Source organism: Tachyglossus aculeatus, chromosome 1, assembly GCF_015852505.1.
Source record: "Tachyglossus aculeatus isolate mTacAcu1 chromosome 1, mTacAcu1.pri, whole genome shotgun sequence".
Classification (NCBI taxonomy): Eukaryota; Metazoa; Chordata; class Mammalia; order Monotremata; family Tachyglossidae; genus Tachyglossus; species Tachyglossus aculeatus.
In genome coordinates, this window is record NC_052066.1 from 83,124,965 (window position 1) to 83,269,143 (window position 144,179).

Here is a 144,179-nt window from a genome sequence, read left to right on the forward strand (position 1 = left end):
CATGTGGGACAGAGACTGTATTGGGCCTGTTTAACTTGTATCTACCCAAGAACCTAGAACAGTAATAATAATAATAATGGCATTTATTAAGCGCTTACTATGTGCAAAGCACTGTTCTAAGCGCTGGGGAAGTTACAAGGTGATCAGGTTGTCCCTCGTGGGGCTCACAGTCTTAACCCTTATTTTACCGATGAGGTAACTGAGGCACAGAGAAGTTAAGTGACTTGCCCAAAGTCACACAGCTGACAATTGGTGGAGCCGGGATTTGAACCCATGACCTCTGACTCCAAAGCCTGGGCTCCTTCAGCTGAGCCATGCTGCTTCTCCTTCTTGACACATAGTTACAGTAATAACAATTTGGATACTTGTTAAGCGCTTACTATTTGTCTACTATGTGCTCTAAACACTGAAGTAGATACAAGTTAATCAAGTTGGACACAGTCCCTGCCCCACAAGAGGGCTCAAAGATTAAGTAGGAGAGAATAGGAGAGAATTAAGTAGGAGAGAATAGGCTTTAATCTCCATTCTACAAATGAAGTAGCGGAGGCACAGAGAAGTTAAGTAACTTGCCCAAGATAATAATAATAATAATAATGATATCTGTTAAGTGCTTACTATGTGCCAAGCACTGGGGTAGATACAAGGTAATCAGGTTGTCCCACATCATCATCATCATCATCAATCGTATTTATTGAGCGCTTACTGTGTGCACAGCACTGTACTAAGCGCTTGGGAAGTACAAATTGGCAACATATAGAGACAGTCCCTTCCCAACAGTGGGCTCACAGTCCCACATGGGACTCACCGTCTTAATCCCCATTTTACAGCTGAGGTAACTGAGGTAGGTACAGAGAAGTGAAGTGACTTGCCCAACGTCACACAGCTGACAAGTGGTGGAGCTGGGATTAGAACCCTTGACCTCTGACTCACAAGCCTCTGCTCCTTCCACTAAGCCACGCTGCTTCTCTATCACACAGCAGACACATGGCAGAGCCAGAATTAGAACTCAGGTCCTCTGACTCCCAGCCTTGTGTTCTTTCTGATAGGCCGCTCCTCTTCTCTATATGCTTACAGATACCATTTTTTTTAAAAAAGCTAGAAGATACTTTTGCTGACAGGAATGGGGCAGGGGGTGCAAAGTTACTATAAATAATAATGATAATTATAATAATTGTGGTATTTGTTAAGTGCTTACTATGTGCCAGGCACTGTACTAAGCACTGGGGTGGATGTAAGCAAATCGGGTTGAACCCAGTCCCTGTCCCACATGGGGCTCACTTTGGGCTGAAAAGGCTCCTATTGATATCAGATGGCATTTTGATGATAATCAGGTTATTGCCTGCTTCTCCCTTCCCGTCTCTCTGTGAAACTCAAGAAACTATGGCATTACAAAACAAACAAACAAACAAACAAAACCAACAAACAAAAAAACACCTCTCATTTTGCTTAATAATATCCAAAAAGTCCCAAAGACATTTAGGGCCTTTCTAGAGATATGTCAGAAATAACTTAGCCCTAAATTGTATATTCTCTGCAATATTCCTATCTCCCTAAATATTCTTTTCCTCCATCACACCCTCCCCCACAACGCTGAATGGCGCCCAGAAAGGAGAGAGGCATCCTTGACGAAACAGGCGGGTGGCTGGAAAATACTTAGAGAATTCAAAGTAGAACGTGCCCAAATTCTGAAAGCACATATGGTCCTGCTTCTTTTCTCCTGATCAATGCTTTTTATGAAACTCAGGGCAGCTTGCTGTTCGGTTTTCTTTTCCCTCCATGTACCATCTGTTGATTTTCCAAGCTGCTCCCAATCTTCCCCCTCCTCCCCCTCCTCCTCCTCATCGGACATCCTGTCAGTGCTTGTGCAACATCCCCGTTTCCCTCAGATTCTTTCAGTTCATTCATTCATTCATTCAATCATATTTATTGAGCACTTACTGTGTGCAAAGCACTGTACTACAAGCTTGGGTGAGTACGATATCATCATCATCATCAATCGTATTTATTGAGCGCTTACTGTGTGCAGAGCAGTGTACTAAGCACTTGGGAAGTACAAGTTGGCAACATATAGAGACAGTCCCTACCCAACAGTGGGCTCACAGTCTAAAAGGGGGAGACAGAGAACAAAACCAAATAGAATAGATATGTACAAGTAAAATAAATAAATAAATAAATAGAGTAACAAATATGTACAAACATATATACATATATACAGGTGCTGTGGGGAAGGGAAGGAGGTACGATGGGGGGATGGAGAGGAGGACGAGGGGGAGAGGAAGGAAGGGGCTCAGTCTGGGAAGGCCTCCTGGAGGAGGTGAGTTCTCAGCAGGGCCTTGAAGGGAGGAAGAGAGCTAGCTTGGCGGATGGGCAGAGGGAGGGCATTCCAGGCCCGGGGGATGATGTGGGCCAGGGGTCGATGGCAGGACAGGCGAGAACGAGGTACGGTGAGGAGATTAGCGGCAGAGGAGCAGAGGGTGAGGGGTGGGCTGTAGAAGGAGAGAAGGGAGGTGAGGTAGGAGGGCCAAGGTGATGGAGAGCCTTGAAGCCGACGGTGAGGTGTTTCTGCCTGATGCGCAGATTGATTTGTAGCCACTGGGGTTTTTGAGGAGGGGAGTAACATGCCCCGAGCGTTTCTGGACAAAGACAATCCCGGCAGCAGCATGAAGTATGGATTGAAGTGGGGAGAGACACGAGGATGGGAGATCAGAGAGAAGGCTGATGCAGTACTCCAGACGGGATAGGATGAGAGCTTGAATGAGAAGGGTAGCAGTGTGGATGGAGAGGAAAGGGCGGATCTTGGCAATGTTGCGGAGCTGAGACCGGCAGGTTTTGGTGACGGCTTGGATGTGAGGGGTGAACGAGAGAGCGGAGTCGAGGATGACACCAAGGTTGCGGGCTTGTGAGACGGGAAGGATGGTCGTGCCGTCAACAGAGATGGGAAAGTCAGGGAGAGGGCAGGGTTTGGGAGGGAAGACAAGGAGTTCAGTCTTGGACATGTTGAGCTTTAGGTGGCGGGCAGACATCCAGATGGAGATGTCCTGAAGGCAGGAGGAGATGCGAGCCTGGAGAGAGGGGAGAGAGCAGGGGCAGAGATGTAGATCTGGGTGTCATCAGCGTAGAGATGATAGTTGAAGCCGTGGGAGCGAATGAGGTCACCAAGGGAGTGCGTGTAGATCGATATGTAGTAGAAAGATTTTGCTGATAATGGTACTTCTTCATTTCTGAAGAAGATTACTGCATCAGCCTCCTCTCTGATCTCCCATCCTCCTGTCTCTCCCTACTTCAGTCTATATTTCACTCTGCTGCCCTGATTATTTTTGAACAGAAACGCTCTGAGCTTGTCACTCCCCTCCTTGAAAATCTCCAGTGGTTGCCTGTCAACCTACGAATCAAGCAAAAACACTCTTGGCTTCAAGGCTCTCCATTACCTCACCCCCTTCAACCTCACCTCCCTTCTCTCCTACAGCCCAGCCCACACCCTCCACTCCTCTGCCACTAACCTCTTCACTGGGCCTCATTCTCTCTTGTCCCACCATCAACCCCTAGCCCACGTTTTTCCCCTGGCCTGGAATGCCCTCCCTCCACACATCCACCAAGCTAGCTTTCATACTCCTTTTTTTTTTATAATGGCATTTATTAAGTGCCTACTATGTACAAAGCACCGTTCTAAGCGCTGGGTGGGATACAAGGTAATCAGGTTGTCCCACAGTGGGGCTCACAGTCTTCACCCCCATTTTACAGGTGAGGTAACTGAGGCACGGAGAAGTTAAGTGACTTGCTCAAAGTCACACAGCTGACAATTGGTAGAGCTGGGGTTTGAACCGTGACCACTGACTCCAAAGCCCAGGCTCTTTCCACTGACCCACGCTGCTTCTCCCTTCAAAGCCCTACTGAGAGCTCACCTCCTCCAGGTGGCCTTCCCAGACTGAGCCTCCTTCTTCCTCTCCTCCTCCCCAGCCCTACCCCCTTCCCCTACCCACAGCACCTGTATGTATTTGTACAGATTTATTACTCTATTTATTTTACTTGTACATATTTACTATTCTATTTATTTTGTTAATGATGTGCATATAGCTATAATTCTATTTGTTCTGATTTTGACACCTGTCTAAATGCTTTGTTTTGTTGTCTGTCCCCCCCTTCTAGACTGTGAGCCTGTTGTTGGTTAGGGACCAACTTTATATGTTGCCAACTTGTACTTCCCAAGTGATTAGTACAATGCTCTGCACACAGTAAGCGCTCAATAAATACGATTGAATGAATGAATGAATTTCCCATCTTTTCTAAAACTCTGGGCTAATCCTGCTGAGACAAGACTTCTCTTTCGAATGAGAGGGACGTAGCTTTTAGATAAAGAGCATTTCCTAGGTTCCCTAAAGTACCGTGGCTCCAATAAGAAATGTTCTTCAATGAAGAGTCAGGCTTTACGATGGCAGAGAGCAACTCAAGATGAATCATCTGCAAAATGGCCAAGCCCTTCGCCGAATCGATTCCAGAATGTGCACCCTTAAAGTGGCTTAGCTAGTAAGTTGGACCATGATTCCTGGTCAATATTTTGACATAATAATAATAATAACAATGGCATTTATTAAGCGCTTACTATGTGCCAAGCACTGTTCTAAGCACCAGGGGGATACAAGGTAATCAGGTTGTCCCACATGGAGCTCACAGCCTTAATCCCCATTTTATAGATGAGGTAACTGAGGCACAGAGAAGTTAAGTGACTTGTCCAAGGTCACACAGCAAAGTGGCGAAACTGGGATTTGAATCCACAACTTCTGACTCCCAAGCCCGTGCTCTTTCCACTGAGCCATGCTGCTTCTCGTGACATGATATGCCAGAAGTGACATAGAAGGTGACATAGTGCCAAAGGGTCACTTCTGCTCAGCTTGACTTTCCTGACCACTGTATCTGCCAGTATGGGTCAAGCCCTGCTCACAGAAGTCATACTCCACCACATCTACTGTGTGGCCCTGGGCAAGTCACTTAACTTCTCTAAGCCTCAGTTCCCTCGTCTGTAAAATGGGGATTAAGACTGTGAGCCCCACATGGGACAACCTGATCTCCTTGTATCCCCCAGCGTTTAGAACAGTGCTTTGCACATAGTAAGGACTTAACAAATGCCATTATTATTATTATTATTATACAAAGAAGAGGAGATCGGGGGTGGGGGGCAGGGGTGTCATTTTAAGCAAGTCCTGGGGGAATTGTGGGAATGAGGCCTAGGCACTAGCTGGGATGCGGCATGAGAGAAAAGACTTATTTTTATGGTATTTGTTAAGCGCTCTCCAGGTGCCAGGCACTGTTCTAAGCCCTGGGGGTACATAGAAGGTTGGACTCAGTGCATGTCCCATTTTATCTTAATCCACATTGTATTCATCCATTCATTCAATCGTATTTATTGAGTGCTTACCATGTGCAGAGCGCTGTACTGAGAGCTTGGGAGAGTACAATGCAACACTAAACAGTTACAAATTTTTCTTGTTTTATGCTGTCGAGACATCTCCAACCCATAGTGACTCCATGGACACATCTCTCTCCCAGAATGCCCCACCTCCATCTGCAATTATCCTGGTAGTGTATCCATAGAGTTTTCTTGGTTAAAAATACGGAAGCGGTTTACCATTGCCTCCTTCCACTCCGTAAACTTGAGTCTCCACCCTCAACTCTCTCCCATGTCGCTGCTGCCCAGCGCAGGTGAATTTTGGCCTGTAACAGATTGCCTTCCACTCGTTAGCCACTTCCCAAGATAGGAATGGAATGGATATGCCTCTGTCTGACTTTTCCTCCAGTAGTCGAGACTGGTAGAGTACTGGAAACTCTCCGGGTGTGACCCTGAGAGGAGATCTTTAAATTACACATTATAAATTACTTATTTGTTTATTTTAATGTCTGTCTTCCCCTCTAGACTGTAAGCTTGTTACAGTCAGGGAATGTGTCATCTAATTATTTTCTATTGTACTTTCCTAAGTATTTAGTAAAATGTTCAGCACATAGCAAGTGTCCGATAAATACTGTTGATTGACTGATCTCCTCTAAGCTCATTGAGAGCAGAGTTGTCTATCAACTCTGTTGTACTGTACTCTCCCAAATGCACTAGTTCAGTGCTGTGCACCTAGTAAGTGTTCAATAAATACGATTAATTGATCAATCATTTATTCAGTGTTGTATCTGGATTTGGTCAGTGGACCTTTTCTCTTCCGAGATATCATGAATCAAATCCTGCTAGAAGCTTTAGGTATTTATTCCAAGGAACTGAAGTTGAGGAAAGAGAAGGGAAGAGAGATTGAGGGGAGAACTGGAGAAATAGACTGAATCAGGAAACACTAGGCAATGATTTTCAAGATCTTGGTGAATATCCTCAAGTTGCCAAATGTTTCCAGACTTTATAAGGGATCAGGAAGGGTATCGATAGCCAAAAGAGGCTACATGCTACTTTTGTTCTTTACAGGCAGGGGGAGAGAATGAACTAGGGCAGCAACCACTACTCCAGTTCTGACCAACCAGCCTAAGATGGCCATTCAGCCTCTTTTTTAATAATAATAATTGTGGTATTTGTTAAGCACTTACTATGTGGCAGGCACTGTACTAAGCACTGGGGTGGATATAAGCGAATCAGGTTGGACACGGTCCCAGTCCCATGTGGGGTTCACAGTCTCAATCACCATTTTACAGATGAAGTAACTGAGGCCCAGAGAAGTGAAGTGACTTGCCTAAGGTCACAAAGCAGACAAGTGGCAGGGCTGGGATTAGAACCCATGACCTTCTGACTCAGGCCATACTGCTTCTCATACTGTACAGCCTGATTTCAGCTGGTCCTCTCCTCCGTCTAAATGCCCAACAACTCTATAAGTTCTGCATAATTTCCACAGAGAATTTTTTGTGTATTAATCAATGGTATTTACTGAACTCTTACTGTGTGCAGAGCACTGTACAAAGCACCTGGGAGAGTGCAATACAACAGAGTTGGTAGACACATTCCCTGCTCTCAGTCAGCTTACAATAAATCAATCAATCAGTGGCATTTATTGAGCACTCTCTATGTGCTGAGCACTGTACTAAGTGTCTAGGAGAGTACAATGCAACAGAATTAGAGGACTAGTTGGTAGACACAATCTCAGCTCACAAGGAATTTACAGTTTAGTAGGGGAGACATTGCAGTTTGGCAAAGTGGCATAGTATAAGGATAGGCACGTAGTGCTGGGAGTGGGGCGAGTAGTAAAGTACTTAAAGGACACAGACCCAAGAGCATAGGTGACTCAGAAGAGAGACAAAATAGGGTGGGGAAATAAGGGCTTATTTAGGGAAGGCCTCTTATGGGGATACGATTTTAGTAAGTCTTTGAAGATGGGGAGGGGGGTGGATGTGTCCTCATGATGTCCTTACATATATTATGCCTGATGCTTGTGGGTGAATGAGAGGGTTGTTGTACTAGTTTCGAAACAGAAAAAAATTGTCATTGGGAGAGAAGAACAAAGAGGTGTCCAAAATTCTGTAGTGCCGTCAATGACCACCCTAAGCCAGCCCTGGTCTGATAAGACTCCCTGATTTCTGGCCATTGAAATTAATCAATCAAAAGAAGTGTTTATTGAGCATCTAATGTGATGGTGCTGTGTGTGTGTATGTGTGTGCACCCCTCCTCTCAAAGTGCCTCTGACTCCATCCCTTATACGTTATTAAAACACTTGCCTCCTTACGTCTTTCCTCCCTGATGGCCATCTTCACCTATTCACTTTCCAAAGGCTTTTCCCCACTGTTTTAAACATATTCATGTCTCCTCTGTCCTAAAAAAACCCTCTCTTGATCCCATGGTTCTTCCCAGTTATCACTCCATCTTCCTCCTACTAGTCTCTCCAAACTCCTTGTTTGAGTTGTCTACACCTGCAGCCTCCAATTCCTCTCCTCCAATTCTATCCTTGATTCCCTCCAATCTGATTTCTGCCCACTTCACTCCACAGGAACCTCCCTCTCAAAGCTCACCAATAACCTCCTCATCAATCAATCAATCAATCATATTTATTGAGAGCTTACTGTGTGCAGAGCACTGTACTAAGTGCTTGGGAAGTACAAGTCGGCAACACATAGAGACAGTCCCTACCCAACAGCGGGCTCACAGTCTAGAAGGGGGAGACAGAGAACAAAACCAAACGTACTAACTAAATAAAATAAATAGAATAGATATGTACAAGTAAGATAAATAAATAAATAAATAGAGTAATAAATATGTACAAACATATATACATATATACAGGTGCTGTGGGGAAGGGAAGGAGGTAAGACGGGGGGACGGAGAGGCGGACGAGGGGGAGAGGAAGGAAGGGGCTCAGTCTGGGAAGGCCTCCTGGAGGAGGTGAGCTCTCAGTGGGGCCTTGAAGGGAGGAAGAGAGCTAGCTTGGCGGATGGGCAGAGGGAGGGCATTCCAGGCCCGGGGGATGACGTGTGCTGGGGGTCGATGGTGGGACAGGCGAGAACGAGGCACGGTGAGGAGATTAGCGGTGGAGGAGCAGAGGGTGCGGAGTGGGCTGTAGAAGGAGAGAAGGGAGGTGAGGTAGGAGGGGCCGAGGTGATGGACAGCCTTGAAGCCCAGGGTGAGGAGTTTCTGCCTGATGCGCAGATTGATTGGTAGCCACTGGAGATTTTTGAGGAGGGGAGTAACATGCCCAGAGCATTTCTGGACAAAGACAATCCAGGCAGCGGCATGAAGTATGGATTGAAGTGGGGAGAGACACGAGGATGGGAGATCAGAGAGAAGGCTGATGCAGTAGTCCAGATGGGATAGGATGAGAGCTTGAATGGGCAGGGTAGCGGTTTGGATGGAGAGGAAAGGGCAGATCTTGGCAATGTTGCAGAGCTGAGACCAGCAGCTTTTGGTGACGGCTTGGATGTGAGGGGTGAATGAGAGAGTGGAGTCGAGGATGACACCAAGGTTACGGGCTTGTGAGACGGGAAGGAGGGTAGTGCCATCAACAGAGATGGGAAAGTCAGGGAGAGGGCAGGGTTTGGGAGGGAAGACAAGGAGTTCAGTCTTGATTCATCAAATCCAATGGCCACTACTCCATCCTAATACTACTTGACCTATCTCTCTGACCACTGATTATCAGACTCCTTTGCAGGTTCCTCCTCTGCCTCCCACCCTCTGACAGTGGGGGTCCCTCAAGTCCATTTCTTCCCATTCTTCAAGAACCTCTGGTGATTGTTCCACCAATTCAGCAATCTTACCTCTCCTACTTTACCTCACCATCCCAGCCTGCACACTTTACTCCTCTAGTGCCAGCTTGCTTACTGTACCCCAATCTCATCTCTCACTGCTGACCCCTTTCCCGCATCCTCCCTCTGGCCTGGAATTCTCTCCCCCAATACCAAATACCCCAGACTAACACTCTCTCCACCTTCAAAGCCTTAGAAGATCACATCTCCTCCAAGAGGCCTTCACCAATTAAGCCCTTTTTTCTTTGACTCGCTCTTCCTTTTTTGTCATCAATACAATTGGATCTGTACCTTTTGGGCACTCGGTATTCACCCAACCCTTAGCCTCACCACACTTATGTACATTATTTATTAAGAATTATGTCTATCACCCCATCTAGACTGTAAGCTGGTTGTGGGCAGGGAATGTGTCTCCCAACTGTTACAGCATACTCTCCCAAGTGCTAAGTACAGTGCTCTGCATGCATGAAGTGCTCAATAAATACCACCGATTGAATGATTGATTGACTCATAGACGAGCCCATGTTGGACACCTCAGGATTTTGCCTCCAGATCCCCAGGATCTATTCCATCATCTTGCCCTATAAGGACCCATTTCCCAGTCCTTTATTCAGAACCCACCAAAAGACGGTATTGGATCAAGAGACCACAGCTATTGGATCTGCGTAGTGGGGGAGCCCGCTGGATTTAGGCCTGATTTAAATCCAGCAGGAGAGATCCATCGCCCTGACCATACGGAAGGTAACTGAGGCAGGATCCTGTGGCCTGGGCCCCTTGAGGCATGTGGCCTAGGGCCCCCAGCCTGCAGGGAGAGGGGTCCGCTTACATTCAGCAGTAATTAGCGTGGCTCAGTGGAAAGAGCACGGGCTTTGGAGTCAGAAGTCATGGGTTCAAATCCCAGCTCCGCCACTTGGCAGCTGTGTGACTTTGGGCAAGTCACTTAACTTCTCTGTGCCTCAGTTACCTCATCTGTAAAATGAGGATTAAGACTGTGAGCCCCCCGTGGGACAACCTGATCACCTTGTAACTTCCCCAGTGCTTAGAACAGTGCTTTGCACATAGTAAGTGCTTAATAAATGCCATCATTATTATCATTATTATTATTATTGATTAGAGCATCTCCTCATGGCGCCAACACAGAAAAGTCTGGACCAAGTCTCACTGTTGAGGAAACTGCTCCTTGGTTGGTTGGCCCTAGGCATGGCTGTATCAGCCTCCCTGCTGTCCTCCCTGCCTCCTGTCTCTCCCCACTCCAGTCCATGCTTCGCTCTGCTCCCTGGATCATTTTTCCACAGAAAAATTCAGTCCACGTTCCACCACTCCTCAAGAAGCTCCAGTGCTAGCCCATCCACCTCCATATCAAACCGAAACTCCTCACCACTGGCTTTAAAGCACTCCACCATCTTGCCTCCTCCGACCTCACCTCACCACCCTCCTATTTTACAAATCAGCCTGCACACTTCGCTCCTAGAATGCCAACCTCCTCACTGTACCTCGATCTCGTCCATCTTGCTGCTGACCTCTCGCCCACATCCTGCTTCTGTCCTGGAACAACCTCCCTCTTCATAGCTGACAGACAATTATTTTCCCCTCCTTCAAAGCCTTTTTGAAGGCACATCTCCTCCAAGAAGCCCACCCTGACTAAGCCCACCTTTCCTCTTCTCCCACTCCCTTCTGCTTTGCCCTGACTTGCTCCCTTTATTCATACCCCATCCCAGACCAACAGCACGTGTGTACATATCTGTAGTTTTGTTTATTTATATTAATGTCTGTCTCCCCCTCTAGACTGTAAGCACTTTGTGGGCGGGGAATATATCTGTTATATCATTATATTGTATTCTCCCAAGTGCTTAGTACACTGCTCTGCCCACAGTAAGCGCTCAATAAATACTATTGACTGACTGACTGAGCTTCTAGTACCATTGTAAACCCAGCCACCCTGCACTCATTGGAGTTTTTAGCATGACAGGGTGCATAGGTAGGGAAGTGCAATAATAATTATGATATTTTTTAAGCGCTTACTACGTGCCAATCACTATACTAAGCGTTGGGGTGGATACACACAAATCGGGTTGGACACAGTCTTTGTCCCACATGGGACTTACAGTCTCATTCCCCATTTTACAGATGAGGTGACTGAGGTACAGAGAAGTAAAGTGACTTATCCAAGGTCACACAACAGACAAGTGGCAGAGCCGGGATTAGAACCCATGACTTTCTTACTCCCAGGCCCGTGCTCTATCCTCTAAGCCAGGCGGCTTCTCTTGTCTCTCCTGTCTCCTTCTCTGCCCCACTTTGATACTTCTTTATGATTGCCTTGCCCTCTGGGTGGAGATGTCCTCATTTAAAGGTGGGAGGAGGGGAAGTTTGTTCCATCATTCAATAGTATTTATCAACCACTTACTCTTTATGTGCAGAGCACTGTACTAGGTTCCTGGGTGTTATTAATAATAATAATAGTAATAATGATAATGGTATTTGTTAAATGCTTACTATGTGCCAAGAACTGTTCTAATTGCTGGGATAAATGCAAGGTAATCAGGTAGTCCCCCGTGGGGCTCACAGCCTTAATCTCCATTTTACAGATGAGGGAATTGAGGCACAGAGAAGTTAAGTGACTTGCCCAAGGTCACACAGCAGACAAGTCACGGAGCCGGGATTAGAACCCATGATCTCTGACTCCCAAGCCTGTGCTCTTTCCACTAAGCCACAACGTGGTGGCATTTATTAAGTGATTACTCTGTGCCGGGCCATAGAAAAGATACAAGATAACCAGGAAGGACAAAGTCCCTGGCCCACATGGAGTTCAAGGTCTAAGAGGGTGGGAGAATGAAAATTACGATATTCATTCATTCATTCAATTGTATTTATTGAGCACTTACTTTGTGCAGAGCACTGTACTAAGCGCTTGGGAAGTACAAGTCGGCAACACATAGTGACGGTCCCTATCCAACAACAGACTCACTATATCAATTTTACAGATAATAATAATAATAATAATAATAATAATAATAATGGCATTTGTTAAGCACTTACTATGTGCAAAGCACTGTTCTAAGCACTGGAGGGGTATACAAGGTGATCAGGTTGTCCCATGTGAGGCTCACAGTCTTAATCCCCATTTTCTAGATGAGGTAACTGAGGCCCAGAGAAGTTAGGTGATTTGCCCAAGGTCGCACAGCTGACAATTGGTGGAGCTGGGATTTGAACCCATGACTTCTGACTTCCAATCCCGTGCTCTTTCCATTGAGCCACACTGCTCCTCTAATGAGGAATAGGTCCAGAAAGGATTAAGTGACATGGCCAAGATCACATAGCCAGCAAGTGAGAGAGTCGGGGTTAGAACTGGCTTACTGCACACCCGCAGTAAGCACTCAGTAAATATGAATGAATGAATGAACCCAGATCCCCTGACTCCCAGCCTCGCTCTCTTTCCATTAGGCATTACTGAGCACTCAGTGGACTCAGTAGACCCAATCTCTGCCCTCAAGGAGTTTACAGTCTAGCAGGGGATGCAGGGGTGTGTGCAGGGGTATGCCACTTTGGAAAGGACTCCCTTCCTGCCTCAAGCCTGTCCCTGCCCAAGGAAGAGACTGCCTTTTCCTGTGCCCCCTCCTCTCTGCTGTGCCCACCCCCTGCATTGCTGCCCCAGAGAACAGCTCCATTGTAAGAGCAATCATCAGAACATGCTCCTCTCGGCTCTGGTCCTTAGCTAAGATTTCTCTCCCCCTTCGCTACTCTGATATTCAGCTGACATTTTCCTTTCTTTGCTTTTTCCCCTAATTACAGTCATCGTACCATAGCTAAATAAACCCTGTTCTCTTTTATTATTCACACCCTTCAAATGCTTGTGGGCCAGTCCCAGCTGCCTTAGCCAAGCCACCCCACATTTAGATCTTTTCATCTTTCCTAATGACTCAATTCCTCCAGTCTCTTCATCCTTTTGCTCATTTCTCTCTGAACTCGAGCCAAGTTGTCTCCATCTTACCAGGGGCCCCGATCCTAACCTGCCCCTGTCCTACTGTGGTGAAGAAGTCTAGTTCCTCTGGGGTGGCAGAGGGGCATGGGGGAGGTCTTGGATTTCTTCAGCACTGCCGTCTCTTCTGCAACCCATTCAGCAGAATGTTTGGTTTATGATCAATTCAAGATCTATATGTGCAGTTAGCTTCAGTAATTCTTTTTTTATGCCCATGGTTCTCTCAAATCCTTCTGCCCCATTCTGGCCATTTGCAGCGTGGCCGAGTCGCAAGATCATGGGCTTGGGAGTCAAAGAACATGAGTTCTAATCCTGGCTCTGCACTCATCTGCTGTGTGATCTTGGGCAAGTCATTTCACTTCTCTGGGCCTCCGTTACCTCATCTGCCAAAAGGGGATTAAAGCACTGAGCCCCATGTGGACAGGGACTATGTCCAACCTAATTACCTTATATCTACTCCAGTGCTTAGAAAAATGCCTGGCAAATACCGTCATTATTATTATTATTATTATTATTATTATTATTATTATTATTATTTATTAAATGGTCCCTAGACTGGTGCAAATTTGCAAGTTGGTCTATTTGGAAGAGATGGGGCTGGGAGTCAACAGCCTTAGGTCTTTCTCAGCTCTGCCCGTGGCCTGCTGAGTGACCTTAGACAAGCCACTTAAACTCTCTGGACCTCAACTTCCTCATCTGCAAAATGTGGTCAGGGACGTTCTGAGAACAGAATGAGATCACTGAAGTGAAAGTGGTTTGGAAAAATTGAAAAGCTCTCTACCAATTTAAAATGTTGTTCTTCTTACTGTTGTTGTTGTTTTCATTACTGAATCCACAATCTAGCTCATTAGTGAAACCAGGCCTGAATTCTGGGATAGCTCACCAGACCTCTTCACCAGTTCCCCTATGGCTAATTCTCATTTCCAAGCATTAGACCTTCAGATAGTTTTCAAGTCCCTGGGGTTTGCTCCCAGAAAAATGCATTTGCTCTAAAGCTGGATGATGCAATTGCTGGGATTAAAGTTCAAGCGTCTCACTGAGTTTGATGTCCTCCTCTAGAAAGAGCAATTTCAGCAACTAGGGTGCACTCGGGGAGCCAAGATTTTCTCTGGTGGCACTCCCTGCATTGAGAGAGAACTCTGCGTAATGTGGAGACACATAGAGAGCGAGCTGACATCTTTGGCAGTGTGTCAAATAGCCATGGAGTGATGAAAGGGTTAAGGCCAATTAAGCTCATTTGGCACTACTGGGGAGGCATAGAGTTCAGTTAATAGGATGTCAACGGAATCTTATGCTAATTAACCACCAGACCCCAGTTAACACGGGCCAGATTCCGTTCTCTCGCTGGTCCCGTTTTTAAGTTAAAATAGTTTTCCGGCTTCTCACCGGCAGATGGAAACGAGGCAAGGGAAGCGAGGCCAAATAGCTCTGAATCATGCGGTTGGTGGCACTGTACCCACAGGCTGGAGTCGCTGCTCTCGTCATTCCCTCGTAGAAAATATCCCACTATAAAATAGCAGAGACATCAGAGACATTGTAGCCCCGCTCTCTCCTCCAAAGGCCCTTTGGGCATGTCCGATCTGGTCAGCCCTGCAGCGGTTCCCTAGGGGTGTACATGGAGCCTGAGGAAGTGCAACTCTGGGTGGGGGATTTAGAACGTGCCTTTGGCTGGGAGTAGGTGGTGGGCTGGGAAATTACCATTTTTTCTTTCATTGAAAGGGTCCTGGACTAAGCACTACATCCTTCCCCAGATTTCTGACCTAGACAAGTCACCTCCTAAAGGCGCCAGCTTCGCTTGCTGAAAATTGGAGAGGTTAAGGCTCCAGTAACATTCCAACAAACCTGGGAGGCACAACTAAGCACTGGAAGCTTGCTGGTTGAAGGTGTCAAAGAGGCAAGGCAAAAAAAGTCACCATACAAACATCAAGGTGACCACGCTTTATAGGGATTGGGGCTTTTTATCCAAGGGGCTTAATTACTTTTCAGCCTATAATTATGTGAGAGAGATGTTTTGCTTGCTCTCTCCACCATGAAGGATTCTCATGGGGTTTTCACTGAAAAAAGGTTTGGGGTTTGTGATTTTCGGCAGTCCTTCTCAGCTACATGTTGTGAATATACCCATTTCCCATTACATTCTTCAAACTGACTGTTCCAGGTGCCAACCATCACAAATCTCTTTATCGATCAATCAATCATATTTATTGAGCACTTTCTATATGCAGAGCATTGTACTAAGTGCTTGGGACCGTACAATACAACAGAGTTGGTGGACGCATTCCTTGCCCACAACATGCCTACAGTCTAGACTGGGAGACAGACGTTAGTGGAAAGAGCCTGGGCTTGGGTGTCAGAGGTCATGGGTTCAAATCCCGGCTCCACCAATTGTCAGCTGTGTGACTTTGGGCAAGTCACTCAATTTCTCTGTGCTTCATTTACCTCATCTGTAAAATGGGGATTAAGACTGTGGTCCCCAAGTGGGACAATCTGATCACTTTGTATCCTCCCCAGTGCTTGGAAAAATGGTTTGCACATAGTAAGAGCTTAACAAATGCCATTATTATTATTATTAATATAAATGATTTATAATACATAATTTATAGATACATACATAAGTGCTATATGGCTCAGGGTGGGGTGAATACCAGCCTTACAACCCTAGAAGCAGCGTGGCTCAGTGGAAAAGGCCTGGGCTTTGGAGTTGGAGGTCATGGGTTCAAGCCCCGGCTCCACCAAGTGTCAGCTGTGTGACTTTGGGCAAGTCACTTCACTTCTCTGTGCCTCAGTTACCTCATCTGTAAAATGGGGATTAAAACTGTGAGCCCCCCGTGGGGCAACCTGATCACCTTGTAACCTCCCCAGCACTTAGAATAGTGCTTTGCACATAGTAAGTGCTTAATAAATGCCATTATTATTATTATTATTATTATTATTATTATTATTTATGACAAACTGCTCCGCATATAGGAAGTGTTCAATAAATACATTGATTAATTGATTGTGGGTGATAGGTCAGGAGAAAGTCCTGTTAGGTGGCTCACTGAGGTGAATATGCCTTTCATACATTCATTCAATCGAATTTATTGATCACTTACTGTGTGCAGAGCACCGTACTAAGTGCTTGGAAAGTAAAACACAGCAATAAAAGGAGTCAATCCCTGCCCACAGTGAGCTCACAGTCTGTGAGGGGAGACAGACTCAGTACAAGTAAACAGTCATCAATATAATTAAGTAAAATTATAGATATATACATAAGTGCTGTGAGGTGGGGAGAGGGGAAAAGCAAAGGGAGCTAGTCAGAGTGACACGGAAGGGAGTGGGAGATGAGGAAAAGTGGGGCTTAATCTGGGAAGGCCTCTTGGAGGAGGTGTGCCTTCAGTAGGGCTTTGAAAAGGTGATGGTTTGATGGATTTGAGGCAGGAGGGTGTTCCAGGCCAGAGGTAGGACACGGGCCAGGTATCAGAGGCAAGACAAGTGAGATTGAGGCACACTGAGAAGGTTAGCTCACTCCTTCATCTCAGGATGGTCTAGTGGATAGAGCACAGGCCTAGGAGTCAGCAGGACCTGGTTTCTAATCCCTGGGATTAGAAACTGGGAGTTGAGACCTGGGTTCTAATCTCAGCTCTGCCTCTTGCCTGTCACGTGACCTTGGGCAAGTTGCTTCACTTCTCTGTGGTGTGACACTGGGCAAGTCATTTCTCTTCTCTTTGGCTCAGTTGGCGTCTCTGTAAAATGGCATTAAACACCCGTGCTCTCTTCCCCGTAGACCATGTGCTTAGTTCAGTGCCTGGAACATAGTTGAGTGCTTAACAGAGCTTTTAGACTGTGAGCCCACTGTTGGGTAGGGACTGTCTCTATATGTTGCCAACTTGTACTTCCCAAGTGCTTAGTACAGTGCTCTGCACACAGTAAGCGCTCAATAAATATGATTGATTGATTGATTAACAAATACCATCGTTAATATTACATGGGACAGTGACTGCGTGGGACAGGGACTGTGTCTCATCAGGTTGTATTATATCTACTCTATAGCTTGGCACATAATGAGCAACTGAAAATACTGCAATTATTATTATGTTTCATCATTTCACCCAAGGCATAAGGAAGATTTTTTACCTGTGTCAAGTTCCTACTGAGGAGCTGGAAATTGGATATGTGATTCTTTACTTAGTTGATAGACCGTGGGCTTGGGAATTCATTCATTCAATCATATTTACTGAGCACTTACTGTGTGCAGAGCACTGTACTAAGCACTTAGAAAGTACAGTTCAGCTATAAAGAGAGACAATCCCCGCACACACAGCATTTACAGTCTAGAAGGGGAGGGGGTGACAGACACCAAAACGAGTACACAGACATTAATATAAATAAATAGAATTATACACTTGTACATATATACACAAGTGCTGGGGCGGGGGGGTGAATCCGAGGACTTGGGTTCTAATCCTGGTTCTGCCACATACCTGCTGTGTTACCTTGGGCAAATCACTTCTTTGTGTCTCAGTTACCTCATCTGTAAAACAGGAATTAGTTTCTCTCCAACTTGATTAGCTTGTATCTACCCAGAGCTTATTAAGGTGCCCGGCACAGAGGTAGCGCCTAATACCAAAAAACACTCAGTGTCCACTGGTTAGGATTGTAGGAGTATTTTACAAGCTTAATCACTACTTAGCCAATGCAATCCCAGGTTTTCGGCCCTCCTGACTAGCATCAAGTCCAGGGGGTGAATGTGGCTCAGCTACCCAAGGCATCAGTTTAGTTCTCTGCTTTACAGTGCATTTTGTGCTCATGTTTCTCTGCTCTGAAAAACACCTGTCAACTCTGGGTGTGTTTCTCTACTCCACAGCAATTTTGTCTCCCTTTGCCCTGGCCTTGCTATCGCTGTTCCTTGCATGGGGACAACTGAATGATCTGAGGGGCACAGCATATGCTGGATGAACTTGTACCACTTACAGGTACAACTTCTTTGGGAGTTTGTTCAGTTGAGTTCTTCCCAGAGCAGCCACTGCTAGAAAGACTGTAGACTGTAAGCTCACTGTTGGCAGGGAATTATTATATTATAATAATATATTGTACCTACAATAATTGCATTATTATATTAATCTTTATTATAATTATTATTTTAATGTACTCTCCCAAGCACTTAGTACAATGCTCTGCACACAATAAGTGCTCAATAATTACAATTGATTGACCTATTGACTAGAAAGTCATGTGCAGAAAGGGGAGAATGTCTTGCCTGTTAGTAATTTCATCATTGCATGGAAAGCTTGGAAAAATGTTGCATTTGGAAACAGTTCTGTTTAGATGTCACAGCAGTTTTTCTTGTTCTCCCTTTTTGGAATCTACTTGAAAACAATGCTTTTAGTTTTGGCTTTGGTTTTTTTTTTTCCCCTTCGGTTTTTCCCCACTGAAGTTCATGATCCTTACAGGCTGCATTAAACAAAATGGCCAGTGTTGTGATAATAATAATAGTATTTGTTAATTGTTTACTATGTGCCAGGCATTGCAGAAGCAGCGTGGCTCAGTGGAAAGAGCCCGGGCTTTGGAGTCAGAGGTCATGGGTTCAAATCCCGACTCCACCACATGTCTGCTGTGTGACCTTGGGCAAATCACTTCACTTCTCTGAGCCTCAGGTCCCTCGTCTGTAAAATGGGGATTAAGACTGTGAGCCCCACATGGGACAACTTGATCACCTTGTGTCCCCCCCAGCACTTAGAACAGTGCTCTGCACATAGTAAGCGTTTAACAAATGCCATTATTATTATTATTATTGAACTAAGCACTGGGCTAGATAAAAGATAATCAGGGAATTAGTGTGGGCTAGCTGGATAAAGCTCGGGCCTGGGAGCCAGAGGACTTGGGTTGTAATCCTGACCCTGACTATTGCCTGCTGTGTGACCTTGGTCAAGTCACTTAAATTTTCTGGTCCTCAGTTTCCTCATCTGTGAAATGGGGATTCAAATGCCTATTCTCCCTCCTACTTGACTGTGAGCCTCATGTGGGACAGGGACTGCATCTGGCCTGATTAACTTGTATTTACCCAAGGGCTTAAAACAATTCTTGGCACATAGTAAAGTGTTTAACCAATACCATTTCTTTTTTAAAAGTCAAAAACAATCCCTGTCCCACATAGTGAGCCATTCTGGATGCCACCAAGAGCTCTTCTTCCTTGAGGAATACAAAGAAGGAACAGAAAAATCTCCTATAACCCAAGAACTTGATTCTGTGCCAACATCCTCAACGATCACAATCAAGGAAAAGAAACACTGGAAACAAATGGCTGAGTAGCAGAATGACTTCCAAATGGGATGTTTAAAAATATTTTTCCATGAGATGATGTCTGTGGTTCTTTAAATAGAGAGAATGAACCAACTAGCTTTATTTTTGACTTCAAGAGTGGATTCTTGTTTGGTTTTGGAAAGAATTCCAAAGAAAACAAAATTCTTGAGGATGAAAAGAGACTGGTTTTCATGGGAGGTGTAAGGGCATACTCAATGGATCTCCGAACAACAGATTTGTTCAGCCCAAACTCCAACTGGAAAGTCTGTGTGGCTTGGTCTGGGGGCAAATCAACCAATCAGTGGTATTTATTGAGCATTTCCTGTGCTCAGAGCACTGTACTAAGCACTTGGGAAACTACAATATAGTTGGTAGATGTAATCCCTGCCCACAAGGACCTCACAATCTAGTAGGCAGTGTATGGAGGGAGGGGATTCAATCAGTCACTAAATCGATGGTATATTTTGAGCACTTACTGTGTACAGAGTAGTGTACTAAGAGCTTGGGAGAGTTCAATACAGTAGAGTTAGTAGAAGCGCCCTCAAGGAGCGTACGGGAAGCCAGAGGTGGGGAAGAGGGAGAGAAAGTTCCAAGCAAAGGAGCTGCAAAGCACAAGGGGGTGGAGAGAAGAAAAAGCCACTGAGATCTGAGTGGGCTGACAGCCAAGGAAGGCCCAAAATGGCCTCAAACCTAGGCAGGATGCTAAGAAAGCCTTACTTCAGGGCACGGTAGGGAGACCGAGAACGACCTGAATAGAGAGAGGGCCGTGGGGCCAGGAAGGAAGCCAGGAAGCAGCAGCAGGGAAAAGAGCACTGAACAGAGAGAGGTGAGAAGGTGCCAAAGGAGAAAAGGCCAAGAGCTAGTGGTTCCCACAAATTCTTTGGAATTTCAAGTTTGATTTTAGTCCATCTGGAGATAGGATAAGAGCATTTGGCCAATGTGGAATAATTCCTGTTATCCACTAGCACTACTATTATTACCGCTACTACTAGTAATTGTCCCCTCTCATGGTCGCACCTGGAGAGTTTCCAGTACTCTACCAGTCTCGGCTTTGGGAGGGAGAGTCAAGCAGAGGCCTGTCCATTCATTCATTCATTCATTCATTCATTCAATCGTATTTATTGAGAGCTTACTGTGTGCAGAGCACTGTACTAAGCGCCTGGGAAGTACAAATTGGCAACACATAGAGACGGTCCCTACCCAACAATGGGCTCACAGTCTAGAAGGGGGAGACACTAAGTGCTTGGGAGAGTACAATATAAAGGACACATTCTCTGCCCACAACGAACATATATGTGCATTAAATATGCATCTATACATTCAATATCTACATACACACACCTATACACACACCTGCAGTCATCAAGGGCTAATATGGATTAGTTTAAAATTGCTAGAGTTAGCTGCAGAGATGGAAGCCATTTGTGCTCTGCATCCGTCTGTCGAACCCACGTCGTCTCGGGTCTTCCCTGCTAGGGAGGTTCCTGCGGTGCAATGAGGTTGAATTTGAGGGTGATAGTAGTATAAGAGCACATGTTGAAAAGGTCAGGGGGAAGCAGAATGGACTAGGCTGGAGAATTAGATTGGGGAGAGGCATCCCCTGGGCCTTTCTGGCTACCTGCAGCACCATCATCATCATCAATCGTATAAGCACCAGTCCCACTTAGACTTTCCACCTGTTGCCTGTGTGGGAAGTCAATTGTTTCTCCTGGCTTTCCTTGTCTTCTTTTCCTCCCCAACTCTTCTGATTTGTCACTGGCACGGCAGTTAGTTCATTGCAAAAGTTACTTTGCAAGACATTTTTGTGCTCTCAAGAGAACGATTCTTATTCCTAGCTTGGGCAGTGGCTAGCGAGTGGAAGGCAATCTGCTAGAAGTCAAAACTCACCCATGCTGGGCAGCAGCGGCATGAGAGAGAGAGAGTCCAGGAAAGGAGGGCTGAGTAGGGGAAGGCCTCTCAGAGGAGATGTGTTTAAAATAAAGCTTTGAAGAGGGGGAGAATCATTGTTTGTCAGAGAACAGCATGGCTCAATGGAAAGAGCCCGGGCTTTGGAGTCAGAGGTCATGGGTTCAAATCTCGGCTCTGCCAATCGTCAGCTGTGTGACTTTGGGCAAGTCACTTAACTTCTCTGTGTCTCAGTTACCTCATCTGTAAAATGGGGATTAAGAGTGTGAGCCCCCCATGGGACAACCTGATCACCCTGTAACCTTCCCAGCGCTTAGAACAGTGCTTTGCACATAGTAAGCACTTAATAAATGCCATTATTATTATTATTATTATTATTATTATTATTATTATTATATGAAGGGTGAGAGAGTTTCAGGCCAGAGGCAGGATGTGGGCGAGAGGCTGGCGGCGAGATAGATGAGATGGAGGTACACTGGGCAGAAGGGTGATGGGGAAGGAAGGCCATGCAACTGCTGCAACCTAGGGAATGAGCCTGACTCCCGCCTGCACCAGTGGCAAGGCAGGAAGGGCGGGGAAGCCGGTAGTAACATACTCACAACTTCCCTGGATCCAACATAGTACTCACGGTAGCTCAAGTGGGACAGCACGAGGGACAACCATCCACAGATTGGCTAACTTGGCTTCCTGCTAACAACAATAATGATTATTATTGTGGTATTAAATGCTTACTCTCTGTCAAGCACTGTACTAAGCACTGGGGAAATAATGATAACAATTGTTATTGTGGTTCTTGTTAAGTGCTTAGTATTCATTCATGCATTCAATCATTTATTGAGCGCTTACTGCGTGCAGAGCACTGTACTAACTGCTTGGAAAGTACAACTCAGCAACAAATAGAGATAATCCCTACCCAACAATGGGCTCACAGTCTAGTATGCACCAAGCACTGTTCTAAGCACAAGAGTAAATACAAGTTAATCAGGTTGGACAATTTTCCTGCCCACATGGGGCTCACACTTTTAATCCTTGTTTTTCAGATGAGGTATCTGAGGCACAGAGAAGTGAAATAACAACAATAATAATAATTATGGTGTTTTAAGTGCTTCCTATGTGCCAAGCACTGTTCTAAACGCTGGGGTAGATATAAGGTAATCAGGTCATTCCAAGTGGGGCTCACAGTCTTAATCCCCATTTTACAGATGAGGGAACTGAGGCCCAGAGAAGTTAAGTGACTTGCCCAAGATCACCCGGCAGACAAGTGGCGGCAGTGGGATTAGAGCCCAGCTCCTTCTAACTCCCAGGCCTGCGCTCTAACCACTAGGCCATTCTGCTTCTCATCAAGATCATCACGTTTCACGTCATCGTCAACATCTTTATCAAGATACAAGATCATCACGTCCCACATGGGCTCACAGTCTAAGTAGGAGAGAGAATAGGTAGTGAATCCACATTTTGCAGATGAGGGAACTGAGTCACAGAGAAATGAAGTGACTTGCCCAAGGTTACACAGCAGACAAGTGGCAGAACTGGGATTAGAACCCAGATCGTCTGACTCCCAAGCCCGGGCACTTTCCACTAGGTCATGTTGTTTCCTTGATTCCAGGTAGGACTGTCCCTAAGGCTTTGTATGGATGTTGGCCCTTCCTATTTTCAGAGAATTGGATTGCACAGTTTCCCTTGGGGACTCATTTTGAGAGTCTTTTCCCTTTAGAGTTTGACTGTCCTTCCCTAGGCCCAAGAGCAGACTTAGCAGGAAAAATTCCAGGGCATCAAATCCCCACACTAAACTTCTAGGATTTTAGGAATTGGTAATGCCCAATGGGACATTGTCACTGGGACCGGGATAATACAAAGGCAGACAGTGCCTCTGTGCCTTGTTCTCGTCTGTTCCGCTGTCGACCCCTGGCCCACGTCCTTCCCCTGGCCTGGAATGTCCTCCTTCCTCACATCTGCCAAACTAGCACACTACCCCCCTTCAAAGCCCTACTGAGAGCTCACCTCCTCCAGGAGGCCTTCCCAGACTAAGCCCCTCTTTTCCTCTGCTCCTCCTCCCCTCTCCATTGCCCCACTCCCTCCCTCTACTCTACCCCCCTCACTACGCCACAGCACTTGTGTATATTTGTACATATTTATTAGTCTATTTTATTAATGATGTGCATATATCTATAATTCTATTCATTTACATCAATATATATATATATATATATATATATATATATATACATACATGCAGAGCACTGTACTGAGTGCTTGGAAAGTGCAACTCAGCAACAAATAGAGATAATCCCTACCCAGCAATGGGCTCACAGTCTAGTATGTGCCAAGCACTGTTCTAAGCATGAGAGTAGATACAAGTTAATCAGGTTGGACAATGTCCCTGCCCACATGGGGCTCACACTTTTAATCCCTGTTTTTCAGATGAGGTAACTGAGGCACAGAGAAGTGAACAATTATAATAATAATTATATATGTATGTATATATATATATATACATATATATACCCCCACACACTTATATTTATAAGGAGCAGCATGGCCTAGTGTCAAGAACGTGGGCTTGGGAGTCAGAAGTTGTGGATTCAAATCCCAGTTTCGCCACTTGTCTGCTGTGTGACCTTGGGCAAGTCACTTAACTTCTCTGTGCCTCAGTTGCCTCATCTATAAAATGGGAATTAAGACTGTGAGCCCCATGTGGGACAATCTGATTACCTTGTATTTACCCCAGCGTTTAGAACAATGCTCGGCACATAGTAAGCGCTTAACAAATGCTGCAATTATTATTATTATATGCTCTTGATGACTATCTACTTGTTTTATTCTGTTTTGTTGTCTGTCTCCTCCCTTCTAGACTGTAAGCCGGTTGTTGGGTAGGGATTGTCTCTGTTGCCGAACTGTACTTTCCAAGCGCTTAGTCCAGTGCTCTGCACACAGTAAGTGCTCAATAAATACGACTGAATGAATGAATGAATGAATGAATTATTATTAGTGGATAGAGCACGGTCTTGGGAGTCAGAACAACCTGAGTTCTAATCCCGGCTCCGCCACTTGTTTGCCAGGGGACTTGCTAGGGGACTTGTTTGCCAGGGGACTTCCCCACAGCACATGTATATATAGTTGTACATATTTATTACTCTATTTATTTATTTATTTTACTTGCACACTTCTATCCTATTTATTTTATTTTGTTGGTATGTTTGGTTCTGTTCTCTGTCTCCCCCTTTTAGACTGTGAGCCCACTGTTGGGTAGGGACTGTCTCTATGTGTTGCCAATTTGTACTTCCCAAGCGCTTAGTACAGTGCTCTGCACATAGTAAGCGCTCAATAAATATGATTGATTGATTGCTATGGGCAAGTCATTTAGCTTCTCTGTACCTTGGTTCCCTCATCTGTAAAATGGGGATTAAGACTGTGAGTCCCATGTGGGACAGGAACTGTGTCCAACCTGATTACCTGTATATACCCCAGGGATTAGAACAGTGCCTGGAGTATAGTAAGCATTTAACATGTACTATAAAAGAAAAAAAGAACAAAAAAGCTCCTCACCCCTCTGGTCATCAGGCAAATGCCCAAGGTCCCGTGGGACAGTCAGGCCTGCACATGTTTATCCTGAATCTTTTGGGTTGGAGTTTAATCAAATTTCCTCTCGACTGGTGTGATAGTACCAGGAGTTTTCAGGCCTAAATCAGGGCAGAAACAGACCTAGGAGCCCCCAGACCCTGGTCAGCCTCGGCTGGGTCCTAAAGCCCTCACATTTTGCCTCTGGAGACCTTTTCTAATAATAATAATGATGGTATTTTTTAAGTGCTTACTCTGTGCCAAACACTGTTCTAAGTGCGCAGGTAAGATATAGGGTAATCAGGTTGTCCCACATGGGGCTCACACTTTTAATCCCCATTTTACAGATGAGGTAACTGAGGCACACAGAAGTTAAGTGACTTGCCCAAGGTCACACAACTGACAAGTGGTGATGGTAGGATTACAACCCACATCCTCTGGCTCCCAAGCCCACACTCTTTCTGCTAAGCCACACTGCTTCTCTACCCCGGGCTCCCCAGTTCCCTCACCCCTATTCCTGCCAGAGTATGGGCCTGGGTGTCAGAGGTCACGGGTTCTAATCCTAGGTCTGCACATGTCTGCTATGTGACCTTGGGAAGTCACTTCACTTCTCTGTTCCTCAGTTACCTCATCTGTAAAATGGGGATCCAGACTGTGAGCCCCAGGTGGGACAGGGACTGTGTCCAACCTGATCACCTCTTATCTACCCCAGTGCTTAGAACAGTGATTGGCATATAGTAAGCACTTAACAAATGCTACAATTATCATTAGTATTATCATTACGGCTGAAGCCCACATAATAATAACGGCATTTACTAAGCACTTACTATTTGCAAAAGCACTGTTCTAAGCACTGCAGAGGTTACAAAGTGATCAGGTTGTCCCGCAGGAGGCTCCCAGTCTTCATCCCTATTTTACAGATGAGGTAACTGAGGCACAGAGAAGTTAAGTGACTCGCCCACAGTCACACAGCTGACAATTGGCGGAGCCGGGATTTGAACCCTTGACCTCTGACTCCAAAGCTCATGCTCTTTCCACTGAGCCATGCTGCCCATGTCTTCCCTAAGAGGTAGCGGTCATCAGGGCCAAGCCTACCACCCCACTCCCAGGGTCGGCAGACAAAGCGCTCCCTCTCATGCCCGCGGCTTCCAATCCATGTATCTTTTCAACCCCCAAAGCTTTGCCTCCAGTCCCTACGGTGGGGAGAGATACTGAGATCAGAAGCAGGGTGGCCTAGTGGACTGTGAGCCCACTGTTGGGTAGGGACCGTCTCTATATGTTGCCAACTTGTACTTCCCAAGCGCTTAGTACAGTGCTCTGCACACAGTAAGCTCTCAATAAATATGATTGATTGATGGATTGATTGACAGAGCACAGAAGGACCAAGGTTCTAATCCTGGCTCTGCCACTTGACTGCTGTGTGATCTTGGCCAAGTCACTTCAGTTCTCTGTGTCTTAGTTACCTCATCTTCAAAATGGAGATTAAGACTTTGAGCCCCATGTGGGACAGGGACTGTGTCCAACCTGATTACCTCATATCTTCTCCAGCGCTTAGAACAGTTCCTGACACATTCATTCATTCATTCATTATATTTATTGAGCGCTTACTGTGAGCAAAGCACTGTAGTAGACTGTGAGCCCACTGGTGGGTAGGGACTGTCTCTATATGTTGCCAACTTGTACTTCCCAAGCGCTTAGTACAGTGCTCTGCACACAGTAAGCACTCAATAAATATGATTGATTGATTGATTGATTAGTAAGCGCTTGGGAGAGTACAATGTAAAATCAATCAATCAATCAATCAATCAGTCTGTTTGTAAAACAAACAGACCCATTCCCACCCACAATGAACTCCAGCACCTACAAAAAAAACCATAAAAAAAAATCTTGGGGCAAATCAATCATCAATTTATCAATCAATCCGTCAGTCAATTCATAGACAGAGTGAATGGTGGAAACTGCTGGCTGTCCCCTTTGTCCATGCAGCATGAGAAATCATTAGCATTCATTCTAGTTTGTATTATTTCCCTTAGACACTTTCTTCTGAAAACCTTGGGAGTACTTCTGCCTCCCTGCATTCTCTGAAGGAGGAAACTGATCCTAATCAGGGTTTAGGAAATTCACCTTATCACTGTTCTACAGACTATCCCCCAAAATGAGGATTTTTCTCAGGAACTCCTGGCTGATAACCAAGAATCACTGAATGAGTTGGCATCCAACTCACAATCCTCAAGTATAAGAATCAAACCAGGAAATACCTATGAATTCAGACTTCTGATATCCTTTTGCAAAAAGACAAACACCAGAAGCTGCTAAATTTCCCCCTCTGGTTGAGAGCCAGGGTGAGAAGAAAACATTCTTGTGGGTGTCAGGCTCAGGGAGAAACAACTTTTTTAGCTTTTCCCTTTGAGGGGCAGAAAAGCAATCCTGGCCTAGCAGTGAGAAAATCATGCTTTGGATCCTCTTCATCATCTTAGCCAGAGATACTCTTATGATTTCTACAGATATCCCAAATGCAAGACTATGACTTTTAACAGGGAAAAGCCCACTTGCTTTTGGAAGTATATATGTATATATGTTTGTACATATTTATTACTCTATTTATTTATTTATTTATTTTACTTGTACATATGTATTCTATTTATTTTATTTTGTTAGTATGTTTGGTTTTGTTCTCTGTCTCCCCCTTTTAGACTGTGAGCCCACTGTTGGGTAGGGACTGTCTCTATATGTTGCCAACTTATACTTCCCAAGCGCTTAGTACAGTGCTCTGCACACAGTAAGTGCTCAATAAATACGATTGATTGATTGATTGATTGATTGATTGGAAGAAAATTTCAAGAAAGTCAAGTTTCAGCCCAAGGTGGCACAAGACAAATTTAATGATGTAGATGGTGTTTGTTAAGCACTCACTGTGTGTCAAGCACTGTTAATTTAACATTTAGTGTCAACTGGTTTTGAGCAGGAATTGCCCTGGGCAGAAAAGATGAATGTTCTTCGAACCATGACCAGTAACCCCATCTTGGATTGCACCTCAGAGATCCTCACATAACCATGCCCACCTATTTGACAGATGGCATTTTAGGTCTTCCCATCCTTCAACTCTGCCCTACCTCCTTCCCCTTCCCACAGCACTTGTATATGTACAGATTTATTACTCTATTTATTTTACTTGTACATATTTACTATTCTATTTATTTTGTTAATGATATGCATATAGCTATAACTCTATTTGTTCTGATGATTTGACATATTTTGTTTTGTTATCTGTCTCTCCCTTCTAGACTGTGAGCCCTTTTGTTGGGTAGAGACCGTTTCTATATGTTGCCGACTTGTACTTCCCAAGCGCTTAGTACAGTGCTGTGCACACAGTAAGCGCTCAATAAATACGATTGAATGAATGAATGCCCTTCACCCTGATGTTGCTTAGTGAGGTGCTAGGGCAGTTCTCCCCCTACACCCCCCGAAAAAAAATAGTGGCATTTGTTAAGCCCTGGGGTGGATACAAGCAAATTGGGTTGGACAGAGTCCCTGTCGTACGTGGGGTTCGCAGTCTCAATCCCCATTTTACAGATGAGGTAACTGAGGCCCAGAGAAGTGAAGTGACTTGCCCAAAGTCACACAGCAGACAAGTAGCTGAGCCGGGATTAGAATCCATGAATTCTTTACTCCCGGGCCCATGCTCTCTCCATTATGCCATGCTGCTTCTCCCCAGGGCTGGGTTGGTTTTTTGTTGGTCTTCGTTTAGTGCTTACTATGTGCAAAGCACTGTAATAAGTGCTGCGGTAGATACGAGATAACCACACTGGCTCAGTCTAAGTGGGAGGGAGAACAGATATTTAAATCTCATTTTACAAAAAGGAAACTGAGGCACAGAGAGGTTAAATGACTTGTTCAAGGTCATCAAGCAGGCAGGTGGTACAGGTGGGGTAAGAACCCAGGTCCTCTCGGCTGTGTTGCTTCTCTCTTTTTTAATGGTATTTGTTAAGCTCTTATTATGTGCCAGGCCCTGTACTAAGCATTGGGGCAGATTCAGGCTAATCAGGTTGGACAGAATCCATGTCCCAAAATGTCCCAGTCTTAATCCCCACTTTACAGATGAGGGAACTGAGCCACAGAGAAGTGAAGTGACTTGCCCAAGGTCACGTAGCAGACAAGTGGAGGATCTGGGATTAGAACCCAGCTCTTTCAGATTCCCAGGCCATGCTGTATCCACTAGGCCACACTGCTTCTCTTCTCTCAGTCAGGTGGGCTAACAGCAATTTCTAATAAACAATTGTTCATTCATTCATTCATTCCTTCAATCATATTTATTGAGCGCTTACTGTGTGCAGAGCACTGCACTAAGCGCTTCGTAAGTACAAATTGGCAACATATAGAGACAGTTCCTACCCAACAGCGGGCTCACAGTCTAGAAGGGGGAGACAGACAACAAAAGAAAACATATTAACAAAATCAAATAAATAGAATAAATATGTACAAATAAAATAAATAAATAAATAGAGTAATAAATATGTACAAATATATACAGGTGCTGTGGGGAGGGGAAGGAGGTAAGGCCCTCCCTGCCTTACCAATCGGGAGGGGGAGGAGGGGGAGAGGAAGGAGGGGGTAGTCAATCGTATTTATTGGGTGCTTACTGTGTGCAGAGCACTGTACTAAGCACTTGAAAGAGTAATGATAATAATGGTATTAAGTGCTGACTATGTGTCAAGCACTGTTGTAAGTGCTGGAGTAGATACAAGCTAATCAGGTTGAACCCACAAGGGGCTCACAGTCTAAATCCCCATTTTTCAGATGAGGTAACTGAGGCCCAGAGAAGTGAAGTGACTTGCCCAAAGTCACACAGCAGGGTATTGTCTTCCAGCCCTTAGTACATTGCTCTGCACACAGAAAGCCCTCAATAAATACTATTATTCATCCATTCATTCAATCGTATTTATTGAACACACTGTGTGTAAATCGCTGTACTAAGAGCTTGGTATTACTACGATTACTGCGATAATAATAATAATAATAATGGCATTTATTAAGCGCTTACTATGTGCAAAGCACTGTTCTAAGCGCTGAAGCACTGTTCTAAGCGCTGAAGCAATCAATCAATCAATCATATTTATTGAGCACTTACTGTGTGCAGAGCACTGTACTAAGCACTTGGGAAGTACAAGTTGGCAACATATAGAGACAGTCCCTACCCAACAGTGGGCTCACAGTCTAGAAGGGGGAGACAGAGAACAAAACCAAACATACTAACAAAATAAAATAAATAGAATAGATATGTACAAGTAAAATAAATAAATAGAGTAATAAATATGTACAAACATATATACATATATACAGGTGCCGTGGGGAAGGGAAGGAGGTAAGACGGGAGGGGATGGAGAGGGGGACGAGGGGGAGAGGAAGGAGGGGGCTCTAAGCACTGAAGCCCTGTTCTAAGCGATGAATTGGGCATATTTCCAATTCAAGCATTAGGCACAAATGAAGCTGCAATCACATTTCAACCTCATTTTCTGCCCTAAGAGGCTGAAGTGCAAAAAAAAAAAAAATGAAACAAGCGGAGGAAATTCCCCTAACACATCAGATACTTTTGGCATCCCTGAAGCCCGGGACTTGTGTGGTGTGAATGATGTGTTTATTGTTTTGACTACTAGAGGGCCTGTTCACAGCTGGAATTACAGCACTGGAGAGTCCAATGCTAAATATTCATTCATCCAATTGTATTTATTGAGCATTTACTGTGTGCAGAGCACTGTATTAAGCGCTTAGAGGGTGCAATTCGGCAACAGATACTGAAACCCGATCAATCCATCAAATAATGGTATTTATTGAGTGCTTACAATGTGCAGATCACTGTTCTAAGCACTTGGGAAAGTACAAGAGAAATTAGACGACCCATTCGCTGCCCATGAGTTTATCGTCTAGAGGGAAGTGCACTGCTCCGCCACTTGTCTGCTGGGTGACCTTGGGCAAGCCACCTAACTTCTCTCTGCCTGAGTTACCTCATCTGTAAAATGGGGATTAAGACTGTGAGCCTCACGTGGGACAACTGATTATTTTGTATCTCCCCCAGTGCTTAGAACAGTGCTTGGCACATAGTAAGTGCTTAACAAAACCATAAGTATCATCATGATTATTATTATTAGTGGCAGATCTCTATTGGTATTACTCAGATCTCTGCTCTGGGTATTTCTTCTTTCCCAGGATCGTGCCAGTCTCTTGTTATGAATGGGGTTCCTCAGCGGATCCTGGGAGTGGAGTATTTGATTGAGAGTTTATTCATTTATTTATTCATTCAATGGTATTTATTGAGCGTTTCCTGTATGCAGAGCACTGTTATAAGTGCTTGGAAAGTACAATTCAGCAATAGAGACAATCCCTGCCCAATCAATCAATCAATCAATCGTATTTATTGAGCGCTTACTGTGTGCAGAGCACTGTACTAAGCGCTTGGGAAGTACAAGTTGGTAACATATAGAGACAGTCCCTACCCAACAGTGGAGTCACAGTCTAGAAGGGGGGAGACAGACATCAAAACAAGTAAACAGGCATCAATAGCATCAATATAAATAGAATTATAGATATATACACAACAAAACAAGTAAACAGGCATTAATATAAATAAATAGAATTATAAATATATGTACATATATTCACAAGTGCTGTGAGGCGGGGGGGTGTAAAGCAAAGGGAGCGAGTCAGGGGAAAGGGGAAGGGAGGGGGAGCTGAGGAAAAGTGCTTTGCACTTAGTAAGCGCTTAACAAATACCATTATTATTATTATTATTATTATTATTATTATTAAAAGGGGGGCTTAGTCTGGGAAGGCCTCTTGGAAGAGGTGAGCCTTCAGTAGGGCTTTGAAGGGGGAAAATGTGATTGGTGGATTTGAGAGTTGGCGGACAGTGGTCCTTTTTGGGGACATAATTCCTTCTTTCTCAAAAGCTACAGCCTAATGGAAAAAGCATGGCCTGGGAGGCAAAGGCCCTGGATTTTAATCCCCGCTCTACCACTTGTCTGCTGTGTGACCTTGGGCCAGTCACTTCATTTCTCTGGGCCTCAGTCCCCACCTCTGCAAAATGGGGATTGAGACAGTACGCCCCTTAAAGTAACCTGATTACCCCAGTGCATAGAACGGTGCCTAGAACATAGTAAGTTCTTAATAAATGCCATTAAAAACGAAGTACAGACCTCATGTTGGAACTAAATCAAAGCAGCACTACCATCCTTCCCGTCTCACAAGCCCGCAACCTTGGTGTCATCCTCGACTCCGCTCTTTCATTCACCCCTCACATCCAAGCCGTGACCAAAACCTGCCGGTCTCAGCTCCACAACATTGCCAAGATCCGCCCTTTCCTCTCCATCCAAACCACTACTCTGCTCGTTCAAGCTCTCATCCTATCCCGTCTGGACTACTGCATCAGCCTTCTCTCTGATCTCCCATCCTCGTGTCTCTCTCCACTTCAATCCATACTTCATGCTGCTGCCCGGATTATCTTTGTCCAGAAACGCTCTGGGCATATCACTCCCCTCCTCAAAAATCTCCAGTGGCTACCAATCAATCTGCGCATCAGGCAGAAACTCCTCACCCTGGGCTTCAAGGCTGTCCATCACCTTGCCCCCTCCTACTTCACCTCCCTTCTCTCCTTCTACTGCCCAGCCCGCACCCTCCGCTCCTCCACCGCTAATTTCCTCACCGTACCTCGCTCTCGCCTGTTCCGCCATCGACCCCCGGCCCACATCCTTCCCCGGGCCTGGAATGTCCTCCCTCTGCCCATCCGCCAAGCTAGCTCTCTTCCTCCCTTCAAGGCCCTGCTGAGAGCTCACCTCCTCCAGGAGGCCTTCCCAGACTGAGCCCCTTCCTTCCTCTCCCCCTCATCCCCCTCTCCATCCCCCCCATTTTACCTCCTTCCCTTCCCCACAGCACCTGTATATATGTATATATGTTTGTACATATTTATTACTCTATTTATTTATTTATTTTATTTGTACATATCTATTCTATTTATTTTATTTTGTTAGTATGTTTGGTTTTGTTCTCTGTCTCCCCCTTTTAGACTGTGAGCCCACTGTTGGGTAGGGACTGTCTCTATATGTTGCCAATTTGTACTTCCCAAGCGCTTAGTACAGTGCTCTGCACATAGTAAGCGCTCAATAAATACGATTGATGATGATGATGATGATGATTGTGTCTACTTATGCTGTTGCACTGTACTCTCCCAAGAGCTAAGAACAGTGCTCTGCATCCAGTGAGCACTCGATAAATACCATTGATAGACTACTTGACATGTTTTCTTGCCTGCCAAATGACATTGGATTTATGCGGCCCCCATTAAGGGATTTCACAAATTGTATCCTAATTCCTATGTGGCAGGTAGTAGATTTTATCAGCTACCCCGAAGCAGCATGACCCGATAGAGCACAAGCCTGGGAGTCAGAAGGATCTGGGTTCTAATCCTGACTCTGCCACTTGTGTACTGTCTCACCTAGGGTACGTCACTTCTCGATGCCTCAGTTACCTCATCTGTAAAATGGGGATTAAGACCGTGAGCCCCAAGTAGGACAGGGACTGTGTCCAATCTGATTAGCTTGTAACTACCGCAGTGCTTAGTTCAGTGCCTGGCACGTGGCTCAGTGGAAAGAGCCCGGGCTTTGGAGTCAGAGATTATGGGTTCAAATCCCGGCTCTGACGATTGTCAGCTGTGTGACCCTGGGCAAGTCACTTGGCTTCTCTGGGCCTCAGTTCCCTCATCTGTAAAATGGTGATTAAGACTGTGAGCCCCTCGTGGGACAACCTGATCACTTTGTTACCTCCCCAGCACTTAGAACAGTGCTTTGCACATAGTAAGTTCTTAATAAATGCCATAAAAAAACCAAATATCACAATTGCTATTATTATTATCAGCATCACCTATGGTCTATACTCAATTTGTCAACCGATCATTTTCATAGAACATTTACTGAGTACAGAACACCAAATGGGAAAACTAGATCGCCGCGACCGTCCCTCCCAGACCCCGAAACAGTTACCGTGGGGGGTGAGGGATGGACCAGCGCAAGAAACATGGAAGTCAATTTAGTGAGCGCCTAACACTGTACTGAGCGCTTGGGAGCGTCCACAAGCGACACGTTCCCGGCCCGCAATGGGCTACTGCCAATAGGCAGCGTTTACGCTTTTCCAGGGAAGAGGGAGCGTTCGCGCTCTGAGCGAGGGAAAATGCCTTTTCCCGTCGCACTTGAGCAAGTTCTTTGAGGACCAGCAGGGCCTTCCAGAGGATCAGGAGTTCAGTTCGAGGTGTGCCCACTTCCCCTTCCCCAGGGGAAAATCCTCATTCCCTCAGCATCCGCCGAGTTCGTGGGAGGATGGGAGCCGCCCCTCGGGGACCCTCCTTGGGAGTCATGAACTTTTCTTTTATTGAATGTATATGAGGGAAGGAATAACGATATCTCAGCGTCTTAACTTTGGGCTGGGTGAGCACAAACCGTGCAGAAGGAAATACTGGCCTGGGGGATTGGGTTCTGAAAACTGTCGCCCGTATATATGTATATATGTTTGTGCATATTTATTACTCTATTTATTTATTTATTTTACTTGCACATACCTATTCTATTTATTTTGTTTTGTTAATATGTTTGGTTTTGTTCTCTGTCTCCCCCTTCTAGACTGTGAGCCCACTGTTGGGTAGGGACTGTCTCTATATGTTGCCAACTTGTACTTCCCAAGCGCTTAGTACAGTGTTCTGCACACAGTAAGCGCTCAATAAATATGATTGATTGATTGATAGATGAGCAATAATGAGGTCCTGGAGTGCAGTCAGCTCACCAGGATCGACACAATGATCACAGCAGAGCAGCTGCTTTGAGCGGGACATTTGAGGAAAATGGACAGTAGCAGGATATCCCAGCAGCTGCTGAATGGGGAGGCAATAGGGGGCACATGCCAGCAGGTGGGGAAGAACATTACTGCGTGCAGAACGCTGTACTAATCAATCAATCAATCAATCAATCGTATTTATTGAGCACTTACTGTGTGCAGAGCACTGTACTAAGCACTTGGAGAGTACAATTTGGCAACAAAAAGAGACAATCCCTACCCAACAATGGGCTCACAGTCTAGAAGGGGGAGACAGACAACAAAAAAACCCCAAAAGAAGTAGGCAGGCATCAATAGCATCTATATAAGTAAATTGAAAGTGCTATTATAGAATTAAATAAAGAGCTGTGGGAAGGTGGGAAGGGGGGTAGAGCAGAGGGAGGTAGAGCAGAGAAACCCCTGACCCACATCCTACCTCTGGCCTGGAATGCCCTCCCTCCCCACGTCCGCCAAGCTAGCTCTCTTTCTCCCTTCAAGGCCCTGCTCAGAGCTCACCTCCTCCAGGAGGCCTTCCCAAACTGAGTCCCCACTTTTTCCTCTCTTCCTCCTCCTCCCCTCCCCATCACCTCCACCTCTCCCCCTCTGTCCTACCCCCTTCCCCTCCCCACAACACTTGTATATATTTGTACATATTTATTACTCTATTCTATTTGTACATATTTATCACTCTTTTAATACTGGGGTTTAATACTGTTCTTTGCACACAGTAAGTGCTTTGTAAATACTATTGCCATCTCAACTGATCGAGAGCAACTTCTTTCACAATGGTTGGCTGGTCTATCGGCTGCAGTGCTCTCCCAGAGGCCACCACCACATCACATTATCAGAGATGACATTTAGCTCCATTTTGAAATGGTTTATTCATTCATTCATTCATTCAATCGTATTTATTGAGTGCTTAATCTGTGCAGAGCACTGTACTAAGTGCTTGGGAAGTACAAATTGGCCATATATACAGTCCCTACCCAACAATGGGCTCACAGTCTAGAAGGGGGAGACAGACAACAAAACAAAACATATTAACAAAAGAAAATAAATAGAATAAATATGTACAAATAAAATAAATAGAGTAATAAATATATAAAGACAGATATACATCTGCACAGAGGCAAAAGTAGTTTGTCTACAGGCCATACTTTCTGATATTTTCTAACACTTTCTGCCCCTTCAAGGATCTAACTCTAAAGACTGAAAAAGGTGGTGGCACTTAAGTGCTTACTCTATGTGTGCCAAGCACTGTACTAAGCGTTTGGGAAGTACAAGTTGGCAACAGAGATGGTCCCTACGCTTACTGTGTGCAGAGCACTGTACTAAGCGCTTGGGAAGCCCAAGTTGGCAACACATAGAGACGGTCCCTACTCAACAGCGGGCTCACAGTCTAGAAGGGGGAGACAGACAACGAAACAAAACATATCAACGAAATAAAATAAATAGAATAGATACGTTGGGAAGACTTGGTGGAAAAGGTGGGTTGTTAGGAGAGGAGGGAGGAGGTTCTGCCACCTGTCTGCTGCGTGACCCTGGGCAAGTCACTTCACTTCCCTGAGCTTCAGTTCCCTCCCCTGAGAAAGGGGGGTTAAGACTGTGAACCCCACGTGGGACAGGCCCCATGTCCGACCTGACTACCTTGTATTTACCCTAGCGCTTAGAATAGTTCCTGTAAGCGCTTAACAAATACCCCACCCCCTAAACAAAAGACCAGGGACCGTGAGGTGGGTTTGAAAACTGAGATGGGCCGGGTGGATGGCAAACCCTTTGGTGCAGCCAGGACCTTTCCATTCTGGTTTCCGTTTCCCTTTTAGACTGTGAGCCCACTGTTGGGTAGGGACTGTCTCTATATGTTGCCAACTTGTACTTCCCAAGCGCTTAGTACACTGCTCTGCACACAGTAAGCGCTCAATAAATATGATTGATTGATTGATTGGTTTGTAAACATTGCATGAGGGATCCTCCAGGAGGCCTTCCCAGACTGAGCCCCCCTTTTCCTCTCCTCCTCCCCATCCTCCCCGCCCTACCTCCTTCCCCTCCCCACAGCTCTTGTATATATATTTGTACAGATTGATCACTCTATTTATTTTACTTGTACGCATTTACTATTCTATTTATTTTGTTAATAATGTGCATCTAGCTTTACTTCTATTTATTCTGATGACTTGACACCTGTCCACATGTTTTGTTTTGTTGTCTGTCTCCCCCTTCTAGACTGTGAGCCTGTTGTTGGGTAGGGACCGTCTCTATATGTTGCTGACTTGTACTTTCCAAGCGTTTAGTACAGTGCCCTGCGCACAGTAAGTGCTCAATAAATACGATTGAATGAATGAATCCGCATCCCACCTGGTGTGGCAGGGACAGGGCCGGGGCTGAGCCCGCTGTTGGGTAGGGACCGTCTCTATATGTTGCCGACTTGTACTTCCCAAGCGCTTAGTACAGTACTCTGCACACAGTAAGTGCTCGATAAATACGATTGAATGAATGAATGCCTCCTCTGATCCTTTAATGTGCTTTTAACTTAACCACACCTCTTTTTTTATGGTAAATTTTCCCAGATAATGAATGAATGAATTGCTAATGTTGCAGGGCTCTTCCCAGCTGAGTTTGCACCAGGTCCGCACTGTCGGGGCATCATCTTTTTATCTTTGTACAGTATTTGCTAAGCACTTAAAAGGTGCCAGACACTGTGCCAAGCTCTGGGGTAGATACAAGCATCAGGTTGGACACATATCCTTGGGCTCTCTGTCTTAATCACCATTTTATAGGCACAGAAATGTTCATTTGTTCATTCAATCGTATTTATTTACCCCTGTACATATATGTATGTACCCCTGTATATATGTATATCCTGTATATATGTTTGTACATATTTATTACTCTATTTATTTATTTATCTTACCTGTACATATCTATTCTATTTATTTTATTTTGTTAGTATGTTTGGTTTTGTTCTCTGTCTCCCCACTCTAGACTGTGAGCCCACTGTTGGGTACGGACTGTCTCTATATGTTGCCAACTTGTTCTTGCCAAGCGCTTAGTACAGTGCTCTGCACACAGTAAGTGCTCAATAAATACGATTGATTGATTGATTCATTCATTCATTCATTCAACCGTATTTGTTGAGCGCTTACTGTGTGCAGAGCACTGTACTAAGCGCTTGGGAAGTACAAGTTGGCAACATATAGAGACGGTCCCTACCCAACAACTGGCTCACATTGAGCACTCACTGTGTGCAGGGCACTGTTCTAAGTGCTTGGGAGAGTACAGTATAACAAGAGACACATTCCCGGCCCACAACAAGCTCAAATGAAGTGACTTGCCTAAGGTCACACAGCAGCAGAGGCGGGATTAGAAACGCAGGTCCTCTAACTCTCAGGCCTGTGCTTTTTCCACTAAGCCATGCTGTTTCTCATCTTCACCTTCATCTTCACCTGTCTACTCCTTTTGTTTTGTTGTCTGTCTCCCCCTCCTAGACCGTGAGCCCGTTGTTGGGTAGGGACCGTCTCTATATTCAATCGTATTTATTGAGTGCTTACTGTGTGCAGAGCACTGTACTAAGCGCTTGGGAAGTACAAGCTGGCAACATATAGAGATGGTCCCTACCCAACAGCGGGCTAGATGTTGCTGATTTGTATTTCCCAAGAGCTTATTACAGTGCTCTGCACACAGTAAGCACTCAATAAATTTGATTGAATGAATGAATCATGAAAGATGGCCGTGTGTGTGAGAGAGTGTATGTGTGTGTGTGTAGACTATATTTCATATTGCCATTTATTTTTAAGATGGGGAAACAAACACAAAGAGGTCAAGGCCCTTGTCCTCAGGTAGGCTGGACGAAAACCTATGTCTACCAAATGCAAGCCTAATCTGCTTCTCATTTTTAAACTATTACATTGCTTTGAATACATACTAACTAGTGAAGTCATGTAATTCAGTGCTTCTCTCACTAGTAATAATAATAATAATAATGATGGTATTTGTTAAGCACTTACTATGTGCCAAGCACTGTTCTAAGTGCTGGGGTAGATACAAGTTAATCACAGTCTTACACAGTCTTAATCCCCATTTGACAGATGAGGTGACTGTGGACCAGAGAATTTAAATGACTTGCCTAAAGTCACACAGCTGATAAGTGGCAGAATCGGGATTAGAACCCATGACCTCTGACTCCCAAGCTCATGCTCTTTCCACTAAGCCACGCTGCTTCTTGTACCTGCGGGAGTACAACACTATTTCAATCACTCAATCAATTGATCAATGGTATCCCTTGAGAGCTGACTGTGTGCAGAACACTGTCCTCAGTGCTTGGGAAAGTACAGTACAATGGAGTTAGTAGACACATTCCCTGCCCACAACGAGTTTACAGTCTAGAGTGGGGACAGACATTCATATAAATAATTTATGGTATATGAATAATTTATAGAATTTCCTGACATTAAAAAGATAGGGCTTTTTCTAAGCAGGAAGATCCAATTATCACCATCTTGATGTTCCAAAGAGGGACACCCAGCCTCAGAGACGTAGAGCTACTTTTTCAAGGCACACAGGAATCACTGTAGAGCCGCTAATTTGTTTTAGAGTAGCGAGGTGAGGTAGGAGGGGGCCAGGTGACTGACTGCTTTGAAGCCGATGGTGAGGAGTTTCTGTTTGATGCAGAGATGGATGAGCAACCACTGGAGTTTTTTTTTTGAGGAGCGGGGAGACATGCCCTAAACGTTTTCGAAGAAAAATAATCTGGGCAGCAGAGTGAAGTATGGACCTCCTACCTCACCTCCCTTCTCTCCTTCTCTAGCCCAGCCCACACACTCTGCTCCTCTGCCACTCACCTTCTCACTGTACCTCGTTCTCACCTGTCCTGCTGTCAACCCCTGGCCCACGACCTACCTCTGGCCTGGAATGCCCTCCCTCCACACATCTGCCAAACTAGCTCTCTTCCTCCCTTCAAAGCCCTACTGAACACTCACCTCCTCCAGGAGGCCTTCCCAGAATAAGCCCCTCATTTTCCTCTACTCCTCCTCCCCTCCCCAACACCCCTACTCCCTTTGCTCTACCCCCTTCCCCTCCCCAAAGCACTTGTGTATATTTGTACATATTTATTATTCTATTTTATTAATGATGTGCATATATCTAAAATTCTATTTATCTATTTTGATGGCATTGATGCCGGTCTACTTGTTTTGTTTTGTTGTCTGTCTCCCTCTCCTAGACTGTGAGCCCGTTGTTGGGTAGGGATTATCTCTATCTGTTGCCGAATTGTACTTTCCAAGCGTTTAGTACAGTGTCTGCACACAGTAAGTTCTCAATAAATACCATTGAAAGAATGAATGGAAGAGAAACTTTACAGACTTTGCGTTGTGTTTAGAACAAGGTATGTCAGAGACAAGTTTTATTACTACTAGAGCTTCATCCAGCACTAGTAGGGAGAGACGTTGAGCAGCAGAGATGCCCTGCTAGTCAAGGCCAGTTCAACTTTGGACAATACAGAGCTTCTTTATATTCCATTAGTACAGCATTCATAACGATTAGAACAATACAATAGGAGAAATACTCTAGGATAGAAAGCAGTGAGTTCCTGGGGCATTTTCTGTTTAGTCCTGGACCTCTTTTGATAAGGTGATAGATAAGTAGGATCAGGGGCTTGATTAGTTCTAAGGCATGGTTTTATCATGTTGTAACGTGCTTGACTGAGATCGATCTTGGCTACTCAATCTGAGTCAATCATGAAACTGTGCTCTGCACACAGTAAGCGCTCAATAAATACGATTGATGATGATGAAACCAAGTTATTGAGTCAGTCATATAGCCAAGTTATTTGAATCAATCAAATGGCTGGGTTTGGCTTTTAGTAAATCAGCTAACCAGGTAGTTTGGACTAGTCAAACTACTGGATTTGACTTGATTGAATCAAGTAACCAAGCCTGGAGTCACTCAACCCATCAGGCACACCCAAAGTGGTCAAGCGGGCCTAGGCAGAGGGAAAGGTCAGAGAGGAAGGTGGACAAATGCAGGACCTTGACCACTGTGCTTCCAATACTGGAAGAGGGCGAGACAAGAGGCTGTCTCTACCAAACACTTAGTACACTGCTCTGCACACAGTCAGTACTCAATAAATACCATCGATTGATGTATCACAGAGGCCCCTTCCAAAACTGAAAGTATTGATGGAAATTTAAAAAATAAACTAAACCTACATGCTAATAACTGAGCCCTTGAACAAAACGCTTTAGACCTGAGCACAGTATAATGGCATTTGTTGAAACGTGTATGAAGACAAGTGGAGAAAGTAGCAGGATAAAATTGGGCCAGCCCAGAAACAAAGCTCCAGTTCCCTCTCCCCAGGATGTGGAAGCCGATGGACTCAGAAACCTCCCCACCGACCAGCCAGGTCATCCCCGTCTCCAGGCAGGAGGAAGCCTAGTCTTCCCACCTTCAAAACCTTCCTAAAATCACACCTCCTCCAAGAGGCCTTCCGGGACGAAGCCCTCCCCTGTGTGTCACCCTTTGATTGGCTCTGTATCCCTTAAGCTCTTTGATATTCACCTCAGCTCTCAGTACTTATCTACATATCCTTACTTTTTTTTCCATTTTTTATGGTATTCGTTAAACGCTTACTATGTGCCAGGCATTGGGCTAAGATACAAGATCAATACAAGATAATCAGATTGAACAGAATGCATGTCCCGCATGGTGCTCAATCTCCACTTTATAGTCTGAGTCCATATATGTAGTATATAGTATACTACAGTAGTATGTACAGTTAGTAGTCTATATATTAGTCTATATATGTAATATACAATAGATGTGCTATATCTGCCCCTCTTACCTGGAGAATTTCCAGCACTCTACCAGTCTCGACTATAGGACGGAGAGTCAAGCAGAGACCTATCCATTCCATTCCTAGCTTGTGCAGTGGCTAGCGAGTGGAAGACAATCTGCTACAAGTCAAAACTCACCTGTGCTGGGCAGCAGCGGCGTGGGAGAGAGTCAAGAGTGGAGACTCAAGTTTACTGTGCGGAAGGAGGCAAGCAATGGTAAACCACGTCCATATTTTTACTGAGAAAACTCTATGGATCCACTACCAGACTGCAGATGGAGTGGGGCGTTCTTGGAGAGATGTGTCCATGGAGTCGCTATGGGTCGGAGATGACTCGACAGCATAAGAAAAGACACTGTATATAACATATATATTATTTATACTCTATTCCCCCTGTCCCCAATCTCTTTTCATTCATTCATTCACTAATATTTATTAAGCAATGTATGCAGAGCACTATACTAAGTACTTGGGAGAGTAGGATACAATAAACAGACACATGTACTGCCCATAACGAGCTTACAGTCTACAGCTTACAGTCTAGTCTCTTTTAATGTTTGTGTCCTCCATAAACTGTAAACTCCTTGTGAGCTTATCAATTCTGGTCTACCATTCAGTCATACCTATTGAGCGCTTACCGTGCACCAACTCTGTTGTACTGTACTCTCCCAGGAATAATAATTGTGGTATTCGTTATGCACTTACTATGTGCCAAGTACTATGCTAAGTGCTGGGGTGGGTACCAGATGATCAGGTCTCTAACGGCGCTCACAGTCTAAGTAAGAGGAAGAGCAGGAATTGAATCCCCATTTTGCCGATGAGGGAACGGAGGTTCAGGGAAGTTAAGTGCCTTGCCCAAGATCACATAGCAAGCAAATGGCAGAGGTGGGATTAGTCTTCTGGACTGTGAGTGCATTGTTGGGTAGGGACCATCTCTATATATTGCCAATTTGTGCTTCCCACGCGCTTAGTACAATGCTCTGTGCACAGTAAGTGCTCAATAAATGCGATTGAATGAATGACTTAGATCCCAGATCCTCTCATTCCCAGGTCCACACTCTTTGCACTAGGCCAGGCTGCTTCTCAAGTGCACAGTACAGAGCAGTGTTCATGGTAAGTAATCAATCAATCAATTGTATTTATTGAGTGCTTACTATGTCCAGACCACTACGAAGTAGTTGGGAGAATGCAATCCATAAGAATTAGCAGATACATTCTCTGCCCACAAGGAGCTTACCAACTAGACGAGGAGACTTGACATTAATATGAATGAAATAAATACCACTGATTAATCAATTGATCCTAGGTAGCAGCTAAAGCCCCCTTCCACCTGCAAGGGTGGAAAATCTGGGATCCAGACTGGCTACCCAACTCAGCTCTCCGAGTCCCTGGTAGGTGGACCGGTGGCCTGTTGGACTGACAGGAACTCGGGCTAAGGCCTTGGGGCCACACCTGCATGTGCGGGGTTGCTGGGATTGTAACCCCAGTAAGTATGCAGGGATTTCTCTATTGTCCTCTCCCAAGCACTTAAAACAGTGCTCTGCCACAGTAAGCACTCAGTAAGTACCATCAATTGATTGAATGTGAACCATGGTAACCCAGCCGCCGGACTTCCCGGGGAGCACAAGCTTCGTCTGGCTCAGGGAGACCCCAAACCAGGAGCTTGGTTGGAGGGGGGAAGGTAGGGATAGGGCCAAGGGTAAACAGGAACACCACACTGAGGCCAAGGAGAAGGCTGAGGCCCTGCTGAGAGCTCACCTCCTCCAGGAGGCCTTCCCAGACTGAGCCCCTTCCTTCCTCTCCCCCTCTCCATCCCCTCATCTTACCTCCTTCCCTTCCCCACAGCACCTGTATATATGGTTGTACATATTTATTACTCTATTTATTTATTTATTTATTTATTTATTTATTTTACTTGTACATATCTATCCTATTTACTTTATTTTGTTGGTATGTTTGGTTTTGTTCTCTGTCTCCCCCTTTTAGACTGTGAGCCCACTGTTGGGTAGGGACTGTCTCTATGTGTTGCCAATTTGTACTTCCCAAGCGCTTAGTACAGTGCTCTGCACATAGTAAGTGCTCAATAAATACGATTTATTGATTGATTGACTGTACGAGCACAGGAAATGGAAGGGCCAACGAGACAGGACACTCATGAGATTGAAATGCATAAGAGAAAGCCACAAAAAGGGGATAAGGAAGGAGCATAAAATAAGAGAGAGAGAGAGAGAGAGAGTAGGTGCAGGGAGACAGGATGTAGGTATAAGCAGAGTTATGAGATTTATTACACACTTACTTTCTGCCAGTTGTTGGGGTGAGTATGAAAGAATCAGCTCAGTCCCACAGCACTCAAAATTTCAGAGGTAGAGACCGGTTAGAGTGCCAATATCCAGGATATTACAATACAATCACTTTTACTATGGTATTAGTACAGTGCTCAAGCGCTTAGTACAGTGTTCTGCACACAGTAAGCACTCAGTAAATACGATTGAATGAACTCTTCTGGAATTGACTTCATTTTTTATCACTGGAAGAATAAGCTCTTAATGAGCAATTATTTTCAAATCTTCTCTTGACTGTGTCCAACTCCATTTGCTTGTATCCACCCCCAACAATCTGTATGGTGCCTGGCACATAGTAATTGCTTAACGAATACCATTATTATTATTTATCAGTTTACTGTATTCTCTGAAAAGAGAGCCTTCTCTTACCCATGGCCCGCATTGTTTCCTTCCCTGGGCTCGGAGGCACGATTCCGTGGCTGAGAGGGGGCAGGATTGAGAAATGGATTGCAAGTATCTAGTTTGGATGCATTCATTCATTCAATCATAGTTATTAAGTGCTTACTGTGTGCAGAGCACTGTACTAAGCACTTGGGAAAGTACAATACAACAATAAACAGTGACATTCCCTGCCCACAATGAGCTCACAGACTATGGGGTGGTGGGGGACAGACACCAACCGACCCCTCCCTGCCACCCTCTCCCCACGCTGAAGTGACTTATGTTGCTCCCATGACAGTCCCAGGCACCAGAGAAAAAGAAAATAATGAAAATCCCACCCCATCCACGTCTCGTGAGAAACAAAGCAATTTAACCATAGACATGCAAACCCGGAGCCTGAGACTCAACTATATTTTAATCAATCAACATTATTTATGGAGTGCTTAGTGTGTGCCGAGCACTGAATTAGGCGCTTGGGAGAGAATATTAGAGTTGTTAGCCGTGTTCCCTGTCCACACAGGGAATGGGTGAGTATAAGGATATGTACATAAATGCTATGGGACTAGGGTGACTATCAAGAGCTTAAAGGGTACTGATCCAAGTGCACAGGTAATGCAGAATAGGGGGTGAAAAGGGGATATGAGGACCTAGTTAAGTAAGGACTCTTGCAGATGTGATTTTAGGGCTTTTAAGGAGGGGTAAAAGGTAGTCAGAGATGGAGGAGGAGGGAATTCCATGTCAGAGGCAGGATGTGGCCAAAGGGATTATGTCTAGATGAGATCGAGGTACAGGGAGTAGGTTGGGGTTCGAGGATTGAAGTGTGTAGGCTGGGTTGCAGTATGAAATAAGGTAAGGTGGGGGGGGGGGGACGAGTTGACTGAGTGCTTTAAAAGCTTTCTGTTGATGCAGAGGTGGATGGGCAACCGTTGGAGGTTCTTGAGGAGAGGGGAAGCCTGGATTGAACGTTTTATTCAGAAAAATGATCCAGGCAGTACAGTGAACAATTGACTGGAGAGGGGAGAGGCAGGAAAGTCAGCAGGAGGGCTGATGCAATAGTCAAGGAGGGATCTGATAATCAATCAAGACGGTGAGCCCACTGTTGGGTAGGGACTGTCTCTATATGTTGCCAACTTGTACTTCCCAAGCGCTTAGTACAGTGCTCTGCACACAGTAAGCGCTCAATAAATACGATTTATTTATTTATTTATTTATTTAGCACTTACTCTGTACAGAGCACTGTGCTAAGCACTTGGGAGAGGATAATACAACAGAGTTGATGGGCATGTTCCTTGCCCACAAGGCATTTTGTCTAGAGGGGAAGACAAACATTACAATAAACTATACGGATATGTACCTAAGTGCTGCAGGGCTGAGGGTGGGGTGAATAGCCAGTTCTTTAAGGGCGCAGATTCAAGTGCACAGGCAATACTGAAGAGAGAGGGTGGAGAGGAAAAGAGGGCTTAGCCAGAAAGGCCTCTTGGAGATGTGATTTTAACAAGACTTTGAAGGTGGGAAAAGTGGTGATCATTTATCCCCTCCCAGTCCCCTAGCACTTACATACACATGTATATTTATATTAATGTCTGCTTTCCCTTCTAGATTGTAAGCTCATTATGGGCTGGGAACGTGTCTGTTACAGTGTTATACTGTACTCTCTCAAGCGCTTAGTACAGTGCTCCACACAAAGGAAGTGCTCAATAAATACGATCGGTCGGTCATATATGGAGGGGGAGGGAGTTCCAGGCCAGGGGCTGGACAAGGGCAATGTGTTGTACTTTCCAAGTGCTTAGTACAGTGCTCTGCACACAGTAAGCGCTCAATAAATACGATTGAATGAATGAATGGCAGCGAGAAAAACGAGATTGAGGTAAAGTGAGTAAATTGGCATTAGAGGAGCAAAGTGTGCAGGTGGGGCTCGGATCAATGTGGCAGTAGCTATGGTGGAGGCGAAGGGATAGATTCTAAAGATGCTGCAAAGGTAGAATCGACAGAATTTAGTGACAGGCTGAATATGTGGGTTGAATGAGACATACAAGTTGAGGATAATGCCAAAGATGCAGGTAGGGGAGTTGGTAATTGTCTACACGACTGGGAAAGTTTGGGATCCATTTCATTCAATGTTTCTTACTACAGTCTTCTCAATCTTAAAGATAACTGAACAGAGGAGCTGAGCCTAAAGATATTACACTTCCTGCCAGTCGCTTTTATTCCTTCCTTTACTTTTGCTCTCCAATTTTAATGGTAAGTAAAAATAACACAGCCAAAAATATATCTGCTTTATTTACCAATTTTCTAAAATGCAAAAAAGTCATAAAAAGTAGACATAAGCAGTAAATATATTGCACTGTGCACAGAAATCATGGTTTGTGGGTGATAAACCACCCACCTATAAAAAGCATAACAAGAAATCATTGCAGTTTCAGAACTACATAAGCTTTAACGTGGAGGCTCAGTTTAAAAATCACTTAGGTTTTTTGATAACACCAATGTAAATGCATACGCTTCGTAAAAAAAAGTGCCAGTCTCTGTTCTTGGCACGAGGTAAACACAAAATGCTTTAAGTACCTCCCTTTCCCATGACCACATGTTAAGTACACAGTTAAAAATATCAATTCGTTAAATTAATGAAGAGGAAAGCATGCAAACGGTGACGCACTTCTTACATGAGAGTTTAAAAAACTTCTTGAAAACAATGACTGTAATTATCCAAGGGCTGAAAATGACTTTCTGGGAAGAAGTTGGACACTTTGGGAGGAACATTAACTTTTCACAGGAAGGGAACTGGCTAATTCTGTTGCATTCGTTCTTCAATCGTACTTATTAGGTGCTTACTCTGTGCAGAGCACTGTACTAAGTGCTTGGGATAGTACAACAATAAACAGTGACAATCCCTGCCCATAACGAGGTCACAATCGGCGGGGTGGGGGATATTGTACTCTTTCAAGTGCTTAGCACACTGCTCTGCACAGTCAGTGCTCAATAAATACCACTGATCGACTGACTTCATACCACTCGGGGAACCAGACAGGGGCAGCTGAGCCTCTCAGGCAGAAGAACAGGTAGCCAAACCCACAACGTAAGATGGCTGAGAGGTAAAGATCAAAATGTGAGTGGTCACATTCCCACGGGAGGGGATGGGGCGAGAGAAGAGATGACAAGCGAGGACGCGGGGATGTAGAGTGAATGCAGTGGCGGAAAAGACAGCAGCGGAGCCGAGTGGGTGGTTGGGCTAGGAATGGGTCTGGTGCCATGAGGATGGAGGGAGGCGGGGGGCACATCCAGGGCAGGGCTGTCTCAGTGGCCCATCGTTGGAGCAGTGGAAATCAGCAGCTCCACAGCAAGGGATGACTGGGACACCCCTGGTTTATTTGCCTTCAACATCCACCGGGAATAGCACGCTGCGACACACTAAACAACTCTCCCATGCCCTGAAAGTGTTGACTTCTCCCATAGCTAAAGGGCCCATGTTACCACTAATGGATAGCTTTAGGCACTGGGTTCAATCTATGTGAACGCTTAGTACAGTGTACTAAGTAAGCGCTCTGCACACAGTAAGCGCTCAATAAATACGATTGATTGTGACCTAAGTCAGACACGATCCTAAAGGATGGGTTTTCCTTCCCGGTGCGGTCCGATGAACTTGCTGGTCGTTTAAAAGGCAGAAGGTGAATGTGGCTGAGATTTGGTGAGGTCTACGCTATTATTTACTCTAACTTATTAGGACTTCTCCCATAAACTGGTTTTTAGTTTTCATGAACAACCAATGTATCTAAGCCCAAACTGTTCTGACTAAAAAGCAACCTAGATTCACGACCTCAGTGGAGCAATAGCTGTATCTGTCCAAATCAAGACTTGTTTGGAAAAAGGCAATCTTGAACTCAGATATGGAGGGAACAAACCAAAATATATCTGATTTCAATTGAATGAGAAGGGAATTGGCAAACTGCTTTGTGGAATAACTTTTGTGGATCGACTGCTTTTTGAAATACTAAAATCCAATTTCTCTTTCTGGTGAGATTTTGTCCTGAGGCCTAGCTCCTGAGTGGCCTGGGTAGGCAATGCCTACAGACTGAGGTTTTAAAATATAAAGAAAAAAAAAAAAACAGAGAAAGGAGCCGGAGCAGATCTTGTGTAAAAGCAGATATTTGCTCATCTACAGACTTTACCTTCTTAGTGGAATCCACCAAGGAAATCATTTATTTTTTTTTTTAAAAGCAGAGACTTAACCTTTCCCATTTTAATCATTCACTTCTTCCTGCATTTTTAAAGTACCCTGGGCAGACCCCCTTTAAGCCCCTGAGAAGCAGTGTGGTTCAGTGGAAAGGGCCTGGGCTTGGGAGTCAGAGGTCATGGGTTCTAATCCTGGCTTCGGCACTTGTCAGCTATGTGAATTTGGACAAGTCACTTAAGTTCTCTGGGCCTCAGTTACCTCATCTGTAAAATGGGAATTAAGAATGTGAGCCCCACGTGGGGCAACCTTATGACCTTGTATCTACCCCAGCGCTTAGAACAGTGCTCGGCACATAGTAAGTGCTTAACAAATACCAACATTATTATTATTCTTAAGGCTGGAATCACACAGGTTTCCTTAAACTCGGCAGGCATCATTTATTTAATAGGGCATTTGTTTTCTCAGAGATTCTCAGGGGCTGTGGGTTAAGGGGAAAGAGGGCTAAGAGGGTGGGGGGGTGGCAAAGACTAATGTGCAGTCTATCAAACAGAAAAATACGCATATAATAATAATAATGACAGTATTTGTTGAGCGCTTACTATGTGCAAAGCACTGTTCTAAGCATATCGGTATCAGGGTTGCTGGGATGGTCCCTGAAGTGGAGCAGTGGCTCAAAAAACAAAATGGTGGCCATTCTCTCAAAAAGCACAGTTTCACCACTTCACAAATGGAGTATGCTGGAACACAGTTTTGATGACTACACATTAGAAAGGACATAAAAGGATCCACCAAGAGTATTTCTTAAGTGCTTACACTGGGCCGAGCAAAGAACTAAGAGCGTGAGACAGTACAATAAAGCAGACCCGATCCCTACCCTCTAGGAGCTTACAATCTAGCACAGTGAAAAAAAGTAACAGGGAGAACTAAAGTACAAAAGAGGACAACCACGTTGACTGGAGTGGAAGGGTGGGTTGAAGCATAAAAAGAAAAAGGGAGGTTTAGGAGGGACACAGACTTCCTGGGGTGTGATTCCTCTCCCCCTCGTCCCCCTCTCCATCCCCGTCTTACCTCCTTCCCTTCCCCACAGCACCTGTATATATGTATATATGGTTGTACATATTTATTACTCTGTTTATTTATTTATTTATTTATTTTACTTGTACATTTCTATCCTACTTATTTTATTTTGTTGGTATGTTTGGTTCTGTTCTCTGTCTCCCCCTTTTAGACTGTGAGCCCACTGTTGGGTAGGGACTGTCTCTATGTGATGCCAATTTGTACTTCCCAAGCGCTTAGTACAGTGCTCTGCGCATAGTAAGCGCTCAATAAATACGATTGATTGATTGATTGATTGATTTGGTGAATGGTAAGAGGAGCTATCTGATGAAGCGTGATTCTTCAAGGTTCCAAACAAATGAAGAAACACTTTTTGATGCAGTAGGGGCAAGCACAAGGAACTTATTGCCACAAAGTCGTACAGGCTAAAAACATATCACGGGTTCAAAAGTTTAGAAAAATTAATGGATGAGAGATCCATAACAGGTAGCTAGAAGGAGGTAGAAAGAAAGGTTAAGACTAAGATGGAACATCCCTAACAGTTAGGATGGATACCAAGGAGGGCAACTATCTTTCCAAGTACCTTTTACTGCCCGTTGGCCACAGAATGTGGGGCTAAATGGACAATGGACTTAATAAGTTTATTTCAGTTGTGTTCTTACTGGGCTTGATGGATTTTTCCACTGGAAAAGAGCCAACACTCCCACAGCACTTACCCATGGTAGGTAGCCAGTGCCTGGCTAGGCCTGCAGAGCCAAGTGACATGGAAGATTAAGATGTTTTTTTCCCCTCTGTCTGATCCATAAAGACAAACCAAAAGGAGAATTCAATCCTTTGCTTCACTGACAATCAGCACATCCCACCTTAATGGAACACTTTGATTAAAAGAAAGGTCACTAGAAGGAAAAAAAACACCCACTCACAAACTCATTTTTGAGGCAGGCCAATTTAGCATTCTAAGTCACCTTTTGCACTGAATTTCGGGAAAATACATTTTGAAAGAATAAATTGATTCTAAGATGTGCTGTGTTTGTGCAGAACACTGGGGGTAGCCTGAAGTCACTAAGGCACTAAGCTTCAGAACAGCAAAGCCCTGTGAAGAAAAATGTCCTTTAACCTAACACACAGCCCTGACTTTCAGAGTCAGACTGAGACCCAAGATGAATTTCACCAACTCCTATCCACATGGTGTACATGACTAAAGAAGGCAGAACAAAATCTAATAATGACATTTTAGTGCACAATCAATCCACAGGCAGGAAAATTACTACTGATCAGAATAATTAAACTGCAGATTCAGTCGCTTGAGGAGAATGGATAGCTTCACAGTTTCACAGACACATAAATGGACATTGCTACCCAAGGAGCAATGTTTTCTGATGAAATAAAAACCATTTTAAACCATTCAACACTGCATGTAAAGGGCTGGGGGGGAAATGGCATTGAGCAATAAGAAACTTGGGTGGCTCAGTTAGGCTGAGGCTAATCTCCTGACCATTAGGCTGAGAGGCAAATTATTTCAGGCACTGAATGGGGAGGCTGATTTTTTAAATTTTTTCATTAATGCCCTACTTGTATTGGACAAGGACCTCTAGTAGTCTTCCCATTTATTCATTCAATCGTATTTAATGAGTGCTTACTGTGTGCAGAGCACTGTACTAAGTGCCTGGGAAGTACAAGTCGGCAACATATAGAGACAGTCCCTACCCAACAAAGCGCTCACAGTTTAGAATCCCAGGCACATTCATTTCCAGGATGATCACTAAGAGAGGCTGAGGATGCAGATATGCATCTACATTTTATCCCTCAGACACTACTAGGCTTAATGAAATCCAAGAACAGACCCATCGATAGACTCCTTCAAACATTTACAAAAAATACCAATTGCCTGGAGTATCAAAATAAACTGTAGAAATTACTGATGTCAGTGAACTCCTAAAGAAACCTTCAAAAGATTACAGACTGTCACCAGGCAAATAAAAAAGTCACCACGACTAAATTGTATTTTAATGAAATAAAAAGGAATAATTGAAGTGGTAGATTTTTCATCAGAACAATCCCACAGCACCTACTTTTTTCTCCTTTCGGTGGAAAACCTTAGCCGAGTTGTCCGCCTTTTAGTTACATGAGTCGCTTTGGACATTTAGTCAGGTTCTAACTAGTGTCATTCAATAATTAACAGGAAATACAAGAAAAATCTTAGGACATACTGGGATTACAAAATTGGAAAGCAAATGACTTGTGAAAGCTCACATGACAAATAAAAAGGAACATTTTGAAAAATGACTCTAAAGGACCTGGCATAGTTAAAAAACCAAAAGCCTTGAAAAAACCTCCCTCAACTCCATATTCAAATATTAGACAAAGAAAATTCTTCCCCTTAGCTTTAAAGTGATTCCTACAGATAAATAACCTTTTTTCTAAAACAAAAAAAAAGTCCATTCTGTAAATGAGCATATTCATTTCATTAGAAACAAGTTTAAAAATCTTCTTAAACTTTCATGCACTGTCTAATGTAGATCAATGCTTATTTATGCCCGGTAGCAGGGGTTACGTCTGTTCTTCATTTACACGGCTTAAGGTGTTGACATTTTTCTCTCCATCAGTTTCAATCACTTCACTCGGCTCCATAGAATGGATTCCTTCATCATACGGTGCAAAAATCTTATCTTTTGTGGTATCTTCACAGTAAATGCACTCCTTCAAGTGAATGAAAGGAATCTTAATGGACAGCAACGAAACAAAGCATAATATAGACTGTAAGCTCATTGAGGGCAGAGAATGTGTCTGTTTTATTGTACACTCCCAAGTGCTCTGCACCCAGTAAGTGCTCTATAAATAAGATCGATTGATAAGCAGTGCAGTGAAAAATACTTTACGCAATATGTGACAGCTTGGAAAAAACTAAGAAAGCAATCAATCAATGGCACTGAGCACTTATTGTATGAGAGAATTTCGTTCAGCGTTTGGGAGAGTGCAATATAACAAAGTTCGTAGCTTAAGGTTTAAAAAACTGCAACAGAAGCTAGTGACCTACCCAATTTTTGACTGGCCACCTTTATGGCACTAAAAACCATAAATGATTTGAAAGAGAAGAGCATGAGAAAGAAAGCAGCTGAAGGTACTGCAATTAGCAAAGGGTCTGAGCTTCCAACAGGTTATGCGGCATTCCTTTCACACTGGAGGGCATCATAAGTAATGAGTAAAAAGATCTTCAGGTCAGAGTGGACTACAAATTAAATACAAGTCAGCAATGAAGTTCTATTATTAAAAAAACCCTTCTAGTTGTTAAAAAAAAGAATCCCAAATTGTATCGACATGTACTAATAGAAGCATAACAGAAATTGGGGAGTATTTTTTTCCATTAAATTCAGCTCATTAAAATAAGGATGGAAAAACTGAATATGGTGTAAAGGAGTTATGGAGAAATTGGGATGGGTCTAGAAGAGCGACAAGGATGAGTTTGGAGTCCTTCAGTAAACGTGGTCTTTTTTCATCATTCTTCTTCATGGGGCAGGCTGAATTCTCAGAGCTCAATAAACAGCTGTGATGGCTATTCATTCATTCAATTCATTCAATCGTATTTATTGAGCACTTACTGTGTGCAGAGCACTGTATTTAGCACTTATGCCAAGGAGCCGTAGTAGCGGGGCCACAGTGGGTCCTAATCCCATCTCTACCACTTGTCTACTGTGTGACCTTGGCTTGCGTCTCTTCCCTTCTCTGGGCCTCAGTTACTTCTTCTGTAAAATGGGGATTCATTCAATTGTGTTTATTGAGTGCTTACTGTGTGCAAAGCACGGTACTAAGGGCTTGGGAAAGTACAGTAATGATAGAGAGACACATTCCCTGCCCACCACAAGCCTGATGTGGGACGGGGACTGTGTCCATCCTGATTATCTTGTATCTACCCCAGTGCTCAATATAGTGTCTAGCCCCACAGTAAAGTGCTGAATACCATAAAAAAAAATGCCACCAACCCTACCATGGATTCCAAAGAATTATAATGTTGGTACGGTGACTTTCAAATGCCCCTCCAGGTTTGTCATTCATTACATCCATCCTCTACTCTCCTGGAAGTCTCTGCCTACAGCAAATGCTCAATAACTACTATTGACTGGTTCTGGTAACCTGGCAGTAGGGTGGAATTAAACAGAGGCAGGAGAACAGAGCCAGTGGCACTCCCAAGAATCAGTTATCCAGTCAATGTAGCCCTGGGTCTATTAGCAGGTAGGCTGGGACAAGAAGCAATTTCATGGACCAAACAACAATCTCAAAGTGGGGTGAGCTCAACTTCGCTGAGAAATACTATCATCATAAATCGTATTTATTGAGCGCTATGTGCAGAGCACTTTACTAAGCGCTTGGGAAGTACAAATTGGCAACATATAGAGACAGTCCCTACCCAACAGTGGGCTCACAGTCTAAAAGGGGGAGACAGAGAACAAAACCAAACATACTAACAAAATAAAATAAATAGAATAGATATGTACAAGTAAAATAAATAGAGTCATAAATATGTACAAACATATTTACACATATACAGGTGCTGTGGGGAAGGGAAGGAGGTAAGATGGGGGGGATGGAGAGGGGGACGAGGGGGAGAGGAAGAAAGGGGCTCAGTCTGGGAAGGCCTCCTGGAGGAGGTGAGCTCTCAGTAGGGCCTTGAAGGGAGGAAGAGAGCTAGCTTGGCGGATGGGCAGAGGGAGGGCATTCCAGGCCCGGGGGATGATGTGGGCCGGGGGTCGATGGCGGGACAGGCGAGAACGAGGTACGGTGAGGAGACTAGCAGCGGAGGAGCGGAGGGTGCGGGCTGGGCTGTAGAAGGAGAGAAGGGAGGTGAGGTAGGAGGGGGCGAGGTGATGGACAGCCTTGAAGCCCAGGGTGAGGAGTTTCTGCCTGATGCGCAGATTGATTGGTAGCCACTGGAGATTTTTGAGGAGGGGAGTAACATGCCCAGAGCGTTTCTGGACAAAGATAATCCGGGCAGCAGCATGAAGTATGGATTGAAGTGGAGAGAGACACGAGGATGGGAGATCAGAGAGAAGGCTGATGCAGTAGTCCAGACGGGATAGGATGAGAGCTTGAACAAGCAGGGTAGCGGTATGGATGGAGAGGAAAGGGCGGATCTTGGCAATGTTGCGGAGCTGAGACCGGCAGGTTTTGGTGACGGCTTGGATGTGAGGGGTGAATGAGCGAGCGGAGTCGAGGATGACACCAAGGTTGCGGGCTTGTGAGACGGGAAGGATGGTAGTGCCATCAACAGAGATGGGAAAGTCAGGGAGAGGACAAGGTTTGGGAGGGAAGACAAGGAGTTCAGTCTTCGCTAGTTACTAGTTACTAGTCCACTGACCACTGGTTTGAAAATGAGGCAGGGATAGCTCCCAGAGGTAAGAAAAAAGTGGCATCAAACTAGTCTTCTCTAAAAGTTACACTGGACTCAAGTTTATGGCAGCTTTTCTTCTTTGACAGCTCCTCTTCTTGTTCACTTATCCGTCCTTTAAGTCACTTGTCTACCTCCATCCCTCCTTCCTCTCACTACTACACTCACAGCTAATTACATAATATTTGTTCTCCTAGGACATAGGAAAAATTTCTCATCCATGAGTGACAGACAATGGAACAGGTCAGCCATAAATCATGAACATGGAAAGTTAACTAAAGTGGGAATTTTAATCAGCATTTTAAAGTAACCAAGGAAAACTTACAGATACATTAACTGCTTTGGGTAGTCCACCCTTCTGAATCCATGAATGAACTTCGTTAAGCTCTCTCTTTTGTTCTTCTGTAAACTTGGGCTGGAATTTCTGCATTCGCTTCAATTTTTCTCTGTCTTCTTTCAAAACAGTTTCCAAGTTTCTTAAAAAAATTCAGGAATTGTGAGTTTCTGTTGGGCTTTATCTTTTTTGTAAGGACCCACTTTATTCTCTTTCATGGTTAATAGGAAAAGTACAGCATTTTTCTACTTTTAAATTTAATTCTCCCCTGCCATAGTCAAGAAAGCCAAAATTAAGCATAAAGTTATTTCATCTACAACCTTCTAGTCCTAAAAGACGATCTATTAGTCTTCGACTCTCTCACTGCTTTTAATATCGCCCTCTCTAGACTGTAAGCTTCTTGCAGGCAGTGAACGCACTTACCAACTCTGCTATATTATACTCTTCCAAGCAATTAGTACAGCCCTACTGAGAGCTCACCTCCTCCAGGAGGCCTTCCCAGATTGAGCCCCCTCCTTCCTCTCCCCCTCCTCCCCATCCCCATCCCCCCCGCCTTACCTCCTTCCCCTCCCCACAGCACCTGTATATATGTTTGTACATGTTTATTACTCTATTTATTTTACTTGTACATATTTATTCCATTTATTTTATTTTGTTAATATGTTTTGTTTTGTTGTCTGTCTCCCCCTTCTAGACTGTGAGCCCACTGTTGGGTAGGGACCGTCTCTATATGTTGCAAACTTGTACTTCCCAAGTGCTTAGTACAGTGCTCTGCACACAGTAAGTGCTCAATACATATGATTGAATGAATGAATGAATAATAATAATAATAATTATGGCATTTGTTAAGCGCTTACTATGTACAAAGCATTGTTCTAAGCACTGGGGACGATACAAGGTGATCGGGTTGTCCCACGGCGGGCTCACAGTCTTCATCCCATTTTTCAGATGAGGTAACTGAGGCCCAGAGAAGTTAAGTGACTTGCCCAAAGTCACACAGCTGACAAGTGGTGGAGCCGGGATTTGAACCCATGACCTCTGACTCCCAAGCCGTGCTCTTTCCACTGAGCCACGCTGCTTCTCTATAGTAAGTGTTCAATGAATACCACTGATTGAATATCAGAAACAGAATTTGAGTTTTCCCTTTCATATAACTTAATAAAAAAAATCCAAACTTGGCATGGAGGAGGCATGACGTGAGTGCAAAATTCTATTGCTATTCTGATATTGGCCCCACATCTTGGTACCCTATGGGAAACAAAAACATAGCTACTGCTTCAATCAATCAATCAATCGTATTTATTGAGTGCTTTCTGTGTGCAGAGCACTGTACTAAGCGCTTGGGAAGTACAAGTTGGCAACATATAGAGAAAGTCCCTACCCAACAGTGGGCTCACAGTCTAAAAGGGGGAGACAGAGAACAAAACCAAACATACTAACAAAATAAAATAAGTAGAATAGATATGTATAAGTAACATAAATAAATAAATAAATAAATAGAGTAATAAATATGTACAAACATATATACATATATACAGGTGCTGTGGAGAAGAGAAGGAGGTAAGATGGGGGGATGGAGAGGGGGACGAGGGGGAGAGGAAGGAAGGGGCTCAGTCTGGGAAGGCCTCCTGGAGGAGGTGAGCTCTCAGTAGGGCCTTGAAGGGAGGAAGAGAGCTAGCTTGGCGGATGGGCAGAGGGAGGGCATTCCAGGCCCGGGGGATGACGTGGGCCGGGGGTCGATGGCAGGATAGGCGAGAACGAGGTACGGTGAGGAGATTAGTGGCAGAGGAGCGGAGGGTGCGGGCTGGGCTGGAGAAGGAGAGAAGGGAGGTGAGGTAGGAGGGGGCGAGTTGATGGACAGCCTTGAAGCCCAGGGTGAGGAGCTTCTGCCTGTTGTGCAGATTGATTGGTGGCCACTGGAGATTTTTGAGGAGGGGAGTAACATGCCCAGAGCGTTTCTGGACAATGACAATCCGGGCAGCAGCATGAGGTATGGATTGAAGTGGGGAGAGACAAGAGGATGGGGATCAGAGAGAACCGTCTCACTGTTAGTCTTTCCAAAAGATGTGAGCAATTTAGCCAATTTCTTACGAAAATCAGTTGCCATCCAATATCTTAACTATATGGAGTTAGTCTAAATTAGATAACTTTTGTGTTTTTCCATTTGTTTATCCTCCTTCTCCACACTGGTGTGTAGTTACCAACCATCTGTAGCTGCTCCATCGCTCTCCCTGCTCCCAATCCCCAAGACCCAGCCGTGAAGGAAAGACCCTGCCCCTCCCTCAGGACACTGGTGTTCTCAGTCCCTTGCTTCAGGCTGGGGAAGGATCCTACTAGAATATCGAGCTGTGACTTCTGGAACTGCCTCTCTGAGCTCTGTGGAGCCCAGAACTGTGCTGTTACTGTCACGCTTGACATCGTCTATATCTTTGGTCTCTTAGTAGTAGGAAGAGTATTTTTTAAGTGCTTGCTATGTGCAGAGAACTGTATTAAGTGCTGGAAGAGAATATACCGGTGGGAATTTTATCCAGCCCATTCCTCGGGGTGGGGGTGGGGGCTCACAAGCTTGTTATGGGCTGGGAATGTGTCTGTTATAGTGTACTCTCCCAAGCACTTAATACAGTGCTCTGCACACAGTCAGTGCTCAATAAATACGACTGACAATTGACTAACTCACAATCAAAAGACATAGTCTGCCTTTCCTTACATGTCTCTTGCCAACATCTCCCCCCATCCTTAGACTGTGAGCCCCTTTAGGCCAGGAACTGTGTCTGGATCTTATCTATGCATTTCTATCCCATAGCCTAGCACAGTGCTTCACACCAAGTAAGCATTAAATAAATATTATTACTACTACTAACCCCAGGACATGGCCGTACTAAGTTCCTCTAAAACATGGATGAATTGAGGATGGTTCTATCACGGGGTGCATTTTCCCACAGACGTACAAGCGGCCTTCTCCGTCTTTCACTATTGTCTTTATTTTCTTGGCTTAATTTGCTGTTTTTAATCACTCCTAGCTCTCAATCAATGAGTAGCATTTATTGAGTGCTTACTGTGTGCGGAATACTGTTCTAAGCACTTGGCAGAATACAACTGAGCTGGTAGACAAGCTCTCTGCCCACACGATCTTACAGTTTATCTTACAAAGAGCTTATCCATCCCAAACCCCACATTCCCTTATTTTATGACGAGACACCTGGTGGCCCAGCACCCTATCAAAATTCTCATCCTCATACTTTTTTCCAGAGCTCAGTACAATGCTTGAAATACAGTAGGCTTGGAATACAGATCAATTAATGAATTATCATTAACCCTACAGATATTCATAGGGACAGTTAAGATAGTTACCTGGATGGAATCTGGTAAGTCATCATAACCGTTTCATCTGCATTTGCCATTAATAACCAGATAGGATCCTGAAGAACATATTTAATGAAATGTTCACGTTCCTCTTTGTCCGTAATCATTTTTCCTTTATGATTGTTCTCTGAGGAGTCAATGCTTCCAAAGTATTTGCTGGTATGACTTGTCTCACTACTGCCTTTATAAACAGAAAATGTACAAAGTGTTAAAACAGATAAAATTAAAATGGCAAAATACACACTGAAAGACAATAAACACAAAATCAGTGGATTTTATGGTACGACTGTATCTTACTCTAGACTCTCCCACTTCCAACATCTTGTTCATTCTGTTCCCTGGCCTGGAACTCTCTTCTCAAATTTGCCAAGCAACATTCATTCATTCAATCGTATTTATTGAGCGCTTACTGTGTGCAGAGCACTGTACTAAGCGCTTGGGAAGTACAAGTTGGAACAGTGCTTCCCATCTTCAAAGTCTACCCTAAAATCCACCCTCCTCCAGGAAGCCTTCCTCAATTAATTCCCAAAACAAGTCACATCAACTCAAAAGCCATCACTAATATGCGGTTCTTTCATCAGCACTTACATATTTACATGTATTCTATTACGCATACAAGTGCTTTTGCTAAACAATTAGGCTAGAAGGCAAAGGTAAAATTAGGAAATGTACTCTAACAAGTGAGAACCCTGGAAACATTGTGACATGATATCAGAAGAAAAGGTCAAGTGTTATGTAGTAATACTCCTACATACACAGTGAATCTTCCTCAATGTGAAGTTTTACAATAACTCTTTTCTACCAATCTACATAGGCTATTTATTTACCTCATTCACTTTCCATACTTTTGTTAGAGCTTTGTTCTTTCTCCTCCGCTCACTACTAGTACATAATTTATGGCTGCCTCTCTCCCACTAGATAAAAACTCCCTTGAAGCAAAAAACCAGCATGGTTAGAGAAGCAGCATGGCCTACTTGGAAAGAGCACAGGCCTGAGTTCTAATCCTGGCTCTGCCACTTGCCTGCTGACACACCTTGGACATGTCACTGAATATCTCGGTGCCTCAGTTTCCTCGTTTGTCAAACAGAAATTCAATCCTTGTTCCCATCCTACTTAGACTGAGCCCCCTATGTAGAACCTGATTATCTTGTACCTACCCCAGTGCTTAGAGTATACTAAGTGCTTAAAAAATACAATTATTAATTATAACATGTCTTTTGCTCTTGTCTGCTCTGCATGACCATAAATTGAAATCTCCTCCATGCCTTTGAGATTTTTTAATAGGGAATAAGTGTCTGTGGTAACTGATATTTAAGTAATTATAATAATAATGATGGCAATTGTTACGCGCTAACTCTGTGCCGAACACTATTCTAAGCACTTGGGTAGATACAATGTTCTCAGGGTGGACACAATCTCTGTCCCACGCGGGGCTCACAGTCTTAATCCCCATTTTATAGATGAGGTAACAGCTTCAGAGAAGTGAAGTGACTTGCCCAAGGTCACTTCAGACAAGGTGCACAGCTGGGATTATTCATTCTTCAATTGTATTTATTGAGCGCTTACTGTGTGCAGAGCACTGTACTAAGCACTTGGGAAGTACAAGTTGGCAACATACATTAGAATCCAGGATTTTCTGGTTCCCAGGCCCATGCTCTATCCACTGAGCCACTATGCCAAGCTGCTTCTTGGTTTATAAGTACAGTTTATAAACCAAGAAGGACTTCAAAATTGGTTAATTTTTGAAGATGAATGCCATCTAATAAAAACTCTGCTCACTATTAGTTGTTTTCTATTTTGAAATAGGGAAAACATAAGAATGAATAACAGAAGATTGGTATTTGCTATTACCCACACGATATTAAAGAGATCTTTTCAGTTACATACTTTTTAGATGAGGCTACTTCTCCCTTCAGACTTTAAACTTCTAAAGAGAGGGTAGGTACAGTGGCAGTCAATCTATCATATTTATTGAGGACTTACAGTGCACAGAGCACTGTACTAAATGCTTGGGTGAGTACAATATAATAGAGTTGGTAGACACGTTCCCTGCCCATAAACGAGGTGTGCAATCTGTAAAGCTGTGGTCATTCGTGGAAAATGATGAATGGTGAATAAATGAATAGCAATAGTAAGTAAATACAGACGTGAAGTGCATTTTGAAAGAATAATTCTTTAACACACCTCAGGTGACAGTGACACCTTCTTAATGGTCACGGGAACCAAAGAGAGTAGATCAATAGATTTTATTCTAAAACACTCCAAGAACTCATATAATAAATCTGAGATAGAAATGGCCTTTAAATAATAAGATTCTTTTTTTTTTTTTAAATGACAGAAGTGTTTACTCCATGCCAGTCACTGTACTAAGCACAGGAGTGGATACAAGCTAATTAGGTTGGACACAGTCCATGTCTCATACTTCACTCTGCTGCCCGGAATATCTTTGTACAGAAATCAATCAATCAATCAATCAATCAATCGTATTTATTGAGCGCTTACTATGTGCAGAGCACTGTACTAAGCGCTTGGGAAGTACAAATTGGCATCACATAGAGACAGTCCCTACCCAACAGTGGGCTCACAGTCTAAAAGGGGGAGACAGAGAACAGAACCAAACATACCAACAAAATAAAATAAGTAGGATAGAAATGTACAAGTAAAATAAATAAATGAATAAATAGAGTAATAAATATGTACAACCATATATACATATATACAGGTGCTGTGGGGAAGGGAAGGAGGTAAGACGGGGGGATGGAGAGGGGGACGAGGGGGAGAGGAAAGAAGGGGCTCAGTCTGGGAAGGCCTCCTGGAGGAAGTGAGCTCTCAGCAGGGCCTTGAAGGGAGGAAGAGAGCTAGCTTGGCGGATGGGCAGAGGGAGGGCATTCCAGGCCCGGGGGATGACGTGGGCCGGGGGTCGATGGCGGGACAGGCGAGAGCGAGGTACAGTGAGGAGATTAGTGGTGGAGGAGCGGAGGGTGCGGGCTGGGCAGTAGAAGGAGAGAAGGGAGGTGAGGTAGGAGGGGGCGAGGTGATGGAGAGCCTTGAAGCCCAGGGTGAGGAGTTTCTGCTTGATGCACAGATTGATCGGTAGCCATTGGAGGTTTTTGAGGAGGGGAGTAATATGTCCAGAGCGTTTCTGGACAAAGATAATCCGGGCAGCTCTGGACATGTCACTCCCCTCCTCAAAAATCTCCAGTGGTTGCCTGTCAACTTACGAATCAAGCAAAAGATCCTCACTCTCAGCTTCAAGGCTGTCCATCACCTCGCCCCCTCCTATCTCACCTCCCTTCTCTCCTTCTATAGCTCAGCCCGCAACCTCCGCTCCTCTGCCGCTAACCTCCTCACTGTGCCTCGTTCTCCCCTGTCCCGCCCACGTCCTTCCCCTGGCCTGGAATGTTCTCCACAGATCCACCAAGCTAGCTCTCTTCCTCCCTCCCTCCAGGAGGCCTTTCCAGATTGAGCCCCCTTTTTCCTATCCTCCTCCCATCCCCCCACCCTACCCCCTTCCCCTCCCCACAGCACTTGTATATATTTGCAAAGATTACTTGTACATATTTCCTATTCTATTTATTTTGTTACTGGTGATGTGCATATAGCTATAATTCTATTTATTCTGACAGTTTCGACACCTGTCTACATGTTTTGTTTTGTTGTCTGTGTCCCCCTTCTAGACTGTGAGCCCATTGTTGGGTAGGGACTGTCTCTATATGTTGCCGACTTGTACTTCCCAAGCACTTAGTACAGTGCTCTGTACACAGTAAGTGCTCAATAAATATGACTGAATGAATGAATGAATATGGGGCTCACAATCAATCCTCATTTTATAGATGAAGTAACTGAGGCACAGAGAAGTTAAGTGACTTGCCCAAAGTCACCCAGCAGACAAACGGCAAAGCTGGATTAGAATCCAGGTCATTCTGACTCCAAGGCCTGTGCTCTATCCACTAGGTCATGTTGCTTCTCACCTCCCCTTATCCCAGACCACCAAACCGCAATTTGGACTCCTTATTCAACTTCCCTCTTTCTTGATGCCCAAATCCATACCCTTAGTTCTGTCCTTTCTGCAAAACTCAATTCCCTCCCTCTCTGCCCTGTCCCTCTGCTGAACTAGGACTCTCCACTCCCAGTCCCGGATCTCCTATACGGAACACTTCCTCCGCTCCTGAGCTCACGCCACGAAAAGCTGTTCTGGAAACCCAAGAACCAGGCCTATTTTTCTTGTCTTAAGCCACTGAGTCGTTTCCGATCCATAGCGACATCAGACTCTCCCAGAACACCCCAATCTCCATCTGCAATCGTTCTGGTAGTGTATCCATTGAGTTTTCTGGGTAAAAATACCGAAGTGGTTTACCATTGCCACCTTCCGTGCACTACGCTCGAGTCTCTGCTTCTACTCTCTCCCATGCCGCTGCTGCCCAGCATGGGTGAGTTTTGACTTGTAGCAGATTGCCTTCCACTCACTAGCCACTGCCCAAGCTAGGAATGGAATGGAGGTCTATTTTGGCCCTCTTAAATTCCACCTCGCCTGCTACAACTGCCCTCCCCTCTGCTTAAAAACACTATTTTTCCTCCCTTATTGACCCCCATGCCCACACATCTCACCAACTATTCCAGACCTTTAGCTTCCTCTTGAAATCCTAATGCCCAGACCTCTGTGTTCTCTCACCATATTATCTTGTCATTTTGTTCAAAAATTTTGTTTGTCCCCTTCACTCCACAGAAACTACCTTCTCAAAGGTCACAAATGATCTCATTCAATCATTCAATCATATTTACTGAGCGCTTACTGTGTGCACAGCACTGTACTAAGCCTTTGGGAAGTACAAGTTGGCAACATATAGAGACGGTACCTACCCAACAATGGGCTCACAGTCTAGAAGTCTCCTTCTTGCCAAGTGCAACGGTCTCTACTCCAACCTAATCCTCCTTGGTCTCTCAGCTGCCTTCAACACTGTTGACCACTCCCTTCTCCTGGAAACATTATCCACCCTTAGCTTCGCTGACATTGCTCTTTCCTGGTTTGACTCCCATCTCTCTGGCCGCTCATTCTCAGTCCCTTTCATGGGCTCCTCCTCTGCCTCACACAGTTCAGTTCTGGGTCCTGGGTCCCCTAATATTCTCCATCTACACCCACTTTCTTGGAGAAGTCATTTGCTCCCATGGCTTCAACTACCACCTCTATGCAAATGATACGCAAATCTACATCTCTAGCCCTGATCTCTCACCCTCTCTGCAGTCTTGCATTTCCTCCTGCCTTAAAGACATATATAATGGATGTTCTGCAGCCACAACCTCAAACTTAACCAAGTCCAAAACAGGATTCATTCATTCAATCATATTTAATGAGTGCTTACTGTGTGCAGAGCACTGTACTAAGTGCCTGGGAAGCACATACCCGGTCCTTCCCGACTTTCTTATCACTGTAGATGACACCACCATCCTTCCTGTTTCACTAGCCCGTAACCTGGATGTTATCCTTGACATGCCTCTCATTCAACCCACCGTATTCAATCTATCACTAAATTCTGTCAATTAAATCATCACAACATTGCTAAAAATCTGCCCTTTCCTCACTATCCAAACTGCTACCACATAAATCCAGCCCTGATTATTCTATCAGCCTCCTTGCTGACCTCCCTGCCTGCCCACTCCAATCCATACTTCACTCTGCCGCCCGGATCAGTTTTCTAAAAAATCATTCAGTCTATGTTTCCCCTCTCCTCAAGAATCGCCAGTGGTTGCCCATCCACCTCCAGATCAAACGAACTCCTTACCACTGGCTTTAAAGCACTCAATTACCTTGCCCACTCCTACCTTACCTTGCTTCTCTTCTACTACAACCCAGCTGGCACACTTCTTTCCTCCAATGCCAACCTACTCACTTTACCTCAATCTCGCTCAGGTCCACGTTCTGCCTCTGGCCTGGAACGCCCTCCCTCTTCATATTGATAAGACAACTACTCTCCCCTTCTTCAAAGCCTCATTGAAGGCACATCTCCTCCAAGAAGTCTTCCCTCACCTTGCTACTCTCCTACTATAACCCAGCCTAGACACTTCACTCCTCTAATGCTAACCTACTCGCTGTACTTCGATCTTCTTTATTTTGCCACCGACCTCTCGCCCACATCCTGCCTCTGGCCTGGAATGCCCTTCCTTCCTCATAGCCAACAAACAAATTACTCTCCCCCACTGCAAAGCCTTATTGAAGGCACAACTCCTCCAAAGAGGCCTTCCCTAAGACCTCTTTTCTTTTTCTTCAACTCCCTTCCTTCACCCTGTCTTGCTCCCTTTATCCATCTCCCCCCACAGCCCATACGTACATATCGCAATTTATTTATATTTATTAATTTCTGTCTCCACGTCTAGACTGTAAGCTCGTTCTGGGAAGGGAATGTACACATTATATTGCTATTCTACTCTCCCAAGGACTTAGTACAGTGTTCTGCACACAGTAGGAGCTCAATAAATGCGATTAACTAAGCCTTCATTTCCTTCTCTCACTCCCTTCAGCATCACCCTGATTTGTTCCCTGTATTCATCTCCCATCCTCGGTCCCACAGCATTTATGTATATATCCATAATCTATTTATTCATATTAATATCTGTCTCTCCCTCTAGACTTTAAGCATGTTGTGGGCAGGGAATGTTATATTGTACTCTTCCTAGTGCTTAGTACTGTGCTCTGCACACAGTAAGGGCTCAATAAATGCAACTGACATTGGATCATTCCTCTCCACTTTCAAACATGACTACATTTCCCCTATTATTAAAAAAAAAAACGGCCAGTAGTGCACCTTGCAGCACATCTCCCTCTTCCCATTCTTGTCTGGACTCCTCAAAGACAACCAATTACTTCCTCCGCGCTTAATGTGATTAACTGTACTCTATACTGATCCTCCTTGACCTCTCGGCTGCCTTTAACCCCGACAACCACCCTGTTTTCTGGACCCAATATCAAACTTGGATTTTTTTTCTGACATAGTTCCCTCCTGGTTCTCTTACCTCTCTGGCCAGCCCCTTCTCAGGTTCTTTCATTGGCTCTGCCTCTGTCCCTTAGTCCCTAACTATGGGTTTTCATCAAGGTTCTGCTCTCGGTCTCCTTCTCTTTTCAATTTATATTCCCTTCTTTGGGGAGCTCGTCTGCTCCTGTGGCTCTAATTACTCCTTCTATGTGGATGACTTCTAAATTACATTGCTAGCCCTGACCTTCCTCCTTCTTTGCCATTCCACATCCTCTTCTGTATCCAGGACATGTTGACCCTGAAGGTCCCACCATCACTCGAAGCTCAACATGTCTACTACTGAATTCTTCATCTTCACTCGCAAATCCTCTCCTATACCTTGCTTTCTCATTACAGTTGACACCATCCCTTGAAACCGGTAGCCTTCACATTTTCCTCCCTCGATTTCAACCCCCATATTCTGTCCCACCAAATCCCGTCAGTTCTTTCTCCACAGTATTTCCAGGATCTCCTTCTTCCTCACCATCCAAACGGCCACCACACTGGTTCAGGCACTTCATATCACCTCCCTGCTTCCTGTCTCCCCCCTCACCAGTCTATACTTCACTCTGTTGCCCAAATCATTTTTTCTAAAATGTTGTTCTACGAACATCTCTCCACTCCTCAAAGATCTTCAATGTTTACCCATTCCTTTCTGCATTAAGCAAAAATTCCTGACCACTAGCCTGAAGGAACTCAATCAGCTTTCTCCCTTCTACAGATTTTTTCCTCCCCGCCACCCCTTCCACCCAGTGCAAACGCTTTGTTCCACTCAAGTCAAGCTACATCTCTCCTGTCACCAACCTCTTGCTCACAGCCTCCTATCTTCCTGGCACTACTTTCCCCTTCATATCCTGCCGATCACAGCTCTCCCTTCTTTAAGCCCTTCTGAAATCACAACTCCTCCAAGAGGCCTTCCCTGATTACTCCCCAATCTCCCCAGATTTATGCCCTGGAATTGCAACTTCAGCACTTTCTCAACACTCCAATGCTTGGATATTCACCCTCGGCTAAACTACGTGTGAACATATCCTTTATACTCCACTGCTTCCTTCTACCCCTGATTTATTTTTGTGTCTGTCCCCCTTGCTGGATTGCAAGCTCCTTGAGGTCAGGATCACGGTTGTGATTAATTCTACTGTACTCTTCTAAGTGTGCAGTCCAGTTCTCTGCACACAGAAGGAACTGAATAAATATGACTGAGTTTACCAGCTCCACTTCTAGACAGGTCACAGCCATTAGATCCAGATCCCAGAGACTCAGAAGCGGCGGACACTCCACTCCCAGTTGAAGAAGATCCACTGCCTGAACAAACATCTTCATTCAGTAAAAGATCAAGAAAGTCACTTGGCATGGAGAGTGCATCACTGTTATGTGCATCCATTGGTATGTCCACCTTTGAAAACAAAGAAAATGATCAAGTTTTCTTTTTTTGCAAAACCTTCAGTCAGTCAATTGTATTTATGGAGTACTTACTGTGTACAGAGCACTGTACTAAGCACTTCAGCGAGAACAACTGACATTCCCTACCCACAATGAGCTTACAGTATAGAGGGGGAGAGACACATTAATATAAAGTTACAGATCTGTACATAACTCATGTGGGGCTTCAGATATTCAGAAGATATTACTTTGCATCTTGTTATCAACCTCAGTAACTTTGTACAGTGCTTGGCATATAGGCAGTGCTTAACAAATACCACTATTATGATCATTATTATTATTACTAAGCTGAAGCTAGGGTATTTTTCTTTATTACAACTGAAAGAAAAGAACATAACTAAATTACCCATTTTCTACAGGGAAATAAGGGTTACAGCCTTCTTATATCCACTGCCATATGTCTAAATTTCAGTTCAAAGTGTAGTCTCATTACCAACTCTGTATTTGTTTTGTGATGGGAAAAAAAAATCATCTATAGGATCCCTAGAAAAGGAAGAACACAATACACCCATTTTCTTATAGCACAAGGGTTGCATTCTTGCAAAACACTGCATGAAGGAAAATGTGTAATCCATACATGCAGAATCCAAAGAGATTTACATTGTTGGAAGAATGTTTCCAAATACCCTAACAACACACCAGCCAAAAAGTGCATTGAAAACACATGCTTTGGGTAGAATGGACTGTACTTCCACTTCCTAGTCCCCTCCTTTCTCTCCAACCAAACATTCAAACAACGGGTCTGCCCTAAGACATTTCTTACTGCTGTAAGCTGTCCTGAAGCCTTCCTCATCCAGAGGGGAAAAGAGATAAAGTATTCACTTTCGTGAGTGTATCTGGGAGAGAGAAGGGTCCCTGTAGCTCAGACCCTCTCAACTCCCCAAAGGCCTTGGAGCTACAGGATGGTAATGGGGTGGCTCGGCTGGCAGTTATTGTTTAGCCTTTTAGTCTACGCCACCTAAATCCAAATGGTTTCTCAAACAATTATTTTAAGCAGCACAGCTTAGTGGATAGAGCACAGGCCAGGGAATCAGAAGGACATGGGTCCTATTCCCAGCTCCACCACTTGCCTGTTGTGTGACCTTGGGTAAGTCACTTCACTTCTCTAGGTCACAGTTACCTCATCTGCAAAATGGGAATTAAGACTGTGAGTCCCATGTGGGACATGGACGGTGTCTAACTCGATTAGCTTGTAACTACACCAGTGTTTACTACAGTGCCTGGCACTTAGTAAGTGCTTATTAAATATCATTAAAAAAATCAAGGATTAAGTCACATATGTATCCTAAAATTAGAATGGCACCACTACATCTGGTTGCAGTCTTTTCTGGGAAAATAAACAGCAATGGTTTGGGATAGTCTGCTGTGCTAAAAATACAGCTAAATCAATTCAAAAGTGTATGATTTATTCCCAACACTTGATTACCTAAAATTACTAACTTGATGAACTCTAGTGGAAAGACACTTCAATAGTCATTTTCAAAGCTCGTAGGACATAGGGGTGGATGTTTAAGATGGGATCCAAAGCCAGAGACATTGCCAACCACATCAAATCCTCTGCATCTCTTTATGTAAAAATACTTACGCTCGGAGTTTCTTTTCTTTTGCCGTCCACAAACTTCACAATTTTGTTCATCGGACCTTCACTTAAAACCCTATGTCCTGCTAATGTTCCCGACAGAGCAGCAGCTCCTTTTTCAGTAGTCCGGGGTGTTTCTTCTAACTGAAGAAGGTTTAGCTGTAAAGGGGAGCTGCACCTTGAGTGGAACAAAGGAAGTGAGACGTGGCCTTGTTGACCAGGAGACTGTGGAGTGGTGGAGCGGGACAGGACATCTCGTGATTCTACCCCAGGAGGCTTTTCATTTTCTGCTGGATTGTACTGAAGCGGCTGCGTGGGGAACATGGCCTCAGATGGGAAAGGAGTCGGAACAGGGAACTGAGGCTGCGCTGAGAACATCATCTGAGAAGAGAACCCGAGTTGCCCAGAAAAATCAGGCTGGCTGGAGTAAAATGACTCGGGTACATTAGGGTTCATTTGAGGATATGAGTAATTGGGCATGACGAGTGCCAGGACGGGGGCAACGGGAGTAGCAAACTGTGGTGGCTGCATAGGAAAGTTATTTTGAGAACCCAGGGGTTCATTAAAACCAGTCTGGGAAGTTGAAGGGGCTGGTGGCATAATTTCAGGTCCTTGTACATTTCCTGCTGCTGAAAAAACTGGCAAAGAATATGCAGGCATAACTGATGGAAAAGGAATTGCGGGATAGCTGGCTTGAGAATTTTCTGATGGCGACCAAGCTGTTGTGTTTAGGCCTATTAGGGGAGACCTATGAGGGAGATTTGCACATGAAATACTGCTGTCTGAGGATTCGTGAGGTTTCATTCGTTTTGATTTCTGTTTGCGGTTCTTCCCATTTTTCTTCCATGATGAATCTATTCCAGAAGCACCGTTTCTTAGTACACGAGTGACTAAAAAGAAAGTGAATTAAGCAAATTAGAATTGTTTTTATGACAATAACCATCTGCTGAAAAGAAGTTATGGCAGGCCATTTCCACCAAAATATTTACAATATCAAGGAATGGATATTGGTGGTTGTTAGATTCCTTAATACAAACTCAATGGCTCATTAAAATTCACTGGCTCTGAGTAAAAGAATCACTGAGGCCTGAGGAAAAACCCAAAAAGGCATAAACTTATTTGCTTGTACCCACCCCAGTGCTTATTATAGTGCCTGGCACATAGGAAGCATTTAAATATCATAGTTATTATTGTTATTATTATAAAGAGCAGAAACATCACAGCACTAACTACAGGATGGATTAATTGGAGGCTCAGGGAGCAGTTGGTTGTAAGCCCCGTGCTTTCCTTTTCAGCCATGCTCAAACATATAATAAGTTGATAGATCCAACTCTGGGAAGATCCAAACATTTAAAAACTGAAAAGTACATCAAAAAGGGGAAAACAGCTGCACAAAATAAAACAACCTCAGAGTACATGATGCATGAGCATGACTTTGGAAAAATCACTTAACTTCTCTGTGCCTCAATTTTCTCATCTGTAAAATGGGGATTAAGACTGTGAGCCCCACGTGGGACAGGGACTGTGTCCAACCTGATTAATTTGTACCCTTTAGACTGTAAGTTCACTGTGGACGAGGAATGTATCTACTAACTCTGTTGTATTGTACTCTCCCAAGTGCTTAGGACCATACTCTGCAAACAGGAAGCTCTCAAATACCACTGATGATGATGATGCTCTACTCCAGCACTTAGTAAAGTGCCTAGCACATAGTACGTGCTTAAATATCATAAAAAAGCACATACATGCATGACACACACACAAGTTTTCCAAGGTCTAAGAAAAACTGCCTGAGATGCTTAAAATAGAAACTCATTTCATTCTTTTTTCAAGTGACCAGAGGGCACTCAATAAATATAATCACTATAACTATGCCTGCTCTTTATTCCTATGCTATTCCCCTCCTTTCCACCCAAATTCCATCCACTCATCTACCTCAATCTCCAGTACTCAGACGGTCCATCAAATCAGACCAATTCCCTGATTAACATCTACTCACCCCACCCTCACAGGCTTCTGTCTCACAGATTTATCACAATGTCTCCTCTCTCTCTCTCTCTAATAGGTTTCAGAGAGCTAAAGAAGTAAAAACCCATTAATGGAGAGTGCAGGTGAGAAACAAAGCTAGGTTACTGAATTGCCTGTCAGATGGAAGCAGTTCATCTGCCAGGAAAGAGAATCACTAGAGCTGGAAGGGGATTACACTGACCAATAAACACCATTGATAAAATGATTGCTCCATCTCACAGGATGGGGAGGAAGGGAAGGGGAAAAGCCTACCCTTGCTCTAGCACATGGGCCTGTAAGATAAGAAATCTCATAAAAAATAACTTTTTTTTTTTTTTAACTGACTATAGCTGTAGCTGGTATGGGAAAAATACATAGCTACATTCACATATCCTTACAGGTCAGGCATTATTACTGACTTACCACGTTCACTTGCACGACCTCTGGACCTTTCTTGCAGGTAATAATTGCAGCGTGATTGAAAGATGTTGAATCTCTTGATTTCTTTAAATTTGTGCAAAAAACTCTGCTCCTCTTTTTGCGTATGGACTGCTAGAATTTCCTTTGTAAGCCCCAATTTCTTAAATGGTTCCTTGTCTTGGTTACCGTTACAGTTAGATGAAGGGGCAGCGAGACCATCTAAAGGTTCTGTCCCACTGGTATCTTCTATCATTTCTGGAACAAAACGAAAAAGACATCGTTAATAATTCTGGTTTTTTTTATGGTATTTGTTAAGTGCTTGCTCTGTGCCAGGCACTGTACTAAATACTCGGGTTGATAAAAGAGAATCACGTTAGACACAGTCCCTGTCCCACATGGGGCTCCCAGACTAAAATGGAGGGAGAACAGGTACTGAATGCCCATATTACAGATTAGGAAATTGAGGCACAGAGTAGTTAAGTGACTTGTCCAAGGTCACATGACAAGCAAGTTATAGGACCAGGATTAGAACCCATAAGAGATCTTCAAATATTTACCACTTTATATAAGACTAATCTTATCATGCTGTGTAATTCGCAGAGAAGCAGCGTGCCCTAATAGATAAAGCAAGGTCCTGGGAGTCAGAGGGTTCTAATCCTGGCTCCACCACTTGTCTGCTGTGTGACCTTGGGTTTGTCATTTTGCTTCTCTATGCCTCAGTTACCTCATCTGTAGAATGGGGATTGAGACTGTAGGCCTCACATAATAATAACAATGATGACATTTATTAAGAGCTTATTACGTGCAAAGCACTGTTCTAAGAACTGGGGAGGTTACAGGGTGATCAGGTTGTCCCATGTGGGGCTCACAGTCTTAATCCCACTTTCCAGATGAGGGAACTGAGGCACAGAGAAGTTAAGTGACTTGCCCAAAGTCACACAGCTGACAATTGGTGGAGCCAGGATTTGAACCCATGACCTCGGACTCCAAACCCCGTGCTTTTTCCACTGAGTCACGCTGCTTCTCACATGGGACAGGGACTGTATCTAATCCAATTTGCTTGTATCCACCCCAGCATTAGTACAGTGCCTGGCACATAGTAAGCGCTTAAATACCACAGTTATTATTATTATTGATGCTTGTAAATATACAGTCCCTCTCAGGTGTGATAATGGTAGTCACGTACATCTTTCATTTTTGCTTTCGCAGTACATTTTCAGCAAAAGGAAAAAACTAAAACAAAAACAATTACTGCTTTTAGATACTGCTATAGGAAAATGTGAGCCCACAACAACATTCTAATATTGACCACTCCCAATTAAATAAAATTAGCACTGTACCTAATTCCGGCTGCGGCTTTTTGTCCCCAACATGAACTATGGTGCTACTGTAGCTGCACTGACTGGTGAAGGATGCAACACTTCCAGCTTTGCCAGGTAAAGCCAGAGAGGTTAAGTGAGCCCCAACTCCTGGACGTCCTTTAGCTTTGGATGGCTTCAACAGCGTGGGATTTAATTGAGCTTTCAACAGCACCGTTTCCTCTTTTGAAAAGAAAATGAGGAAATTAAGTTTGATGGTGAAAACTGAAAAAATGAAAAGAGCTGAATAACAAGTTCATATAATTTAGATAACTTCTGAACCCAAATCACTAAACGTGCTAGCGCACAGACTACAGAGACAAACTGAAACCTTCTCATTCTTGGAAATAACAGCTATTTGACTGGGAGTAAGTGGAAAGAAGGCCACCATCTCTCAAGTGAAACTTGGGGAAATTTGGACAGAACAGCAGTTACATCTTCAAGGAATGCCCATTATTCAAAGGGTCTTGTGATGCTTTAAATGAAATTGCCGAGTAAAAGCTGTTTTTTTGGATATCATGGGTTCTATACATGCACTACATCATTCACTCAAAGATACTCTAGAGGACTGAAAATTTCATTGTTACAGAAACCAAGGAACTAATAATAATAATAATAATGATGATGATGATGGTATTTGTTAAGTGCTTACTATGTGCCAAGCACTGTTCTAAGTGCTGAGGTAGATACAAGGTAATTAGGTTGTCCATTTGGGGCTCACAGATGAGGTAACTGAGGCCCAGAGTAGTTAAGTGACTTGTCTAAAGTCACACAGCTGATAAGTGGTCGTGCCGGGATTAGAGCCCACAACCTCTGACTCCCAAGCCTATTTATTTATTTTACTTGTACATATTTATTCTATTTATTTTATTTTGTTAATATGTTTAATTTTGTTGTCTGTCTCCCCCTTCTAGACTGTGAGCCCACTGTTGGGTAGGGACCATCTCTATATGTTGCCAACTTGTTCTTCCCAAGCGCTTAGTACAGTGCTCTGCACACAGTAAGCGCTCAATAAATATGATTGAATGAAGGAATGAAGCCTGTGCTCTTGCCACTAAGCCACGCTGCTTCTCAAACTACCCTCTTTGATAGGAGGAAGTACTTTATGGCTTCTTACTCCAACATGACTGGCTCTTCGACAACTTTCCTCCCCATTCTATATAAAATTTGACAGCTTTTAACTTTGGAGTGTCAGTTGATGGGGAGCAATTCATTCATTCATTCAATCGTATTTATTGAGCGCTTACTGTGTGCAGAGCACTGTACTAAGCACTTGGGAAGTACAAGCTGGCAACATATAGAGATGGTCCCTATCCAACAACGGGCTCACAGTCTAGAAGCAATCACAATGGTCAATGGTATTTATTGAGCGCTATGTGCACAGCACTGCACTAAGCTCTTGGGAGAGTCCAATACAATATAGATGGTAGACACAAATCCCACTTTCAAGGAGCGTACAGTGTAGTGGGGGTGACAGACATTCAAATAAATTTCAGATGCAGGGGTGGAGAATGGTGGCAGAATATAAGGATACTTACATAAGTGCTGTGGGGCTAGTGTAGGGTGAGAATCAAAGTTCTTAAGGGTATGGACCCAAGCGCACAGGTGACATACATAGGAGGGCAGACGGGTGGGAAAATGAGGGGTTAGATCGTGAAGGCCACTTGGAAGGGATGTGATTTTAGCCTCTGAAGACTGGAAGAATGGTGTTTACTAGGTAGTTTTAAATGTAATTAACCTAATAATTTCTAGTGATTACTATCTGTATATCTATTGCTATCTACATATAGACAAACATCATTTGCAGGCTTAACAGAGATCGTTATCTCTTTAAAATCCTACAGAGCTCTACAGTATGCAAGTGTATTTCCCAGAATTTATCAGACATGTAAAGGCTGAGCATTATGCCTGTTCTCTTTCCTGATCCCAGGCATCCAGGGAGCTGTACTCCATCCGACTGCACAGTCCCTGAGATGAGCCCATAATGCTATTCCCCCATTCTTATATCTGTTGCTGAATTGTACTATACAAGCGCTTAGTAAGGGCTCAATAAATATGACTGAAAGAATGAATGAATAAAATGCTTGCTTACTGGGTCCTTAGCTCCAGAGTATCCAGGGTAAGCTAGCTTTTGACTTTTATGGACTATATGCTGCAATACAGAGCAACAGTCTAACCTGCACTGAAAAATTCTAGACTGTAAGCCCATTGTGGGCAGGGTTTGTCTCTCTCTTTAGTGCTGAACTGTACTTTCCAAGCACTTAGTACAGTTCTCTGCACACCATATGCGCTCAATAAATATGACGGAATTGAATGAATGAATGAAAACGAATGTGCTCTAATTTTATTCAAGTAGCTCATATTCAATTGCGACATTTATTTTCTATGAATGAATAAAAGTATACCTTGATCCAAGGATGGACCCACATTTCCTTTTAGAATCCCAGGTCAACACAACTTTTCGGTCTCATGTACTTTTCCCACAATAATCCCTTAACAAAATAACACAAGGACAAAGTCCAGAAATACCTCCAGATTGCCGCACTGCTTTAACTGCTGATTTTTGCTTCTCAGCACCAGAATTTAAAATAGCAGCACTTGGGAAGGATTCACCCTTCTTCTTCATGGTTCCAGCTACATCACAACTCTCCAAATACCTAAAGTTAAAAAAGAGAGAGAAAAGATCTCAGAGAAAAAGAAATCAACGAGGTTGAGAATTTAGTTATAAATAATAAAAATTCAGCCTACCTAATGACACTATCTAAACAGCTTATCTGTTGATAGGAACACACAGGCTGGTTCTTATAAGCCAGATCCTCTGCGGTTAGATTCTTCTGCAAGTTGTTACCTAAACTGTCCTTTCCAATGACTAGGCCATCTTTTGTCCAGGTGATAGCATTACTTTGTTTTTCTATAAGGAAACAGTTATAATGATACATGGATTTAACACTTTTCATAGAAGAGTATCATCTTTATTACAGCAGTGATTAAGACCCTTTATATACTGTAAGCATGCTCACTCAAATGACAATTTAACATATTAAGAAGGGCTGTTTTCATCAGTCTTGCCAATTTCTGAAGGGAAAGTGAAAATATAATTGAAACTATTAACAGAGAACAATGCAGCACCACACTAATGCGCAGAGGAGATCATGAAGAAATACTATAGCACATATTTAATACCCAGTTCAGCTGAACCGGACAATATGAGCTCAAATTGTCGAAACACACAGATATCAAAACATCTGGACCCCACACAAGTAAAAGTTTTGTGTATTGTTTCAAAACATGGGTGCTTTATATTTTGGCACAGTTATTTAGACAATAGGCTTATAAAAAAGGCATTCAGGACAATCAGAGAGCTTAAGTGCAACCAAGGCAAAAAAAAACTAAGTCTCCTTCTTTGTGGCTGTTTAAAACATGAATGGGTTGGTCAAGCATTTAAATGATGTGGACAAAATTGCCCTCTTCTCGAGGTACTGTGGAAATCTCACTAGTCGGCAACTGCCATACCCCTAAATCATCCAGCCGGATTTGGCCCAGACCAAGGCAGAGACCTCTCAATATTTTTAAAGGAATCCAGGAGCAGAACTGCAACAACTTCCCTTGATAGTCTGCCCCATCTTTTAAAAAATCCCAAGGGCAATACATTTTTCCTTATGCACAACTTAATATTTCTTGTTGCAATTGCAGCTCATTTCCCCATGTCCTACATTTTGGAACAATGGAGAAGCCAGTGGTCAGAATCTCCTAAATACCTCTTCAGGTATAAAACCCATTACTTATTTGAAGAAGGTCACCTCAGTCTTATCTTAGCTAAATAATCCCAACTTGTGTAACTTTTCTCAGGTACAGGGTTTCCTAACACTTTAATTCCTCATATTTATTGAGCACTTACTGTGTGCAGAGCACTGTACTAAGTGCTTGGGAAGTACAAGTTGGCAACATATAGAGACGGTCCCTACCCAACAGCGGGCTCACAGTCTAGAAGGGGGAGACAGACAACAAAACAAAACATATTAACAAAATTAAATAAATAGAATAGTAAATATGTACAAGTAAAATAGAGTAATAAATATGTACAAACATATATACAGGTGCTGTGGGGAGGGGAAGGAGGTAAGGCGGGGGGATGGGGAGAGGAAAGGAGGGGGAGAGGAAGGAGGGGGCTCAGTCTGGGAAGGCCTCCTGGAGGAGGTGAACTTTCAGTAGGGCTTTGAAGGAAGGAAGAGAGCTAGCTTGGTGGAAGTGCAGAGGGAGGGCATTCCAAGCCAGGGGGAGGACGTGGGCCGGGGGTTGACAGTGGGACAGGCGAGAACGAGGCACAGTGAGGAGGTTAGCGGCAGAGGAGTGGAGGGTGCGGGCTGGGCTGTAGAAGGAAAGAAGGGAGGTGAGGTAGGAGGGGGCGATGTGATGGACAGCCTTGACGCCTTTAGTCAAACTTGTCGCCTTCCTCTGGATGATCTACCAATTCTTCACGCCATACCATGCAACAACTGACTGGGTAAAAATCCTCTTACACCAAAACTGGTTTCAGAAATTGATCACTTGATTGGAATAAATGTAGTTAAAGACCTTTTCAGGAAGGTCCTTTGGTAAGAGATTTCATAAGGCAAATGGACAATTAAAGACATATTTAAAACTACTTTGGAAAAAAATATATCATTTTTACAAAATCTTCAAAAAGACAAAAACACATAGGAGAGGCCAGGCAGATAAAAACCAGAAATGTTCAACTGGATATAGTCAAATCATTTCCTGCTCTATCTTCCTATCTGCCTAAGATATTTTTGCCTGATCAAAATCAACCGCACTTACTGAGCACCTACTCCCTTCAGAGCACTGTACCAAACGCTACTAAATATACTACAAGACACAGCTCTGCCCTCAAGGAGGTTTACAATCTAGCATCATTATAAATCAGAGTGAGTACTAGAGTGTATAAAATACATATGCAAGTGCTTCAGGAGTTGTGGGAATTTTGTGTGCCTAAGATGTCCGGTGCAGATGGGCTACAGTGGCAGTCGGGGGTGGGGGGAATGTAAAAGATCAGGAAAGCTCTCTTGGAGGAGATCTGAACTCAGAAAAAGGGAAGAGCAACTGTCTGTCAGTACTGGAGCGATAGGAAGTTCTAGATAGCAGGGAGGGCATGAATAAGTGTTCATCAGTGGGAGAGATAATAATAATAATGATTGTGGTATTTGTTGAGTACTTACTATGTGGTAGGCATTGCACTACGCACTGGGGTGGTTACAAGAATATCAGGTTGGGCACAGTCTCAATCCCCATTTTAGAGATGAGAGAACTGAGGCTCAGAGAAGTGAAGTGACTTGCTCGAGGTCGCACAGCAGACAAGTGGTGGAGCAGGGATTAGAACCCAATTCCTTCTGACTCCCAAGCCCGTCCTCGATCCACTATGCCATGCTGCTTCTCATGAGATGAGAATGAGGTACAGATGCATTAGCTTGAGAGGAATGAGGTTTGTGAGTGTTGAGGAAAAAGAGAGGCTAAGTAGGAAGGAGATAGCTGATTGAGTGCCTTAAAGTTAACAGTCAGGAGTTCCTCTTTGGCGTGGAGAAGAATGAGTAGCCCCAGGAAGTTCTGGAGGATGCAGAGACATGTGCAGTACCATGTTTTAGAAAAACATTTGGGGCAGAGGGTCCGGTAAGGACTGGAGAGGGAGAGACTGGATGCAGGGAACTTAGAGAGGAGGCTGAGGCAGTGATCAAGCTGGGATATGACAATGCCGGGACCAACAGTAGGGTGGAGAGAAAGGGAGAGATTCTGGAAATGTTTTGAAGGAACAGCCAACAGGATTGGGTGACAACGGATGTACGAGTCAAAAGAAGGGGAGGAGTCAAGGATGTTAGGGTCGGAGGCTGGAGGGATGGTGGATCTACTGCCTGGATTATCTTTCTTTAGAAACGCTCTGGGCACATCACCCCCTCCTCAAAAATCTCCAGTGGTTGCCTATCAACCTTCGCATGAAGCAAAAACTCCTCACTATTGGCTTCAAAGCTCTCCATCACCTCGCCCCCTCCTACCTCAACTCCCATCTCTCCTTCTACAGCCCAGCCCACACACTCCGCTCCTCTGCCGCTAACCTCCTCACTGAGCCTTGTTCTCGCCTGTTCTGCCGTCGACCCCTGGCCCACATCCATCCTCTGGCCTGGAATGCCCTCCCTCACATCCACCAAGCAAGCACACTTCCTCCCTTCAAAGCCCTGCTGAAAGCTCACCTTCTCCAGGAGGCCTTCCCAGACTGAGCCCTCCCTGCCTTTTCCTCTGCTCCCCGCCCCCAGCACAAGTGCAAATATGTGCATCTATATTATTCTATTTATTTTATACATGATGTGTATATGTGAGCCCGTTGTTGAATAGGGACCGTCTCTACATGTTACCAACTTGTACTTCCCAAGCGCTTAGTACAGTGCTCTGCACACAGTAAGCGGTCAATAAATATGACAATGAATGAATGGATCATGTGTCTTGGTTCTGTTGGGCTCTCTCCAGCACACAGTACAGGTAAGTGCCACTGATTGACTGATCTGGAACACTTTGAAAGGCTCTGAAAGACTGTGATGAGGATGTATGAAAAGCTCTCCAAGTCCAAGGGTCAAAAGCTACATGGCAGCAGCTTTGGCAATAGCAAAAGTGGAAAACTCCTTACCTAGAGGTGTTTTTTTCTTATGTTCTTGTTTTGCTGCAGATTCAATACAAACGTGGCCTTTGTTCACGGTCATCTGGACATCTTTACAACTCCCTTTAAAAGTGCTCTTGGGAGAAAAACAAAAAATCCCACTCAATAGGAACTCTGGCATATATTTTTCCATTGAGACAATGACATAAAGATAAGTTCTTCCCAAATATCCCAAACTGGAACAAGTTTGTTTAAAAGATTTACCAAATTAAAAACAAAAGGATTTTTAGCCATTTTTCTTAGAACAGTGCTCTGCACATAGTAAGTGCTTAATAAATACCATCATTGTTATTTTTCTCTGTTCCAAGCACAATCACCACTATACGTTTTATTCTGAATGTTCTCTGCCTGATTCCAAGGATTTCTATTCATAATTTAAATACATTCAAATTTTTCCCTTCTTTCAGCTGTAGCTGGAATAGATCACAAGCACAAATTCAAAATAATTTAGACAAAATACCAATGACCGGCTTCACTTACTAAAAATGATTTCTTCTGGCAGAAGCAACAAGGCCTAGTGGAAAGAGCATGGGCCTGGGAGGAGTTAGAGGACCGGGGTCTAATCCTGTCTCTGCCAAATGCTTGTTGTGTGACCTTGGGCAAGCCAATTCACTTAATTTCTCTGTGCCTCAGTTACTTCATCTGTAAAATGGGGATTCAGACTGTGAAACTCATATGGAACTCCCTGACTACCCTGTAACTAACCCTGCACTTAGAACAGTGCTTGGCACATAGTAAGCACTTAAATATCATCATTATTATTATTATTCTTCTCTGTGTCTCAGTTCTCCTGTTCTCCCTCCTACTTAGAATGTTAGCCCCATGCGGGACAGCCACTGTGTCCAACCTATTTAGTGTGTATCTACCCCAGCACTCAGAAAAGTGTTTGACGCGTAGTAAGCATATAGCAAATAACATATAAAAAGGTGATCGGATATCACAGGTAGCACCCTTCCTGCTTTAAAAAGCACTAAGGAACACCCACAACCTTCTACATTGCACTGTGGGAAGTGATTTAACAGATTTAGAAAAACAAACCACATACAAGTTTTTTTTTCTGCGGGTCTTCAGTGAGGTTGCCATTGCTGTCGCTGGAGGATGTCACACTCATCAAGTGCTCATGTGATCCATTACTGCCCAAGCTTCCATAGCCACTAGATCCACTGGTGTACACCGGCTTTATCGGGGCAGGGTGGGTGGGTTAAAAAAAATTCAGAATAAAATAGAAGCACACTGTCATTGCTAAACTTTCCAAAAAAGGAAAAAAAAATCTAGCTAGATTCTCAGTTACTCAAAACTCCTGGTGCTTAAATATGCAATGCTAGTTTTCTAGTTTTATGACACATTAAATGCAGTAAGCAAACTTAATAATCCAAATATTATGAAATGTGAGCATAGTTTCCCATATGAGAAATGAATCACACTCCATGTTTAGGAATCCAACTATTTAAGCACTTTGCTAGTTCCACAGGATTCCAGAGCTGTTTTATCACTTTGGAAATACCAAAAGACAAAATGCAAAAATATTACATTATCGAATAAACACCACCCTCTGGATGAGACAGAATAACAATAACGCCACTGCCACAAGGGAGCAATGCAAGTCCAGATTTGGTAGGATCGTTAATCCGTCTCTGCCATTTAGTGACTTTTGGTATATTTCAAAATTAAGCCTATGCCTATTGAATTTGACATTTAATAATGTCCAGTGTTTATAAGTGTCTTACTCATTTTTTTTTGACAAGGCAAAACACTGAGGGAAATGCACAACTGACCCCCTACCCCCCTCCAAAAAAATAACAAACTTACCTGCAGTAACAATCTGTATATCTGTTCTGTGATTTCTTGAATGCTGGGATGAAGCGTTTTTTCTTCTATGCAGTTATGAACAGCAAACACATCTTCATTTAAAGGGCCCCTGAACAAATGTCCATTCACATCTGTTAGAAGACTAATCCACTTAAGGATTCAGGAGAATGACATATACACCACGTCTTTAAGGCTGTCTGCTAATAGTCATTTCAATGTATGCACCAAAAGTGGAGAAAAACTAGCTGAAATGTTTTACAGAAAGAAAATGTTATTGCCTTATAGCTAACTTAAAATGGCCTGAAACAATTCAAGTGCATGTAGAAGTTCTCTTTCCCTTCCCCAGATTGGGCATTATGAATAAACCACATGTAGACTGAATGCACACACGCAAGCCTCCCTGCCAACCGGAGATGAGGTCCAGCCCAACTGGATATTGGCCGTACATTCCTACAGGTCTGACCCCAAAACCTCAATCAAGTCAGGGCACTGAACATAAATAACTTTGAAGCTTTTAACAAACTCTGAAACCGATAAAGACTCAGCCCATCTTCCCAAAGAATCCTCAGTTCTGCAACAACTTGGGGTATTCAGAAAAAGTTCAGTAATTTACAGAGTTCTCATTAAAAGTGATAATCCCCAAACTCACATCAAATACGAAAAAGGCTTGGATTTCGTATTTCAGGGAGTTTCTGCCTCAACTCAAAATTGCTAATGATTAAATGAACACTGGCACACCACGCCTAAGAGGATATCTTTTGTTCTTTGCCAAGACCGGAACACACCGATATTGACAAAGGGTGTCTAACATACTTACGTCCTAACTTTATGTCTTCCGATTATAAAGGAAACTTTTCTGCTCCAAGGATTGATGAAGCTGGACCAGCTGGTATCCATTGTTATGTAGTCCCCATTTCGAGTGCAGAATCGGATTGGAGAATAGTCAAAAGGCTGTCCGCCATACTGTAGTACTGTTGATTTTAAAATAATTAATTCCATATTTGGAGAAAATGTAACAAGCATTTTATTAGTTAAAAAAGTAGACTATGCTGTGGATTTTGGAAAACATGGAAGCCTCCTCCCCACCAACCCACCTCACTGTTCAAATGACAAAGGCCCCAAGGCATCTACGTACGTCACTGACCTCATCATAACATTTCTTTTGGAATCTAGTTTTAACAAGTTTATAACAAGTGAAATCCATAGTTTACATATAAAAGCTCACGCTAGCCGATATCTTCAACTTTTTTCCCCACCAAAATATTTTGCTAGATCTGCCGAAGAGCAAAGTAAGTTGGGGTTTCATTTCATTTTCCTGTCTACCAGCCCTCCCGAGAAATTGTCATGAGCAATAACAGTACGGTGCTCTGCACAGAGTAAATGGTCAAAACCATGGATTGATTTATAACTAAGAGTTGAGCAGAAGGGCAGAGGATTAATTGAAGGCTCAAATAAATCCTGAACTGGATGATTAACTTCTGAACAGGGGTGGGTAGCATGATTCCTCCGTAAACAGAGATGGACAGATCTTGGTCCCATCACGGACATTCTGGTACTAAGAACTCAGTCAGAGGGCAGGGCAGGATTGTCTCTCTTTATTGGTTTATTGTACTTTCCACTGAGTACAGTGCTCTGCACACAGTAAGTGCTCAATAAATACGACTGAATGAAAAGAAATTACTGGTAGTGCTTGTTGTGCTGTGCCATTGCAATTTCCCACCCCTGCTGGAAATGGTCCCACTGGCTCAGTGACTGCATTCGGTAAGGAAATGCACTGAGATTTAGTGCTTTGCAAGGTGCCTGCAAGAATTTTCCAGGCATAAACCACTTTCTGCCCAAGTGACCGCAGCAGGGTGCTGATCTTGAGCCACAGCCCCACAGATCAGGAGGTGGCTGCCATGCCATCAGCCCTGAGAAGAAAGTAATGAATGACCTAAGCTGGCTCTTCTCTTGCGGAGTGAAACAGAGTGGCCAAGACTGAACATGCTTTAGAGGCTGCATAACCAGCAGAGTTCAGAAAGGCCTGCCCGTCCACCCGTTTGAACTTCTAAACACTCACGTCAGAGCTACATTACAGATCAATGCCTTAAAACTATAAGAAGTCTGCCGTTGCTATGAATTACATACTTTTTTTGTGAATAGCGAGCATTAAAGGTCTGTCACTTGGGTGGAGATGAAGCAGCACAGGTGTTCCTACCAAATCCTGAGGAAGGTATCCCAAAAGAGGTACAGCTCTGAAAGTTAAGAAGACAAAGAACAGAGCAAGTGATACTTTTATCCATTTTCCCCCTAAGCTTTATTTAGCAAGTTCTATTTTAGACTGTCAGTTCTGGCTAAAAAAATGAGTTCTATTTAGAAAATTAAAGCATTCGTCTTCCCAATCCATTCAGAGAAGCAGCGTGGCTCAGTGGAAAGAGCACAGGCTTTGGAGTCAGAGGTCATGGGTTCAAATCCCAACTCAGCCAATTGTCAGCTGTGTGACTTTGGGAAAGTCACTTAACTTCTCTGTGCCTCAGTTCCCTCATCTGTAAAATGGGGATTAAGATTGTGAGCCCCACGTGGGACACCTTGATCACCTTGTAACCTCCCCAGTGCTTAGAACAGTGCTTTGCACATAGTAAGCGCTTAACAAATACCATTATTATTATACAGATAAGTGGCACATCATTGGGAATCCCATTTAATTCTAGGCAGGACATGTTGCCAGTTTAAGAAGGGCAGCATTTTGGAAAAAATGAGAAATTCAAGTGCTTAGTAAGAGGCTTTCAATTAATCAGAAATCTGAGAATCATGTACATTACCCAAACCGAAGAAATGAATATGTGACTTATATGAGCCTACAAGAATGGTTTGCTCAGAAGGTTATTAAAACATTTAGCTGAATGATGTGACAAGTCTGTTTTTTGTTTTTTTCTGTTTAAGGGCAATGATGAATTCACATTCAGGTGTCAAAGTTAGGACTTTGAATTTAAGTAGACAGAAAAAATTATAAAACAGCTCACCTTTCATCTACATCTTGGAATAAACAACTTGGTGTATGTGTAGTTGTAAAAATTCTCTTATCTGGAGGAATTCTGGGTGCTGAAAGAGCAAAACATGTTTTACCAATTTTTGCCCAAATATTTCTTCAAACTATTGATATACAATTTCTAAAAAAATCACATACAAAAGTCAGATGAATGAATGATAATAATTGAAAAAACAACAACCAGTGTTTCTATCAAGAGGGCCTGATGGAACACATTAGAAACACGAATGAGGATCTCCAGTACATTTACTTTCATATTTGACGTTATATTATGTTTTCAAGACTATTTGACTATTCTTAGAGGTGAAATGTTAATACATCTCTCTACAAATCTGTTTTTGCCTGTCAGCATCACTCCACAATCTCTTTTGCCTACCATCTATTTTGCTGCAACTGAACACCAAAACAATTTATGTAAAACAATTTGGGAGTGCCAATCTTGGAAGTGGTTAGAAAATCTACTATGCTGAATTGTAACACAGAGTGACTATAGTAAGAGAGACTGGCTTGTGAGAAAAGCAGGTTTTATGGGCCGGAAAATTCCCCTGATTTGCTAGAAATGGGAAAAATCCATCCTCAAAAGGAAAATAAACTAGAAACCAAGTAGGGGTTACCTTGCAAACAGACCATCTGCAAGAGGCAGAGCTAACTGCTTAGGAAGATTTCTGAGTGGTCTCAGAAATAGCAATTCTGAATCTGCATAGCTTCTTGTTCTTCCAGGGCATGAGAGAAAGAATAGGCCTGCAGAGATGGTTTAATGCAACTTCCTCCCCCCACCACCCCGCCAGCCAAAAAAACCCCAAAACAAACAAAAAACCCCCTTCATCTTTGAAGAATCATTCAAAATTCCCTGGTTTCCCCTGTAGCAGAGGAACTAATGATAATAATGATAATGATGGTATTTGTTAAGCGCTTACTATGTGCCAAACACTGTTCTAAGCGCTGAGGTAGATACAAAGTAATCAGGTTGTCCCCCATGGGGCTCACAGTCTTAATCCCCATTTCACAGATTAGGTAACTGAGGCAAAGAGAAGTGAAGCAGATTGCCCAAGGTCACACAGCAGATAAGAGGCAGAGCCGGAATTAGAACCCACATCCTCTGACTCCCAAGCCCAGGTTCATTCATTCATTCATTCAATCGTATTTATTGAGCACTTACTGTGTGCAGAGCACTGTACTGAGCGCTTGGGAAGAACAAGTTGGCAACATATAGAGATGGTCCCTACCCAACAGTGGGCTCACAGTCTAGTTCTTATGATACTCTCCCAAGTGCTCAGGACAGTGCTCTTTACAAGCTCTATGGATTGATTGGTGTCAACTGTAAACCTTGCGAAGGCAGAGAATGTATGATTTCATTATGATGGACTTTTCCTAATCTTAACATGGCACTCAGTAAACCTTAATAAATGTCAATGATGGATTATTTTATGTGGGATAACAAGAGTCTGTTAGGATTATAAATGTCTACTCCTGTAAGAGCAGTTTTTGAAAGCCAAACTTCTCAAATCCTGACATTTGAAGCTAGATGACAACCTCCTCTATGTAGTATCTTGTCTCCCAAGTGCAACATCAGTTGTTGATAATTACAAAAATGCTTGACAGATTATTAGTGTATGTCACTAATTTCAAAAGAGACAAGTCCCACAGTGCTGAAAGAAAAATCAAAAGATGGTCTTCACTATTATGGGTCTAGTGGTTTACTGACTGAGGAAAAAAATGCTAAGTAGAAAGGTAGAGAGGTCAGTGCCATTCCACAGGGATCAAATATTTGGTATTTATTTAATGAGTTACCTTCATAACCAGAGTGCACCTTTTCAGCAAGCAAAACACAACAAAGCTGTTCCTCTGCAGCCTGCTTATCTTGTGCTTTGATAAGATACGGAGTCATGCGGAATGGATGGTAGCAAATCTCATTTTCATGTTCTTTCCCACCACTGTATTTGAAAAGTGAAAAAAGTGCACGGTAAAAAACCTGAACATTAACAGATATTAAATATAAACTGAGGTTCTACTTTCCCCGCTCATTTCAAGAGGGATGTGGTCCTACAGTTTGAAAGGGAAACCTGTCCCCTCCCTAAACACAGGTATCTAAGTCAGGTAACATTGGGGCTGTTCTCTTCTTAAAACATGAATTTATGAAGTGATTGTGAAGCAAAGAAAGCACTCTATCACAGACTACTGTCTCTCAACAAAGAAGCCCAACAATGAAAACACAGTTCCTCTAGACTGTGAGTTCCCTGTGGGCAGGGATCTACCTACCAATTCTACTGTACTGTTCTCTCTCAAGTATCTCGTACAGTAATAATAATAATAATGGCATTTACTATGTGCAAAGCACTGTTCTAAGCACGGGGAGGTTACAAGGTGATCAGGTTGTTCCACGGGGGGCTCACAGTCTTAATCACCACTTTCCAGATGAGGTAACTGAGGCACAGAGAAGTTAAGTGACTTGCCCAAAGTCACACAGCTGCCAAGTGGCGGAGCCGGGACTTGAACCCTTGACTTCTGACTCCAAAGCCCGTGCTCTTTCCACTGAGCCACGTTGTTTCTGCTTCTCCAGTACTCAGTACACAGTAATAAAATAATTATGGTACTTGTTAAGGGCTTACTAGGTACCAAGCATTGTTCTAAGCCCTGGGGCAGGTACAAGTTAATTAGGTTGGACACAGTCCCTGTTCCACACTGGGCTCAAATTCTTAATCCCCATTTTTTACAGATAATAATAATAATAATGATGATGGTATTTGTTAAGCGCTTACTATGTGCGAAGCACTGTTCTAAGCACTGAGCACAGATGAGATAACAGGCACAGAGAAGTTGAATGACTTGCCCAAAGTCACACAGCAGACAAGCGGTGGAGCCAGGATTAGAACCCATGACTCTTAGGCCCATGCTCTATCCACTTCACCAGCACTCAAATACCATTGATTGATTGAAAACAAATGAACACCTAGTCCAGGGGAGGTGGCTGTTGGCACTTACCCAATGTCACTTGAAAGAATGCTCTTGGGTGGGTAAAAATTAAGTCGGGGAAAAATAATAAATCTTTATAACAAGGGAGGCATATCCCTTCCTGCTTCCATTACTCCTTCAGTCTTCCTTTAACTTCTTGTAGTGAGTGGTACCAACAGAGGCACAGGTCCTTCTGGGCTATACAGAGCTGAGCCCAGGAAAATTGTTCATTATGGAAGAGTGAGCCCCTTCTAGACTGTGAGCCCGTTGTTGGGTACAGACCGTCTCTCTATGTTGCCAACTTGTACTTCTCAAGTGCTTAGTACAGTGCTCTGCACACAGTAAGTGCTCAATAAATACGATGGAATGAATGAATGAATGAATAAAAGAGTGCTGCACCTCCAGTTCAGCTTCCCCACTGCCATTCTGGGAGGGAAGGAAGGCGGGATGCCAGACGCCCATTTTCTCCTCTGATCCAGGAGAAGCTCAGAAAACGGCTGAAGAAGCCGTTTCTATTTGCAGCAAAGGAGACTGTAACTGCCATACTTGATTCTGCAGCCTGCTCTCATTCCTCAGCCACCTCTTTTTTTGTTTTTAATGGTTATTTGCTAAGCGTTTACCATGGGACAAACACCATTCTAAGAGCTGGGGTGCAGCCAAGGTTCATCAGGCTGGACACAGTTCCTACCCTGCACCCCTAAGCAGCATGGGGTAGTGGACAAAGAGCCTGGGAGTCAGAAGTCATGAGTTCTAATCCCAGCTCTTCCACCTGTCTGCTCTCTGATCTTGGGCGAGTCACTTCACTTCTCTGAAGCTCAGTTACCTCAACTGTAAAATGGGGATTGAGATTGTGAGCCCCAGGTGGGACAAGGGACTGTATCCAACCCGATTTGCTTGGATCCATCCCCGCACTTAGTACAGTGCCTGGAACACAGTAAGCACTTACGTACCATAATTATTATTATTCTCATGCCTTCATCTTCATTCTCACCACTGGCTTTAAAACCCCTCCTACCTCACCTCGCTACTCTCCTACATCCCAGCCTGTGCACTTCGCTCCTCTTACGTTAAACTTCTCACCATACCTCTATCTCATCCATCTCGCTGCTGACCTCTCACCACATAATAATAACAGTGATTGTGGTAATTGTTAGGCACCTACTACGTGTTAGGCACTGTAACTGAGCACTGGGGTGGATACAAGCAAATTGGGTTGGACACAGTCTGTATCCCACATGGGGCTCACAGCCTTAATCCCCATTTTACACGAGTTAACTGAGTCCACTGTCCTGCCTCTCCCTCTGTACATCCCACAATGACTCTCCCCCTTCTTCAAAGCCTTACTAAAAGGCACATCTCCTCCTGGAAGCCTTCCCTGAGTAAGTCCTCCTTTGCTCCTCCCCCCCCCAGTCCCTTCTGCATTTCCCTGATTTACTCCCCTCTACTCATCCCTCCTCAGCCCCACAGCACTTATGTACATATCTGTAATTTCATTTATTTATATTAATGGCCGTCTCCTCATTTAGACTCTAAGCTCGCTGTGGGAAGGGAATGTATCTCTTATAGTGTTCTCTCCCAAATTCTTGGTACAGTGCTCTGCACACGGTAAGCGCTCAATCAATATGATGGACTAACTGAAGGGGAAGAGAGTACAGGCAAGGCTCCAGGTGGTGGTGGGGAGTGGCAGTCCCCGGGGTGCCAACCCCGCTTTGAGCAGCATGGACCTTGGCAGATAAGGATTTGAGTGTCTGGCTCATAGGTGGGAGTAGGGAGTTCAAAGATGAAGAGGTGTAAAGCAGGGAAAATTTGATCAGGATACATTAAACATTGGCATGCCAGAGAAAAATGTGCAGGCTAGGGCATTTTTGAGAGTAATTTACAATCCTGACTCAGACAATAGAGTTTTATTTATTCTTGGAAGAGGGGATACCTAAAGAATCCTTTTTGCTTCTTATGAAAGCAATCCCACACAAAAAAATAAGATAAAAAATTAAAATGAAGGGTCAATATTGTGGAGAGTAATTCATTGGCCCCGAATTAGCTGTGGGAGGGGATGCCATTATTATTATTATTATTATTATTATTATTGTAACCTCCCCAGCACTTAGAACAGTGCTTTGCACATAGTAATTGCTTAACAAATGCCATTATTATTATTATTATTATTATTATTGTAACCTCCCCAGTGCTTAGAACAGTGCTTTGCACATAGTAAGTGCTTAACAAATGCCATTATTATTATTATTATTATTGTAACCTCCCCAGTGCTTAGAACAGTGCTTTGCACATAGTAAGCGCTTAACAAATGCCATTATTATTATGATTATTGTAACCTCCCCAGCGCTTAGAACAGTGCTTTGCACATAGTAAGCGCTTAACAAATGCCATTATTATTATTATTATTGTAACCTCCCCAGCGCTTAGAACAGTGCTTTGCACGTAGTAAGTGCTTAACAAATGCCATTATTATTATGATTATTGTAACCTCCCCAGCGCTTAGAACAGTGCTTTGCACATAGTAAGCGCTTAACAAATGCCATAATTATTATTATTATTATTTAGCTCAAATGGTAGAGCGTTCGCTTAGCATGCAAAAGGTAGCAGGATCATTGCCCTCATTCTCCATCTGTTTTAGAGAAGCATCGTGGCTCAGTGGAAAGAGAACGGGCTTGGGGGTCAGAGGTCATGGGTTCTAACCCCGGCTCAGCCACTTGTCAACTGTGTGACTTTGGGCATGTCACTTAACTTCTCTGTGCCTCAGTTACCTCATCTATAAAATGGGGATTAAAAGTGTGAGCCCCACGAGGGACAACCTGACTACCTTGTACCCCCCAGCACTTAGACCAGTGCTTTGCACATAGTAAGCGCTTAACAAATGCCATTATTATTATTATTATTATTATCATTATTATTCACAGACTCTGCCCATCAATCCTGCTCAATTTATGCATTCCTTTCTGATCCTGAAAGTTTAACACTTTATCTCACCTGACACGACAGAAGAAAGATTTCTCCTCCATGCACTCTTGGGAAGATGATTCTAAAAGAAACAGAACAAAAAACACACTTCATTCATCACAAATTGAGATTACATTAGAGTTTTTGCTACGTTTCCACTACGCTAACTATATAATGAACTCATGATTACACCTTTCTTCAGATGCTTACCCACTCCTTTGCAAATACTCAACGATGGCAATCTAGAAGGTGTAGTTGAGCTATAGAACACACTAACATCATGAGGTGCCAAGAATTCCACAAATTTGGCATCGTGAAAGGTATCTCTTTTACACTGAAGGACTGTTGCAGCCTGATCAGAGATGTACAAAATTTTTCCAGTCACCAAGGACACTGCCACTGCAAACATATCCTAAAAATTAATAAGATTAACATAGTGACAAAGTTCAATTCATTCATTCATTCATTCATTCAATCGTATTTATTGAGTGCTTGCTGTGTGCACAGCACTGTACTAAGCGCTTGGGAAGTACAAGTTGGGAACATATAGAGATGGTCCCTACCCAACAGTGGGCTCACATCCCCTGCACCAATGCACCCAAAGTAGTACTATTCTAAGGAAATGAAATGGCAAATTACACTCAAAGCAAGGAGCAAAGGGGAGGAACAGAATGTATACATGGCTGCAAAAGCAGTTTTTAAAATAAAAGAGTTAAGTAATATTTAGATAAACATACAAGAACTTATTCATGAAGTCACAGTTCTGGTTATTAACTATAAACCTCAAGCAGAATTGAAGAGGCAGAAATCCAAAGGTGAAATGGCCTTTCAGATCCTAAATTCACAAGATTTTCCTTAGTATTTTTTTTTGATCAACCAACCAATGGCATTTATTGGGTGCTCACATGTGCACAGCACTGGTACTAAATGCTTGGGAAAGTACATTATAATAGGGTGCAAGCACTTAGTGCAGTGCTCTGCACACAGTAAGTGTTCAATAAATACGATTGAGTGAATAGGGTTCGTAGATGTGCTCTCTGCCCACAAAGGGCTTACAGTCTATGGAGGAGATAGGCATTAAAATAAATTACAGCTGGGGATAATGGTAGAACATAAAGATATTTACAGAGTGTTGTGGGGCTGGGGTGAGTATCAGTTTGCCTAAGAGGTACACAGCCAAGTGCATAGTTGATAACAAGGGGTGCATGGATAGGGGAAATGAGAACAGTCTGAGAAGGCCATTCGGAGATGTGATTTTAGGAGGATTTTGAAGGTGGAAAGAGCATGGTCTGTTGGATATGAAGGAGAAGGGTGTCCCAGGCCACAAGGAGGATGTGGAGGAGGGGGATGGATGAGACTCAAGTTCATTCATTCAGTCGTATTTACTGACAGTTTACTGGGTGCAGAGCACTGTTTAATAGAGAGCAGGTCGGTGTTTGAGGAGCAGAACGTGCAGACTAGGCTGTAGGAGATCAGAGAGTTAAGGTAGGGGGAAGTGAGCTGACTGAGTGCCTTAAAGTGGATGGTAAAGCTGATGGTTTCTGTCTGAGGGGAGGTGCAACCACTTGGAGGTTCTGAGGAGGGAGGATATGTGGACTGACTGGTTTTTCAGAAAAATGATCCGGGAAGCACAGAAATGCTCCAATTTTACAAATCACTTACTTCTCAAGAAACATTTCCTAGTATAAAAGTATACTGCCAGCAGTGGATCAGCAAACCCATTACAATCAAGCCAGTCTTCCACAATTAATAGTCAAATTGCACCTTTAAATTACTCTTGATTGAAGATAAATGATCTGAAACTTACCACATTTTTCATTATGTATTCAGAAGTAATATTTTCAACTTCATCCACTGTGTAAGAAGAAACTTCAAGGGTGGAGGGATGGTTTTCATTTGTCATTAACAACTGGTAATAGTCTTCATTTGCTGAATGGGGGGGAACAAAGCTTTCGTTACCACGTGAAAACAAAAGTCAGTGAAATTCAACGTGCTAGACAGTCATTAAACTTTTGTAGCAAATTGAAGGTGTTCTAATTTTAAAGTGTGCCAGAGTTTCTCAGTGTCAACATCCTGCTACTCTCCGAGAAGGAAGAACTGACCATGGGAAGCTTAGGAGGGAAGAAAGAGGAAGCAGAGAAGCAGCATGGCCTAGTGAATAGAGCATGGGCTTGGGAGTCAGAAGGACCTGGGTTCTAATCCTGGCTCCACCACTTGTCTTCAGGGTGACCTTGGACAAGTCGCTTCATTTCTCTGTGCCTCAGTTACCTCATCTGTAAAATGAGGAATACGATTGTGAGCCTCATGTGGGATGTGGACTTTGTCCACCCTGATTAGCTTGTATCTATCCCAGTGCTTAGTAAGTGCCTGGCACAAAGTAAGTGCTTAACAAATGCTATTTTTTTAAAAAAAGAGGGGAGAACTGGATTGCCATAGCTCTCTACCGGATCTTTTGTCCAAGCTACCCTGCAGCCGCAGCTCCTCTCTGCTAGGTTCATGCCAGGGGGGTAAGTTTTTCCTGCCGAACAACTATATAAGGCATTCCATGAACTGGACGGCCCCAGCCGGAATCCTGGCTAGTGTGGAGAACACTGCAGTGACCTTTAAGGCAATTCCCCAGTGGGACACGGCACTACGATGCGGCTACTAAGGCTGTCGTATACAGACACTGCACAGAGAACCCTGGCCCACGTTCCGCAATGAGCTGTGCCTCTGCCTATCGGTCAGTGGCGTTACGCAGAACTCTAGTGCTAGAATCCATTCCTCCGTGCACATTCCCAATCCTGGGATGGGATCCTTCATCATCTCCCACACCCTGCCTCCATCCATCTTCTCTCTGGCTTCCTCCTGGTGATGATGATGATATCATTCTTAATGGGATCAAAGCGATGGAGATTTGTGTAACATCACTCTTGACCTGCTCATGGAATGCCCAGTGATTCTTACGTTAGAAACTCTCACCACTCCCACTGCCAGCAGATATAACCCCCTTACATATGTACAAATACATATAGAAATATACAGACATGGTACAGTTAATCACTAGCTTGTAAATTTGGGGTATAAAAAAAACCAATTTGCACTAGCCCTTTGATTTTCAGCCCATTCCACAGTACTTATGCACATCTCCATCTGTAATTTATTTTACTGTCTATGAACTCTATTTTAGTGTACTCTCCCAAGCACTCTGCACATAGTAGGCACCAAACAAATGCCAATGGCTGATTAACTGCATCAATAAGGATCACACAACAAAACTGAACAGTTAGATCTTTCTTCTTCAGTCTAAAAAAATCAATTACCTAATCATTCAGATGTTACGCATTTTGCTCTTCGATTCAACATTTCGGGTTGTGATCTCAGAGACTATTTCTGTGTAGTTTTTTTAGTGCCCCACAACCTAAATGGATAAATACCTTTTACTTGTTTAATGCTTCTAAGTGCGTATTTCAGTGTTGCTAAAGTGCTGGATTTGCCTTTAGTCTTCTTGTCAGGAGGGAGGTGGACTTTCAGTTCCTTCAATGTTTTTATCAATTCCTTCTGAGTTTTAGCCTTGGCTGACTGCTCACTGCTACCAAAAATAGAGAAATCAAATATTAGGATTGACATTGGAAAAAAAAAAGTTTTGTTTTTATTAAAACACTCCTGTAGCTATATGATAGTCTGTTTGGAAGTTACGAAATGCCATTTTCACAAATATTCTGAAGACTCCTCTAACACAAAACCTACTCTTTGTAACAATCTCATCCATGCCCCTCCCAACCCCTTGCCCACATCCTCCCTTCTTTCTTCATATCCAAAAGACCACCACTCTCCCCACCTTCAAAATCCTCCTAAAATCATATCTTCTCAAAGCAGCCTTGCCAAATTAAGCCTCAATATTTGTAGACAGGTGAATTCCTAAAAAAATGGGGTTGTATTGCGGGCTATGTTTCCCATAGATTTACCTGTTGTGAGTTAGGATGAATTTCAGAGCTAATCTTAAAATGACAACTAAGCACCATGGAAAATTTTTCCCCTTCACCTCCTCATCTAACCACAGGTCCTCCCCTCCTTGATAGGATCAGTTGGGGAAGTCCTCTTTGAATAAGAATTATGATAATACTAATGATGATGGTATTTGCTAAGCACTTACTATGTGCTGGAGTAGATAGAAGACATTCAGAGTAGACACTGTTTAAGTATAGGCAGTAGGGTGTAATCCCATTTTATAGCTGAGGAAACTGAGGCACAAGTGTGAAGTGACTTGCCCAAGAGCACACAACAGATAATGGTGGAATAAGGATTAGAACCCAGGTCCTCTGACTCCCAAGCCTGTTTTCTACCCATTAGGCCACACTGCAACCCTTTGAAGCAGTCTGGTATGAAGGACAGTGAAGGATGAAGAAAATTGTTTAGTGGAGAGGTGCAGGGAAGTAACCAGAAGAAAACAGGCAGAAATTGACAGACAGATTGCCTGAATGGAGCAGAGATGAGATCTAACAATTGAGACTCAAGCCATTCATTCATTCAATCATATTTATTGAGTGCTTACTATGTGCAGAGGACTGTATTAAGCACTAGGGAGAGTACAATATAACAATACAGACACAGTCACATTGCCTGCCCACAACAAGCTTACATTCTTGTACTTGTACTTCCCAAGCACTTAGTACAGTGCTCTGCACACAGTAAGCGCTCAATCAATACGATTGATTGATTCTAGAGAGGGGGAGACAGACATTAATATAAATAAATTACAGATGTGTACAAAAGTGCTGTGGGGCTGGGAGGGGGAATGAATAAAGGGAGCAAGTCAGGGCAACGCAGAAGGGAGTGGGAGAAGAGGAAAGGGGCGCTTCGTCAGGGAAGGCGTCTTGGAGATGTGACTTCAATAAGCCTTTGAGGGGAGGCGGGGACGGGGAAGAGTAATTGTCAGATTTGAGGAAAAGGGGAGCTTCATCAGGGAAGGCATCTTGGAGATGTGACTTCAATAAGCCTTTGAGGGGAGGCGGGGAAGGGAAAGAGTAATTGTCTGTCGGATTTGTGGAGGGAGGGCATTCCAGGCCAGAGACAGGACGTGGGGTAGTGATCAAAGGCAAGACTGAAACACAGTGACAAAAACATTAGAGGAGTGAAGTGTGCAGGCTATGTTGGAGTAGGAGTAGCGAGGTGAGGTAGGACTGGGCAAGGTGATGAATGCTTTAAAACCAATGGTGAGGAGTTTGTGTTTGATGTGAAGGTGGGTGGGCAACCACTGGAGGATTTTGAGGAGTGAGGAACCATGGCCTGAACACTATTGTAGAAAAATGATTGGGGCAGCAGAGTGAAGAATGGACTGGACTGGGGAGAGACAGGAGCCTGGGAGTTAGAAAGGAGGCTGATGCAATAATCCAGGTGGGATAGGAAGAGATACTGTATTAATCTGGTAGTAGTTTGGCTGGAGAGGAAAGGGCAGATTTTAGCAATGTTATGAAGGTGGGGCCAACAGGCTTTAGTGATGGATTGAATATGTGAGTTGAAAGTGATGGGAAAGTCAGGGGAAGGACAGGGTTTGCGTGGGCAGATGTTTTGGCCATACTAAACTTGAGGTGACAGAAGGACATCCAAGTAGAGAGGTCTTGAAGGTAGGAGGAAATGCAAGACTACACAGAGGGAGAGAGATCACGGCTGGAGATGTAGATATGGGCATCATCCACATAGCGGTGGTAGCTGAAGCCAGGGGATGGGATGAGGTCTCCAAGGAAGTGGACATAGATGGAAAATAGAAGGGAACCCAGAACTGAACCCTGAGGGACCCCACAGTTAGGGGTTGGGAGGCAGAGGAGCAGCCCAAAAAGGAGAACGAGGATGAATGGTCAGAGAGATAAGAGAACCAGGAGAGGACAGTGTCAGTGAAGTCACGGTTGGGTAACGTTTCCAGGAAAAGACAATGAACAGAAGTTACTCTCCCTCTAGAAGGTGACAACAAGCTGAAGAGGTGAGCCCACTGCTGGGTAGGGACTGTCTCTATATGTTGCCAATTTGTACTTCCCAAGCGCTTAGTACAGTGCTCTGAACATAGTAAGCACTCAATAAATACGATTGATGATGATGATGATATGCCATACATCTCACCCTGAAAGTAGGTACCAAAACTACAGGTTGGGGGGAAAAGGGGCATGGATTCTGTGAGCTCATTGTTGGCAGGGAATGTGCCTGTTTTTGTTGTACTGTACTCTCCCAAGCGCTTAGTACAGTGTTTTGCACACAATAAGCACTCGATAAATAAGACTGAACAAATGGACTCGCGGACTACAGTCAGGGAACTGAACAAATAGACAAGGGCACAGAATAGGGAGGGGAAAAAACTCAAGCAGCCACAGGGCTTGCGAGACAAAGATACAAAGTGGTCGGGGTTTGGTATGTAGTCCATTCCCCGTTGAGCCTTGGACCTGGACAGATCCAACCCAAAGATCAATCAATGATATTTCTCAAAACCTTATTGTGTGCAGAGCGCTGTACTAAGCATTTGGGAGAGTACAATTTAACGGAGTGGGCAGACACGTTCCCTGGCCGCGAGTGATTCTAATCCCACTCTGCCACTTGTCCGCTGTGTGGCCTTGGGCAAGTCACTTAATTTCTCTGGCCTCAGTTACCTAAGCTGTAAAATGGGGATTAAGACTGTAAGCCCCAAGTGGGACAGGAACTGGGTCCAACCTGATTAGTTTGTACCTACCCCAGGGCTTAGTACAGTGCCTGGCACACAGTAAGCACTTAAAAAATGCCATAAAAAAACAAAATGAAAAAAAAAGAAGCCACAAGCTTAGTCTAGTGGGGAGGATATCGCGGTTCTGACTTCTGTCCAGACCGCACTCCCATTTCTTACTGAGAGGGATGAGGCAATTAAGATACTGGAAAAGCTAGGGGTTTTTATACCTCACGGTTCCAATTTTGTGGGGAAGATGAGCCCCATTACACTCACAGAGTTAGTGCCTTGATCCAGATAAAATATGGTGAATCCCTGAAATAGACTGTTATATCAGTGAGGTCTGGGAATGGGAGCTGGCTAGAACGCTATTAGAGGCGGACCAATATACAACTCAATGGTTGAACAGAAATCAAGGCTAGTGATGAAGAATACTGACAGTGATGATGACACTTCATCAAAGAAGACTGCAAGACTAAGTCTGGATAACTGTCAGGACTGTGGTGTTTATGACAAAAATCATACAAATTAGGTTTAGTGGCTTGTTTTCTCCAGTAATAAATATGCCCTTATAAGAACTTTAAACTTCCAAATTTGGGGAATTCTAATCAATTTTACCTGCATCCACTTGTAGACAGATTATGATCAGAGTTGGCAACCATCAGTGTAAAAGCATTTGAACTACAAGGACAAGAACCAAAGGGTACAAATTAGAGTATTCTCTTTCTCTCATACACACATTTCAGGAGCTAATTACAGAGGGAGAACAACAGTGCAAAAAATATGAACCTGTGCATGAATAATCAACCATGTCACAGATTTAACATTTACTAAAGAGCACCCAACTCTAGAGATCATTGCTACAAATACTTTTATCACAAATTTCTTGGATGTCTGTATATGTAGAAATTATCTGAGTGAAATTTTTAAACAAAAACGTACATTAGAAAATTAAAGTTAGGCAGAAATGATGTTTCTATTTTGATCACTGTGAACTATTTAAGGGGGAAAAAGTTATACTGATACACATAAAAAACATTTTGCGAGACATTCTATTTACTTACTAATCAGACAGACAGCAGCATCTCCAATGTCATAATTACTGTATTATTAGGCAGGTGTCAGGTACCCCTGAGACACTAAAAATATAAGTCTCATTAAAGACCATTAGAAATCAAAGCTACTGTGAACATGTATTGAATATTAAGGTGTGTTGGGGAACGAAGCCAGGGCATCTCTGCCACCATCCTGGGCACCGCTAATACTCCTTGCCTATGTCACCTTTCTGGGTGTCCGGAGCAGTGGAAGAAGTGATGGGAATAAGGTGAGGAGGTGCCTGGGTCCACAATGCCACTCCACAGAACTTACCTCCAACCTAAAAAGAAACCAGAAATGGCACCAAAAAAACTTTAGTGAATTTTGCTGGCCATCTTTCCTTTACATTGTACACTCCTTTAGGTCAGGAGCTGTGTCTCACTTTAACTGCACTCTCCCAAACACTTAGAATAGTAATAAAAAACTAGTGGCATGTGTTAAGCGCTATGCGCTAAGGGCTACGCTAAGCACTGGGTAGACACAATCAGACCAGACTCAGTCCATGTCCCATGTGTAGCTCAACGTCAGAGAAGGGAGGGAGAACAGGCACTTAGTCCCGATTTGACCAGTGAAGAAACAGGCATGGAGAACTCAAGTGAATTGCCCAAAGGCACGCGGCAGGTGAGTGGCCCAGGAGGGCTTAAACTCTGAGCCTCTTGATTCCCACTACGCCACACTGCTTAGAACGGCCCTCTCCCCACAGAAGGCAATCAAGCAATCCAACTGAATGATTTCCCCGAATCTCTTGCTGTTGTCTCTCCTTTGCTCTGCCTGGAATACCACTCTGGGCTTCAGAGAGGCTTCCCGGAGCTTCTGTGACCTTCGGTGACTTTCCTTCCTTCCTTATTCTCCAGCTGGCAGTGTGGTGGGAAAGCCTGGGGGAGAGCGGTAAACTAGGCAACACATAAATCTGGCCCTCCCCTGGGCAGGATGAATGGGAGGAGATGATTTTGGGTGGGCCCTGGTTCTAGGAGTTCTAGTGGAGCCAGGGACCTCCGGGCCCTACTCTTTGAATTGAAAATTTCTGGATCTTTACATTAAAAAATACTGTTTTCCAAGTACTTGGGTGAAATGAAATAATACATTTGAAAAATCCGGGAACTTTTCATTAAAAAGCTAGGTTTCATCAAAAACAAATTACCTTTCAAGAATAAAAACAATACCTTTTGTGACTGTCCAAAGTTTCAACCAGCATTGCTGAATCTTTTCCGTTTTCATCAGATTCATTGCCATGAGAATCATGCCCACTGAAATAGTTTTCATTTGCTTCATTTCCACTAAAATCATTGCCACTCGATCCACTACTCATTTCAATGTCTTCTTGAAGAGCATCCTGATTTTGCCTGGGTTGCATTTGGTCATCAATGGCCAGGTTACTAGGGTCATGAGAAAGTTCTGCAAATCCATTCATTTTGAGGATCTCAATTTAGCTGGCAGGCTGTGGGAGAAACATTGTTTTTCAAAAGTTCATTAAAGTGTTGAGGTATCTCCTTTAGCTTCCTCATATACAATCTCAGGATTAAGTACAATATATTTCAATGAATTGAATGGGAAAAATTGAAAGAGAATCTTAAGTCTATATTCACAGTTGTATTCTTATACAAGATTTGCCTTTTCAAATATAAATTGTGGTCTTTAAGAAAAAGCAAACGTAGCCAAGTCAAGTTAAAATATTGCCTCTTGAATCTCCCAATTAGAAGAGGGCCCCACAACTTAAAAGCAAATATCAACCTGAGCTTGGGGCTTTACAATCGTAATATAAAAATTAAGGATGCTAATAAATGTTAACTCTGTTGACAATATTCAATATACATTTCCTTTTTAATATTAATTCAATTCAGTTTCAGAAGAAATACATGTCTCAAATTTTATTCTGAGTTTTCCACCCCAAAATGCTTCAGCAGCTTTCTCAAGTCAATCAATAGAATTTACCGAGTGCTTCCTATATGCACAGCACTGTACTAAGCGCTTGGGAGAGTACATTGGAGTTGGCAGACATGTTTCCTGCCCACAAAGAGCTTACAGTCTAAAGAGGGAGACAAACACTAAAATAAATTAAAGATATGCACATACACACTGTGGGCTTGAGAGTGGGCTGACTATCACATTCTTAAAGACTATGGATTCAAGTGCAAGGGTAATGCAGAAGGTAGAGGGAGTTGGGGAAATGAGGGCTTAGTTGGAGAAGGCCTCTTGGAGATGTGACTTCCATAAGACTTTGAAGGTGGGTAGAGTCGGGGGTTCTTTTTGTATTTTTTTATGGCTTTTAAGCACTTACTACATGCCGGGCACTGTACTAAGCACTGGGGTAGATACAAGATAATCATGTTGGAAAAAATCCATTTCCCACATGGGGCTTGCTATCTTAACCCCCATTTCACAGATGAGATAACTGAGGCACCGAGAAATCAAGTGACTTATCAAGGTCACAAAGCAGACAAGTGGCAGAGCCAGAATTAGAATCCAGGTCATCTGGCTCCCAGGTCTGTGTTCTATCCACTAAGCCATGCTGCGTCATTGAACCTCACAACAGGTAAGTCTCTGGGAAACATATCCACAATATATACACGTTTTTAAGGATCATATCATGGAATACACCTGTATTTGGAATATTGTGAAGGAGGGTAGGGTAAGGGGGTTGTCAGAGAACTGATGGAGTGAAGAAGCAGTGGATGTAGACAACGGATGGGGTGATAACTTGAGGGTGCCATGAGATCAAAGGGTTGGTTTTTTTTTTTAGGATGGGGGACACAAGTATGTTTGAAAGCATTGAGGATGAAGGCATTGGAAAGTGAAGTTGAAATTGGTGGTCAGAGAGGGAAGAAGGGAGGGAGAAAATGTCTTAATAAGGTTTGAAGGGATGGGGTCGGAGGTACAAGTGGAGGGGGTAGATTTTGAGAGGAAGTGGGTGGTCTCTTAAGATACTGCTGGGAAAGAGGGATGAGCCAAAGAAGGGGCAGGAGGAGGAAGGCACTGGAGAGAAGCAGGGGAGAATTTAAGGAGATCACACCTGATGGTTTCAATTTTATCAATAGAGTATGTGGCCAGGTCATTAAGGGCAAGAGAAAGGCGGGGAAGGGAGGGGGGAGGACAGGGAGACAAGGTTTGAGTTGGGGCCTAAATGTCTAAAACAGCTGGTGCAGGCCATGGGCATCAGAATCAGTAAGGATGGAGAAATAACGATGCCGGGCAGATGAGAGGTCATAGTGTGGATGAATTTTAGATGGATGTCAACCTTATGTCTGGATTTCCCACCAACACCACTGTGCAGCTTTGTTGTGCCCAGGAGTGGAGGAAGCAGACTATCGAGGTGATTCGGGGCTGGGGCTGAGTGGTATGAGATTTGGGAAGGAACAGGGGATCGAGGGAGTTGAGTTCACTGGAGAGGATGCTGTTGAGGATTGTTAATTTGTGCATCAAGAGAAGGTCGTTTGGGTATGGAGACCAAATGTGGCACGTTGACTTGAGAAAATTGGAACGGGTCAAGAGATAGGAGGAGGAACAGAACTGATTTGCAGGGAGGAGGTGTTTGGGAGAGAAGGCAGGGGAGAAGGTTGTGTCCCTATAATAATAATAGTAATGATGGCATTTGTTAAGTGCTTACTATGTGCAAAGCACTGTTCTAAGCACGGGTGGGGGGAGACAAGGTGATCAGGTTGGCCAGGTTGACCCATGTGGGGCTCACAGTCTTAATCCTCACTTTATAGATGAGGGAACTGAAGCACAGAGAAGTTATGTGACTTGCCCAAAGTCACACAGCTGATGAGTGTCAGAGCCAGGATTAGAACCCATGACCTCTGACACCCAAGCCCGTGCTCTTTCCACTGAGCCACGCTGCTATAACTATTACAGCCTCAGCTTAATCAACTGTACAATGGAGACATCTCTCACAGTGTTGGGTGAACATAAGGTTAACGTAGTTCCTAACAATGACAGTGCATTTCATATGACTAAATTGAGCCTACTTCTATACTTACACATCTTACCTTCCTTGTGAAATTAAAAAATGATTTTTAAGATTTTTTTCCTCAAGTTAATATGCTTTCCCAGCATTGGAAAAGTGAAGCACGAAATTAAAGACATTCAGGACCACAAAACAAAGGTTCTGTCCCTGAAAGGCAACAATTTCCTCCAAATATAATATACTGAATATATAAGCAGCATGGCTTAGTGGAAAGAGCACAGGCTTGGGAGTCAGAGATCGTGGATTCTAATGCCAGCTCCGCCATTTGTCTGCTGTGTGACTTTGGGCAAGTCACAACTTTTCTGAGCCTCAGTTACCTCATCTGTAAAATAGGGATTAAGACTTTGAGCCCCAAATGGGACAACCTGATAACTCTGTATCTAACCCAATGCTTAGAAAAGTGTTTGGTATATAGTAAGCGCTTAACAAATACCATCCTCATTATTATTATTATAAGCACTTGAAGAAGTTAGTCTCCTGAATTAATCCCAAGAAAAGAAGCTTACACAAAAGTCAAACTAGGATTTGGGCAAAATACTTTGCAAGATGTTTTCTTTCGAAAATTTTACATTAAAAAAACTCCAAAAAATAGTAAGGAAGGAGGCAGGATGAAAAGAAGAAAATGGAGACAAAGATATTCATGGTGGGAGATGTAGCTAAATGAAATCGTTCTGTACAAATGTTTGCTTGACAACTGGAAGTTTGATTGTTGTAATTCTTTTGTTTCAAGTTCTTGGAAACAACATCTTTTCTTATTTAAATAAACATGCATGTCTGAGATTGCTTTATAACTGGAAAAGCAAAGGGTGATTTGGATTGGCAGTTATATTCCTTTGCAAGTAAATTCCTAAAGCTGAAAATCAATGAGCTTCAGGAATTTTTTTTTTCCTGAAATCATTAAGAAAAGGATTTTCCTACTTAAAAATAAGGTTTCTGGGCTGCACAATCTTATCGATTCAACTCAAACACAGGTAAATGGATGTAGAATTGTACCCTGTATTCCATCAAGAAAAAAATCCAGGCCAACAAACCTGAGTGAAAAAATTACTAGCGCAAAAGACTTCTGAAGTAGCTCACTGATTTGAGATGATCTGGATCTCACAATGTGCATAAAATTAAGTAAATCCAATGAGCTAGGGGATACGCTAGTAGCCACAATCAGCAAATTTAACTTCTCAGTTCAGCCAGACTGCAAGGGAGAGATATTCTGAAGCTGTTCCCTCACAGCACAAATTTCATTGGATCAGTTGGGGAACACTTCAAAGGCTTCTAAAGACTGAACCCTCTAAATTCAGGCAGATTTTGGACATAAAAATTAAGATTTTCGAGGGAGAGAGAGAGATGCCAGCTTTTAGCATGACTAGCCCCTGAACTAACTACAGTATCGCTAACTATACTAGCATTTTTTTGGTAAAAAGCAACTGCTCTTACTAATACTCTAGTCTGTCTCAAGTAACCAAAATACCAAAAAACTCCAATGTCACTTTTCATACAGTTTCTTGTCCACACAATTTCAATAAGACTGGCAACAAGCAGTAAGCTATTGAGCTATCTGGTCAGTTTATTTTTATTAGCTTACTGGCTATGGTAAACTTTGATTCACACATTTTTCGGATGAGTTTCATTTCAAGGTAATGGGGTAGGACCACAGTCCCTGTCCACACAGCGCTCACAGTCTACTGTATCTCCATTTTACAGATGAGGTATCTGAGGCACAGAGATGTTGTGACTTGCCCAAAGTCACCAGCTGACAAGTGGCAGAGCCGGGATTCAAACCCATGACCTCTGACTACAAAGCCCGTGCTCTTTCCACTAAGCAACACTGCTTCTCTAGCACCATGGGCTAGTGGAAAGAGCCTGGGCATAGGAGTCAGACCTGGGTTCTAATCCCTCCTCAGCCACCAGCCTGCTGGGTGACGTCGGGCAAGTCACAATATTTCCATGCCTCGCTTTTCCTCCACTGCAAAATGGGGATACAGTAGACTGTGGGCGCTATGTGGACAGGGACTGTGGTCCTTCCCCATTACCTTGTATCTACCCCAGCATTTAGAACAGTGCTGGACACATACCATTAAAAAAAAAAAAAACCCACAGCTTTACTCAAACCCATGGCATCAGATGCAGTGTGAGTTATTGTGAATGTGAAGTTCTTTTGGCACAGTGGATTATTTCCCAATTCTGGGACTGTTATTGTCACAATCTTTTAGATATGAATCTAAAAAGCATACCTCAGTCACTAAGCTTTGATTTAAAATCCACAGCCAAACATTTCCCCGAAGAAGTCAGGGAATAGCTACTGCTAAAAAGACGTCATCTATATATTAACCTGTGACTGCATGTTGGAACAAAAGTGTAATCTTCATTAAATGACTCAGTGAAAATACATTTAAAAATTTACTCTCCAAGAAAAGGAATGAGAATTTGAGGTATCAAACCCCCGAAAAAACCACCAAATCCCTTTTGTAGTCTTCTAAACTGGAAATGTATACCAGAAAAAAGTTTTAGCTCATGGAGGCACTTACCTCAAACAAGCTTCAGCTTCGGTGGAGTGCCATTTGCTCCTTGTTTAGAACTACAAGAACCGTTCGGAGGAAGTTGTCATACTGATTTGCAGCACCAGTCGAAACAAACAGCTGGTTGACTGGCTAAGAAGGATCGAGCCTGCCAAAAGCATTCCTCTTAGTCATTCTGTCATTTCCTTTTGAGAAGCATCCTACCCAGTGGCATAAAAGATGCAAGACAGAACAATGACTGGAGAAGTATAGGGAGGAGTGTTGCCCAAGTTAGCCGTGCTTTACTTCCATCTGTTCATCTCTCTCTGACAGAATAATTGAGTAGAATCCTTCCTATCAGTCTAGACAGTGCAACTAGACAGCAATGATTTTCTGAGGCAAATTAAAGGAAAAACGGATGATTCGTCTTAAGTCACCGATTCAAAATTGTCTACTTCAATTAAGAACTTTTTCCTAAGTGAGAAGCAGCATTGTGTAGTGGATAAAGCACAGGCCTGGGACCTATTGTCTGCTGTGTGAACTTGGGCAAGTCACTTCACTTCTCTGTGCCTCAGTTATTTCATCTGCAAAATGAGGAGTACGACTGTGAGCCCCATGTGATACACTGACTGCGTCCAACCTGATTACCTTGTATCAGTGCTTAGAACAGTGCTTGAGATGTAATAAGTGCTTAAATACCATCATTATCATTATTAATTTAAAAATATGTACCTAAGTGCTGTGGGGTTGGGGTGAATATCAAATGCCCAAAGGTCACATATCCCAAGTGCATAGATGACACAAATAGAAGGAGCTGGAGAAAAGAGAGCTTAATTAGGGAAGGCTGATTGCGAGATAGAAGTCAAAAGACTTTTACCTGAAACAGACTTTCAACTCTTCTTTGTGCTGGTTTCATAGATAGTTACACAAAAGGAGACTAATTGTTTGCCAACTTGTTTCCTTGGAGAGAATATGAAAGGATTAATGCTTTTAGGTTTGAAAGGAATGCTTTAAGATAGTCTATGAAAGGCACTATAAAATATCTATGATAGGGTGGTTGAAAGTCGGGGGGAGGGGGGGGGAATATATGCGCTACAGAATATGTTATTTTAATGGTGCCCGGTTCCCATTTAAATTTTCATTAAGAATTATAGTGGTAAGAACAGTTATCAGAAACGTTTTGTAAGTAGGCATGAAAATCCCATATGTCCCAGAGTTCTCCCAATTCCATTCACCCGTTCCTCCCACAGCTTCCACCCCTAAATAATGGCATCCTTTTCTTCCTTCTCTATTTTGCGAGCACGATTCTAAGCTATTCTCATTTTGCAGTTCAGAATCTAGCAAAAACTTAACAAAATTCTTAAGAATGGGAGCAAGCCTAGCTCTGTTTTTATCAGATTTTCTCCTAATATTTCATAAAAAAGTTTTTATTTAAAATTCCCAAATGCCTATTTACCGGTAAACTTCTAGTTTAACAAAAAACCTATGTGGGAGTTAATGAACCTTAAACTTCAATCCAAATTTTCTGAAGCACTGGAACTGCATGTCAGTTTGGGTAGCGCCTATTGCATATTCCTCAAGATACTTTAAATTTATATTTTTATGCACCTTCCTTATTTCTACAGAGATGTTTTTAATTCATCTCTCATACTTGGGCTATTTATCCCTCAAAAAGGAATTTTTAAAATTCCATTTCTGTTTATAAGCATCATAGCCCCAGAAGGAATGTTTTATCATGGCAAAAGAGAATCTTAAGGAGACTGACATCTTATCGATTTGAAAAATGGGTTAGATGATAAAAAAAGTTTTACAAAACCAAAAATGTACACTTTTTCTACTCCCACCCAGAAGCCTCACTTTCACGGAGTTGCTCAGGAAGAGCTGACCTCCTGCTGTGGCTTTTAATTTCAACTATCTCCAAATGACAGTAAACTCTGAATTATTCAGCTGTTGTTTATCCATGCTCAAGAATTCCTGTGCCAAAATTTCAGAAATCAGTCAATGGTATTTACTGAATGACTACTGTGTGGAGGCTCCTGTGTTAAGCCCTGGACAAGAACAAACAGGCATCCAGGATATTGCCCCTGCATAATAAACTGTGGCATTTGTTAAGCACTTACCATGTGTTAAGTACTGAACTGAACCCTGGGGTAGATACAAGATCATCAGGTCAGATCTGTCCCTATTCCTCAAGGGACTCACAGTCTAAAAGGGAGGGAGAAATGTTTGACTTGAATCCCGGCTTTTTACAGATGAGGACCCAGAAGCAGAGAGAATAAACGATTTACCCGAGGTCACCCAACACCACGTAGTGCACCTGAGACAGTTCCTCTGACTCCCTGCCTTCGCTCTTTCCTCTAGGCCACACTGCTAAGTGATTGTATTGGTGTATTGTACTCTCCCAAGTGCTTAGTACAGTGCTCTGCACAAAGTGCTTATAAATACAACTGAATGAATGATAACTGGATTGCCAGACTGTACTGCCTCAAGTTTTGGCCACATCATTAAGCACATAAAAGTTCGAGTTCCAGTAGATCTTTTGAGCCCCTCTAGACTGTAAACTCATTATGGGCAGGGAAAGTGTCTGCTAATTGTGTTGGACTGTACTCTCCCAAGCACTTAGTACAGGGCTCTTCACATACTAAGTGCTCAATAAATGCCATTGATTCCTGTAGGTTTCTAAAATATTAAAGATGATCACTCATGTTTTTAAATATCTTGGAATACAGTGTTTATTAAACAATTTAATAATTTAATATTAAACACTGTATTCCAAGATATTTAAAAACATGACTGATCATTTTTTAATATTTTAGAAACCTACAGGAATGGTAGAAGGCAATGTGCTTATGATAACTGTTTTGGCAAATGTATGAAGTACATTTTCTGCAAAAGAAGTGCAACATGACAATGTTCCTTTCCCTGTCACCTACCCATCTCAGGATACAGACTAGGGTGGGGGGTGGAGAGGGACTGGGGAAAGCAAGCCAATGTGGGGTCAAAAGGGGAGCCATCATCAGCTGGTGAGCATGACTTGTGATGGGCAGCTCTCATGGCAAAATCCTTCAATTTCATTCAATCGTCGTATTTACTAAGCCCTTACTGTGTGCAGAGGACTGAACTAAGCCCTTGGGAGAGTACAATACAACAATACACAGACCCATTCGACTTGGTCACACCGGAGCAACGGGAATCCTCCCTCCTGACCACCCAAGCTTCCGTCATCATCATCATCATCAATCGTATTTATTGAGCACTTACTATGTGCAGACCACTGTACTAAGCGCTAGGGAAGTACAAATTGGCAACATATAGAGACAGTCCCTACCCAACAGTGGGCTCACAGCTCGCATTCGTCCATCCACCCTCACTGGGTAGCATGAGTGTCGGGAGGAAACTTTGCTGGGATAAACACAGTGGGTAAACTGAATCACTTCATTCTCTGACCGACACGCTCATACCGTAAGCGTCAAGATGAGTGGAAAGCAAAAACAAAATTATATTGCCATAACTGAGAAGTTAGAAGCCTATAAACAAGCTTAAAATAGGAGGCTCGATGACCTCAAGAGCAGGTTGATTTGGCATCAGAGAGTGAACAGCTGTCCACGTTCAAGAAGGGAAGACTGAAACCATCAACTTCAGCTAAGATGTAGAGTTGTGTTATATCAACAAGCAGAAAATCGTGGAGATCAGTGTACATGGAGACTGACCAGGGCACGGTTAAAGGGTTTCACCAGAAATCAGCATATTGCGAGTCGGACTTGGGTCTAAAATATGCAAGGCAGACAGGATGTTTTCCACAACCTAGAGTTGGAGGAGAAATCAATCTACAGGCATATCCCAGAAGGCAGTCATGATTTCTTTGAAAATATGAATGCTTTGAGAATAGCGTATGACTTAGTATTCATTCATTCAATCATATTTATTGAGTGCTTACTGTGTGCAGAGCACTGTACTAAGCGCTTAGGAAGTACGAGTTGGCAACATATAGAGACGGTCCCTACCCAACAATGGGCTCACAGTCTAGAAGCTCTTTTTGCATGCAGAGCAATGTACTAAGCACTGGAAAAGAATACCCAGGTGAATATTAGACACAGTCCTGGTCCCTTGGCGGGGGGCGGTGGTATCACAATCTAATTTGCATGTTATATTGGGATTTGCTCCTAAACTTCTGGGAAACTAATATAAAATTTCTTTATGTGCTACATACTGTTGCATTAAGCATCACACTACTGTTTAATACTTGTTGACGGGATTCCACGGATGATAACAATGATGATGATGACTTGGCTATTTGTTAAGCGCTTCCTAAGTGTCAAGCACTGTACTGAGGGCTAGGATAGATACAGTATAATCAGGTCAGATGCAATTCCTGTCCCTCACCAGGCTCACAGTATAAAGGTAAAAGGGAGAACAGGTACTGAATTCCCATTTTACAGATGAGGAAACTGGGGCACAGAGAAGTTAAATGACTTGCCCAAGATGACAGTGCAGGCAAAGGTCAGAGCTGCGATTAAAACTACAACGTCCACTCTCAACATTAGCTAAATGAGGAGCTGGAGTAGGATAATGAATCGTTGCACGAGACTGAAAAGTAGAAGCTTCTTTTATAACTGCGGTAGAGGTTTTTCAACTTGAGTGAAGTATTTGTTCAGTTTCGACTGAACATCAGCCTTCTTGTCTTCACTTAGCAGGCCAACTTCTGAACACTGCTTTTGACTCCCCTCTCCATCCAGGCCTTACACCATTTTTATAAATTGGAAGCAGCGTGGCTTAGTCAGAAGGACCCAGGTTCTAATCCCGGCTCTGCCACATCTGCTGTGTGTCCTTGGGCAAATCACTTCACTGGGCCTCAGTTACCTCACCTGTAAAATGGGAATTAAGAGTGTGAGCCCGATTAGGGACAGGGAGTGTGTCCAACCCGATTAGCCTGTATCTACCCCAGGGCTTAGAACAGTGCTTGGCACATAAGTACCATAATTATTATTATTAAGTACCATCTCTCTTTAATATAAATGCAAGAATTCCTAAACCCCAAATCTTTGTTGATGGTGAAGAGGCCATAACGGTGTCACAGGTTTTGGCATTAATAACAAACACAATTATTATTATTATTGTTAAGTGCTTACTGTGTTCCAGGTGCTGTACTGAGAGCTATACAAGCAAATCAGGTTGGACCCAGTCCCTGTCTCACATGAGGCTCACAGTCTCAATCCCCATTTTACAGACAAGGGACTGAGGCACAGAGAAATGAAGTGACTAACCCACGGTGCCACAGCAGACAAGTGGCAGAGCTGGAATTAGAACCCATGACCTTCTGATTCCCAGGCCTGGGCTCTATCCACTATCCCATCGCATCTGACGAGAGGCAGTGGAGTGTCAAGGTGTCAAACCCTAACATGGAATCTCTGGGTTGTCTGGATCATGGGGTGGCTGTAACCTGGGTTTGCCTGTCATTGTCAGAATGACACCCCAGAAGGAAATCACGGCTGACTGTAGATTCATTCAATCGTATTTACTGAGCGCTTACTGTGTGCAGAGCACTGTACTAAGCACTTGGGAAGTACAAGTTGGCAACATATAGAGACGGTCCCTACCCAACAGTGGGCTCACAGTCTAGAAGATGACTTGACAAGTGAAAACTGACTGAGTGAAGTCAAGACTGACTTGAGTGAACCTCAAGGCCCACAGACAATCACCATATGACTTCAAAAAGTCATCATAAAAGAATTCTGATCTAATCGATAGGATTTATTATGCACTTAATGTGTGGGGGGCACTGAAAGTGCTTGGGAAAATACAGCTTGGCCTAATGGATAGAGCACAGGTATGGGAGTCAGAAGGACTTGGGTTCTAATTCCAGCTCTGCTACTTGTCCACTGCGTGATCTTGGGCAAGTCACTTCACTTCTCTGTGCCTCTGTTCCCTCATTCGTAAAATGGGGATTAAGATTCCAAGTCCATGTGGAATTGTGTCCAACTTGATTAGCTTGTATCTACCCCAGTGCTTAGTACAGTGCTGGGCACATAGTAAGCGTTTAACAAGTGTCATAAATATATAAAATGAAGGTGGTGGACATGATCCCTTCCCAAGAGGAGTTTACAGTCTACAGGAGAAGACAGACATTAAAAGAAAATTACACATGAAAGGGAAGTAGTAGGGCATAAGGATAGAGAATCAGCATGACTGAGTGAATAGGGAGTCAGAAGGTCATGAGTTCTAATCCTGGCTCTGGCACATGCCTGTGTGACCTTGGGCAAGTCACTTCACTTCTCTGGGCCTCGGTTACTTCATCTGTAAAATGGGGATTAAGACCGTGAGCCCCATGTGGGACAGGAAGTGTGTCCAACCTGATTAGCTTCTATCTACCTCAGTGCTTAGAACAGTGCTTGGCCCACAGTAAGCACTTAACAAGTACCATAATTATTATTATTAATTCATTCAATCATATTTATTGAGTGCTTACTGTGTGCAGAGCAGTGTACTAAGCACCTGGAAAGTACAATTCAGCAATAGAAACAAACCCTGCCCACACCGGGCTTACAGTCTAGAAGCTACCTGAGTGCTGTGGGGCTGGGGTGAATATTAAAGTGCTTAAGGGGTACACAGTCAAGCGCAGAGGTGACACAGAAGGGAAGGCTATGAGATTTTATATATATATATATATATATATATATATATATAAAATATAATGGCATTTGTTAAGCATTTACTGTGTGCCAGGCACTGTACTAAGCGCTGGAGAAGATACAAGCATATCAGGTTAGACACAGTCCTTGTCCTACATGGGGCCCACAATCTCAATCCCCTTTTACAGATGAGGGAACTGAGGCACAGAGAAATGAAGTGACTTGCCCAAGGTCACACAGCAGGCACGTGGTGGAGCTGGGATTAGAACCCATGACCTTCTGACTCTCGGGTCCGTGCTCCAGCCACTATGCCATGCTGCTTCTTCGGGGAAGGCCTCTTGAAGGAGATACAATTTTAGGAGGGGAAAGTGGCGGACTGTTGGATATAACGGGGAGGGATTTCAAGTTTCACAACTTCACTGTGGAAAACAATTTTCTACTGGATCAAACAGAAAACGCTGGGTCCTGAGCGGAAGCGATTAGTACGAGCCTTTGCACAGAGAAAGGGCACGATGAATACCAATTACTGATTGGTGTTTGAAAATGAACAATAAGTCGCCGGTTACAAATTCTCAAAGGAACATGCATCAGTCCTTAGCTGCAGCAACAGGAGGACCTATAAGATGAAGTTGATGCATGTCAGCAAGGCATAGATGCTCCTTTACTTGAGGATTTCCAAAACACTTATTCACCCGTCAATTCAGAGGAAAATTGATGGATCATGTGGTTTTCCACAACCGGTTGCACCTTAAATTCACGCCACAGGTTCAGCACAACTGCTGCCAGAATATGCTGTGGCAGTATTAGACAATGCTCTTTCTCATCAGTATGCAAAAGAGCAACTGTGGATGGAACCAGCCATGATTTAACCACTGGATCAAGGAATAATTAACTGCCCAAAACGGCAGTATCAGGGGATTTGCTGCAGCGCGATGTGGCTTCAAGATTTCTTAGAAAATTTTTCTATCCTGGATACTACCTTTGGGTGCGATCTTGTGGCCAGGGACTATGTCTACCAACTCTGTTGTAGTGTACTCTCCCCAAGCGCTTAGTTCGTTGCTCGGCACACAGTAAGAGTGCAATAAATAACGACTGATTGATTGATGGCAGAAGGTAGAACAAAATCCAGCTGATCCATGCTTAAAGTTCTGCCCAAACCCACTGAAAATCCTGGATTTGCTGAAGTTGGCTTCACTGACATACGTTAATAATCTGAAGGGCAACAAAATGTGTTCAAATGGCTGCATGTAGACAATGGTATCCAAGATGACGACATGTGAGATGATAGTCTACATCCAGGAGCCTAAAGAACGTCATGCCTCTGGACAAAGAGCTATATGTGAGTGAATCGAATCAGAGACCACACCTAAACTTGGGCCCAGAAGGCATGGAAATAGAGTGGATAAAACATTAATTTCAAGATCCATCATTTTCAGCAGAAATTTATCTAAAAAGGCCCAAAAGCTGAGATTCTAAAGTTCGTGACACTGGGCCAGGTCATAAAAAAAAATTAAGCTACCATTTCAGCATGGTAACACTTAACCATAGCCTCGACGACAATACGTACTATAAAATAAATCATTTCTCCACATTCCTTACCTGCTATTTTATGAAAAGTTGGCATAAGTGTACATCAGGTTCTCTCCCAGCTATCAGCAAAAAGCCTGAAGTAGCTAGGTCCAGAAACTTTCAAATGCACTTAAAACCTTTGCCTCCTCTTCTCCGTGTCCATTATATATGCGGAACATCTCTAAAACTACAAGAATATAAGAGAAACATCCAGCTCCAGGCCCTGGCTCCCCCCACCAGTAATCTCTGGTTTCACCAGCTTTGTTTAAAAAAGAGCAGAATGTTGAGGAAGGGCTGTTCACCTACAAGCTAGACCTCGACAAATCAATCAATTGTATTTATTGAGCGCTTACTATGTGCAGAGCACTGACAAAGAAATCATATCGAGAAAGGCAGTGATTCTCAATCATAACCTGTGGGCAGCTGAAATGCCCACTTTGGAAACAGAGCAGCAGAGTGGCCTAGTGGATATGATTTAGGAGGCAGGAGGACCTGGGCTCTAATCCCGGCTCTGCCGTTTGTCTGCTGGGTGACCTTGGGCAAGTGGCTTTACTTCTCTGTGCCTCAGCTACCTCACCTGTAAAATGGGGATTGAGACTGTGAGCCCCGTGGTCATGGGTTCGAATCCCGGCTCCACCACTTGTCAGCCGTGTGACCTTGGGCAAGTCACTTAACTTCTCTGGGCCTCAGTTCCCTCATCTGTAAAATGGGGACGAAGACTGTGAGCCCCACGTGGGACAACCTTGATCACCTTGCATTCCCCACCCCCCCAGCACTTAGAACAGTGCTTTTAGACTGGGAGCCCACTGTTGGGTAGGGACTGTCTCTATATGTTGCCAACTTGTACTTCCCAAGTGCTTAGTACAGTGCTCTGCACACATAAGTGCTCAATAAATACGACTGATTGATTGATTGATAGTAAGCGCTTAACAAATACCACCATTAATATTATTATTATTATTATTATATGGGCCGTGTCCAACCTGGTTTCCTTGGATTTACCCCAGCATTTAGTACAGTGCCTGGCACACAGTAGAAGCAGCGTGGCTCAGTGGAAAGAGCACGGGCTTGGGAGTCAGAGGTCATGGGTTCAAATCCCGGATCCACCAATTGTCAGCTGTGTGACTTTGGGCAAGTCACTTCACTTCTCTGGGCCTCAGTTACCTTATCTGTAAAATGGGGATTAAGACTGTGAGCCCCATGTGGGACAATCTGATCACCTTATATCCTCCCCAGCGCTTAGAACAGTGATTTGCACATAGTAAGTGCTTAAATGCCATTATTATAGTAAGCACTTAAATACCACTGAAAAATAAACCACACACTCATAAGGAGTGAGTCTTAGGTGTTAAACTGGATCTGTGCGCGGTGCTCCCTTCCCTGACCGGCCATTAGAAGCATACCTTAGCGGCATAAACAGTTTTCATGCTGGCCCAGTCACTGGGAGAATTCTCAGCCTTTGGGGGCCACATAGGGCATTTACCTACGTGGATTTCTATATCAGAAGAAACGTGTGGCGATTCTATGGCCTTCAAGACTTAGGTTTAATATCTGCAAAAGCTTGCCAACTGTGACTATACTTTCTGTTCAGCCTCATTGGCCGCTTTATGTATCTCGTACGTGGCTGGAGGGGTGAGTCAAGAAACCATCCAAATTAAAAGGAAAATCTATCCATTTGAAAAAGGAGCTATCGCTGTCCATAAAACCACAGTGGATGGACTATAACCGCAAGATGAACTTAACAGAATTTGACCAAAAGAAAGAGGCAACTCACCTTCATTGATTCACCAGTGGCATGGATTCCAAATTCTATAGCTGTGCGGTACTCTTCTGCAAAAGAAGATATTTTTCACTAAATGCTCTTACTAATACAATAAAAGTAGGGGCAGACCACATTAGTTTCAAAAAATAAAAATAAACAGATCAACAGAATCATCACTAACTTTCCCTGCACAAATATCCAGCTAAAGCAGAGTGAAAAATCAAGGTTGAGTAATGGGAGGTAGTAGTACTAAGACAAACAAAAATGAACACAAGCTGCATGCAGGACACATAAGCAGAGACAAAGAGTATCTGTGAGCTCACTTGTTCACTAACTTGATTTAAAATCAATCAGCTGTATCTACTGAGTGCTTAGTATGCACAGCACTGTACTAAGCTCTTGGGAGAGTATTATATAATAGTAGGCATGTTCCCTGCCTACATGGAGCTTACAGTCTAGATGGTGAGACAGACAATAAAATAAATTATGGATATGTTCATGAGGGCTGTGGGGCTGAGGGGAGGGTGAATAAAGGGCACAAATCCAAGTTCAAGGGTGACACAGAAGGGAGAGGGAGTAGGGGAAATGAAGATGATAGTATTTGTCAAGCGCTTCCTATGTGCCAAGCACTGTTCTAAGCCCTGGGGTAGATACAAGGTAATCAGGTTGTCCCATATGGGGCTCACAGTCTTAATCCCCATTTTACGGATGAGGTAACTGAGGCACAGAGAAGTGAAGTGACTTGCCTAAGGTCACACAGCAGACAAGTGGCAGAGCTGGGATTAGAACCCATGGCCTTTGACTCCCAAGCCTGTGCTCTTGTCACTAGGCCATGCTGCTTCTATCACCTTTGAGGGCTTGTTGTGGAAGTCCTCTTGGAGGAAATGTGATTTTAATAAGGCTTTAATAATGAATTCCTTTGAGACCCACCAAATAACCACTGTAGTTTTTTCTGGGACTTGAACGATTCTTAAAGTTAAATTCTGTCATGGTCAACTTCCCCAGTCAATCAGCCAATCAATTGTATTTGCTGAGTGCATACTGTGTGCAGAGCACTGTGCTAAGCACTTGGAAGGGTACATGCAATGTAATAGAGTCAGTAAACACGCTCCCTCCTTTCAAGGAGTCTAAACAGCCTAAAATTTCCTGACTTGGCCGTAAGTTAGCCAACAAATATCGAATATCCACAGGGGCATATACTGAACCAGCATTTAGGAGGGAAAACTCAGCCTGGTTCTAAAATCTGATGGCAATTGGTGGGATGGATGGTTTTGACTCCTACTCATCATCAGTCGTATGTATTGAGCGCTTACTGTGTGCAGAGCACTGTACTAAGCGCTTGGGAAGTACAAGTTAGCAACATATAGAAACAGTCCCTACCCAACAGCGGGCTCACAGTCTAAAAGGGGGAGACAGAGAACAAAACCAAACATCCTAACAAAATAGTGAATAGAACATGGGCCTGGGAATCAGAAGGACCAGGGGTCTAATTCCGGTTTCGTGACTCGTCTGCTGTTTGACCTTGGGCAAGCCACTCAACTTTTTTGCGCCTCAGCTGCCTGACCTGTAAAATGGGGATTAAGACTGTGACACCCATGTGGGACAAAGACTGCATCCCACCTAATTCTCTTGTCTAATAATACTACCACTAATAATAATGATGGCATTTATGAAGCACACACTATGTGCAAAGCACTGTTCTAAGTGCTGGGGAAGTTACAAGGTGATCAGGTTGTCCCACACAGTCGACCCCCATTTTACAGATGAGGTAGCTGAGGCACAGAGAAGTTAAGTGACTTGCCCAAAGTCACACAGCTGACAATTGGCAGAGCCAGAATTTGAACCCATGATCACTGACTCTAAAGCCCGTGCTGTTTCCACTGAGCCACGCTGCTTCTACAGTGCCCGGCACACAATAAGTGATTAATACTATTAAAACAGAAGAAGAAGAAAAAAGCACACAGAATCCACAGGCCCAGGGCTGATACAGTCCAAAGAGAAAACCTGAGCCTTAAGCCAGGCTCAAGTGGTCTCTGGAGGAGGAGGAGGGAGTAATAAGAGTCTTACTGCTTGTTGTTCATTCATTCAGTCAGCCGTATTTATTGAGCGCTTACTGTGTGCAGAGCACTGTACTAAGCGCTTGGAAAGTACAATATTACTGGTGTTTAACCTCTCTTCCCAAACACTTAGGACAGCACTCTATACCCAGTGAGTGTTCAATAAAATCCTGCTCCCCACATATACCCAGTGCTTAGAACAGTGCTTTGCACATAGTAAGCGCTTAATAAATGCCATTATTATTATATTATATACGACCCCCTACTGTCCACTTCCTCTCCTCTCCCATAATAAATCAATCAATCAATCAATCGTATTTATTGAGCGCTTACTATGTGCAGAGCACTGTACTAGGCGCTTGGGAAGTACAAATTGGCAACACATAGAGACAGTCCCTACCCAACAGTGGGCTCACAGTCTAAAAGGGGGAGCCAGAGAACAGAACCAAACATACCAACAAAATAAAATAAATAGGATAGAAATGTACAAGTAAAATAAATAAAGAGTAATAAATATGTACAACCATATATACATATATACAGGTGCTGTGGGGAAGGGAAGGAGGTAAGATGGGGGGATGGAGAGGGGGACGAGGGGGAGAGGAAGGAAGGGGCTCAGTCTGGGAAGGCCTCCTGGAGGAGGTGAGCTCTCAGCAGGGCCTTGAAGGGAGGAAGAGAGCTAGCTTGGCGGAGGGGCAGAGGGAGGGCATTCCAGGCCCGGGGGATGACGTGGGCCGGGGGTCGATGGCGGGACAGGCGAGAACGAGGTACGGTGAGGAGATTAGCGGTGGAGGAGCGGAGGGTGCGGGCTGGGCTGGAGAAGGAGAGAAGGGAGGTGAGATAGGAGGGGGCGAGGTGATGGACAGCCTTGAAGCCCAGGGAGAGGAGTTTCTGCCTGATGCGCAGATTGATTGGTAGCCACTGGAGATTTTTGAGGAATAATAATAATAATAATAATGATGGCATTTGTTAAGCGCTATGTGCCAAGCACTGTTCTAAGCACTGGGCTAGGTACAAGGTAGTCAGGTTGTCCCAGCCGGGGACTCAAAGTCTCAATGCCCATTTTTCAGAGGAGGTAACTGAGACCCAGAGAAGTGAAGTGACTTGCCCGAGGTCACACAGCAGACAACTGGCGGAGCTGGGATTAGAACCCATGACCTTCTGATTCCCAGGCCCGCGCTCTACCCACTACGCCATGCTGCTTCTCCTAATAAGTAAAAGCTTTATAGGAAGATAGTCACGGACAAGTAGGGCCTTGCCTCTGGAATAACTGGGAATTTGATGGCAATGAAAATCTGAAAACTCCATTACTCGGGCATCCTCTTTAAACATGCAATAATAATAATAATAATGGCATTTAAAGCACTTACTATGTGCAAAGCACTGTTCTAAGCACTGGGGAGGTTACAGGATGATCAGGTTGTCCCACGGGGGGCTCACAGTCTTAATCCCCATTTTACAGATGAGGTAACAGGCACAGAGAAGTGACTTGCCCAAAGTCACACAGCTGACAATTGGCGGAGCTGGGATTAGAACCCATGACCTCTGACTTCAAAGCCCATGCTCTTTCCACTGAGCCACGCTCCTTCTATATCACTCCTATAAGTGATACAGTATATCACGCCTATAAGTGATACAGGATATCACTCCTATAAGTGGTAGAGTAAATCACTCCTATAAGTGGTAGAGTATATCACTCCTATAAGTGGTAGAGCATATCACCCCTATAAGTGGTAGAGTATATCACTCCTATAAGTGATACAGTATATCACTCCTATAAATGGTACAGTATATCACTCCTATAAGTGGTACAGTATATCATTCCTATACAGTATATCACTCCTATAAGTGATACAGTATATCACTCCAATAAGTGGTAGAGTAAATCACTCCCATAAATGATACAGTATATCACTCCTATAAGTGGTACAGTATATCACTCCTATAAGTGATACAGTATATCACCCCTATACAGTATATCACTCCACTAAGTGGTAGAGTAAATCACTCCTATAAGTGGTAGAGTATATCACTCCTATAAGTGGTAGAGTATATCACTCCTATAAGTGATACAGTATATCTTTCCTATACAGTATGTCACTTCTATAAGTGATACAGTATCTCACTCCAATAAGTGGTAGAGTAAATCACTCCAATAAGTGGTAGAGTATATCACTCCTATAAGTGATACAGTATATCACTCCTATAAGTGGTAGAGTATAACACTCCTATAAGTGGCAGAGTATATCACTCCTATAAGTGATACAGTATATCACTCCTATAAGTGGTAGAGTATATCACTCCTATAAGTGGTAGAGTATATCACTCCTATAAGTGGTAGAGTAAATCACTCCTATAAGTGGTACAGTATATAACTCCTATAAGTGGTAGAGTATATCACTCCTATAAGTGGTAGAGTATATCACTCCTATAAGTGGTAGAGTATATCACTCCTATAAGTGATACCGTATATCACTCCTATAAGTGATACAGGATATCACTCCTATAAGTGATACAGTATATCACTCTCGGGGCAGAGAGCACGTGAGACATTGACTAGTCTAGACTGTGAGCCCACTGTTGGGTAGGGACTGTCTCTATATGTTGCCAGCTTGTACTTCCCAAGCGCTTAGTACAGTGCTCTGCACACAGTAAGCGCTCAATAAATACGATTGATTGATTGATTGATAGCCCAGCAGGCACGCTAACTAACCAAAGCTCTGCCAATCGGAGCATTCAGTGACCACTAGATGGTGGACAAGACTTTTTAGAGCAAAGAGCTGGAAAATCCAAGGCACAGCAAAAGTTCAAAACAGGGACAGAATCATCAACTCATTAAGTTATTTGGGACTTCTGACAACGGCACTCCGTTGTGAGGAGCGGAAAAGCCTAACCGGCAATCTGGTAGCTTAAATCTCAAGACATTCACCGCGCTCAAATTTAAAAATATAGCATTTCCCAAGTACATCTCAGTGCTTACTCGGTGTAGAACACTGTACTAAGCACTTGGTAGATTACGATGCAACAGAGTTGGCAAACACTGTCCCTGCCCGCAACGGGTTTATAGTCTGGAGGGGAAGACAGATCGAGATAAATCAGTAATTTATATCATCATCATCATCATCAATAGTATTTATTGAGCGCTTACTATGTGCAGAGCACTGTACTAAGCGCTTGGGAAGTACAAATTGGCAACATATAGAGACAGTCCCTACCCAACAGTGGGCTCACAGTCTAAGAGGGGGAGACAGAGAACAAAACCAAAATATCATCCAGCAAGTTGCCAAAAACCAAAAGGTTCCCAAACATTTCTAGAAAAATAGTTTTAACAAATGAATAGCCTGTTAAGAACTGCATTATTTTGGCTTATTAATGCAATTATTGCAAAAATGTAGAAATATACAGCATATTGAAAAAACACACAAGGAACGCTGAAATACTTTTTGCCATAACAATAACAACAACAGTGTTCGTTTAGCACTTACTATGTGCCAGGCACTATATTAAATGCTGGGGTAGATACAAGCAAATTGGGTTGGACACAGTCCCTGTCCCACCTGGGCCTCACTGGTCTTAATTCCCATTTTATAGATGAGGTCACTGAGGGCACAGAAGTGAAGTGACTTGCCCAAGGTCACACAGCAGACAAGTGGCAGAGCTGGGATTAGAACCCAGGTCCTTCTGACTCAATCAATCAATCGTATTTATTGAGCACTTACTGCGTGCAGAGCACTGTACTAAGCGCTTGGGAAGTACAAGCCTATACTCTATCCACTAGGCCACGCTGCTTGTCTATTAAAAAAAAAAACCCAACACTTTAGCAGATCTGATTAATTCTAAAAGGTAATTTTGCATTTTGCACCAAACGCTGGAAAACCAGTTCTCATGGGACATTTTGACTCCCATTTTTTTGTCAAAAAATTGAATCACTTTCCACCACATCCTACTTTTATTTTCCCACCTACCCCACTGAAGAGTCTCCCTCTTTCTATCTCTCTCCCTCTCCCTCCTCCAGATGGGAAAGTTTACAATTTTACTTGCACCACAGGGATGAAATTTCTCATTTAGCTCTTAGAAAATTCAAATTATTCTGTTGAAGTGGAAATCAAAAGGGTGAAGGACGAGTTTTTGCCAAAAAGTTTCATTGCCGAGAAAACACTGAAGAACTGTATTACATTCTGCAACCATACTATCATTACTGCCAAGAATTTAGGACTTTGAAACTAAGCATTTCTCCAAGTACGTGGGAAAACCGACAAGTTAGTCTTACGCTTTCTTATATATCTCTGGCACTTGATGAATAGTAATCAAGAATGCATTACAAATGAAATCTGGGCTCCTTCTAGAGCTGGCTTATTTGGGGGCTCAAGGAAAATTGTTGTCGACTTGGAGGGATACAAAAAAAAAAGAAAGGCATGATATTTGAGGAATTACTACTACTACTACTACTAATGGCATTTATTATTGGTCACAGTTCGGGATTCAGTCTTAATCCCCATTTTAAGGATGCATTAACCAAAGCCCAGAGAAGTGAAGCAACATGGCCAAGGTCACAGAGCAGATAAGTGGCAGAGACTATCTGTTGCCAAATTGTACTTTCCAAGTGCTTAGTACAGTGCTCTGCACACAGTAAGCACTCAATATGATTGAATGAATGAATGAATGAAAGAGCCGGGACGAGAACTCAGGTCCTCCCACCTCCCAGGCTCATGCTCTATCCACTGAGCAACACTGCTTGTCAATCAATCGTATTTCTTGAGCGCTTACTGTGTGCAGAGCACTGTACTAAGCGCTTGGGAAGTACAAGTTGGCAACATATAGAGACGGTCCCTACCCAACAGTGGGCTCACAGTCTAAAAGCTCACAGTCTAAAGACGCAGACGCAGCTTGTCTCTAAGAGAAGCAGCGTGGCTCAGCGGAAAGAGCCCGGGCTTTGGAGTCAGAGGTCATGGGTTCGAATCCCAGCTCTGCCAATTGTCTGCTGTGTGACTTTGGGAGAGTCACTTAACTTCCCTGTGCCTCAGTTACCTCAACTGTAAAATGGAGATGAAGACTGTGAGCCCCATGTGGGACAACCTGCTTACCTTGCACCTACCCCAGCACTTAGAAAGGTGCTTTGCACATAGCAAGTGTTTAACAAATGCCATTATTATTATTTTAACTAATAATACTAATAATAATAATAATAAACACCAAACACTTTAGAGCCACCTCCACAGCTTTGTGGCCAGGGCCGGTGCTATCGCTAGTTGGTCAGCCCCTTGGAGCCGGAGGGCGTTCGGATATGGAGCCAAGAGGGTGATCCTATTTTTCACCCTTTCCCGTCCAGGCCAGAGCAGTGTTGAGCCGGGGAGGATAAGCTGTCCGTTCACCTGACCTTCAGGCTGTCCACAAGAAAGGGTGGGTTGTGGCCCACCCTCACTGGCCCCAGGGCCAGAAGAGAGGCTTTGGCCGGGCCCTAAAATCTGGCGAGGGTGAAAAGCACCACTGTGGAGATTCATTCACTTCGACTATTTATTGAGCGCTTACTATGTGCAGAGCACTGTACTAAGCCCTTGTGATAGTACACCATAACAGACACATTCCCTGCCGACACCAAGCTTACAGTCTAGAGGGGGAGACAGACGTTCATATAAATAAATAAATTAGAGATATAATAATGATAATAGCATTTATTAAGCGCTTACTATGTGCAGAGCACTGTACTAAGCCCTGTGAGAGTACACCAATAACAACAGACACATTCCCCCCCGACATCAAGCTTACAGTCTAGAGGGGGAGACAGACGTTCATATAAATAAATTAGAGATATAATAATGATAACAATAGCATTTATTAAGCCCTTACTATGTGCAAAGCACTGTTCTAAGCACTGGGGAGGTTACAAGGTGATCAGGTTGTCCCACGGGGGGCTCACAGTTTTAACCCCCATTTTACAGATGAGGGAACGGAGGCCCAGAGAAGTGAAGTGACTTGCCCAAAGTCACACAGCTGACAGTGGGTGGAGCCGGGATTTGAACCCATGACCTCTGACTCCAAAGCCCGCGCTCTTTCCACTGAGCCACACTGTTTCTCCAGATATGTACAGAAGTGCTGTGGGGCTGGGATGGGATGAATAAAGGGAGCCAGTTAAGGTGAGGCAGAAGGGAGTGGGAGAAGAGGAAAGGAGGGCTCAGTCAAGGAAGGCCTCCTGGAGGAAGTGTGCCTTCAATAAGGCTTTGAGAGGGGAGAGTAATTGTCAGATTTGAGGAAAGCGGGCGTTCTGCCTCCACCCCATCCTTCCCCTCTTCTAATATCCTTCACACTCTTTCCTCAAGCAGCTCAGTGGAAAGGGCATGGGCTTGGGAGTCAGAGGTCATAGGTTCAAATCCTGGCTCTGCCAATTGTCAGCTGTGTGACTCTGGGCAAGTCACTTAACTTCTCTGTGCCTCAGTTACCTCTTCTGTAAATGGGGATTAAGACTGTGAGCCCCCTTTGGGACAATCTGACCACCTTGTAACCTCCCCGGTGCTTAGAACAGTGCTTTGCACATAGTAAGCGCTTAATAAATGCCATTATTATTATTATTATTATTCCCTGACTCTTTTCCCCACCCCTAACGTTACCATTTCCCTTCCCTTTCCCCCTTGTTTCCCGTTGAAGCCCCAATCACAGTTTGCCCCCCATGCTCAAAATTAAAACGCGGTAACCCTGTTTTGGCACTTTTCAACCTCCTCAAGAGGACCTGCCTTCTCATCATCCCTCCCCGCTCATCCTCAAGAAAGATGGAGCCTGAACTCCTAGCTCCCGTGCTACTATTTCCTCTGCTCATCTGCTAAGATGTTTACATTTCTCAATCGATCGACGGTATTTACCAAGCGCACACTGTGAGCAGAGCACTATACCAAGTGCTTCAGACTGTGAGCCCACTGTTGGGTAGGGACTGTCTCTTTATGTTGCCAACTTGTACTTCCCAAGCGCTTAGTACAGTGCTCTGCACACAGTAAGCGCTCAATAAATACGACTGATTGATTCAGAGAGTGCAATTCAAGAGAGTTGGTAGGCACAATCCCTGCCTATGAGGAGCTTGCAGTCTAGAAGGGGAGGCACATATTAAAACAAATTGCAGATATGGGAAATGGGAGAGTGTAGGGATATGTAGAGAAGAAGAGTGGCTCAATGGAAACAGCCTGGGCTTGAGAGTCAGAAGTCATGGGTTCAAATCCCGGCTCCGCCCATTGTCAGCTGTGTGACTCTGAGCAAGTCACTTAACTTCTCTGTGCCTCAGTTGCCTCATCTGTAAAATGGGGATGAAGACTGTGAGCCCCACATGGGACAACCTGGTCACCTTGTAGCCCCCCCAGCGCTTACAACAGTGCTTCACACATAGTAAACGCTTAGCAAATGCCATTATTATTGAGAAGCAGCGTGGTTTAGTGGAGTCAGAGGCTTTGGAGTCAGAGGTTCAAATCCCTGCTCTGCCAACTGTCAGCTGTGTGACTTTGGGCAAGTCACTTAACTTCTCTGTGCCTCAGTTCCCTCATCTGTAAATTGGGGATTAAAAGTGCGAGCCCCCCGTGGGACAACCTTATCACCTTGTAACCACCCCAGCGCTTAGAACAGTGCTTTGCACATAGTAAGCGCTTAACAAATACCATTATTATTATTATTATATATACACCAGTGCTGTGGGGCTGAGGGTAGGGTGAATATCAAGCGCCTAAGGGGGACAAGTCTGAGCATATAAATGACCAGGCAAAGCTGCAGAGAAGCTGCGTGGCCAATGGAAAGAGCATGGGCCTGGCTTCACCGCAATCACATTTATTGAGTCCTTACTAAGTGCAGAGCACTGTGGTAAGCGTGTGACCTTGGGCAAGCCACTTCCTTCCTCTGAGCCTCAGTCCTCCCATCAGCAAAATGGGCATTCAATACCTACTGTCCCTCCGACTAAGACTGTGAGCACGAAGTGGGGTCCTGATTATCTTGTACCTATGCCAACTTGGCATAGAGGAAGCACTTAAACAAGCGCCACAATCACTATTATTCTATAAGGATAAGGAAACTAGGTTCTTATCTCAATTTTTCTGAAAATGACATGTTAAGAACGTGCTCAGCTTAGAACATGCTCATGTTCAGAACAGTGCTCAGCGCTTAGAACAGTGCTTGACATATAGTAAGCGCTTAATACCATCATCATCATCATCAAAAAGGGTGCGTATTCAATGTGACTAGCATGTATATGTAGGTCTGTGCCATTACTCCCACACACACACACTTCCCTGTGATGGTAATTTCCACTCTGTCTCATGTCCCCGTGTGTGATGGAGAGGGGAAGAGGGGAAGGGTAGCATCCCACCATCCCACGTCTCTCCTTCCCGACTCCCTATGGTCAGGTGACCAGAACAACTCAAGGAAGCCAAGGCTTCTGATGACAAGGCATGGAGCATAAGAAACAGTGTGGCTTAGTGAGAAGTAGAACAGTGCTTTGCACATAGTAAGCTCTTAATAAGCCAACATTATTATAACATTATTAAGTAGAGTGGAGTAGTGGAAAGAGCACGGGTTTGGAAGTCAGAGGACGTGGTTTTGACACCTGTCTACTTGTTTTGTTGTCTGTCTCCCCCTTCTAGACTGTGAGCCCGTTGTTGGGTAGGAACCGTCTCTATGTGTTGCCGATTTGTAATAAATAACGATAATGACAGCATTTATTAAGCGCTTACTATGTGCAAAGCACTGTTCTAAGCGCTGGAGAGATTACAAAGTGATCAGGTTGCCCCACGGGGGGCTCACCATCTTAATCCCCATTTTACAGATGAGGGAACTGAGGCACAGAGAAGTTAAGTGACTCGCCCAAAGTCACAGAGCTTACAATTGGCGAAGCCGGGATTTGAACCCATGACTTCCGACTCCAAAGCCCGTGCTCTTTCCACTGAGCCACGCTGCTTCTCAAGCGCTTTTGTACTTCCCAAGCACTTAGTACAGTGCTCTGCACACAGTAAGCGCTCAATAAATACGATTGAATGAATGAATCAATGGGTTCTTATCCCAGCTCTGCCACTTGTCTGCCGTGTGACCTTGGGCAAGCCACTTAACGTCTCTGTACCTCAGTCGCCTCATCTGTAAAATGCGGATTAAGACCGTGAGCTCCGTGTGGGACAACCTGATTACCTTGTATCTGCTCCAGCACTTAGAACAGTGCTTGGCACGTTGTAAGCACTTACCAAATACCATAACAACAATAATAATAATAAGCTCACCACTTGATCTGGGTACAAGACATCCTGCAGCCGCCACTCTCCTCTCACACCTGCCGCCTGACGTGCTCTCTTCCCTGAGGCCAAGGGGGAAGACAAGGCCACGGGCCGGAATTTTAGGCCGGAATTTTAGGAACGTTGTTGGGGTTCTTGTGGTTGTAGCTGTTGGTTACAACAGCCCCTTCTGGGAGGTGGGGAGGGGCGAGGAGCAAAAGACCGGCTCTTGTGGTATTTATCTTTCTTCTGCAGTCTAGCCAACACAACCCCAGAACTTATTTTAAGACTGTGAACCCCTTGAGGGTCGGGGTCCTTTTGATCTGTGTAAATAGTAAATGCTATTACTGCTACTTAAGGTCTAAAGCTGTGAGGGCTACAGGCAAATTAGAAATCTGGGGAGAAGCAGCCGGTTTAGTGAATAAAGCATGGGCCTGGAGACAGAAGGACCTGGGGTCTAACCCTGGCTCTGCCACTCGCCTCCTGTGTGACCTTGGGCAAGCCACTTCACTTCCCTGGGCCTCAGTCACCTCATCTGTAAAATGGGGATTAAGATGGTGAGCCTCATGTGGGACACAGACTGTGTCCAACCTGATGAGCTTATATCTTGTATCTAGTACAAGATACTACTACTTGTACTAGTACAAGTATATTAAGCGCTTAGTACAGTGCTCTGCACACAGTAAGTGCTCAATAAATACGATTGATTGATTGGTACAGTGCCTAGCACATTGTAAGATCTTAACAAATACCATAAAATACAAACAGAAAAGCATTATGCTCCTTTTAAGAAAGTCCCTATGGTCTTCAAGAAGGATGGGAAGTATCGATTCTGTTCAAAAAAGCAGTACAGTACTTTCTAAAAGTCCTACCACATTTTCCTCCACTGTTTCATGTCTCTTCTCCCCTTATCTTATGGGCACAGAGTGTGAGCCATCCAAATACCATGATTTTGATGTGGAAAAAATGGCTCTATCTGGACCGAACGCCTAAATCAACACAATATACTTCATGCTGTAATTCCGACTCTCCCTAAACTGGCAAGGAACCAATCAATATACCACTACCATCAGGGAATGTTTCGCTGAGAGTTAGAGGAATGTTATATCAACTTAAATTCTGTCCTTTCCAGTGTATGAGGAACAGACACGTCCATACGTGTCAGGAAATACCAGACTTGGAAGAAACCCTAACTGCACCACATTCTCTGCTTGCCAAAATGCGCAGACTACGGCTCCACCAGAAAAGTTACTGCACGTACAAGTGACACCACCAGCAACCTAAGCACTGGGGCATTTGATCAACTATACCCCCTTTCACATTGAGAAATGCAAGGGCATCGATACTATCAGTCATATTTATTGAGCGCTTCCAAAAGCACAGTACTAAGTGTTTGAGAGAGCCCAACACAGCAAGATTTGGAAGACAGGTTCTGTGCCCACAACAAGCTACCTAACTTATGCTAGAAACTGATGATCAGACGGATCGCCAGCTCATTCACGATATCTGGCAAACTGTGGAAAAAGGCTTGGAAATTGTGGCCTGGCAGAGAGAACACAGGCCTGGGGATCAATCAATCGTATTTATTGAGCGCTTACTATGTGCAGAGCACTGTACTAAGCGCTTGGGAAGTACAAATTGGCAACAATTTGCCAAGTCAGTAGGAACTGGATTCTAATCCCGGCTCTGCCACTTATCTGTGATGTGACCTTGGGCAAGTCAATTCCCTTTTCTGTGCCTCAGTTACCTCGTCTGTAAAACAGAAATGAAGACTGTACAGAGAGTTTGGGCTTAGGCGTCACAGGACTTGGTTTCTAATCCCAGCTCCCCCACTTACCTGTTGTGTGACCGTGGAAAAGTCATTTCACTTCTCCCTCCTACTTTGAATGTGAGTTCCAAGACTGTGAGCCCATTGTTGGGTAGGGACCGTCTCTATATCTTGCCAACTTGTACTTCCCAAGCGCTTAGTACAGTGCTCTGCACATAGTAAGCGCTCAATAAATATGATTGAATGTCTGAATAAATATGGGACCTGATTAACTGGGATCTTTCCCAGTGCTTAGTACAGTGCTTGGCATAGAGTAGACCCTTAAATACCACAACCGTTATAGCCGATTACATGGGAGGATTTGAGGTGAGGAAACAACCCCAGAGTCACAAGGAGCAAGGAGTACACGCTGGGAAGATCGGAAGCTACTAGAAGGCACAGATTACGTCTACTAACTCCACTGTACTCTTCAGCGTGGCTTATTGAAAAGAGCCCAGGCTTGGGAGACAGAGGACATGGGTTCTAATTCTGCCTCCGGTCTGCTGTGTGACCATAGGCAAGCCACCTAACTTCTCTGTGCCTCAGTTACCGCATCTGTAAAATGGGAATTAAAAGTGTGAGCCCCACGTGGGACAACCTGATTACCTTGTATCTACTCCAGCGTTTAGAACAATGCTTGGCACATAGTAAGTGCTAAACAAATACCATAATTATTATCATTATTATTATTATTAGTGTTAGTAAGAGACTAAACTCTCATGAACCAATCCATTGATCCATGGTACTTACTGGGCGCTTAGAGTGTGCAGAGCACTGTACTATGAGTGCTTGGAGAAAGCACAAGACAACAGATGCTCAAAGTCTACAGGGGGGCTCTTTGTGGGCAGGGAATGTGCCTCCAAACTCTGTTATACTGTCCTCTCCCATGCACTTATAGTACAGTGCCCTGCACACCGTAAGCAGTCGATAAATATGATCCACTGGGGGAAGACGGGCAAATGCTTGGCACATAGTAAGCACTTAACACATACCATCATTCTTACTAAAATAAATTACAAAAAGGGGAAATAGAATACAAGGCTATTTACTAACTATTGTGAAGCGGGGATGAATTTCATCAAGAGTTCAGAGCCAAGTGCCCAGTCGAGGACGCAGAGGAGGGGCAAGATAGGGGAAGCAAAGGGCTTTGTCTGGGAAGGTCTCTTGGAGATGTGATTTTAGGACCTGGGAAATGGGTGTCTGTTCAGCAGGAAGCTCGAGGCTCAGCACAGTGTACTACCAGGAAAGGACTTGGGGAAGAGATCCCCACAGACGAAATGCTAAGGGAAGTGGGCTCAGGGGGACCGTCGGCGTCACGAGGTCAACCAGTTTGACAGTGAAAAACCCAAATTTCAGTTCCTCAAAGCTCAATTGTACACTCTTTCGCCACTAACCAAAAGATTGCCAAAGTCAGATAAACATTAATGGGGAAGTGTCGGCAGCATCTGAGTGACCTTAAGTACACTACTGCAAATACATTATGATGCTTTATCCAGAAACAGTGAATTGAGAAGCAGCATGGCACAGTGGATAGGACATAGGCCTAGGAGTTAGAAGGTCATGGGTTCTAATCCTGGCTCCGCCACTTGCTGGCTGTGTGACCTTGGGAAAGTCACTTCACTTCTCTGGGCCTCAGTTACCTCATCTGTAAAATGGGAACTGAGTGTGAGCCCCACGTGGGAAAACCTGATTACCTTGTATCTACGCCAGCGCTTAGAACAGTTCTTCTTTGGGCCTCATCTGTAAAATTGGGATCAAGACTGTGAGCCCCATGTGGGACAGGGACTATGTCCAACCCAATTTGCTTGTATCCTGGAACATAGTGCTTAACAAATACCATAATTATTATTATTACTATGGAGGGGCAACAGAACTGACTGCAAACACACTTTGCTCCCATGCACTTAGTACAGTGCTCTGCACACAGTCAGTGCTCAATAAATACAATTGATTGCCAAATTCTAACAGCTCCAAAGAAAATAAAAAGCAATATCGATAAACCAAAGCTGAGGCTCAAATGAGCACTTATTCTTTGCATGCTCTGTACTGAGGGCTTGGGAGAATGCAATCAAGTAGACATGATCCTTGCTGTCGAGGTGCTCACGAATCTCAAAGGACAGAGTTGAAAAATACACACTGGATGGCAAAACTTGAAATAGTCTTGTCTATTACAATGGCCTGCAAATATCTACAAAGCCACCTATGGTCTAAATACTCAAAGGCCAATCCCCTCAAAATAAAGGAGCACTTTGGAGACTTTGACTGAAATCCTGCTGTCAACAGGAGATAAGACTTTATCCCAAACAACCAGGCCACCGTTGAATCCCTCCAATACTTGACTAGGTGAGGAAAGCTGTTAAAGAGGAATCCCAGTAAGGCATGGAGAGCTAACACAATCATACTGAAATCTCCAAATGGAAGAGAGAAGAATTTGCGCAAGTCCCATGTTTTCATCTTATGAACCTGGAATGATGAAATTCCACGAGTCCTGGGGTGCTATGATTAAAATTTCCATAAGCAAATTTGACAAGTAAAAATTTATCGTACTTCGCCACTGTGGGTACGACCATAATTAGGGAACCCAACACACAAGCTTTGCAGTGTCTGCAAGAAGCAATTTATACTACCTTTTTTAAACCTCACATAACGGGATAATAACAATATTTGTAGTATTTATTGAGTGCTTACTGTGTGCCAAGCACTAAATTAAGCACTGGGGTAGATACAAGATAATCAGGTCCCAAAAGAGGCTCACAGTCTAAATAGGAGAGAGATCAGGTATTGAATCCCCAGTTTGCAGGAGGGAACTGAGGCCCAGAAAAGTTAAGTAACTTGTCCAAGATCAACAGTGGGCCAGTGGCGGAGTCGGGATTAGAACCCAGGTCCCGACTCCCAGAACCAAACTCTTTTCACTAGACTCTGATGCTTCTCTCGCTGTAATGACTAAAAGGCAAAAGTAATTATGACTATGGAAATCTATCATTATCCATTGGTCCACGACATTTGGAAGTTTCTTGCAGCCTGAAAATAAACTCCCTCTTCTTTCTCCTACGTCTAGCACAGTGCAAGGGCTTACAGTGAGACCATCTTGGCTGCGTTGGTACACCTGATAAGCTTTCCGCTAAATCTGATGCTCAAGTGCCTAGTGGATGAAGGTAAATTGTATAAAATCACTCAACTCCAACCCAAGATTATGATTACCCTGACTTCACTGCAGCAACACCAAATGTTTAAAATCTGTGCCAATCAATCACTCGTATCTGAGCGCCTACTGTGGGCAGAGAGCATTCATTCAATCGTATTTATTGAGCGCTTACTGTGTGCAGAGTACTGTACTAAGCGCTTGGGAAGTACAAGTTGGCAACATACAGAGACGGTCCCTACCGAACAACGGGCCCACAGTCTAGAGGGGGGAGACAGACAACAAAACAAAACATGTGGACAGGTGTCGAGTTATCTGAATAAATAGAAGCTAGATGCACATCATTAACAAAATAAATAGAATAGTAAATATGTACAAGTAAAACAAATAGAGTAATAAATCTGTACAAACATATATACAGGTGCTGTGGGGAGGGGAAGGAGGTAGGGCTGGGGGAGACGGGGAGGGGGAGAGGAAAGAGGGGGCTCAGTCTGGGAAGGCCTCCTACGCGCTCGGTACAGAACGTATCACAGTGTTGACAGATACATTTCTAGCCCACAAGGAGCCTGTCCTTTCAGGAGCAAATTTTCAGCCATCTCCTCTGCCTTTACCTCTGAGGCCCTAAGACAATTATGATCATATATGGCCGCCTTGAGGTCAGGCTTCTGGTGTACTTTCTCCAGTGCTGAGAACGGAGCTCTGCCCACAAGTCCCTCTAGAAACTGATGACTGTAGATCACTGATTTGGCAGGTGTCAATCAGAGGGCTCTGTGAGCAGACCAGCTGCACGAGAAGGAAGCATCAAATGAGCCCACGTGAAGAGGATTAACATGATGGGCTAGGTAGACAAAGATTCCCCCAAAATGAGCACTTAACAAGAACAGATAAGAAGTTTGGCCTAATGGACAGAGTACCAATCCCTGCTCCACCACTTGTCTGCTGTGTGACCTCAGGCAAGTCACTTCACTTCTCTGCGCCTCAGTTACCTCAGCTGGAAAATGGGAATCACGACTGTGAGTCCTTTGTGGAACAGGGAGTGTGTCCAACCCGATTAACTTGTATCTACCCCAGCACTTAATGGGGTGCTTGGCACGGAGTAAGCACTTACATACCTTATATAAAACAAGAAACAAAAGAGAAACACTGAGCATTTCCTATTCTGGAAGCTATCTTCCAGTAGAGATTAATAATAACAATAGTACTTATGGTATTTGTTAAGGGAAGCAGCGTGGCTCAATGGAAAGAGCACGGGCTTGAGAGTCAGAAGTCATGGGTTCAAGTCTCAGCTCTGCCAATTGTCAGCTGTGTGACTTTGGACAAGTCACTTAACTTCTCTGTGCCTCAGTTCCCTCATCTGTCAAATGGGGATGAAGACTGTGAGCCCTACTTGGGACAATCTGATCACCTTGTATCCTCCCCAGCGCTTAGAACAGTGCTTTGCACATAGTAAGCACTTAACAAATGCCATCATTATTATTATTATTATGCACCAAGTGCCATTCTAAGCACAAGTTCATCACATTAGAAACAGTCCCTGCCCCATATAGGAGGCAGCACTGGCACTGAATCCCTGTTTTAAAGTTGAGGAAAATGAGGCACAGCAAAGACTGGTCCAAGGGCACAGAGCGGGAAAGTGGAAGTGCAGAGATTAGAAGCTAGATCCTCTAACTCCCAGGCCCGTGCTCTTTCAATCAATCAATCAATCAATCAATTGTATTTATTGAGCGCTTACTATGTGCAGAGCACTGTACTAAGCGCTTGGGAAGTACAAATTGGCAACACATAGAGACAGTCCCTACCCAACAGTGGGCTCACAGTCTAAAAGGGGGAGACAGAGAACAGAACCAAACATACCAACAAAATAAAATAAATAGGATAGAAATGTACAAGTAAAATAAATAAATAAATAAATAAATAAATAGAGTAATAAATATGTACAACCATCCACTAGGCATCACTGCTTTTTGCCTTGCAGGAATACATCAACACCATTTATATGCAATTGTCGCTCAGAGTAATCTGGGAAAATGTTTATGATTCAAAACGGAAGTAACTTAGAATTCAAGATCGCTCATGCCAGGAAATATCTGCACATGCTACAACCCGACCAAATCTTTTCCCAGACTGGCCTCATCAACTATGTTTGATCCTGTGATTAGACTATCTTAAAAACCGTCCTTTTTACTTATCTAATGAGAATAGAGCTCACTCACATTTTCGAATTTTCCATTCTCTCTTCCCCACCTTTTGGGAACTTCACTGTTCAGTGACACAGGCAGAAACGCCTGGTCAGAAAGAGAAAGATATGGAATGAAATCAGAAAACTCCGCAACTCCAAGTAGCTCTTGTCACACTCTCCCTTTGGCCTGAAACGCCCTCCCCCTCCTCATCCAGCAGCCCACTGCTCTCCCCATTTTCAAAGCCCTTCTGAAATCAATTCTCCTCCAGTTCTTTTCTGATTAACCACCTCTCCATCTTCTATGCCCGAGTGCCACTTCGGCATTTGAGTCACCTAAGCCCCTGGGTACTCCTACCTCCCCCATCCTTCATCCCCACATTGCACTTCCAGGCATACGTTATACTCTATTGTAGTAGTAATGGAGCATGATTATTAATAATGATGGTATTTGTTAAGCGCTTACTATGTGCAAACCACTGTTCAAGACACCTACTATGAAGAGAGCAAGGTAACAGGGAAGACTACATGGCGAAAACCCAACAGAGCCCCTGGCCTTCAAGGGGCTCACATGCTAAGGGTATAAGCAGAGGAGAGGGGGCCGGTGACAGGCATACGAGGAGAAAAATGAAACCCTAAAACAGCATGAGACAAGGACAAGGACGCAAAGTAAAAACCAAAAGCCATAGTGTCCTGGGGCTGGAAGGGCAAAATTTCAGGCGTCCAAGAGTTTCACCCCAAAATGCAGCCAGAGACCGCTTCCACAGCCACCATCAACGGTGTCACGTTGTTATGAAAGACAGCCCCAAAGAACAGCTAATGCACCCCAGGGTTTTTGTAAGGGAAGAGTACTGCGGCTGCTTTTCTCCTTCCCGCCAGGGTGATTTGAGGCAAGACAGGTGGGGATGGAAGCTGGGCTTCCCCCTTTCTGCACTTTATTTTGGAGTCTGTCTCCCCTTCTAGACTGGACGATCCTTGAAGGTTACTAGCTCTCTTTCAGTCTTCCAAGCAGTTGGTATAAAGCTCAATAAACAGCAGACAAACTATTGACCTATTATTGAACTGAACTAAGCCTGAGAGTCAGGGGACCCGAGTTCTAATTCCAGCTCTGCCACTTGCCTGCTGTGTGGCCTTGGGAAACTCACTCACCTCCTCTGTGCCTCATTTCCTCATCTGTAAAAGAGGGATCCGATCAGTACCCGTTCACCCTCTCCTCTCGACTCTAAGCCCCATGTGGTTCAGGAATTACGTCAGACCGGATTTACTATATCTAACCGACATAGTAAGCATTTAAATGTCATTATTCTCATTATCTTTATTATGAACCAGACAAATAAATCGTGTACTGTACTCAGACCACCGTATTAAGTGCTTGGGAGAGTACAGTAGAATAAGTAGACAGGATCCCTGCCCTCAAAGAGTGCCAACAATAACATTTCCTGGAAATCATCTCAACACAACTGAATTCGTTTCTCTAAAACCCAACGGCACTACTATTTCACAACAAAGTTGCAGCAGCTGTGCTGAACATTTTCCACAGATACCAGTTCTCTGTGGCACTGCTGCAGTAGACTTCACGAAGAGGTGCAAAAAATAGCATGCCTTGACGGATTCCAAAACAGTCAGAGCTGTGCGATCTCAACACCAAACGGCCTCTTCCCAACTCCTGGCAGTTCCAAGGCCGCAACGAACTTTAGATCTGCGGGGAGAGGGTCACCGGCTCTCTGGGAGAGGGGTTACATCATCATTAATCGTATTTATTGAGCGCTTACTATGTGCAGAGCACTGTACTAAGCGCTTGGGAAGTACAAATTGGCAACAAACAGAGACAGTCCCTACCCGACAGTGGGCTCACAGTCTAAAAGGGGGAGACAGAGAACAAAACCAAACATACTAACAAAATAAAATAAATAGAATAGATATGTACAAATAAAATAAATAAATAAATAAATAGAGTTCTGGGATGGGCCTCTCAGAGGACCTCCTGCCAGATTTCCAAAGCCTTTCTAGAGGAAGACTGGGTTCCATATGAACTTCTCCAGGACTCCTTCCTTTTTCTAGAATCTTGGTTGGGGTGGTGGGCAAGGGGGAAAAAGGTGTAGTCACCTCAATCCTAATAAGAAATTGGCAAACTAAAAACTAGGGTGCCAAACCCCTTCTATACCTCCCCAAGGGTGTACCCCAAGCCTCATGTCAATCTTAGGGTACGGCAAGTAGGACGATTTTTAGTATCACCTTGACATTGAATTTTGGCAGTTGGGTATACTTTGCTGCAGGCCGCATACCTGCTGGTGTATTTCCATCATGCCTCCGCCTGGAGAAACTTTCCTACTCTGCCATGTAAATAAACAAAGTATTACCATGGTTACTGTTAACAGAGAAATATTTCCACTAACATTCCCTATTGTTTAATGTAAAGTTTTCATTTTTCCAAGCCTGAATTCCCTAATAGTGAGACTTGGTAAGTATACCCCTTAAAAAACAATACTATCTTTGAACATGTATTTTGACAATGAAGAGGGCCAAAAACTTAGGTTTTTCAGTGCGCTCTCTTGGGTAAATGCTATTTTTCCAACATTAATCAGTCAGAAAGTCAAATTACAGGTTGATAAGACTTTTTAATTCAAATGTTACATACTTGTGCCATTGGGATAACACACACACACACACACACCAATTTATCTGAGGAAGGCTAACTATATTAAAAAGTAGACTCTTTTATGGCCACCAAGAAAACTAGAGATCTGTTTAGAAACTAAATCAAAGCTTCTGGTTTGTTCATATAACTTCATTACTGATAAACTCCTAAGACCCTGAAGAAAGTTTGCTTTCTTTCGTTTCTCTCCCAACTGATTCAGATGGTAAAGGTTTGCTGCTGAATGGGACCCTATTAAAATGAGTTTTTTGTTCTTAAGGACATTCTATGGGTCACTCATTTAAACACTGTAACATTCAGACAGGTGAATTCAAGCATTGCTTCTCCTAAACTTTTGATGCATCCAAATATACTGAGGAGTAAGCACTCAATAAATACTACAATGAATGAATGTGCAAAACCCATATTTTAGGATACACGGAGTATTAGGAGAAACTTAAACCATAGGGATAACTACAAGATAACCGATGACACACCTCGGCACTATGCTACTTTACATATGCATTTTTATGGCATTTGTTAAGCACTTACTTTGTTTCAAGCTCTGTCCCATATGGGGCTAACAGTCTAAGTAGGAGGGAGGAGGATTCAATCCTCATTTTACTGATGAGGAAACTGAGGCTCGGAGTAGTAATCTGCCCAAGGTCACACGGCAGACGAGTGATGGATCCGAAATTAGAGGGCAGATCTTCCAACTTCCAGGCCTGTACTCTTTCCACTAGGCCACGCTGCTTTTACCGGGAAACTCATATTTCCTAATAAAGCCTTGATCGGGAAGATGGAATAACGACGGTACAGATCGACATCGCACAATCCTCTAACAAAACCCAGTGCACTTGTTTCCTCAACCCATAAAACCACCTTTCTATTTGGGGAGTACAATTCACCTCTGACAAAACTCTTCATGGAAACAGGTTGAAGCCCTCCCTATTAAGAGAAAGGTGGCCAAGTGGAATAAACTGAGCTTGGGAGTCAGAAAACCTGGGTTCTAACTGTCCACCTCCAGCCTGCTCTTGGACCAAGGGCAAATCATTTAAGTTTTCTGTGCTTTAGTTTCCTCAAATAGTATTCCCACGGGTTGACCCACTCATGGCTTAGTGCGGGCTTGGAAGTCAAAGGACGTGGGTTCTAATCCCAGCTCTGCCACTTGTCTGCTGTGTGACCCTGAGCAAGCCACTTAACTTCTCTGGGCCTCAGTTACCTCATCCGTAAAATGGGGACTATTAAGACCGTGAGCCCCACGTGGTACAACCTCATAACCTTGTATCTACCCCAGCGGTTAAAACAGTGCCTGGCACATAGTAAGCGCTTACATACCATCATTATTATTATTATTATTCCGTGCTTGTCATCTCTCCCCCTTAGACTAAAAACCCTCTACAGGGCCTGTATATGATCTCATCTTATTGCAGCCTTCCACTGAGCCCCCTCCTTCCTCTCCCCCTCCTGCCCCTCTCCATCCCTCCGCTGTCTTACCTCCTTCCCTTCCCCACAGCACCTGTATATATGTTTGTACATATTTCTTACTCTATTTTACTTGTACGTATCTATTCTATTTATTTTTTTAATATGTTTGGTTTTGTTCTCTGTCTCCCCCTTCTAGACTGTGAGCCCACTGTTGGATAGGGACTGTCTCTATATGTTGCCAACTTGTACTTCCCAAGCACTTAGTACAGTGCTCTGCACACAGTAAGCGCTCAATAAATATGATTGATTGATTCCCTGAAGAACCTCTCATTTTCACCCTCCAAATTCTCCCAATCTTCTACCTCCTCCTTGGGTCTGTAGCCCCTGAGCACTTTGAGATTCCCCACCCACAGCCGTATCTGTCATTTATTTTAGCATCCACCTCCCCTCCTGGGCTGTAAGTGCTTTGTGGGCAGAGAAGGTGCCCCTTTTGAGCCACGAGAAGCGGCGTGGCTCAATGGAAAGAGCCCGGGCTTGGGAGTCAGAGGTCATGGGTTCAAATCCCGGCTTTGCCAATTGTCAGCTGTGTGACTTTGGGCAAGTCGCTTAACTTCTCTGTGCCTCAGTTCCCTCATCTGTTAAATGGGGATGAAGCCTGTGAGCCTCACGTGAGACAACCTGATCACTTTGTATCCTCCCCAGCGCTTAGAACAGTGCTCTGCACATAGTAAGCGCTTAACAAATGCCATTATTATTATTATTTATTATTATTATTTTAGACTGTGAGCCCACTGTTGGGTAGGGACTGTCTCTATATGTTGCCAAATTGTACTTCCCAAGCGCTCAGTACAGTGCTCTGCACACAGTACGTTCTCAATGAGTACGATTGATTGATTAATCCAGCAGTCTGCACACAGTAAGCGCTCAATAAATCCCACTGCCTGACCGATGACTACTGACTCCAGTGAGTCGACTGACTGCTACTCCGGCACACGGTAGGCAGACAAAAGATTATCTTCGACTTTTAAATAAAACAAAAAACACATTCCCGAGATGGAATGCTATGGGAGCCGTTTTAGTGTTCATCTTTCATGGGCAGCGCTCTCGGCTTGGATTGTGAAACTCCGGGCCCATTTTTTCCCCGCCCGTAGAGTGTCAGCTTACAGAGTAAATACAGTAAAGCGATGAATGACGTCGTATAAAGCAGGATTAGCGATCAAGGGAATCAAACCGAACTTGGAACAGATTTTCTGTTTTCCTTTCGCTGAACTTCCTTCTAAAGGGACACAGGCACACTAAGGTCTCTGTGGCTGCACACAGTGTCAGTCAGTCAGTCAGTCACTAACACGCCCCGGAGAGAGGGAGGGGCTGGGAGTCCGCCCGCCCCCCCCGCCCGCCCCCCGGCCTTTTGGCAGGAGGAGGCTCCTCCCATCCCCTCCCCATCCTCCTCCTCCTCTCCTCCCCCGCCCCTCCCCACCCTCCTCTTCCTCCCACCCCCTCGCCTTGCCCTCTCCCCCTCCTCTTCCTCCCCTGCCCTCCTCCCCCTTTCCCCATTCTCCTCCTCCATCCCCTTCCCCGTCCCTCATCCCCCTCCCCTTCCCCTTCCCCCTTCCTCATCCCCCTCCCCTTCCCCCTTCCTCATCCCCCTCCCCTTCCCCATCCTCCTCCCTCCTCTGCCTCCCCGCCCCCTTCCCCTCTTGCCCTCCCCCTTCCCTCTTCCTCCTCCTCCATCCTCCCCCTTCCCCCTTTCCCCATCCTCCTCTCTTTCCCCATCCTCCTCTTTCCCCATCCTCCTCCCTTTCCCTGCCCCTCCTCTTCCTCCCAATCCTCCCCCTCTCCCCATCCTCCTCCCCCTCTCCCCATCCTCCTCCCCCTCCCCTTCCTCCTCCCTCCTCTTCCTCCCTGCCCCCTTCCCCTCCTGCCCTCCCCCTTCCCTCTTCCTCCTCCTCCATCCTCCCCCCTTCCCCCTTTCCCCATCCTCCTCCCTTTCCCTGCCCCCTCCTCTTCCTCCCAATCCTCCCCCTCCCCCTCCCTCCTCCTCCCCATCCTCCTCCTCCCTCCCCTTTCCCCCTCCCCATCCTCCTCCTCCCTCCCCTTTCCCCCTCCCCATCCTCCTCCTCCCCATCCTCCTCCTCCCCATCCTCCTCCTCCTCCTCCCTGCCCCCTTCCCCTCCTCCCCCTCTTCCTCCCACTCCCTCCCCCCTCCCCTCCCTCCTCTTCTTCCCACCCCTCCCCCCTTCCTCCCACTCCCTCCCCCCTTCCTCCCACTCCCTCCCCATCCCCATCCTCCCTCCCCATCCTCCTCCTCCCTCTCCTCCTTCCACTCCCTCTTCCACTTCCCCATCCTCCTCCCTCCTCTTCCTCCCACCCCCTCCCCTTGCCCCCCTCCCCATCCTCCTCCCCCACTCTTCTTCCCTCCCCCCCTTCCCCATCCTCCCCTCCCTCCCTCCCCCAGGTCTCTTGTCCGGCCTGCGGTCCGCGGGGGGCCCCGCCCCGAACCCCCCAACACCTCCTCATTCATTCATTCAATCGTATTGATTGAGCGCTTACTGCGTGCAGAGCACTGGACTAAGCGCTTGGGAAGTACAAGTGGGCACCATATAGAGACGGTCCCTACCCAACAGCGGGCTCACCGTCTAGAAGTGGGGAGACAGACAACAAAACAAAACAGATTAACAAAATAATAAATAGAATAAATAGGTACAAGTCAAATAGAGTAATAATGATGATGATGGTATTTATTAAGCGCTCACTTGCGCAAAGCACTGTTCTAAGCGCTGGGGAGGTTTCAAGATGATCAGGTTGTCCCACGGGGGGCTCACAGTCTTCATCCCCATTTTACAAATGAGGGAACTGAGGCCTGGAGAAGTGAAGTGACTTGCCCAAAGTCACACGGCTGACAGGTGGCGGGGTCGGGATTCGAACCCACGACCTCTGCCTCCAAAGCCCGGGGCTCTTTCCACTGAGCCACGCTGCTTCTCATCATAATTCATTCAATCGTATTTATTGAGCGCTCACTGTGTGCAGAGCACTGGACTAAGCGCTTGGGCAGTACAAGTTGGCAACACATAGAGACGGTCCCTACCCAACAGTGGGCTCACGGTCTAGAACAATAAATCCGTACAAACATATAGAGAAGCAGCGTGGTTCAGTGGAAAGAGCCCAGGCTTTCGAGTCAGAGGTCGTGGGTTCGAATCCCGGCTCCGCCAGTTGTCAGCTGTGTGACTTTGGGCAAGTCACTTCTCTGGGCCTCAGTTCCCTCATCTGTAAAATGGGGATTCATTCAGTCGTATTTATTGAGCGCTTACTGTGTGCAGCGCATTGGACTAAGCGGTTGGGAAGTACAAGTTGGCAACATAGAGAGACGGTCCCTACCCAACCGTGGGCTCACAGTCTAGAAGATCATCATCATCAATCGTATTTATTGAGTGCTTACTGTGTGCAGAGCACTGTACTAAGCGCTTGGTAAGTACAAATTGGCAATATAGAGAGACAGTCCCTACCCAACAGTGGGCTCACAGTCTAAAAGGGGGAGACAGAGAACAAAACCAAACATACTAACAAGATAAAATAAATAGAGTAGATATGTACAAATAAAATAGAGTAAAAAATATGTACATACATATATACAAATGCCATTATTATTATTATATATACATATATACAGGTGCCGTGGGGAGGGGAAGGAGGTAAGGCGGGGGGGGAGGGGGAGAGGAAGGAGGGGGCTCAGTCTGGGAAGGCCTCCTGGAGGAGGTCTCCTCCTCCTCCTCCTCCTCCTCCTCCATTCATTCAATCGTAGTTATTGAGCTTTTCCTGTGTGCGGAGCACTGGACCGAGCGCTTGGGAAGGCCCACTCCGAGGCCGTCGCTCCCTCGCTCTCTGACACAGACACACACACACACACACACACACACACAGAGTCACACACAGACACACACAGACATAGACACACGAGCCCACTGTTGGGCAGGGACCGTCTCTAGATGTTGCCAACTTGTACTTCCCAAGCGCTTAGTCCCGTGCTCGGCACACGGTAACTGCTCAATAAATACGATTGATTGATTGATTTAGACACACAGACATAGACACACAGACACACACACACACACACACACAGAGAGTCACACAGAGACACACACAGACATAGACACACGAGCCCACTGTTGGGTAGGGACCGTCTCTAGATGTTGCCAACTTGTACTTCCCAAGCGCTTAGTCCCGTGCTCGGCACACGGTAACTGCTCAATAAATACGATTGATTGATTGATTTAGACACACAGACATAGACACACAGACACACCCAGAGATAGACACACACACATATAGCCACAGACACACACACATAGCCACACACATAGCCACACAGACGCACACACACAGACACACAGACACACACAGACATAGACACATGAGCCCACTGTTGGGTAGGGACCGTCTCTCGATGTTGCCAGCTTGTCCTTCCCAAGGGCTTAGTCCCGTGCTCTGCACACAGTCAGCGCTCAATAAATACGATTGATTGATTTAGACACACAGACACAGACGACACACACACACATAGACACAGACACACACAGACACATAGACACACATAGACACACACACACACAGACACACACACACAGACACACATAGACACACACAGACACACAGACACAGACACACAGACACACACACACATATAGACACTGACACATAGACACACACACACATATAGACACAGACACAGACACACACATAGACACGCACACATATAGACACAGACACACACACATAGACACACACACATAGACAAACACACAGACACGCACACACAGACACACACACAGACACACACACATAGACACAGACACACACATAGACAAACACACAGACACGCACACACAGACGCACACACAGACACACACACATAGACACAGACACACACAGAGACACAGACACACACACAGACAAACACACACATAGACAAACCCACAGACACACACATAGACACACACAGACACACAGACACAGACACACACAGACACACATACATAGACACACAGACACACACACACATATAGACACTGACACATAGACACACACACACATATAGACACAGACACAGACACACACATAGACACACACACACACAGACACACATATAGACACACAGACACACACACAGACACACACATAGACACACACACACACATAGACACACAGCACACACATAGACACACATACAGACACACACACACACAGACACACAGCACACACATAGACACACATACAGACACACGCACACATAGACACACACAGACACGCACACACAGACGCACACACATATAGACAGACACACACACAGACACACACACACAGAGACGCACACACATATAGAGACACACACATATAGACACACACAGACACACACACAGACACACACACATAGACACACACACAGACACACACATACACATAGAGAGACACACACACACAAACACACACACATAGACACACAGACACACACACAGAGACAGACACACACACAGACAGACAGACACCCATAGGACCCCCCCCCCCCCGCCAGCCGCCGTATAGACACAGACACACACATAGACACACACACATAGGCAAACACACAGACACGCACACACAGACACACACATGGACACACACACATATAGACACAGACACACACATAGACACACACAGACACAGACACATATAGACACACAGACACACACACAGACACACACACACACATAGACACACATATAGACACACACACACATAGACACACAGCACACACATAGACACACATACAGACACACACACACACAGACACACAGCGCACGCATAGACACACATACAGACACACGCACACATAGACACACACACAGACACGCACACACAGACGCACACACATATAGACAGACACACACACAGACACACACACACAGAGACACACACACATATAGAGACACACACATATAGACACACACAGACACACACATAGACACACAGACACACACATAGACACACAGACACACATAGACACACACACACACAAACACACACACATAGACACACAGACACACACACACACCCATAGGACCCCCCCCCCCCCCCCGTCCCCGCCAGCCGCCAGCCCCCGGCGCTCAGCGCTCACCGTGCCCGTGCCGGCGCCTGCCCCGGCCTAGCTCTCGCTCTCGCCCCCGGCCCCCGTCCTCCTCTCCCCGCCGTCCTCTCCCGGCCGGCGCCTTCACATAGCGAAAAACGTGCCGGCCGCCCCCCCCCCCTCCCCGCCCGCGCGCGCGCGCCCGCCCCCGGCGCCCCCCATTGGTCCCCGCCCCGCCTCATCTGCATCGGGCCCGGGGACGCCGCCCTCCCATTGGCTGATCCCCGGCGCCCCCGCTTTACATAAGGCGCACATGGAACACCATGTTCCCCGCCGCCGGGGCCTCAATGAAACGCGCCCCCCCCCGGCTCTCCCGGAGTGGTTCCTTCCGTTCCCCCCCCCCCTTCCATTCAAGAGACCCATAATGGGGGGGGGGCGGCGCGTTCCATTCCGGAGGCGGGGGGGGGGGCGGCTCATCCATTCATTCAATCGCATTTATTGAGCGCTTACGGCGTGCAGAGCACTGGACTAAGCGCTTGGGAAGTACAAGTTGGCAACAGATACCCAACAGCGGGCTCACTGTCTAGAAGAGGATGGAGAACCGCCGGTCGGGGCTGGGGGGAGCTCGCTCAGATGATGATGATGATGTCATTAAGCGCTTACTAGGTGCCAACCACTGTTCTGAGCGCTGGGGAGGATACAAGGTGATCGTTCATTCATTCAGTTGTATTTAGTGAGCGCTTACCGTGCGCAGAGCACTGGACTGAGCGCTTGGGAAGTACAAGTTGGCAGCATATAGAGGATCCAAGGTGATCATTCATTCAATCGTATTTATTGAGCGCTTACTATGTGCACAGCACTGTACTAAGCGCTTGGGAAGTACAAGTTGGCAACATCTAGAGACAGTCCCTACCCAACAGTGGGCTCACAGTCTAGAAGGGGGAGACAGAGAACAAAACCAAACATACTAACAGAATATACTAACAAAATGACGATGTCATTAAGCGCTTACTAGGTGCCAACCACTGTTCTGAGCGCTGGGGAGGATACAAGGTGATCGTTCATTCATTCAGTTGTATTTAGTGAGCGCTTACCGTGCGCAGAGCACTGTGCTGAGCGCTTGGGAAGTACAAGTTGGCAACGTATAGAGAGGATACAAGGTGATCATTCAATCGTATTTATTGAGCGCTTACTATGTGCAGACCACTGTGCTAAGCGCTTGGGAAGTACAAGTTGGCAACATATAGAGACAGTCGCTACCCAACAGTGGGCTCACAGTCTGAAAGGGGGAGACAGAGAACAAAACCAAACATACTAACAGAATATACTGACAAAATGATGATGTCATTAAGCGCTTACTAGGTGCCAACCACTGTTCTGAGCGCTGGGGAGGATACAAGGTGATCATTCATTCATTCAGTTGTATTTATTGAGCGCTTACTGTGGGCAGAGCACTGGACTGAGCGCTTGGGAAGTACAAGTTGGCAACATCTAGAGACAGTCCCTACCCAATGGCGGGCTCACAGTCTGAAAGGGGG

General features: G+C 44.2%; 1 protein-coding gene across 1 annotated transcript; it reads right to left on the minus strand.

Annotated features, from left to right (window-relative positions):
* Window positions 1-51,530: 51,530 nt before the first annotated feature.
* PER2 (period circadian regulator 2) lies at window positions 51,531-114,130 on the minus strand. Its single transcript, XM_038764427.1, has 26 exons — window positions 114,085-114,130; window positions 112,341-112,497; window positions 104,990-105,072; window positions 104,143-104,333; window positions 98,820-99,094; window positions 97,180-97,242; window positions 93,311-93,465; window positions 91,702-91,823; window positions 90,105-90,306; window positions 89,925-89,976; window positions 85,776-85,918; window positions 83,959-84,037; window positions 83,084-83,190; window positions 81,774-81,927; window positions 80,957-81,065; window positions 80,193-80,324; window positions 79,118-79,223; window positions 75,196-75,358; window positions 74,977-75,104; window positions 72,430-72,630; window positions 71,093-71,344; window positions 68,669-69,552; window positions 66,850-67,036; window positions 58,622-58,814; window positions 55,262-55,412; window positions 51,531-52,253 (listed from the first exon to the last, which is right to left on the minus strand). The coding sequence occupies exons 5-26, from the start codon at window positions 99,065-99,067 to the stop codon at window positions 52,104-52,106; spliced, it is 3,981 nt and encodes a 1,326-aa protein (XP_038620355.1). The 5' UTR covers window positions 99,068-99,094; window positions 104,143-104,333; window positions 104,990-105,072; window positions 112,341-112,497; window positions 114,085-114,130; the 3' UTR covers window positions 51,531-52,103.
* Window positions 114,131-144,179: the final 30,049 nt, after the last annotated feature.

What these genes read in the sequence shown, in the direction of transcription:
- PER2 (XM_038764427.1), bottom strand. Translation starts at nt 99,067, where the DNA reads ATGAATGGATTTGCAGAACTTTCTCATGACCCTAGTAACCTGGCCATT. An exon ending in AATACATAATGAAAAATGTG is followed by an intron (nt 90,307 to 91,701) that starts GTAAGTTTCAGA and finishes ATTAATTTTTAG; the next exon opens with GATATGTTTGCAGTGGCAGT. An exon ending in TATACAGATTGTTACTGCAG is followed by an intron (nt 80,325 to 80,956) that starts GTAAGTTTGTTA and finishes GCCCCGATAAAG; the next exon opens with CCGGTGTACACCAGTGGATC.